At 50.2% G+C, this 128,594-nt stretch overlaps 3 protein-coding genes and 1 pseudogene across 3 annotated transcripts; 1 reads left to right on the top strand and 3 right to left on the bottom strand.

Moving 5' to 3' along the window:
- Positions 1-15,315: 15,315 nt before the first annotated feature.
- On the bottom strand, positions 15,316-57,475 carry LOC149345138 (neural cell adhesion molecule 2-like). Its single transcript, XM_089547375.1, has 8 exons — positions 57,200-57,475; positions 53,197-53,221; positions 43,977-44,173; positions 41,768-42,064; positions 32,051-32,340; positions 25,821-26,028; positions 19,677-19,987; positions 15,316-15,748 (listed from the first exon to the last, which is right to left on the bottom strand). The coding sequence occupies exons 1-8, from the start codon at positions 57,473-57,475 to the stop codon at positions 15,580-15,582; spliced, it is 1,773 nt and encodes a 590-aa protein (XP_089403501.1). The 3' UTR covers positions 15,316-15,579.
- Positions 57,476-74,792: 17,317 nt separating this feature from the next.
- LOC149345137 (uncharacterized) lies at positions 74,793-76,625 on the bottom strand. Its single transcript, XM_089547374.1, has 2 exons — positions 76,569-76,625; positions 74,793-76,004 (listed from the first exon to the last, which is right to left on the bottom strand). Exons 1-2 carry the CDS (start codon positions 76,623-76,625, stop codon positions 74,793-74,795), a joined length of 1,269 nt encoding a protein of 422 aa, XP_089403500.1.
- Positions 76,626-76,822: 197 nt separating this feature from the next.
- On the bottom strand, positions 76,823-78,022 carry LOC149345136 (THAP domain-containing protein 11-like; annotated as a pseudogene).
- Positions 78,023-79,945: 1,923 nt separating this feature from the next.
- On the top strand, positions 79,946-125,032 carry LOC149345135 (glycogenin-1-like). The gene is made up of 8 exons (XM_089546460.1): positions 79,946-80,312; positions 83,263-83,512; positions 85,236-85,355; positions 111,081-111,262; positions 112,656-112,782; positions 115,398-115,442; positions 115,515-115,631; positions 124,692-125,032. Exons 1-8 carry the CDS (start codon positions 80,080-80,082, stop codon positions 124,905-124,907), a joined length of 1,290 nt encoding a protein of 429 aa, XP_089402586.1. The 5' UTR covers positions 79,946-80,079; the 3' UTR covers positions 124,908-125,032.
- Positions 125,033-128,594: the final 3,562 nt, after the last annotated feature.

Genomic DNA, 128,594 nt, shown 5'->3' with positions numbered 1-128,594 from the left:
ACGCTTCTTCGTATACTGTGTGTTAATTTAGCGCCGCTGGTGACGTGTAGTATTGACTATCGTTTTCTTTTGCAACTACTGTATTTGTTAACGCAACTCCTCGAAGTTAGTTAATCAAATTTAATTAACTCTCCAATGCCTCCAAAACTGCCAATTGTTAGGCTGCCATTGTCAACCCATCCGCATCGCTCCCGGGTCTCGCACGGCAGTGTACCGACGGACAAACTCATAAAGCTCATGCGGGTCTCCAGTTTGCGGCGGTAAGCAGGCTCCGCCATATAGCCGAGATGTATCGCCATGAGAAAAACCGTTTGGCTGATCGGAAGTTTTAACGCTCTGCTTGCCGCGCGTTCTTACTATGCGCTTTTTCATTTGAATCATCTGGCTCGCGATGTGCCGCGCATAAACTTCATTTTTTTTAACTGAAAATATAATAATCGGAAGAATGTGGTTAACAACTGTAGCATGCGCTACACCCCCACGAAGTCACTCATCATTCGTGCAGATTATACAGAAAAAAAACTTCACAAATATACACTCGGGAGACCAGCTGCATGCTTAAACGCGATGCATGGAACTGTAAACACGTCCACTAGAAGAATCAGAGTGTACTCACAGGGGCTACACTGCCAGCTATTTTTTTCTTTTTACGTATTCAGCTTTCATTCTAGTACAGAGGAGACTGAAGGCCATTGGTGACGTTAAATTTCTTTTCTTCCTTAGAGCGGCCTGTGATCGTTTGGAAAAGGTCTTCATCTGTCCAATAAGAAAAACCTTCATAAGTTGATTTTGAACCGCTTTGATTCATGTATGGAATGATCCTTAAGGGTAACGGAATGGATTCCACGAGAAGGCAAGCTAGCAGGGGGCGAGAGAAAGTTAGGTGGGCGGAGAAGATTAAGAAGCTTGCGGGGCTAGAACGGCTGCAGCTGCCACAGGACAGGGTTAATTTTAGAGAAATGGGCGAGGCCTTTGCCCTGCAGTGGGCGCAGTCAGGCTGCCGATGATGATGGTGGACGAACCATGTTAGAACAATGCAGTTATTCATGATCACTGCCTATATTCTGTCAGCTATGAGCAATACCCAGGTAGGTGCTGTCTTGCACGAGCCCGCCCCAGAGGCCCAGTGATTGTGAAATGGGGTTGCTGGGCACAAAATCATCGTTTGAGACGGCAGCGCTGCAGCTCTATTGGGGTGGACGCGCAATGCGAACACGCCGCGCGGCGTTTTAACATTACAGAACAAGCTGAAAAAACTAAAGTGGTTACACTTCTCTGTCAATCTCTGCGCATCTTCTGGTAATTGTTTTAGTTTCTCCCTCGAAAACAGTACCGACGCCAAAGACTATGCAAAGCAAAGAAAAGGACGCTGGCAAAGGGGTTGTTCTCCCAATTTAATAAATTTTGTGCTTCAGTATAGGCCTCTTATTATGAATGAAGTACCACAACCTGCTGCCGTAGCTCTGTTGGCTAAATAATTTTATTTATTTGTACTGTTAGCCCTTTTTTGGACCGATACAGGGTAGGAGTGAAATGATATTTTGGTTTCAGAACAAGCCCAATGCGAAAAAAAAATGTGCAGAATGCAAGCAGACTTGACGTACTGTACTAACACAATTTCTCTCAAGCAATAATAGTTGTTTCTAGCACGCATTTTTGAAAAGACCTAAATAAAGAAGGGCCGCAATGTAGTCAGAGGTTAAGACGCCTTAGATTACCACGCACTTCAGAAAGAAAGGAAATAAATGTCTAATTATTGTATCCAATGGCTCAGTGGTTGAGGATGGCTTGTTCGAATTGTTCAAGAGAAGTAATTAGCAGCGGTCCTATAGAGTTGCAAAAGGATCTGTGCTAGGCCTGTCACTTTTCGTTATTTCTCTCAACGAACTCTCAGATAAATCCGCTGACCGCTGCCACTTTTTTTGTAGATGATTGTGTTGTACTGAAGTATAAGAACCGTCGACGATGAACAGATTTGGCTGAGGTTTGGTTTATGGCCATTTAACGTCCCAAAGCTCCTCAGGCTAGGCTGGACGCCGAAGTGAAGGACCCCAGAAATTTCCAACATCTGGGGTTCCTTAACGTGCACTAACACCGCTCAGTATGAGCCGCTAGAACTTCGCCTCCACCAAAATTTGACCGGCGCGGCCGGCATCCAAACAGCGACGGTGATCAATAGGTGAACGGTTACGGCAGTCGCTGACTGTTGTCAAGTGTAGGACATGAGCCTAAATACGTCCAAATGCGCCCACATGACTGTAACAAGCAAGAAAATTCCACTAGTATTCAGGTACAAGACTAGCAATAACGAACTTACCTCTGTCAGTCAATACAGATAGGGCTGAGGCTGGAATCAAACCTAAGTTGGAGCGTCCACATTAAGAGCATAGTTCGTGGGTGCCACTCAGAGACGCTGGACACCGAGGCATAGATTAAATCACTGCATCTCCAAGACGAAACTAATGTCCTAAACATCCATCATGCGTTTTCTACTCGAGTATGCTGATCTCCTCTGGGACCCGCTTTTTAAAACGAAAAGCTCTCCAATTAATCTGCAGTGTCTACGGAAGGCACGTCTCCATGAGCAGTCTTACGCTACCGGGCCTTCCCCAGTTTGATCAGCGTCGCAGGAGACAACGATTTAAAATGGTGTTTAATATTCAAAAATGTTTAATATTCAGTATTGTTCAAGATGTCAACTTCACAGTGTCTCAAAAGTGGCCGCCAACACGCCGACGCAGACTGCCTCATGCGGCTGCCGCTCGCGGCTACTGTTTCCGATGATGAAAACTTTGACGACTATCTCGCCGCCATTTCCGAAGAGCTTCCGGATCTTGGCACTTTCAAGACCGAACAACGCAAGGATGAGTACTTGGAGCCGCTTTTTGCAGAAGTCAGTGACCCGACACCTGCAAGCCCTTTCCGCATGCGCGACGATTTGCTCTACAGAACCTCGAGGTGCGCGCTTCCTCCTCCCTCGTCGTTCCGGCTGCTCTCTATTCCTCTGTCCTGCGTGCAATGCACGATGGCGTCATGGCTAGGCACTTGGGATTTGCCAGGGTCCTTAAAAAAGCGTCGCACGGTTCAGCGTTACGTGGCCACCTGCGTGCAGTGTGAGTGGTTAAAGCTTTCCACAACTTCTTCGCCGGGGCGCTCTGCATCCTGCGACACCTCTAAGCAGGTCCGTTTCCCTGCTTGTCCAACGGTAAGCGATAGGTGATTGTGTGAATTGATCACCTCACCCGTTACTGCGAGACCGCTACTGAAGTCTCGTGTCTTTATTCTTCATGCTCTCATCCTCCGGCATGGACCTCCTCCCGTAGATATCATTTTATGGCAGACTCGTGGAAGAGCTTCTGCGCCTTTGCTCTTGCCATTTCCGCCACTCGGCAGCGTACCACCCCCGGACGAATGGACTCGTTGAACTTACCAATCGGACACTCACGAACATGCTTGCCATGTATGTCGATTCCCGTCATAGGAACTGGGACGATGTGCTTCCTTTCATTACACACGCCTTTAACACGTCGAAGCATGAAACAACTACTCATAGCCCGTTCTTGCTTCTCTATTCCCGTCAGCCTCGAAGCTCCCGCGTCAGCATCTTGCCTTTCTCGATAGCGAGTCTTCCATTGCAAACGCCCTATGTCGCGCTGAAGAAGCCCGTAGCCCGGACACGCACCTTGGCCTCGCAGGACCGCTCTAAGCAGCGTTACGACCGCCGGAGCAAGGATGTCTGCTACGTGCCCGGTGACATTGTATGGTTGTGGACGCCTCAGCGCAATCGTCGTCTATCCCTAACGCTGCTGTCCCAATACACAGGCCCGTTCATCGTGGTAGCTGGCCTTAGTGACCTGAACAATGTGGTCTCCACCCAATCTACGCAAGGGCACCGTTGTTGGAAAACTTAAGTCGTGAATGTCGCACGGCTAAAGCCCTTCCACTCTCGGGACCCAGATTGATTGACTGGCCCAGAAGGCTTCATCTGCGAACGGGGAAGTCTCGCGCGCCACCTAGGGACCCTGAAGGAACAACGAAGAAGTGCGCACGCAAAGAGAAGTTCGGCATTTTCCCGCTGACGCACCGGCCTCTGGTCGACCTGCTTATGTGAATAGCGTTTGTAAATAGAACCTGTAACAATATCGTTACCAACATCACCAGACTACATTTCGACTACATGCAGATCAATACCACATGTCCCACTCGAGGAAAACACAGCAGGACACTTTTATAATGCTCAGTTGCAGAACAAACGCCTATCGACATTCTTTTTACCATGAAAGGTTTTCGACTTCAACGGGCTGCTTTCCGAGGTGGCGAGATCAACATGTGTTGAAAGATTTTTGTCTACTTTACCTCTTTGTTTGTAAAGGCAGTGTTGCGTACACGATCTTAGTTTTTGTCGTGTGCATCACGATGGTAATCCTTTATCTTCCTCGGCAAACGCGCAAGAATTGATACACCTTACCTCTTGCATTGCTGCTGATGTTATGTATGGTATTCGTTTATTTTTCAACACAGCTCGATGTATACCAGGCATGCACCTACTTGAATGTGCACTCTGTACCCTGTCCACTACTGCTTTGGCTGCTAACTGGCGCCTGGCAGTCTTGTAAAATAAATAAAAAAAAATCTTATCTCACACCGTAAGGAGTTCCAGTGTTGAATATATCGCGTATAAAAAAGAATACTTAAACATGTCTGTTACTACCTGTAAAGCAAGAACCTGTCCAGGTCGACTACCTCGTAAACGACGCAATGATCGTTTTGGAAGGTACTTTTCTTTGGACATTAAATAAATTTTAACCTTGCTATTTGCCTTCGCTGCGAAGGCTGGGGCAAGTATTGAGTAGCAAGAAGTTCTGCATTGTGTGTTTTGATAATATAAACTTTCTTGCACGTCTATGGGCCATCTATATTGTGTATACTTTATTTTTTTCCGACTGATCCCACGCAACACTTCCGTACTTTAGCTTGGGAGCGCACTAAAGACATGTAAGTAGGAAGTCTCACACTCACGAGTGCAGATCTTTTGTTACGTACAGCAACTGCGTGTTGCTGTTCAAGCATTAGAGAACATTTAACTTGTACTAAAATCTTATCAGTGCTTTCTCATACGGTTCTTTGCCAAATGTTTTGTTCTTTGTATTTACGTCTTTTAATTTCTTTTGCCTCTGATGGAGCTCTGATGTAGCGCCAAGCTCTGATGTGCCGCGGCTGCCGGTTGTCGCCGCACAAGGCCACTTGTGGCTTCAGCGCTTCCGTTTTATGTATGTTTGGATCATACTGAATAAAGATTATTATTATTATTATTATTATTATTATTATTATTATTATTATTATTATTATTATTATTATTATTATTATTATTAAATACTAAAGTTCTATCTCAGCTGATGCGAAAATACTATTTACATGCAGTTTCCAATTCAATTCCTCGCATTCTGGAGTAGCTTACTAGGCTCATACCCAGGCAGACCTCTCTTTTATTCATTAAAGTCTCTCTCTCGCATATGACCACAACTAAATATTTGAAATAACTGACGTGCGTTACAGGCTTGCCGTCTTACTTGTAGTCAAAAGGTAAAATATTTTTAGCTGGCCTAATAATCTTTGCAATTAATGTTTATTATGGGCTTCTTTTTTATTTTTCCATCTCGAACACCTACGATGGATAATGTGTGAACCCGTATTAAGAAAACCTGATGTCCACGACTGAACCTAATGAACAAAGGAGACCGTGACATTCAAACAGAGGAAACGTAATTTTGGTGTCGAGTCCTTCAGCAGTGTCATCACTATAACTTTAAAATAAGGCTGTACCCAGTTCTAATCCCGAAGGAACTCCTGAAGTTACTGCTGAAATTCCAGATTTTGCGCCGCGTACATCAACGAACTGCATTCTGTATGCCATGCAAGACTGAATCCACATAAGAATGGACTTTCGCAGCCCAACGACAGCGTTAACACAAGCTGCGTGACAGGCCTGGTGAATTAAAGGCTCGTTGAAAATGGCAGCAGATCGCACCTCCCTTTACGTCGCAAAAGACAAGGTGAAATACGTTTCAGGCCCTGGTTACATGACAGTATAGGAGAACAGTAAACATGCGGTCGCATGGGAACCAATAGAGGCGTATTGCATCCAGAAAACTGATGCTGATAACATAAGCACTGTTTAGTTGAAGCTGCTCGAAAACGAACGAGCCTTCATCGAAAGGGGTGCTGTGCTGTCCTGTGCTCTGAAGGGTAGCGGATCGGGCTAGTTGGTGCAGTTTTTACATTTTTCGAAGCGCTAAAACAACAAGGACGCAGAGGGAACAGACAGGGACGAGCGCTACTTCCAAATGTTTATTTCGTAAAACCGCAAGTGCTTTAAACAGTTCTCGAACGCTTTTATGACACGGCAGTAAACCGCACGTGCGAGATTACACAGTATAGCTGCCGAGACTAACAGAACCAAGAAGATAAGAGCACGATTACGTTGATACCCTGAGGAAGCAAAGTTCTTTTTTTGACAAAGAAATAGACGGTGAGCTTACACAAGTGCTACCCAGTGATGCTATGTTCTGTGCTTCTATAATCTCTCGGGTTAGTTGACCACGACTACGTCGATGATGTGGCACTGATTTAACAATGGAGCACAATTACGGCACTTACTGCAGTGAATGGCTAGGATGCTTCCGCAGGAATTTTTAACATTGTTGTTGTGCTGGCGTAGCCGGTCATTGAGACAACAGCCCGTTTGCCCAACATACTTTTTGCCACAAGATAGAGGGATGCAGTACACAACGCAGTCTACACAGTCCACGTACGCTGTTTGGTGTTTGATACCACATAATTGTTTTACAGAAGAGTAGGGTTTCGTCAGCTTGCAAAGCTTTTTTAGCTTGTGAATACAACTCTCGCATCTGCTTTCTGCGCTACCTTTTTCAAGCTGTGGGAAACAGTGTGCACGTAAGCGAGCACAGCAACCTTTTTTCTTTCACTAGACTTATTTGCGATTTCGTAACGACCGTTCAGGTCCCTAATTACGCGTTCTGCTACCGAGACCTCAAGTGGAACCGGTTAGCCAGCGGCGGAGAACCGGTTTACTTGTTTGTGGAAACTACGGGGCATGCAGTGGCGGAAATATTTCGTCAATGCGTTTCTGAAACAAAGTGCAATCACTCCTCGCTTTACCAGCTTAGAGCGGAAAGCTAAGAGGGGTTTATTGCCGCGAGGTTCGTTGCTATAGCAAACGTGGTTGTCGGTGAGTGAAAAGTTAATATCGAGGAAGCGGATTTCCTCGTCAGATGGTAGTTCATGGGTTAGTTTTAGTGGGCTGTGATTATTCTGGAAGGCTACTAAAATCTGGCTAGGTTCGTGTTGAAGGGAGTTCTGGTCACATTCAATAAAAACTAAAAAGTCGTCCACAAATCTAGACACCTTAAAAACCTTTGAACCCTCCAAGTACCGCTCGAGGGCTCGTTTATGGTAGCTTCAAAACAGATCGCTGAGCACCGGTGCTATACAGTAGCCAATACATACACCTTCCTTTTGTAAGAAGGGTTCGTTGTTCCAGGAAATAAAGGTATTTTTCAGATAAAACTGCAAAACTTCAAGAGCCGCTACACGAAACCCCGGCATCATTTTGGAAGGGGTCAACATCGAAGTGGCCGATGCTGTCTCAAACATATTCTAGTAAAGAAGCATGCGGCAGTGAGTAGTACAAGTCTTTAACATCGATTGAAAAGGCCTGAAGGCTCTTGTCGGGATGGGATGAAACAAAGTCTAATACTTCTTGTGACTTCTTAACCACAAAGGGTCGTCAGTGCTTAGCAGTAACACTTCTTCTTGGGCGAGTTGGTGCATACTTGAATTAAAGAAAATAGCGCCAGAGCATGCAGACCACGAAAAGACGAGACACAAAGGACGAGAAAATAGCGCTTTGTGCCTCGTCCTTTGTGTCTCGTCTTTTCGTGGTCTGCATGCTCTGGCGCTATTTTCTTTAATTCAAGTGCTTAGCAGATTTAGCTTTTCTTGAAGAAACAAGGCCCCGCACTTCTGCCAGGCCCCATTCTCTGAAGTAATCGCCCGTAAGGGCACCTCAATCTTGTGCGTTTTCGCACTGAAAAAACATCCAGGTGGTTTCGCGGACAATCCTGAATGCCCCTGTTTAGTTTGTCTAGGCTGAGCCTGGTGCACACTTTTTTCGCTCCGGTTTTCCGCCTAGAGAGCGAGATCTCACCGTGCACCATGGGAATTGAAGGTGGCGGAGTTAGCCTCCAGCGCTTTCGCGTTGAAACTGTCGTGGGAGAAGACAGCTAAGCCGCCTTCCTTATCTGCCGGTATAACACACACGGACTGTTCCAACAAAAAATCTGCAACGCGTTTCAGGGGAAGTTTGGGTGGATTCGGTCTGCTGCGGTTGAGGACGTCAATGCCGTCCAAGGTGCAATGGCTGGTCTCGTCGGAGTCTGGAGCTAACTTGGATACACGACGTACCATGGACAGAAGCTGATGACCTGACTTTTTCGTTTCGTAGGCGAACTTGGGGCCAAAGGCCAGGACGTTCTTGATGTATTCTGGCAAAGGCAATCCCTCGGGGCTATGCAGGGTGCCCTTCGCTTGTGCTCGGGCGGCGACCTGCGACCGTAGAATCTTCAGTTGCTTCTGCCAGATGGCCTTGGTAGCTCGAGAAGCCAGGCGCTGGAATTCCCGTAGAAGGCATGCAGATTTTGACGAATCCGCTGGTTCATGCAGCTGCATGGCCAGGTGGCTTCTTTAAAGCCGAGCTTGTGGATGACATTCTGCCCGAAGGATCTTGCATATCCTTCCGGAGTGCCCAACAGAAGGAAGAAAGCCTCCGAACGCGGTGATGACGTCTTGGGGAAGGATTTTTTCTCGGATGCAGAAGGCAAGCGAGCGTGCTCTGCATGTCACTGCAGCGATGAGGGACACTGTCGCACTTGGGGTACACAAAACATTGAAGAAAGGGCCCGTTGAACTAGAAATGAAGTTTTAGGAGGGTAGCGGATCGGGTTAGTTGGTGCACTTTTGACATTTTTCGAAGCGCTAAAACAAGAAGGACGCAGAGGGAACAGGTAGGGACGAGCGCAACTTCCAAATGTTTATTTCGTAAACCCGCAGGTGCTTTAAACAGTTCTCGAACGCTTTTATGACACGGCAGTAAATTGCACGTTCCAAATTACACAGTATAGCAGCCGAGACTAACAGAACCAAAAAGATAAGTGCACGATTACGTTAATACCCTGAGGAAGGCAAGTTCTTTTTTTTTGACAATGAAACAGACGGTGAGCTTACACAAGTACTAACCAGTGGTGCTATGTTCTGTGCTTCTGTGCTATGTTCTGTGCTTCTGTGCTATGTTCTGCGCTTCTGTGTCCCTGTCTGTTCCCTCTGCGTCCTTGTTGTTTTAGCACTTCGAAAAATGTCAAAACTGCACCAACTAGGCCGATCCGCTACCATTCTGAACTTCATTTCCAGTTCAACCGGCCCTTTCTTCAATGTTTTGTGTTCTCCAAGTGCGACAGTGTCCCTCATCGCTGCAGTGATATCCAGAGCACGCTCGCTTGCCTTCTGCATCCGAGAAAAAATCCTTCCCCACGACGTCATCACCGGGCTCGGAGGCTTTGTTCCTTCTGTTGGGCACTCCGGAAGGATATGCAAGATCCTGCGGGCAGAATGTCATCCACAAGCTCGGCTTTATAGAAGCCACCTGGCCATGCAGCTGCATGACCCAGCGGATTCGTCAAAATCTGCATGCCTTCTACGGGAATACCAGCGCCTGGCTTCTCGAGCTACCGAGGCCATCTGGCAGCAGCAACTGAAGATTCTACGGTCGCAGGTCGCCGCCCGAGCACAAGCGAAGGGCACCCTGCATAACCCCGAGGGATTGCCTTTGCCAGAAGACATCAAGAACGTCCCGGCCCTTGGCCCCAAGTTCGCCTACGAAACGAAGAAGTCAGATCATGAGCTTCTGTCCATGGCACGTCGTGTATCCAAGTTCGCTCCAGACTCCGACGAGGCCAGCCATTGCACCTTGGACGGCATTCACGTCCTCAACCGCAGCAGACCGAATCCATCCAAAATTCCCCTGAAACGCGTTGCAGATTTTTTGTTGGAACAGTCCGTGTGTGTTATACCGGCAGATAAGGAAGGCGGCTTAGCTGTCTTCTCCCACGACAGTTTCAACGCGAAAGCGCTGGAGGCTAACTCCGCCACCTTCAATTCCCATGGTGCACGGTGAGATCTCGCTCTCTAGGCGGAAAACCGAAGCGAAAAAATTGTGCACCAGGCTCAGCCTAGACAAACTAACCAGGGGCATTCAGAATTGTCCGCGGAACCACCTGGATGTTTTTTTCAGTGCAAAAACGCACAATATTGAGGTGCCCTTAAGGGTGATTATTTCAGAGAATGGGGCGTGGCAAAAGTGTGTGGCCTTGTTTCTTCAAGAAAAGCTAAATCTGCTAAGCATTGACGACCTCTTTGTGGTTAAGAACTCAGAAGAAGTATAAGACTTTGTTTCATCCCATCCCGACAAGAGCCTTCAGGCCTTTTCAATCGATGTTAAAGACTTGAACTACTCACTGCCGCATGCTTCTTTACTAGAATATGTTTGAGACAGCATCGACCACTTCGGTGTTGACCCCTTCCAAAATGATGCCGGGGTTTCGTGTAGCGGCTTTCTTGAACTTTTGCAGTTTTATCTGAAAAATACCTTTATTTCCTGGAACAACGAACCCTTCCTACAAAAGGAAGGTGTATGTATTGGCTACTGTATAGCACCGGTGCTCAGCGATCTATTTTTAAGCTACCATGACAGAGCCCTCCAGCGGTACTTGGAGGGTTCAAAGGTTTTTAAGGTTTTTACATTTGTGGATGACTTTTTAGTTTTTATTTACTCTGACCAGAACTCCCTTCAACACGAAGCTAGCCAGATTTAAGTGGCCTTCCAGAATAATCTCAGCCTACTAAAACTGACCCATGAACTGCCATCTGACGGGGAAATCCGCTTCCTCGATATTAAAGGGACACTGAGGAGAAATTGATGTTGGCTTGTATCGACGGAATACCAGCTCCTGATAACAAAAACGCCACTCATACTGACAACAGGGCTCTTGTAACGTAGAAAAGAGCGATAACCAAAATACAGGTATCGCCGCCACAGGCCAAACTCGCAAGTACAAGCTTGACGACGTCATAGGACAAAACAGTGTTGCTAGAACCAACGGTTGTAACAACACTAAGACACGAGACGGCACAAATCAGTGAGGCGCAGCCAATGCATGCGCAAATCTCCTTGACGTCGCCAGATGGCGCCACGTACCCGACAGCTACGCGCGGCTGCAGCACCGGGACCAATCAGCGCCTGCTGGCCGGCGGTAGGCGGGCTCCCTGTATTAAGCTAACGGTAACAAGATACACGGTATGCTAAAGGTGTCTATTTGCGAGAACTTCGTTGACGACTTCGAGAACGGGGTCCATCGTAACGCTGGCAAAACGCCGGTGCAAACGTAAGCGAAGCGACGGTAGCGACGGCCGCAATAGCCGATAGGTGCCTTCAACGTGCGGCCGGCGGTAGCTTTCATTTCGGCTGCTGCTCGGCCGCTCTGCTGGCCGTCAGAAATCACGGAGTCTGCGTAACGTCATGTGCACGTCATGTTTTGCGTCACTTAGTCCTGTGTCGTCATAAGAGAATTCCAAGTTTGAATCTGAGCGGCGGGAAAAACTTTTTCAGCATCGAATCCAAATTTCTTAGAAATAAATGCATCTTTCGCTGCCGGCCAAGTGGCAACAAAGCAATGAAATGCCGAACTATCGGATTTAGCTATAAAAAAAATATTAATAGACCTCTCCTCACTGTCCCTTTAACTTTTCACTCACCGACAACCACGTTCGCTGGAGCTACGAACCTCACGGCAATAAATGCTCTTAGCTTTCCGCTCCGCCCACTCTAAGCTAGTAAAGCGAGGAGTGATTGCAGTTTGTTTCAGAAACGCATTGACGAAATCTTGCCCCCACGGCATGCCCCGTAGTTTCCACAAACAAGTGAACCGGTTATCCGCCGCTGGCTACCCGGTTCCACTTCAGGTCTCGGCAGCAGAACGCGCCCTTAGGAACCAGAACGGTCATGACGAAATCGCAAATAAGTCTAGTGAAAGAAAAAAAGTTGCTGTGCTCCCTTACGTGCACACTGTTTCCCACAACTTGAAAAAGGTAGCGCAGAAAGCAGATGTGAGAGTTGTATTCACGGCCCCTAACAAGCTAAACAAGCTTTGCAAGCTGACGAAACCCTACTCTTCTGTCCGACAATTACGTGGTATCAAACACCAAACAGCGTACGTGGACTGTGTAGACTGTGTTGTGTACTGCACCCCTCTATCCTGTGGCAAAAAGTATGTTGGGCAAACTGGCTGTTGTCTCAATGACCGGCTACGCCAACACAACAATAATGTTAAAAATTCCTGCTGAAGCAACCTAGCCATTCACTGCAGTAAGTGCCGTAATTGTGCTCCATTGTTAAACCAGTGCCACATCATCGACGTAGTCGTGGTCAACTAACCCGAGAGATTATAGAAGCACAGAACATAGCATCACTGGGTAGCACTTGTGTAAGCTCACCGTCTATTTCATTGTCAAAAAAAGAACTTTCCTTCCTCAGGGTATCAACGCAATCGTGCACTTATCTTCTTGTTTCTGTTAGTCTCGGCAGCTATACTGTGTAATCTCGCACGTGCAGTTTACTGCCTTGTCATAAAAGCGTTCGAGAACTGTTTAAAGCACTTTCGGTTTTACGAAATAAACAGTTGGAAGTAGCGCTCGCCCGTGTCCCCTCTACGTGCTTGTTTTTTTTTTCGAAAAATGTCAAAGCATGTGCTCTGTATCGTCCAGTTGATTGAAGGACCCTTCTGGGCACGTAATTGTACTGAAGGGGGCACTGTGAGGCGGGGGTAGTGAAGAAATTGAATTGACTGTTTGGGAGGGGACTTCATTCGCTGTCGTTGCTACCCGTACTCTCTCGAGGACTCTCTCCTGGATCGCGAGGGTTGAGCTGGAGAGGTCCTCCTCCCGCACTTTTATCGTTGATTGAGCTTTCAGTTCGATATCGGGATTTTTTTGGCTGGGCCGTAGCATATTGCCACATTCCTGGGCGCTCTCGTGGCGCCGTCTCCCGGCCGAACTAACTTAACCGCTACTCTGGCTAGCCTTAGCCATGGTGTCGGGTAGTGTTTCTTCTTCGTCGTCTCTTCTGGGTGTTCCCCTGAGGAGTTCGCTGCTGCCTGGCGCTTCATAGCAAAACGTGTCCTGACTGTCCCGACTGTCTAGCCGTGACAATATGATATATGCTCGCCTTCTCCGCGCAGAACTGGCATTCTTTACCGAAAGATGCTTCCTCCGTGGCGTGTGATCTAGATGCGTGATTAAAGGTCTGTGCTTTCAATTGCCTCTATTGGCGCCTGTCTTTTACAGAATCCCTTAGCTAGAGGAGGACATCTACGTTCGAGCTTGTAATATTGCAGTACGTTTGCATATGCTGTGAGCATGTTTGAGTATATATACTGGTTCATTGGAAGCAAAATAAGGAAACCGGGGAGGAGGAATGCTCGGGTGATAGTGTGCACACTCTTTCCTCCTCTTTCTTTCTTACTTTGTTCCTTTCTTTCCTTCTTTCTTTCGTTCTTACTTTCTGCCTTTCTTTCTTTCCTTCCGTTCTTTATTTCTTCCCTCTTTTCTTTCTCCCTTTCCTTCCTTCTTTCTTTCTTTTTTCCTTCCTTCCTTCCTTCCTTCCTTCCTTCCTTCCTTTCTTTCTTTCTTTATCTCTTTCGTTCCTTCTTTCTTCCTTCGTTTCTTCCTCTCTTTCTTTCTTTCTTTCTTTCTTCGTCTCTCTCATTATTTCTTTTATCTCTCGACAGAGAAATGGAGCAGAAGCTGAAGACACACGGCCTGACAAAGGCTCCCGCTCCAGGTGAGAATGTTCAGTACACAACACAGTTACAATACTCAAATTTAAAGGGAGTTTCACCTAAGACTTTACACAATTTTTGAAAATAGGCTTTCTGAACGAGAAGAGCGCTTTTTCCGGCAAAGCATTGCCAGCGGTGTAGCTGAGATGTGTCAACTAGCAGACTGGTTAACTAATACTGAATAGCTAACTGTAACTATTAGTGTTAGTCTCCCTAATTATTCAAAGGTGTGTAGCCATCCACAAGTAGTAGTAGTAGTAGTATGTAGTAGTATGTTTATTTGGTCATATTACATACAATATGCCCTCGAGGTGTAATAAGGTGTAATAAAGTAATATCCATATTAGTTTTTGGAATTTTGGAAAAGCGGTCACCCTCGGTGCTGTGCCTCAACAAATTTCGGCTATTTTGACGAGTTACATCCACTCGAGAGGCTGCTTTTCCTGCAAAATTCTTAAACGCACATATATTTTTGCGCGATGTAGCCATAATTTGTTGGGCCACAGAGCCGAGGGTAATCGTGTTTTCGAAGTTCTAAAAACTGATATGGCTATTACTAACGACCGGCTGCTAATCTGTAATTGCAGTTGGACGCATAACTCTATTAGTTCAAAAGTTATTTATTAAAAATTAGGGAACCAGTTTAATTATTAAGACTACTCCCCGGTTTTCTGGTGTCTGCCAACAGTGATAATACTATGCCGTAAAAGCCATATTTTTGCCCCAAAAAGCCTATTTTAACGCGAGAGCGTTATGGGCCCCGTGTCACAGAAAAGCCGCTGCCGTCGTCGCCGTCGGCGGCGTTGGCCGTGAGCGAAAAATCCCAGCAGCATTAATAAATAAAACCGAGCACGAAATTGGTCGTCTTCGGGAATCAAACCACGGCCTCCAGAGTGCGAGACGAGCACGCTAACCACTCCGCCACGCCAGCTCGATGGTTTGGAATGAACAAGGCGCGTCTAGTGAATGTGGTGTTGTCTTAGAAGCATGCTTTAGTGATATGTACTGGGGTATATATTAGTAATTATGTGCATAGAAATTATATAATTCGCTGTGAAGCGAGTAGCACAGCACGTTTCCGCTACTTTTCCTCACAAAAAAAGAACGCTTTGTGGCAAATGTTCAGCAGTCGGCATTCTCCAAGGTGCGTCCAACTAAAACAAACTTTGATATGTTTCTACAGTTAGGGTGACGGAGTAACGGGATAATGCTGCTATTCTCAGTCCAAGCCGCATTTTCGCACCTACCTAATATACAAAGACTGCTGACTCAGGCCAAGCGGGACTACCATCCCGAAGATCTTCGGGTGGTCGTGATAATAACGAGACAACTTGAAAGGAGGCGGAAAATGCCCCGCTTTAAAACAACACTTCCTCAAGTAAACACAGATGCCGGCTTGATGCGCCGAAGATAGGTGGAGTTCTTCTGTCAACGTACTTTCGGCATTTTTTAATGCTGGTGCAGTCTCAGGAGCAAGAGCTTCATTATTGTCCAAATTGTCAAATATTGAGCGCAGATGTGGCGCTGAATGGGAGAGTTAGTTTCTTAGTGAAAGGTTTCCTACTTCTACACTCGGCACATGTCCTCGGTAGTATAAGCGAATGATGCAGCGCTAATCGCGCCTGTCTCCAGCTGCGGAGGCTGAAGGAGCTGCTCCGCGTGTCCTCTGGTGGTCGGTGCGGACTTTGGCCCGCCGTCTGCGCAGCTCCGACACCGCGATGATGGCGAGCAAGACCACGATCTCGACGGTGATTCCGGACAGCGGAATCAGGAACGAATACCTGCGGGAACAGAACAGGAGGAAGCTACCACGACAGACATTCGTCGTGGCCCCCGTATTAGGTACCCATTCTTACAGAGTACGTCCTTCAGGTTCCGATTTTAGGCGGAAAATCGGAATGTGAACGATAAATTGCCTAGCCTGTGCAGACCGACCATCTACAGTGTGTGCTTCAGGCGAGTATTATGCTTCATAATTTACTCAGTTATATTACTCTCAGTCATGATTTCAGAAAAAAATCTCGTGATGTGATTCAACTCATGAATAGCAGTTTCCCAATATCCCTCAAGAGAAATGTATACAACAGCTCTATCTTACCGATACTCAGGGGCAGAAACGTGGAGGCTAACGAAGAGGGTTCAGCTTAAGTTCAGGACAACGCAGCGAGCTATGGGAAGAAAAATGATAGGTGTAACGTAAAGAGATCGGAAGCGGGCGGAGTGGGTGAGGGAACAAACGCGAGTTAATGACATCCTAGTCGAAATCAAGAGAAAAAAAGGGGATTGGGCAGGGCATCTAATGCGAAGGCAAGATAACCGGTGGTCTTTAAGGGTAACGGAGTGGATACCAAGAGAAGGCAAACGTAGCAGGGGGCAGCAGAAACTTAGGTGGGTGGGTGAGATTAAGAAGGTTGCGGGAATACGGTGACCGCAACTGGCGATGGACAGGGTTAATTGGAGAGACATGGGAGAGGCCTTTGCCGTGCAGTGATAATCAGGCTGATGATGATGATAATTACCCTCAGTCACGTCGGCATTGCAGAGGGACCAGCAGTTAGAGAAACGTAACTACAAGCAGAACACGAAAAGAATACGCGACTAGGAATGTAGATTCTAAATATATCGCCAATTAATAATTTGTGTGTTTGTTCTTAATAGGGCAGGCACGACAATTAAAAGCACAATACAAATTCTGAAATCAAGGAACTAAATACTGAGGTGATTGGGAAGGAGCGCAGCGACGAGAGAAAAAAAAAGAAACTAAGCGCTTAGTGTGGGTCTTCTTTCCTCGTCTTGTTCCTGAGCTAGTGTTTACCACTCACCTGGGTCCCATCGCCAACGGACGTAATTTTTCACATTACCGAAAATTCAGATGGGGTAATAAAGCAGATCACAGACAGAGAGAAATACAAATACAACGGTGCTAGAAAAAGGCGCCTCAATTCAGTTACATAACACACACGCGGCACAGCATATCGCGTGGTCAGTAAACTGTGAAACGTATGCTGGGAATAGTTGCATCCAAAAGAGAGAGAGAGAAATAAAGGGAAAGAAATATACGAGGTTAAACTTGACGCGAGCGTCAGGTGAAATGTATTCCGGCGAAGATTAAACGGTTGGTGCCTTCACAGCAAGGCTTACGCATGAGCGCTGTATGCGCACGATCAGCACTGCCAGCGAGACGAAATGGGGACTGCTGGTGCTTTGCGCCCTTCCATGAAAATCGCGGTATACTGCGTCAGATGGTGAACGGCTACAAAGACCGAGCAGTGAACAGAAATTTCAGATAACATTCGGTCGTTCAGGTTGATACTCGAGTAATAAAAAAGACGAGCGGAGGAAAGGTGTTCTCCGCGCCTCAAAGGCGCTAGGGCGGTGTCCTCCGACATAGGCATGCAACGCGCAAGCTAATTTGTTTGCGCCAGTTTGCTGCCGTTACCAATCATGTGGTCACAGCGAAAAAAATGCAAAGGTTTCAGGGCGTATAGGGGTAGGCACTGCCATCAGGCACGTAATGAAGTTCCAGTAGCTCTAAAATTTTTACATCTTTGCTTTAGAATGTCGGTTAAATAGCCAGCAAAAAACGGATGTTATAAATGTTTTAGTCGATTTCCGCTTTAGCTTAATGGCTTCAGCAGTCATTAGCATTTCCCGCATTTCCGGTACGTTCGAGGTCCAGCGGCAACCGTATCAATGGTGGTAAGTTTTTGAATACAGTGCGTTGTTCCAAAGGTGTAGAAAACCTGTTTTCCCCTCCGTCTCTACGCGGCCAACCATCACCAAGTGAGCCATCGCCTATGGGTAGGAAGTGAGCTCCTTCGTGGTGGGGGAAGCGGAAGGAGGGACGGGAGTGCCACCTAGACGGCTACTTGGATCTGCACAGAGCCCGTGAGAGCCTCTTCTAACCGTGCCGAGTAGCGAGCAATACGGACTTCCCGCTTTCGCCGCCACCCCTGGTAGGTATCCGGGGAAGCTCTTCGCTCGTTGTCACCGGCCACCTAGCTTTGGCTAGCGAAGCAAGCGGACCTAACGCACGCTCTCGCCGCCTCCCCCTGCAAATAGCCCGGGATGGCTTTGCGCCAAGAATGCGGCACAAGACTAGTCGCGTTACGCAGCAATTCTCGGCAGTTGCAAGCGCTCCCCGCCGACACCGCCAAAGTCGCGTCCCTGCCCCAGCCGTTAAAGGTGCACTGAAGAGGATTCTGAACTTGTCTTTTTGCCGCGGGAACTCGATCTACACGTTCCTAGCATTCTTAGAAACTGCGACTTATTGCCCTGTGTGGCCGATTTCCCTAATTAAATCGAATTAACGTTCGGCTCCCGCCTTTATTTTTTTAATTCTGCCTCGTACGGTGGGTGGAGTCGACCAACGCGTGAAGTGCCTTTCAGCCAGCTCGTGGAGGCTTTGCTTGCGCTTTATTTTGTTTTTTAGGTTTCCATGAACAAATAGCTTCATTCGTAGATAATACCGCCGCAAAATAAACCCGCAGAAATAAAAATCGGCGCGGACTATTTCCTACTACGGACTACTACGTATTACTCCTCCGATGGCAGAGCGGCAAGCCGCCACGGGACTGGGTGAAAGGCACTCCACGCGTTGGTCGACTCCGCCCATCGTACGAGGCAGAATTTAAAAAAAAAGGCGGGAGCCGGACGTCAATTCGATTTAATTAGGAAAATCGGCCACACAGGGCAATAAATCGCGGTTTTTAAGAAAGCTCGGAACGTGTAGATCGAGTTCCCGCGGCAAAAAGACAAGTTCAGATTCCTCTTCAGTGCACCTTTAAGCCGGAAGTCAGACTCTCCCTAGCTGCTTAGCGCAACCAATCATTAATTTAACTGCCACTTGTCAGGATGCATGAGAACGCCATCTTTTATGGATACCATCTAGTATCATCCAACGCACACACACACGCACAGATCGATTTTCGCTGAATGGGGCAAGCAAGGCTTACGTCTTCATAAATAACATCTGAGGGCACACGTCTTGTCCCTCACTTTGATCCCTCGAACCCTTCAGCAAATTAGCAAGCGAAAAAGCTGCATCAGCGGAGGGGGAGCTGAGTGAAATATCACCCCAATATTCTCACGCTGGCAGCCTGACGGGCAGCAATCCCTTAAAACAAGGGACGACAGTCCGTGCAGTGAGTGGAATGCCCGCCCGGACTTGAAGAGCGTTAGGCCTGACAAAAGTTCTAAGTAGCTAGCAAGGCGCTGATATGCTTTACTTAGATCGAGGTGAGCGGAACAGCAGCATCAACGAATGTTAGTGCATGCTAAGGTTTTATTGAGCATTTATTTCTAGGAGAAACACTCTAAAGGCTCAGCCACGAAGTCCGCATATGCAACGTGAGACCCAGTCGTCCACGGAGAACTGCAAGCCGGAAGCGAGTGGGTGCCGAAGCTGGAAGGGTAGCCGGATTTTTCGTGTATACAGCTGCAAATGTTGTTCGTTCTGTCTGTATGGCTCTTGACAATGTTGGTTCTTCTTAACTTACCCGCACGCTGTACAATATAGACCACTGTCTCATTTGAGGCTTATCACTCATCGGCAATGACCCTGTCGGTTTCTTTCTGGGGAGCCTGAGGAAATGGTAAGGGCTGTGTGGTCAGACTCCTGACGTTACTACCTTCTCGTGCTGTCGACCTATGTTGCTCCATTCGTGGCCCTCGCGTGAGGACATGCGACAGGCACGAGTGGGCTCCAACCTGTAGCGTACGCGGACCATGACGTCGAGGCGGTCGGCGTCGAAGCCGTTGCTGGCCAGGCAGCTGTAGTTGCCCCTGTCGGCGTCCGCCGCGGCGCTCACCACCAGCGCCGCCTTGGACACGTTGCGGTGCGCCTCGAGCCGCACGCGCTCCGAAGGGGAGAGCACGAGTCCCTCCCGCAGCCACACGATGCGCGCCGGGGGCCACCCGCTGAGCCGCACGGCGAGCCGCGCACGCTGGCCGCGGATCCAGTACGACGGCTCCGGGTCGCTGCCTTCCCAGTCCATGTAGCAGTGCACCTTGTAGCGAACCTGCGGGCAACGGCGGTTCACACGAGGCTCTGACGGAGCCAGTCCACAACTGCATCTGTCTACCTTTGTGGCTTCGAGCACTTTGGTTGCTCATTAGCTGCTCAGTGAAGACTAGTGCAAAGTTTGTTGTCGTCCGCTAATCATGGTGCTACCGAGACTCCATTTTTATTGGGACGCTCAGCGAACGCGCACCGGTGACGGTTCCGCGGATGTACCACCAGTACCTACTTGTCTCTATTCAACTAGCAGCGGCAGTGCCCATGTTGAAAGTGCAGCTTTACAAGCACCACTTTTAGCTAACCGAAAAACTAATCTTCAACAGTACTCCAACTCAGGACAAGGTGCTACCTACTACCCATGGTGTGCACTGTGGAGCCATAATGCCCCTCAAAAGCCCACCCGCCAGCTTCTGCCATCGTGTGCAAGGACGCGCATCGGCCAAACTGGCAGGTGCTTAAATCGATGCGAGGACATAAACGTTTTGTCCAAAAATTCTATCTGCAGGCCACTTTACAGCACATTGCAAGTGCAATTAAACATGGGTGTTACTGCGATGTCGATAACGCCAAATTCTTCCCAACGGATATAAACAAAACCGAAGGAGAGATAACTCAGCCTTTCAATCAAGTCTTCCAACCATCCATCCTTATCGTCAAGAATGCGGACAAATGTGTGAGTGCGCCGTCCACCGTGCTTGAGATAAACAAATCGCGTGTTTGGAAGACATGTCTTGTGACTTAATTGTAGCTCAGCTCTTGGTTTGAAACTCCCGCCTTTGGATTGGCTGTTATTCGTTGTTTCCATTCCTCTAAAATATTGAACCCTCGCCTCACAATAATTACTTGTGCTCATCCCTCGTACCCTTAATTCTAGATTAGCTTCACCTTCCCCTTTGCACTGTGTTTTTATTTCTTTTGTGAGTTTTAATTCTTGCACTCCTATATTTCTTGCCCCCACAACGCTTTCGCTTTTTGTTCTATACTGACATCCTTTGTATTTTTTCATATTTTTGATAAGTTTGAAAATGCCTTTTCTCTCGCTCGCTGGCTTTCCTTGACAAAAGAGGGCACCCCAGATCATCCACGACGTGGATGTCGGCTCCTGCAGCCTTGTCGCGGTATGAGATACCTCCTTCCCCACGCCCACAATCGCGAACTCTTACCAGTTCGGTCCTCTCAAGGCCCGTTCTGGTTATCGAAGACGAACATGTCTGAAAAGATGCCGGTGCGTACATTCTGGTATAAGAGTGTTCTCTTGTCGGCTGTAAACTTGACTGACCAGCCATGGACATCTACTGTACGTAGCCATCCAACTGCCTCGGCTGTAAGATTAAGTGGCTCCAAGAAATGCATCGGCAGTGGTCACAATCTCGTAGACTGCATTTTGTCCTTTGTATACTCGGGCGTATTCTCCTGTTTTGCGACACTTTCTGCACGTAGCTGTCTCTGCCGGACACCATCCTTTTTGTCTGCTGTGCGGAGCCGCAGAAGCCACAGGCCTTGTCTTGCACAACAAATGCTTTTTTCTTCGCTGAAGGACCAGCTGGCTTACGAGTGTTTGCATCTCTGTCTACCATTTCTTCACCATAGCCCTGTAAAATGATAGTTTGGTCCTTCACAACTTGGGACTGCCGCGCCATGACTGTAGCCTTTTGCATCGTAAGCTCCACGTCCAGCTGCATTCTCTCTGACAGCGTCGCTCGTTCGGAAGCGAAACCAGAGGGCGCCGCTCTCTAACGGCACGTTGCTTTCGACGAGGGCTTGGCGTTGTCTAGGAAGGTCCAGAGGTACGCAGTGCTGGGGCGTAGTTCATCGCTTGGGCATCTTTCGCAACGGCCGTTGCTGTCGGGGTGTCCAATGCTTGATACAATCCCCTACGCACGGTATCGATAAAGTTCGCTGCACGAGGCAGGGATGAAGACGGTAGCAGTCTGAACAGCTATTCCCGCAAAGCCACGCCTGTTATCTCGTAAAGTAAATGTTGCTCTCTGCGGTGGCGTCTGATTGGATCGGGGAAGCCCGTGGCTTTCGGCCGTATTGGTAAGACAGGGCAGCTACAAATTTTCTCGACCGTGGGCACCTCGACGGGGAACGCAGTAACAGTCTTGGACAAGTATGCAATAAGACAGGCAAAATGTTCTGGCTTTATACTTAGCACTAACAACTTGTTGTCCCCCCAAGCCATGTCCAGTGAGCTCGCCGGGAAAGGTCAGTTCAACTTACAACGTGAACGTCTCTTTAAGACAAAATCGAAATGCGGAATACACTGCGCGCTATATTCCCAAGAATCTTTCACATGAACTTCCACAGTCAGCTGGCTATCGAAAAGGAGCAACAAACAAGAGAGAAAATAAGAGAGAACGCAAGATGAGTGGAGACGGTATAGCGCTGGAATAATTAGCGCCACGGGAAGTTTTGAGCTGCTGTTCGGCTATGTCAGACGCGCCTGCTGACTGGGAGGCTCCATCTCTTCGCCAAAAGTCGTCTGCCAGCGCGCTACTGTTTACTGCCATTACCTGCTTAGCCTAGCGACTTAGTTTAGCTGATTCTTACACTGCATGTAAGGACACTCGAAACAATACATCAGTGTCATGAAAAAGTATTACGTTCCGGCTACCTCAACATGATCAGGTTAAACATCAGGTCTAGCGATTTCCTCAGCACGTGGACTGTGTTAGTCCCGCCTTCCTGCTCAACCTAGTGAAACAATGTACCCGCAACATGGCGATCCACCATTTACAAAACTTCCACTTCACTTTTTGCTTAACGGTTCCAATATTTAACTTCAGTTAGTTTCATTTTGGTGATAACAATTCTTTACGAAAGGATAGTTTTAAGGGTTTTACCTGTAATTAACGACAGTCTCTGGGCTCATTAGTCGCAAATCGAATGTGCAGGCAGGCTGACGAAAAAACCAAGATAAACTCTGACTTTTGAAGGGACAGCGTTAAAGGCCCCATTCACCAGATGGTCCAGTGTCGGCGCTGTCGACGTTGGCGTTGTAAGCGAAAAATCATGGGCATGGCTCTGACAGGTGGTCGCCAGAGAGCAATCTAGGAGGCAGGTGGGCCGTCTAGGTCACGTGACCATGCGGCGTCATCACAGCCTGCCCACCGTGGCAGGTGGCAGTGAAATTAATGATTGGTCGCCCGGGAAGAGCAACCTAGGCTATACAAGGCCATCACAGGGGCAGTGGCACATCACTTATCGCTGCACCACTGCGCCAGGAGTATGAAGACACGCAGGGATTTATGAATGTAGAGTAGAGAATGACCTCCTGCATATCTGGGAATTAAGCCCTTACGCTATCGCGTCGTACGCTTGAGGCGGAGCTCAAGTGTTCCCTCCAATGTTTACCTGCACAGTAATGCCATATTATCATCATACCAGCCAATACTGGTAATTCAACCTTAGGAAATATATTGAGTGAAAGAAAAACTTTGTACGGAAATGGATATCAAAAAGACAGCCGAATTTTAAAAAAAAGTAAAAACCCATAACTCTAACCCCTAGCCATAGTCTATACAACACGCCAATCGCATTCGAGTGTGGTCTAGTATGCACCAGTGCTGAGGAGGCAGCCCGTAGAAGCACCGGCTGTTTCAACGTTCCTCTTTGGTCCGGGCGACTGCCATGGATTTTCCTGGAGTGGTCTTTGGCATAGCCAGCACCTCTGCAGTATGTCATGCAGTAGTTAAGGCACTGAGACAGGGATTAGTGCATGCGCACTGAAAAGTACAGTAAGTTTCAAAGCAAAAGTATGCTCGTCGAAGGCGGCAGCAAAAAACACAGTCTGCGGTCGTCGCGATCACAATATCCATCGCGCTCTACCACAGTCAATTGAAGGTTACAACGAACTTTCGAGATAAATAGCCTAAAGCACCGACAAGCGTCTCAAATATAGCACTAACACTGCAGAGCGCTATAACCACATCCCGCGCATTAAACGGATGGTTGGCCTACTACGCCCTCCGGTAGTGGTAAACATGGAGCTGAACAAAAAATGAAAATGCTTAGCTCGAGAAAACCTCCATAATATACAATTGTATATCTGTAGTTCCGTGGTATTCAATATCTACAAAATGTGTAGGAATCTCAAGGGATAAATTCGTACTCGAAAGCCTCGAAATGTATCGAACTTCGAAAAGTAAGTCTCTCTTGGCTGCGTACAGTCTATAGTTGTTCAAGAGTTTACAGTATCGAAAGCACGCAGCAAGGCTTCATTAATGGTTTCCGAGGATATGAGTAGTCGCGATGCGATTACCACTTACTTTTGACACACCTTCTACGTCGAAAAACACGTATGTGGTGCGTCATTTTGTACCGTGAGTTACACTGGCCGTGGATGAGCAGTTTCGCGTGAGCGTGTTTGAGCCAAGCTGCGTATGCGTGAGGAGCGAGTGACGTCAAAGTTGCGCAGCTGGTGCGCCGGCAACGATTTGTCGTGCGCCGAGCCACGATGACAGCAGTCAAGTGCGGCATACTGGACCAAGGATCGACCACGGCGCCCAGTGACCCGTAAGGGTCAAGAACACTTGAAATTTATGAGCAATAAAGTTTTTTCCATCCATCCATCCATCCTGGTGCGTCGGCGCCGACAAGAAGAAAGATAGCATGATGAGGAACCACAGCCAGGTTACAGCCATGGAGAAGGAAAGCAAGCCGCTGTTGAGCGGCGCAGAAGAGAGGAAAAGTTGAATTCGCCGGATCCCGAAGTGGTTTTGTGGCAGTTAGAGGTTAACCACAGGTAGAACGAAAAGGCTAAGGCCTAGCGCGCAGCGGAGACGCCAGAGCAACGAGAGGAACGCCTAGCAAAGCGGCGTCGCTAGGAGGCTAAGAGGCGTGCCGAGGCCTCTCAGAAGTAGCCTCAAGACGAGGTTAAGACAGGCCGATCGACGGACTATACGGTAGAACTCAGTGAAAGTGCCAGTGCGACTCGGGCCTTTTAGGCCGACTTTTTGAACAATCCGTTTGGGTATTTGTGCGACGTGTGTGAAAGACAATGGCACTTAAAAGACTTGACGCGGCTAAGTAGCGACATGCCTGAAACGTTGAGTTTGGCGGCGTCTGAGTGGGGCGAAGACGGTGGAGCCGTGACGAGGGTGTGTACGGCGTGCAAGAACTGTCTCTTTATGCAACGAACCTGTCTCTACCGCCACTTAGCTTAAAGCGCGGTTGAGGTATCCACTGTTCCAAGAAGGCAGTTATGAGCCTTCCCTCTGGTTCAGGTGTCCACCGAGATGTGGACACCTCGCCCTCACCTCACGCTACGTATATCCTGGCACAGCAGAGCTAACCCACTGCCAATTTTTTTTATTTGCGCCTACGCTGCACTTTATCACCCATTAGACAGGTGTTACCCTGCTGGCTATGTGGGGATTTTCAGGACTGAAGTCAGCCGTCCTTCGATCGTACCCCTTCCTCTCAAGAGTTCGTCTTCACTCCTCTTCGCTCCGCAGAGTTCGGTTTTAAGCCGTGGCGCGTGGGCGCTCACTACACAACGGCAATTCCGCACCCCTGAAAGCACTCGCATCCTTTGCGCGCTTCCTGCATACGCAGCACTTCTGCCTTGGTGCACTGTGTGCCCTATCGCACTCTACAACAGTTTTATTTTTATTTTTAGGTACTTTTTTGAACCTGGAGGGTCTTCAGGCGGAACATTACATGAAGGGTGGATACATGAATGGCAGTAAACAATGAGTGCGGCGTGGAAATCTTGAAGATGGCATGGCTTCCTCGATGGCAGTCTTGAAACGAGTAGGACGCGGGATTAGCGCTACGCCACTGAGCCGTACTCTGAGTTAGCCCTAACAGTGATGAACACTGAGGCCCACCTGTATGGAAGCAGTGAGGTTGGAGCCGCGCAGCCTGCACTCGTAGTGGCCGGCGTCCTCCTCCTGCGGCCGCTGCACAGTCAGGGTGGCCCCGGTGACGGACACGCGGTCCCCCGCTGTCAGAGGGACGCCGTCCTTGCTCCAGTCGAAGGCGCTCTCAGAGTCGTCGGGCTGAGAGCACGACAGCGTCAGCTCCGGGTCGTACGGCCTGCGTGGTACCGACCCGCTGTGAGCGGTGTGCGCAGAGAGAAACAGGGGACGGCCCTGAAGATGGGAGCAAAAACAAGCCCCCAACCACGGGGACATTCACCCTCAGCCAAGCGGCGCGGTCGTATTAACTCAGCTAGCTGCCCCTGCCGAAAACTGCGGTCTGCACGACCTCGACCATCAGGCAAGCGGGAAAAGTACTCCCCAAAAGTAGGGGACGAAGGATTGGCCGGCCGCTCTAGAGGCCAGTCGCTGGCAAGACGCCCAAGCGAATAGGATGGATGGATGGAAACAACTTTATTACACACAAAAAAAAAATCTTCCAGGGTGGTCCCCTACTGGTCCAGGAGTCCACGGGCTAGTGCTTCACGTAAAGCCCGATCCACTAGCCATTTCTGGCCGGTGGGCTCAGCGGTCCGTAAAGCAGCCTCCCAGGAAGAATGAGTGGGATTGGGGATGGGGGATACTGCCTTTGGGGAAGGACATTCCCAAAGGTAATGGAAAAGTGTGGATTTGGGCACGCCACAGGTGTTACAATCAATGGGCTCAATATTTATGTGCACAGTTTTCTTGTTTCTGCAATAGACCTCTCCCTCGAGTAAACAACGTGACGTCACGGAACGCACGTGCAGCGACTGCAGCGCTCTCCTTCCTAGCGGCGATGGGCAAAACGCTCCCTCTTCGGCTGGCATCCAACGCTCTCGTACGTGCCTCGGAAGCGATGGAGCTGTCAGAGTACGCGAAATCACTGCCTAAAATCGCCCGGCAGCGATATGTTGAAAAGTTGAAAGTCGACGGGAAACAGTACCCGGACCCCTTCGTTTTGAAGGACTGGAGAAACGACCCGAAATTGTGGCCAAACGTGGGTCTTGGCGACATATACGTTTATCTCGTTCAGACGCCCGGCCCTTACACTACTGAGAGCATGAAGTGCTACCGTTCGCTGAAGGCGTACGTTCTTGCAGCGGAAAGGCACGTGCGCCAAGTTTTGGCAGCCGACTTTATAGGGAAATTTATAGGGAAAATCATACGGGCCCTTAATTTTTTGGAAGAAAGCTTATTGCATCCGTGGTGCGAGCATGACCGCGAGCCACACCACAACGCATCCTCCGTGAGTGACAAAAAAATCCACGTCTGTTATTAAGGACGCAGCGCATACTGGTACATCAAATGGCATTTGCTTACTTTATGTGGACAAAATTACCATAAATACAACACGGCGCTCTGCACGGGCCACAAGCGCACGCGTAAACGCATCCAACTAGCGCCTGTATTATAAACAAGCGTGCACAAGCAACGACGGAGAGCCTTCGTAATAAAGGACTTTTGTACTTGAACGGCGTTTTCGCTTCATTGTCCGCTCAAAACGACCCCACTTCTTCATATCTGCTCTGGGATTTCTCTTCTTGAATGAGAAAACACTGGGCACCCGGTCCGGTAACGAGGACGGAGCGCCTGCGCTGGCGGATAAGACGAGAATAAAGTTCACAGTGCCATTCACCTCGCTAGCTCTTCAAAATCAGCAAGTGAAAGAAAGGAATGCTTCTCGCCGGAGATGAAGTGCGCTGCGCATATCCTATCTGCAGGTCTTGGCTTCCATTTATCTCGACGCATTGCGTGCACCCACACCTTCAAGAGATTCTCGTCCCGCGAAAAACGAAAAAAGCGGATGCCGGTGCCTTTCTTGGCACGGTCAGTGCATCCCACGGCACAGCAGCTCGCAGGCATCACGAGACAGGGTCGAGGCACGGGTTCCGGCGCCCGCACTGCGATAGCTTCCTTGCTCGCCCAGCAAAACTATACGGGATCGCACGCAAACGGAGGACTGTTTTGCCCATCGGGTTCCCGGCGTGAGCCGGAAACGTCATCGCCGTGACGTCACTCGCCTCGCGTGACGTACCCGAGGAGAGGTCTATTAGTTAAAAAAAATCACTTGTTGAAATTTTATCCAGATATTTCAATGACGCAAAACGATCCACATTCTAATCTTCTACAACTAATGAACGAACATGCCTGCCAACGCACTGGGTGCCGCGCTGTTGACAATTTTTCCCATGGTCACCGCCATCGTTATCGCTATGGCAACTGTTAAGCTAGACGCCTATGGCGCCAGTAGCTAATTTCCCCCTACCGTGTCCGTCTGAAGTCGGGAGGGGTCGACAATGGTGACAGCGCGTCGCGTGCTTCGGACGCTGTCCAAAGCCGCGGGAAACGGGGACCAAGGGGCCGACGACCGTTTCCCATTGAAAAGAGATGAGCTGTCAAGTGGGGGTGGGGGAGAGTGAGGTCGGCGACTTCTTAAACCACCGACTGTCTACCTAAGCAGTGGACTTACTGACGCCTCTAGATTCGGGCTCTGGCGAGCACTGGGCTCCGCCCACCTGTATGTACAGTGTCATTGCAGCGGTATTGGTCGAAATTGGGCGAGAGCAGGTTCGATAAAGCTCCGCCCAATTATCGAAGGTATTAAAACCCGCTGCACACAAAGAACAAGGAGCGCGCCGAGTGTAAGTCTCGGCCGCTTTTAAGTAGCCTTTTTTTAAACAGCATTTCTTTAAACCGCCTTTTTCTCCTCTTGCTTTTATTTTTGGTCTCGTCTTCAATAAATAAGTTTTGCCTACCAAGAAGTTTGGAGTGGCTGCCCCAACCGGCAACGTGTCGCCGGACGAGCGTACGAAGACGTGAAGTGCTGTACGATCATCGGCCAACGGAAGAAAGTTAACTGGTGAAGTTGACCAGTATTTGATCAGACCAACCGTCCATTCAGACGACGAGAAGGAGAAACTTAACTGCAACTGTCACATTGTGCCTGTAACGCCTGTAGCTGTAGTTAACGCCTTTACCTGTGACCAAGGCGTAGGAAAAAATTCGATTCACTGTCACGTGTCGCACTGGCGAACCATACTGCAGGATGTGTTATGATGTTTCTACATAAATTGAAATTGGTTCTGAGTAGTCGAGGCTAAACTGAAGCCTCATCCGGGTTTATCTGTATGCCATGTTTACCAGCGTCGTCGCTGGGCTAACCAGGCCCCTTTAACGCTCCTGCATTCGCATCTGCTCTTTTTTTCTTTCGATGCGATCGCCTCTAGCGCATGCCTTCAAGACTGCTACAGGGCAGGCGCCGATACGAATGTACTTTTTGTAACGGAAGATAAAGAAATAGGCCACTAACACACAATCAAGCGTCGCGCTGGGCAATATTATTGAAAATTTTTTACGTGGATATACAAGAAGAGTGTGTTTCAGTCTTTGATAATCGCGATTTTTACTGTCGACTGTATTCCTGACAATCTAATCCTTTCTTACTATTGTTCAAGATTTCTGTTACCTTTAATAATGTTCACTTATTGTTTTGTTTTACTTTGATGTTAACTTCGCTTAATGTTCTTGTTGCTTTTTGTGTGAAAATGAATGCGTTGTTTTGAAACTGTCTCCCCTGCGGTAATGCCTTCGAGGCGACGCAGGTATTCTGTAAATAAATCAATAAATCTCCAAACCATTCGATGGGATCTTTCGAAAGGTACACGTCATTTCAGGTAACATGATGGACGCGGGCTGTATTATGCCTGCTGCCTTTTGCCGACACGAATGCGGAGGCTTCGATCTGTAGAATTCATCGTTCTTTGAAGACAACGCGTAGCTACCGAGTAAAGATGCAGTTCTGTAATCCCAAGGCGGACGCAAAAAGGAGACGCCGAAGATGCCTGCTCACAGCCGTTTAGTGTCGTACTCGTAGTCCAGGATGTGATCACTGCTACTACCGGTTCCTAAAAAGTTAGTGCAGTATGATGCGCATTTGATACCGATTTTTTTCTGCCTATGCCTTGGACTACCAGAGAAAGAGAAATTTTCGGAGCCCTTCACTACGGCGACCCTCACAGCCTGAGTCGCTTTGAGAGGTTCAACCCCCATAAATCGAAACCTATTAAACTCTTTAACCACTGGCAGCTGAAGGGAGCACCGTGTCGGCTGCCGAGGTGTGCGAGCAGATTGTGTATCCACCCACGACGAGAAGCAGCTGATAACGACGCATGGGCGGGAGAGCACAAGCCCCTAGACTGCGCTGACTGCAAGGAGCGGCACGCCAGTCTGTGTTCCCTTCGATAAACTTTTCACTCTGCAGTTTAGAAAATGGTTAGTCGTTTATTGGCTGAAGCAGTATGACGGCGACAATTCAAAGAGCCAATGACTGACTCAATTCTTCGTATTGGTTTATGGGGTTTAACGTCCCAAAGCAACTCAGGCTGCGAGAGACTCGTATTGGTGAGAAAAAAAAACGTGTGCAAACGACGAAGACAGACTGTCCTGTAAACGTCATACTGCCGAGTAAAATGGAGAAAACAATGCACTTTATGTACGATGCGGAGAGAGACAATTCCTTTCTTAAAATGCGATTTTTACTTGTGCTAAGCTAGGCACAACCTTTGTACGACAATCGCAGAAAGTACTGGCCTTGGACTTGGTCTCCTTCTTATCAGCTAGAACTAAGTCCGCAAAACTATTATGTTTTATCGGTGGTATTTAATGATAAAGTAAAATTGGAATGAAAAGATATTGTAAGCCGCGGAATCTGTCATCGAAACCTGAAGCGCCTGAACCACGGCTCTGGCGTGAGTGAAAGGAGCAGGAGAAGACAGGAAGAAAAACGAAAGAGGGACCACGTCACGAATTCGCGACACAGCGACTTCTGAATAGATTCCATCTGCACTAAAAAAAAAAATTGTTTTCCTTTGTCCGTGCATTAGCTCGCATATTGCAGCAATTATGATCGTTTTATTCAGTCTTTTACAGTTTTCGTTGTTAGAGGGTGAATGTAATTGGGTCGGAAAGTAGTATTCAGGAAAAAAAGAAAACAACCGGAGGGGACACTTAAGCCCCACCGGAAAGGTATAACGCGATAGAGTTAATGGGCTTGGGCAGGGCATGTAATGCGAAGGCAAGATAACCGCTGGTCCTTAGGGGCAACGGAGTGGATTCCAAGAGAAGGCAAGCGTAGCAGGGGGCGGCAGAAAGTTAGGTGGGCGGATGAGGTTAAGAAATTTCCGGGGATACGGTGGCCGCAACTGGCGAAGGACAGGGTTAATTGGGGTGACAAGGGAGAGGCGTTTGCCCTGCAGCGGGCATAGTCAGGCTGATGATGAGGAATTGGTAATTCTCTACTTTACATTCATAGATCACCGGGAGTCCTGCTCTTGGCTCACTGGCACAGCGGTTTAGGGATGCGCCACTGCCCTGGCAGGCGCTGCCCCCATTGGGGCGTGCGTGACCCAGGTTCCTCTTCCCGAGTAACCTCTGCAGGCCAGTCATTGATTTCGCTGTCATTTGTGACAGCAGTCAGTTTTCACACTACCCGGCGGACACGTTGTGATGACGCCATAATGGCACGAGACCTAGGTGCAGCGCCGGGCCGCAGTGCCAGATCTTTCGCCGTCTGCGCTGCGGCGTTCCACTCCCTGAGGAGCCGCACCTGCTGCTTCCTTTCCAATGCGTTGCCTTTCTCCTTGCTGTGCGCTCCCCTACTATCCTTATCCCCTTACTTCACTCCACACCTTAATCGGCGGGGAAGGAGGGGGGACAGAGTAGGAAAGTACTTGCCCTCCTCCTTCCCATTCGCCCCTTCCTTCGCCCTACGACTGCTACGCCAACGTCGCGAATCCAGGGGCACACTTTTAACAGCTCTCGACGTGAACACAAATCAATATTGTCCTCCTCTCTCAAAGAAGCACCGTGACATCTAGCAGAAAGGGAACCGCTAAGTGGTGTTCAATCAACAATTGCTCTTGAAGGAGAAGTTGGAAACCTGGCTTGTCGAGCCCTGCAGAGTAGGCTTGCTGAAGAAGAATAAGCAATGCATCCACTGTCATTCCTGTAAAAGGCCTACATTACGGGTGATTCGTACTCTTGAGGTGCAAAACAGCACAAATTGTGCGGCTGTACCAGCCGGGACCCAGAGACCCGGATAGCGGCGCAGCGTGCTGGTGTACACTCGGTACCAACAGCCAAGCCTAGCTTCTCCTCACCTGATGAGCAGTCCCGCGCCGGGCAGCGGCTCGTTGGTGCGCAGCCCGTGCGGCCACACGTGCACGCTGGTGGAGGCGGCGGGGGCCGGCCGATAGCAGCGCTCGTCCAGCCGGCACGTGTAGAGGGCGCTGTCCGCGGGCGCCGCGTCGGCTAGCGTAAGCAGTGAGTCCGCCACGCCATCCAGGCTCGATAGCCGCGCCCGAGAGCCCCAGGAGGAGGATGCGAGCGGCTCGCCACCCACAAGCCAGCTGACGCGCCGGGGACGGCTGCCGGTCGCGGCGCCCAACACCTGGGTGGGCGGTGGGGGTGAACAATTATTATTTGAAGCCCTAAAAAAAAACAAAATTATGCAGCAGCACTGTGGGCGGCCTTGGGTGGGCGGGGCCGCCGGTGATTGGTGAATCCGCGGACGTCAGTTTGCGGTGTCCGCCCGGGCAGGGGAGTGGGCGCTACTTATATAGCTTAGTGGTGTCCTTCCTCGAAGGCGGTTCTCTCACGTACTAGCCTTTAAGGCCTAACTGTTGCGGCAAGTAAGAGCATTTCCTTTTTATTTGTGTGTTTCAAGGGGGGGAGGGGTGAATATACGTTTAATAACAACTTAGCATGAACAAGGGATACGATGTTTGTGTAGCCTGAGATAGGTGTGTACAGAACACTAACCGTGTTCTGATAGACTGTAGAATTATCTAATCTGACATCAGGAAGGCATGGTCAACCTGCCTGAGGCTTTGAGTTTGAGAGATAACGAAAGGAAAATTACCACATCAACGGAATAGGGAAGAGTAGGCAACTGGAGTGCAAACTGCCTTAACTGCATGACCCACCACAGCATGTAAAGAAAGTATAGCCACCGCCGCTCAATGGAGGCGCACTTGGTGCGGCCCGCCGCGTCGCGCCTCAATGCCTGGGGAAGCGCGTATTAGGAGAAGTTCAAGTCTACGCCGTTATTCTCCGCGGGGGCGCCACCACTCCGTGACAGGCCGCCGCCAGCACGCACGGCCGGACGACGCGGATGGAGTGCGGTGGCTGTGTTGGCACGTGCTTTCGCTGTAACTGTTCTGCATGACCGCGTGGTTCTGCTAGTTATGCGTGCTTGTCATCGGTGCCTGTGTCGACAGCATCCTAAGCGCATGCGATACCATGCCACGCAACTGCTGCGTGCCGCTGTGCGCCACAAACGCAAATCCGAAGATTGGTTACCAAGAGTTCCCGCAGAAGCAGCAAGCTATGCAACATGGTGGTTTCAGCCCTTCTTCGCTATTTTGAGCAATGTCCGGAGTTGATTTGCGAGAGAGAAGACCGCAGTCACACCGAGGACCTCTGCAAAGCCTTTCTAGCCAAACTAATGCGACCACTGCTGACCAATTGGGCAGGAAACATCAATCTTACGGTGGAAGAAATCATACTTGCTCATACACCTCTTACGAGGAAAGTTTTTCGCTTGTAAAATAGGCTTGAATTCCTTCGGTGCATCACGTGGTTTCAAAATAAAACGCAAAACATTGGCTAAGCCTACTGGCGTCTGGTTGAGCTGGTTGTCTTGTGTTGTTCCTTTCGCAACGGTTAGTGTCAGGAGTATATTTACGAGGGCAATCCCAAAAGTGAGGTCTCCAAAGGGCTGCGGCCGCAGGGAAACTATATGCGTGGCTGCTCGCCATACTGCTGTGTTCATTGTTCCCCGTCTTCCAAACAAGCCATGACTCAGCGCGAAAGGGACTGTCAGTCTTAGAACGGCAGCTATTTTAAATGGAGCTGCCGCTTGTCGCTACCGCCAGGAGCGAAGTTCATGCAAATAGCGTTCAACCAATCGAAAATTATTGCCAGTTGACGGAAGTGTACGGAAAGTCTTGCATGGATGTTTAAAACTTCCGCAAGTGGTGTAGGGAGTTCGCAGCTGGTCGCACGGAAATTCACGACGAAGAAAGAAGCGGGAGACCGTCAATTTCTGATGACAGTCGCGAAGGCCGAAGAAATGATGCGGCAATATCGGAGGATCACACTCAACGAGCTCTGCACTTTGGTTCCTGGCGTTTCTAGAGGCACTATTCATAGGAGCTTGACAGCAAGGTTGAAATATCGGAAGGTGTGCGCAAGACGAGTTGCGCGAATGCTCACAGACGACCATCAACAACAATGCGTTGACTCCTCCCGCGAATTTCTTCCGCGTTCTGGAGATGAAACGGAGACATTTTTGTGTTCTATTGTTATAGGTGACGAAACCTAGACATTCCACTTAACGCCTGAGACCAAACAAGAGTGACGTGAGTGGCGACAGTCATCTTCGCCCAAGCCGCGAAAATTCAAGCGAACACAGTCTGCCGGCAAAGTCATGGCAACTGTGTTTTAGGATCGAAAATGGGTATTGTTGGTAGACTTCTTGGCTCCTGGCACCACAGTAAACGCGGACAGATATTGTGAGAGCCTTAAGAAACTCAGACCGGCGATTCAAAATCACAGAAGAGGAACAACGCTCGCACCCACGTTGCCTGCCAAACCATCGCTCTCCTAGAACAGTTTGTATAGGACGTCATCAGCCACTCACCCTACAGTCCGGACTTGGCACCAATTGACTACCACTTGTTTCCAAAGCTAAAATAACACCGCGCTGGAAGGCGCTTCACTGATGATGACGAAGTGAAAGATGCGGTCAAACGCTTCCTCAACGGCATAGCGTCGAGATGGTATGACATGGCATACAAAAACTGCCCTAGCGTCTGTAAAAATGAAAAGACCGCAACGGCGACTATGTGGAAAAGTAGAAGAATGGTCTCCCTTTAAAGTGATCTGTAATTTGCTTAAAATAAACATACCTTTCGATTTATAAAGGAACTGCAGACCTTAATTTTGGGATGGCCCTCGTACGGGGTGGTGCCCACTTGAAACTATTTCCTGCGAAAAGGGAGCAATAGGCTTAACTATAATGCTGAATGTTGCGACCACGAACGTAAGTTTACAAAACGTGCACCTTGAATAAGTGGCCCGAAACCTTGTCCCGAGTTCAAGGCTGTAATATATAATAAGTTATTACAGTGGTTGAAACGCCCGTAACTGAATGGGTGACGGCTCGGCGAAGCGCACTTCTGCCTCGATTCTCAGTGTAAACGCACGTGCGATTTGGAAAAGCGCAGTGATGGTGACATGACGCTATCAATAGCAAACTTGCAAGTGGCATCACCATAATGTGTGAAACGCAGCTCGTAAATGCTACAATTATAAAGCGCCTACCGCGCGGCGGCCTAAACGAAAGCACCGCCTCGGCCGCTGCGCACAACAGCACAACTCTCCGCCCGGACTCGTCCCGGAGCGGTGGCGCCGCAGCGGTGGCGATGAGAACTAGGCGCAATACGGCTCTTTCGGGCGACGCGACTGGCCGCACCCAGTGCGCTCTCCATTGAGCGGCCGTGGTATAGCTTAGCACATACGAATAAAGTACACTTAGAATGTGAAAGAACAAGGACACAGCAGAAATTGTAAAATACTGGCACAGGAATAAGATCAGCGTTATAATTAACTGGACAATGTGGCTGCACACCACCCAGTTTCAAATGAGATGCCAAGAAAATTAACCTTTACATTCATCGTGGCCAGCACAGTCGCACTGGCTTTTCTGAAGGCGAAAAGTCTCATAACTTGTGAATAAAAATGCGCTTTGATTGTCACAGCCGCTGCTCATGTCTGATTTTCCTGTAAATATATTGTGACGAAGACGAAGCTGGCAGTGGCGCGGGACGGAGCGCCCGCGCTAGGCCAGCGGCCATTAAATCATCTCATAGCCATCGTTCATCACGCCTCATTCTTCGGCTGGCCGCCACGTTACATTTGGTGGAGGTGCTGGGGTCCCTTCATCGCCATCCTGGTCACGGAGCTTCGGCGTCCTGGGCCTGCCGTGGACGTCGGCCGTGAGTACTTGGTCAGCGCCGCACGGCCGTGCCCCAGCCCGCCCGACCTGAACCGACCTCGCTGCTCACCCCAGCCCCGTCCCCCGCCCGGACCACAAGACACGACGACACAAGACCCCACCGACCCGAGACCCGACTGACCCGAGACCCGACCGACCCGAGACCCGACCGACCCGAAACCCGACCGACCCGAGACCCGACCGACCCGAAACCCGACCGACCCAAGACCCAAGACCCACACATGAAGACACCGCCCCCCTGCCCCTGCCGTCCGGTGCGTCCACGGACCTCGGCCGTCAGCTCCTGGCACCCTCCGGCCCGGATGCTTCGTGGACCGGGACTCATTCTCTCATCGTTCTCATCGTGGCGGCCAGCACTGCACCATCTTCTACATCCTGTTCAACCCCCCACTCAAGACCATCGCCATTTCGCCGTCTGTTCGTCACCGATCGGGACGATCGCTCGGAGGCCCCGGGTAGTGTGACGAAGACGAAGCTGGCAGTGGCGCGGGACGGAGCACCCGCGCTAGGCCAGCGGCCATTAAATCATCTCATAGCCATCGTTCATCACGCCTCATTCTTCGGCTGGCCGCCACGTTACAATATGTTCCCCGCTACAGCCATCAGGCAGCGCCATCACGGCACTAGAACGAGGCGCGTCTTCAGATTAAATTTCAAAACAAGATTCGCGACTCACCTTTGAATGTAACGAAAGTTTAACAGCTCAGGGAAGCGAAAAATATGCAGTGTTAAGCATTTGTTGCGGACACGGCTGATGTTCTGAATCTAGCGCTCGCTCTCCGAAAAGGAAAAAAAAAGACCGCCCTAGTACGTCAGCATTCACGTTCGGTCTCTCTTTCTTTCTTCCTTGGAGCTGTCTATGAATTCCCTCTCGCAATTCCAAATTCGAGAAGGAAAAGTAGGCCTAGTGGCTCGGGCGTTGGCCTCAGCTGCGAGAAGTGGTTGATTCAAACACCACCCCCGGTTGAGGATGAATACAAGCTTCCCCCAGCACGGCGCCTGGCTTCTTTTATCGCGAAGCAATACTACTTCCGCTACCACCTCAGCCCGTGCCGTGCCGCGGCCGCATAGCCACGCTTGACCTTTCGCGTGACCTCGCTGCGTGGCGTCATACCATCTGTGTAAAAACGAGGCCCCATCCCACGCCGTCGCCTTGCGCGGCGCATAGCCACGGCCTGACTCCCGCTCCTCTCACCAGAGGCGCTGCGCGCTATGTGACGTCATACCATCTGCTTAAAAACGGGGTCCCATCTCACACCGTCGCCTTGCGCGGCGCATAGCCACGGCCGTGGCCTGACTCCCGCACCTCTCACCAGGGGCGCTGCGCGCAATGTGACGTCATACCATCTGCTTAAAAACGGGGCCCCATCTCACGCCGTTGCCTTGCGCGGCGCATAGCCACGGCCGCGACCTGACTGCGCTCTTCTCGTCAAGCCCATGATCTGCCGCCTCCAGCCTATACGCTTCGGCAGGTTGCAAAGAGAAAGCATCAGCGAGCTACGGAGACAGAAGAACGAGAAGAACGGCAGCAGAACCACGTATTGCTTCGCAATTACCAGGCTTAACCAAGCTAAGCAACAGCCATTTTTTTTCGCTTTGACATGCGATGCTAACACTCAAGCATCCGTGTTAGACACCCGTAACGGTCGTGCGATCTGTTTTTTACTATAGCCATAACTAACTTCTAGGCGTCCGCTCATGCCCGATACCTTTGATATTCGCTTTTTTTTAGAACTACAGAAAAGGTTTGAACAAAAGTCAAAGAGAAACTGGTAGTTTTCAAATATTACGGGATTAGAGTGGTTGATTTACCACTGGCTCTCTCTGCTGGAGATTTTACTCATTCGCCTTCATATCTTTTGCCGTAATTCACGTGTGCCTACTTTGCTTTCCTTTCCTCGTGCCCCCTACCCATTTTTCCTCCTCTTTCATTTCCGGCTACTAGTCCGAGGGACACATAAGTTAGTCATGCAGCCCGTGCAGCGAGATTAGCTTGAGCACCCTACAGCACAAGAGCGGAATGCACAATAGTCTCGCCAGGTGGTTTGGGCAGGTAACGGTGCGCGGCTGGAAGCATGACTGTCATGTGCGCCGGAAAGAAATCATTTCAAGCTGTACGCTTGAAACAAACGGACGTCCTGTCGTGAGAAACATGAGAGAGAGCAAGGGAGCCCGCGAAAAATAACTTCGAACCACACTTGCGGAGGTGCGCTCCTGTATAATCTTCACAAGCATTGAAGAAGGCATGATTTTTCCGGCAACCGCTCCTGTTGCAGAGCACGGGTCATTATCCGGTAGCACCATATATCGCCGGTATATATCGTCTCGGGAAGCACTAGCGTGCAAGGCGACTTCGGCAGCAGCGATGACTGCGGCCGTATTTTCAGCTCCCGTGCATTGAACGCCCTTGGTGCATCGCATCTTTCTTCATCGGCTGCTTCTCCTACTCTTGGTGAGCTGCGGGATATTCTCCATCAGCTCGTTCCGAAAGGCTGCATCCCTGTGTGGCCGTGTTTTCCTCGCCGATAAGGCTGAGAGGTTGGTACTTTATGTCCAGGAACAGACGGTAACGAGCCATGGGTAAACCCAGAGGCAAAATGTCAGAGAAAGGGACAAACTCTTTCTTGTCATCGTGTTGAACTTTCCATCTGTTTTCACGTCTTGTTTTGTGTATGTATCTGCATAGTAAACAACAGGAGGCTGTTTTTTATGCGACACAGTTATGTCCTAATTGCATCAACCCAAAGGTGTAGTCCTCTATGGGATGTCATTCTTTTGTACACCTTAATGAAAACGGAGTGTCTAGCGTTCCGTCCAGACGGTACATTTGCTGCTGCTGCAGTTCCGTCCAGACGGAATATTTACTACAGCTAGAGTTCCGTACATACAACAGGCAGTTTTAGTTTCACGTACGTAGAAGCTTCATGTAAGTAGAGCGCTTACGGCACCAGAGCGCATGCGCAGAACGTGAAGTGTCTGCGTGGGTCGCACGGGCGTACGGGAGGTTCGGGTCTTTGCGTTGTGGCATGGTTTCCTCCATGCGTTGCGGCCTTCACGTTGCTTGCGTACATGGCGTTGGCAAGATGGCGGCGCCCTGCCCGCCCGCTTCTCAACTATAACAGCTTCGTCGCTAATCCCTCGACGTGGTATCGTGCTGTAAACGGCTGTATTTGCCTTCAGTTGGTCTATTCTTGCCCTCGCATGAAGTTCTAGGTGAGAACTAGCTTTTGTTTTCCAGATAGAAATCCGTTTCAGCAGCTGCTAAGCCTGACGGAGAAGCGTTTGTGGTCGTCATAGCAACGAGTGTGCCGACGGTCTCGCGAGACCACGCGAAGCTCAAAACCTCGCGGGATATCGCGAGACCCTCGCCACAGTCAGCGGGAAAAGCAAAACGGTGCATGTTTTGGCTCCATACGTACACGTCGTCAACATGAGTGGGACACCAGCGCGCCTTCGCTTCTCGAAAAGCGATGATTTAAATATGCTGCGGGACGTGAAGGAATGCAATCCCTTTGAAGATAACATGCAACATACAATTCGGTGGAATGAAATTGCTCAACGTTTGTCAGAAGAAAAGGGGAAAGTATTTACCGCCCGCACTGTGGCTTGGCCTGGCTCCGCTCCAAGCAGCTCAACTAAACCACGGCCGCCTCGATCACGCGCGCGCGGCGATCCAGGTGGACCCCGCCGCGCGCTCGATCCATGTGGCCGTGGCTAAACAAAATTAGTTTTCTTTATCTGTACTAGATGTCGCGGCATATGCTAGCGCATTTTTTAGGTTCTATGGCAGATATACATAGTTTGCGTCCCGTTCGTGTAGCTAAAACTGTACGAAGCGACACGAGCGTACGCTACGTAGACTGCTCACGTTTACGTGCGTGAAGGTTCTACGTACGTAAAACTAAAATTGTCTAATGTCCGTACTTTCCATACTATACAAAATGGGTGATTTCTACCCATATAAAGCATTTCTTTGCCTCTAGAATAACCAGTTGACAAAGCTGCATCCAGATGTTCTCTCTATGCATTTATACGGCACCAAAATATCTGCCCGCGTATTGCGTTTAGTTACATCCTCGAAGGTATAACTTCCGTGCATGCATGCAGGATCAGGAAAATGACACTGTTAGAAGCAGAGTGCAGAAACTCTTCGCGAAGTGATGTGAAACCCTGTCGCTATTTGCGCGGCACGATGACGTGGCGCGAAAAAGACTAAGACGTACACAAACGGTCAACAAGCATTATGCAAACGCACCAAAAAACCCAAGCCAAAGCTCGTTCTATTGCTATTCCTCACTGACTGCTTGGAAAATAAAATGATGCAGCTGAATATCCTGTCACACATTAGGCGGAATACGATTGCCACTTTTTTAAATAGAGATGCAAAAGTCTGCAAGCAAACTGGTTTCCCAACCCCTAACGCCAGCTTTAATTCCGTCTTGACATAACTCTTGTGGCAGATAATGCTGGACGGAACTGTATGGTGTCAGATACAGTTCTGTCTGGACGGAACCCCATCGCTACATTCAGTTCCGTGTGGACGGAACTTTAGCGCAAATTGTAGTTCCGTCTTGACGGAACTCTAGCGCAAATTGTAGTTCCGTCCGGACGGAACTCTAGCGCAAATTGTAGTTCCGTCTGGACGGAACTCTAGCCACAGCCTAATGAAAAAGGTTATTGTGATATTGTAACATAGCCGCGGCCGATAGGCCACGGCAGGAACAGAACGAGCGTACACGCCTGGGAACCAGACAAGCGAAAACCAACGTTTATTGCAACAGAGGGTGATTATATAGTGTTCCAGGGGAAAGGGGAAATGGAAAGGGGGGACATGGCGAGGTACAAAGAAAACTTCACGCTTGCGCAGTGTGTAGCCCGCACAATGACACAGCGGCCGATACAACAGATATTCATAGTTATTTCTATTATCCATTTTGAAATATCCTTTCTTATATAACTTGCTAGGTGGCAAAACATGCTAATATTTCATCGCAAGATTGTGACCAAGGGAACCTTAGCGCTCCCGAAGCATCAAACTTTTCTTTCTTTTGTCCATGGTCAGTCACCTGTGAACTTCCAAGTTCAACTATGCTTCCTGATCATATGGTATGCCATCAAACCAACAACTACGAATCTAAAATTGCTTATATATTTGACATAGTCATAATAGGCTAAATTCTTCAAACTTTCAAATTTTAATCTCATAATTCTTCCACTGAATGTACAACATGAGAAAGGCTGCTTTTAGAGAAGCGCACACTAACCATGTTGTCTCAGTTTCCCACACTATTTCCTAGCAGGCAAGTTGGTGCTTGTTGTTCATTTTAAAAATGCGCGAAAAGACGAAGACGGGTAAACGAAAAAATCTTTTACGAAATATTTGAAGCATTTTTGCGCTATGTATTTGTCTTTTTTTCTATCCTTCCTTGTCTTTGCGGCGGTTAATCAAATGCCCCCCATCTAAAACCTGATTGATTTCTTGGCCGACTCAGTGCCGAAGACACGTGAAGTGTCCGTGCTTTCTAAACAAGTGTTTGCTGGAGATATCTGCCATTGGACAGCAGACGGTGCGTCACGCAACACCATCAAAAGTTTGGGTAGAAAAAACCGTTGAGAGCATATCACGACACGGCAACAAGAACTGCTGCAGCCGGGAAATGCCTCCGGGGAAGCGTTGGCAGCTCTACTCTCACTAAAGACCTTGAGGGATTCGCCGAGTTGTAGAGGCGGCGGACGCATCGTAGCGCGATGCCGAACCGCGTGGCAATCAACTAACCGGTCGCCGAAGTTACTGTACCTTGCAGGCAATGTTGACGGCGGCGCCGGCGTCTACGGTGAGAGACGCGGGCACGACCTGGAGCCGGACGGGCGTCGCGACGATGACTGCAGGCGATTCGTCGGCGTCCGACCGGCAGCGGTACTCTCCGGCATCGGCTGGGCTCGCCGCGGCGACGACCAGGGCGCCGTCGCGGCGCACGTGCAGCCGGCGGTCGGCGGCCGTGCGCACAGCGTGGCCGTCCCGGAACCAGCGCACTGCCGCCACGTCCCGGCCCGCTGGCAGGGCGCACGGAATCTCCAGCGTCTCGTTGTCCCTCTGCACGGGTAGCGAGCCGAAACGGCGGGATCGTGCGGCATCCCGGACTAGGGACGCGGATCAAGAAGACGCCGGCGCTCACTACCTGCGCCGGCTCACCCTCTATATTTTTTTATTAAAGATGTGCTCTCTCTCCCTATCTCCCTCTTGTGTTGCACCTTGTTGGGTAGACGGGTGGCCCTTTTGGAGTGTGGGGTGGGAGATGGCTGATTGGTTGCGCTTCAGGAAGGGCAGCTGGTTTTCTCACTATGTTTTTTGAATTAGATTTTGTTCGTTCCGCTGCACGGGTGTGTAGTAGTAGAGGGAGGCCTCTTGTATGGTGTACGTAGGTGAGCTGGTGGCGGGGGCGCACCTGGAGGGAAGCGTTTGGTGGGTGGGTGATCGAATGTGCTTCTGGAGGGTGAGGGGGGGGGGGGGGGGGTAGGGTGGCAGTGGGTGGGCATACAGGCCCCTAGCTTGGAGAGTGTCGTGAGGAGGCAGCTGATGGGTGGTGCTTCTGCAGTGCAGAGGCTTCGCACACTAAAGCAACACACAGACTCTGCCATTTCAGAATTTCCACACTAAGCCTAACATGACAGTTTGGGCTTGTTGGTCTCCCCACGTAGTAAAATATTCCCTTCCAGCCTGCGCCGCTTACGCGCAGTAAGCTTAAATCAAATAGTGTTTAACTTACACCCAAGAAAGGGCAAATGATCTTGAGTACATCCTCAGGGAAAACAAAAAGGAGGAGCGATGAAACCAAGAGCAACGCCTTCGCATAGCGTTAGCACTCGCTCTTTGCCAAATGTGCTGTTCACGGCCTCCGATCACACTCCCATCACCACTAAACCTCTGCCGGAGTCTCCGACCCATTGAGGGAGGGAACCCCATACTTCAAACGCGATTTCGCTTGTATAGGAGCATAAATGAAGTAAGCTGTACTCTAGCGCACTCTTTCTTAATGGCCAGGCTATGCTGTCCAAGTACCGGGTAAATTTCTATCACTAAATAGGCGGAAAGTTAACTCAACGAGACATATTCCCACCGCAAACAGAACTTCACGTAGTTAGCGATAGGAGGAGAGCTTGACACGCGACATGGGAGGTCTTGAGGTTCGCAGATAGAGGAGATTGAAACGTCCATTTAAATCTTCCTAACAGCTAAAGCTGCTGATATGTTGAGGATGGAATTTATTTCCGTTAGCAACCGTTCGTACTACTTGTTTTTATTTATTAAAATCTGCCCCTGGCTTGAGATGAATACCCATCCCGTAAAAGAGGTCGCGCTATAGGAGACCTTAGTATCTTTTTTATTCCAATATACGATAATTTGTGTTTAGAATGTAACAGTGGCCACTATAGAGGTCCCTCCCCAAGCCATGTACAGTCGCGAGCAAAAATTATTAGTACAGATCACTGGCGATCAGAATTGGGATATCTCACCACGCGGCGCTGCGGTTCGCAGACCTGCCTATCGGGCCGTTTCCATGCTTGCAGCCTAGCGGGGGGGGGGGGGGGGGGGACGGCCGGAAGTAAGCTTTATCAAGCGTGCACCCCCCGAGCGTTGAAGTGCCGATCCTACGTGACTGTGCATGCGGCATTTATTTTGGCTCGGTTATCATGAGCAAAGCTGGCTTCTTTTTATTACTGTTTTTTTTTATGTCCGCGATGGTTTGTAGGGTACAATAGATGATAGCGCTGCTTTTCGCCAGTAATTTTGCTGGTACGTGGCAGTCCGCTGAACCCCCTTAATACTGTAGAACGGGAACGGCCCGGCACTCTCGTTATCAGCCTCTTCGCCACCCGCAGCGCCACGCGTTGTCATTCCTGCGCTGCGGTGTTCAGTCATGTGTGCTAATCCTTTTTACTCGCGACTGTACGCCAAGTCATGTACGATCCCTGTCGCTGCGGCAGTGATCCGGACGGCCACGCACCAGGGTGAGGCAGTAGGCGGCGGCCTGCGGCAGAGCTCTCCTCTCCGTGGGCACGACGAGCACTTGGTGGTAGCGAGGAGGCGTGCTGTTCGCGCAGCTGTACTCCCCCGAGTGGTGCAGCTGGGCGCGGGGCACGCTCAGGGTCAGCACCTGCGACGCGGCCCGGTTGTCCTGCTCAGCGGTGATGCTACCCATCTCTAGTGCGCACAGTTTCACGCAGCATGAGGGGGAACATCAACAACGTTCCCCTCGGAGAGGGAAACGTCAGGGACGCAACGAGATCACTGCCAAGCAAAGCGCGAGACATGCCTCGTACGCGATGAACCAGTCCGGATGTTATAGCACTCTTGGCAAAACAGGTAGCAATGGTGGTAGGAGACGCAGCAAGCCCCGTAGACCACATGTTCCAGTAAGATGAACACCAGGGTTAAACGCTAGCAAATGAAGCATCAAAAGTTCACCTGGTGCACATTCCGCGAAGCAGCGCTGCTACTCCAAGACCACAGATAAGGCGACGGTGAAAAGTATAGCGCTGGTCAGCCGGACGTTCAGCCTACCTGAAAGCCCAATCGTCGGGAGAGTGCTCCGTGATGCGCTATGCCCACCGGCGCACTTCTCCGCCAAACTTCTGGGGCTCCTACACTTCGCCTCTTCCGCTGTAATGCGCGTGGTTGCGAGTCTCACACTGCCACATTTGAGAAATCCAGGGCACAGAAGCCGCATATTTAGACGTTTGATTAGCGAAGTTTGCGGAACCACAAGGGAGAAATTCTTATGCCTAGAGTGGAACCAACTACGAGGCCTGTCATGTTCTTCTAGACGAATTAAAGAAACTCTGGAACGATTTTTATGGCCATATTCTGACGCACCCCTCTGCAGATGATGTCTCTGTGAGTATTCGGGTCAAATTTAAAAGGCCTGCGTAGGCCCTATAATTCACAATTTCTAAAAATTGTTGCTCGCCTGTCGACACTGATTCGGCGACCCCTCATCGCGCAATCTTATCCGCCCCTACCGGGCTAGCGTAAAGTGGGCAATCTACGTAAGCCTTCTCATTGGACTTGACCGAGTGACGGGACCACACTCGGCACGATGGGGCGCAGTACCGGCCTCTTTTGTTTTTTTTTTCTTTCTGGCGCGTCAGCATGTATTGGTTGAGAGAGGAGAGAGGAAGCTGAACTTTTAATCGCACATTTCTTAAGCATTATTGAATTTAGCTTAAATATTTTGTGGTGCTGGAACGAGTGATGAAATATTTACTTACTCTTTTGTGTCCCGTCACGAGTCCTATCGGTTAGGGCAAGCATCAGGTAAACAATTGATCAATGCTGAATGGCGTGGCCCAGATAGATTTCATTCGCCGAAGTATTGGGCTCAGCTGAGAGGAATTTAAAAGTTTAGAAGCAAGTAAAGCTTAGTCAAGGCCACCTACATTTATAATACAGGCGTAACGCTTGTCTGAGACACCGAAGTAATTTTCAGTTACGGGAACCTAATGCCAAACTATAAGCTCCTTACGTGCTTTGAAAACTTCTAATACTGTTATACTGATAACAAGTGTAAAGACGAATTTTTGGCGTTACTTTTACTGTCTTTACAGCGTCTTGTTCAAGTTCGTTAGTTTTGCACTGCCTGTTCAAGCAGACCGCATGCGACAAGACATACTTGGAGTTGCTGGTATACAGCTAGAAAGTCCAAGGGCGTCCGCAGAATTTTTTGCAGGGGGGGGCCCCATTGGTTGTTGGCGCCGGAGGGGGGGGGGGGGGGCATGTTCGTAGCAAAAAGGCACTATTTGCGGTATGAATTTATTTATTTATATATAAATAAAAAATAAGTGAAATACACACATGAAATAAAAATTACAAACAGCAAATTAAAGTGTGGCTAGGAGAGATACATTGCAGTTTATCAACGAAGAAACAATTAAAATTAATAAAAATCCAAAAATATACTGTCACTTCGTGGAGAAGAGTGCTCAGTATTGCTGCATACGGGTTCTCGACTCACCCGGATTGATGACCAGCACACAGCACAATATGGTCACAAACACGCAACTACAGTCACTCAGTCAGTCTTCCTTGAACAGCAACTGTAGACTCCACGGATTTTTCTGGGCGAATTGCGTGATTACACGGGTGATAAATTCATTTCTGTGCTTCATTACACGCTCTCGGTGCACACTCGTCACACACATTGATTGGAAAAACGGTTGAACGCGCACGTTGAAAACAAAAGATGTCTATACATACAACGAAAACTTATTTACAAGATAAATGCACGCTCGCAGCTTCATACACCTCGCTCCATCTTGCTCGCGCATCCGCACAGTCGAGCAACCGCACTCACACTGCTCGCCGCTCGTAGTTTTCTCGTCCACTGTCTTGGTTGTTCTCAGCTTCGTTGACAAACGGCCACTAAAAACACCGAAGCACAAATACAGAGGCGCGCACACGTGCAAGGGCTTACTTCCGTGCGACTTCCAAGGGGAAGGGACACTCGCCACTCCGGTAGGAAAATTTGTTTTGTGTGTTTTTATGGGGTTCAGAGCCCCAAAACGACTCAGGTTATGAGGAACGGAGTAGTACAGAGCTCCGGATAATGTCGACCACCTGGGTCTTTTTACCGGGCACTGACCTCGCACAGTACACGGGCGCTGTTGTCATTTGAGGCCCAGCCAGAGGTGACAGGCGAGCCAGGCAGGCGCCATCGGGCTGCGTTGACCAAAGGCGCTGGTTTTCGGAGAAGACGCAAGGGACGCTGGTGTGGGGGCGCCTCTGGAGACTGCGTCGCCGTGAACAAAAGATGCTAATCTCCTTTGCCGAAGATTCTGATAGCGGCGCTTCTACCGCACTGCGCTCTCCCGTGGATCGGAGGCACAGCGAGCGGCGGCGGCGCCAACTGATCGCCCGCTTGCCCATGAGCAGCCCGACAAAGCGGGGGTGGACACGGCTGATTTGTCTTTCCCTCCTGAAGAATTCATCGGTGGCCGGCATAACGAAGGCGAAAACAAGATGCACTGTGCACTGTCTGCCTCCGTGTCGCTATCTGTCTAGAGATCAAAGAAACAGGCACCCATTTCAAGACGGCTTGAAACACATGCTCGCCGGTGCCGCTGTATGTCTGCAACAGGTCGGCCTTCAACAGAGCTAACGATGGCGTGGTTTGAAAACGGCATAAAGACGCGTGCCCGGACGCGGCATTTCGCAGATGTGACCCAAAGCGTGGAAGCGGAGCTGCTTTTACCCTTTTGGCTGAGCCCACCACGGCCCCTGGCGTGCGGCCATCACTCACGGTTCGAGGGAGTGATTTTCCAGGGGGGTGCAGCCGCCCCCCCTTGCCCCCCCCCCTCCGGACGCCCATGCAGAAACCATTGAAGACGTTACTGTGGCATGCAGTCGTCGTGATATTTCTTCAGGAGTTGTCACAAATGCCACAGAGTCCTAGTGCTTGTACTGCTTACTGGGTTATTTCAGAAGTTTTCCTGTAGAACTTTACCGCCTGGTTGTTGGAAAATAGCTCGAGTATTTTAAGTACGTCTCACTAGACTGTGAAACTCCGGTCAGAATTACAAATATTTTACTCTGTCTACCCTGGTCTGCAAAACTATAGATTATGAAATTTTAGTCGTGCTGTGACTAATCAGCCGAAGTACAATCTGGGAAGCTCTAAGAAACATGATATCCGACGCTATATTTCTTGCAATGCATGGACGATACATCTCAATTAACGAGTAATTTATTTATTTATTTATTTTCACAATACGGCAGACCCTCGTTTGGATCCAGGCAGGAAGGGCAGAAAAACACATTCACACAACAGTGTAGCACATATACAATCTAAAATAGCTCAAAAAATTCGTTGTCAAAATCAACAGCCGATAGCACTTGTAGAGGCACGGCGTTCCATTCGTCAATAGTTCTCGCGAAAAAAGAAAATTTAAAAGCGTCAGTATGCGCGAACTATGGTGCTAAAGTGTGATTATGATGACGACGAGTTCTCCGCGTTTCAGAAAACTGCACATAGGGGGTTGGAGACACGCGTAGTTTTCCATGGATTAGTTGGTGAAGGAAGGATAGGCGGCTTATCTTGCGTCTGACGTGGAGAGGTTTAATATCACTTGCTGCCATTAACGAAGATGGGAAATAAGTTGTGTTGTACTTATTAAATATAAAACGTACTGCGCGCCTCTGTATTTTTTCTAATTCTCTTATGTCTTTTTTTTGCATGTGGGTCCCAAATGATTGCGTCATATTCGAGTTTTGGTCTTATAAGAGTATTGTAGGCTAATAGTTTGCAGTTGCTACGTGCGTCCTTAAGTTTAGGGCGAAGGAAACGAAGTTTACGTAAAGCTGACGATTTAATGTGGTCTATATGGTCATTCAATTTTAGTTGCGAGTTTACAACAATACCAAGATACTTATACCTTGGCACTTCTTTAACTGAAACGCTATTAATGTGATAGTTGGAGGAAAACGGATTTTTCTTCTTTGTTATCCGCAAGAGCACAGCCTTTTGAGTATTCTGTTGAGTAATTTTTGAGTCTTTTGAGTAATTTCATATTCAAATATACTCAATCATGGCACAGTTTCCCCTAAAAACGTTTGGCTAACGGATGGCAGAATTTACTCGTGATTTAGCCTTAGCAGTTGAAAAGCAGCAAGTGGTTGTTCTTGACTTGGTTTCCCGCAGCCATTAGATGGATGGGCTTGTTGGTAATACCTCGTGACAAAACAGCGCCGACAACACCAAGACGAGGAAGGAACACGACGGCACGCGCGCTGCCGTCGTGTTCCTTCCTCGTCCTGGTGTTGTCTGCGCTGTTTTATCACGAGGTATTTCATGTTCTCGCGCACAGCCTCTTCGCGTCCACATTGAAATCCTAAAGCCTAGAAGACAAAATAACTAAGGAAATTGATTTTCACCTGGATATGTTTCATATTTCTGTGCTTTCCGTCACATATTTTACAATAGAAGATTGTTTTCTTTCATCAGAAACATATGTTGTTCAAACGAGAAAGCATTACTAGTCCCATTAGAAGAAAAGCACCGAAAGCGCGCTGGTGCGTGTGTCTGTGCGCGTGTGTTGTGTCTGTGTATGTGCGCGCGCGTGCGTGCGTGTGTGTTTGTGTTTGTGTGTGTGTGTGTGTGTGTGTGTGTGTGTGTGTGTGTGTGTGTGTGTGTGTGTGTGTGTGTGTGTGTGTGTGTGTGTGTGTGTGTGTGTGTGTGTGTGTGCGCGCGTGCGCTCGCAGATGGTGGAGAAACTACCATCGATGGCAACAAAATTAGCATGACGTCATCAAACGGCCATATGACAAACACACCAACCCAGCACCGCCGCTTCAGACAATCCTATACATGCGAGGTCTACAACCGGAATTCGGCCAACTGACAACACCAGTCAGGACCATGACGTCCACAACGGCTAGCCAGACAACTCAGGCTTCCGGGAATGCTTCGCCCTTCGTCCTTAACGCACATCGGTCGCCGCCATCATTCTACGGTGACAGGCTCGAGGACGTTGATGACTGGGTGGCCAGTTTTGACCATGTGGCTGGCTTCAACGGGTGAGACGATGTGCGTAAATTGCGGAATTCTTAGTTCACACTGCAGTACTCTTCCAAGTTGTGGCTTGAGAATCACAAGGATTCAACCCCTGCGAGATTTTTCTTCGAGAATTGTCAGCGACGTGAGATAAAGAAGGCCAAGATCGCCCTGCACTCGAGGTCGCAGTAGCCGAAGAAGAGCGTCGCCATGTTTATCGAGGACACAACATGACTCTTCAATTAGGCCAACCCTGCTATTCCCGAGGTCAGGTAGCTACGGCACTTAATGCGTAGCGCAAAGGAGCTCTTGTTTCCCGTACTGGTCCGTGACCCGTCAGGAACTGTGGCTGACTTTACTAAGGAGGAAACTAGTATGGAGCGCTCTCTGCAGGAACGGGGCTCACACTACGGTCGTCAGGCTAGTGTAGCAGCCGCTCACCTCTTCACGACAAAGTCGGTGCCCGCCGAGGCGCTGCGGGAGCTTGAGAAGAAACTTGTGCGTGAAGAACTAGTGAAACCTCGCTTCGAATATCCACAGGCAAGTGTCGTTACCGTAACAAAAGTGGTCCGAGATAACTCCGCCGTGTGGTGCACCCACCACCAGGTCCACAGCCGGCGCCCTACGTGATGTCCAACAGCAATGGACTTAAGAAGTTCTAGACCAGTGACGCCACTATTTTGCCCATCGCTCCTGTGCCTATTGTGCGGTACCAAATCGCAGCTGTAACCACCGCGCCGCAGGAGTACAGGATCACCATGAGTAAAGCCCACGTGTGGCGCACGCCAAACAATCGGCCGCTCTGCTACCACTGCAGGGAGCCTGGTCACATCCTACGCCACTGCCGTCACCACGGAATGGGATTAAGGGGGTTTTCACCCGACGCACCTCAACCGCGCTACAGTGAACGGCCGCGGGATATTGAGCACAACCTGGATGCTGAGCTGCAGCCACCGACCTCGCAGCGACGCCAGTCCCTATCCTTATCCCTAAGGTCGCAAGCCACCCATTGTCCTCTGGCAGTTCCGACCCGACCGACCGACCGACCGACCAATGTTTAAGGGTTAAGGAATCGCCAGGGTTAAGGAATCGCTCAAAAGCATGCCAATCAGTATTGCCAGGGATAGAATCCCTCTCCTAGGAAAAAAACTGCTCTTGTACGCGCTAGCCACGGTAAGTATTTGGAGTTAACGAACTAGGCTCTATATATCGCATTTTTCTGATACTAGTTCGCATAAAAAATTCTGGAATAGTGGCATAGAAAGTTTATCGGGGCATCACATTCAAAAGTAACTCAGGCTGTCAGGGAGGCCATTGTGGAGGGCTCCGCATAGTTTCGTCCCCCTGGGTTCTTTAACGTGCACTTACATCGAACAGCACATGGGCCTCCAGCATTTTAAGGCGGAAGCCTTTAATGCCTCATCATTGTAAGCACGTGTTGTCGACAGAAATGTCAAGCTTTTCAATTGGTCGAAGTGGTCGTGACGTCAGAGTGCGCGAATTTCAAACGGGCCAATTTTACTTTGGCTAGTAACCACGCAACCAACTAAAGGGATGGTATAGTGATGCTCCAAGTAAGTGAGACTGAGGTTATAGTTAATTACTTGATTGACCAATTAGCCTAATTATCCTTTCTAGACACACCAGAGAAATAAATAAAACCGAGTAGCAAATTGGTCGAGTTGGGGAATCGAACCAGCGCGAGACGAGCGCGCTACCATCCCGCCATGTCAGCTCGATGGTTTCGAATGAACAAAGGCGCGTCTAGTAAATACAGTGTCTTCGTACACTCCCATCTTCCGCCCTTCCCGTTACGGCGAGGTTCTGGTGTCCACCGAGATATGCGAGACAGGTACATTTCCTTTCCTCAAAAACCAATTTACGGACGAGCAAGGCGTAGAGCCGAATGGGCGATGGCGTTCTGTGGACTCCCTGGCAGCTTTGCAAGACGCTGTCGCGTTCCACTCTTGGAGGCGAAGCTTAACATCTTAACAACGCATCAGTGACACCGCGGCAGGGGATACGCCTCTGTAGCAGACGTCCCGCACGCAAGTCAAGCGTTGGAAGCCTCCTCCGCAGCCGCGTCTGGACAAGCAAGATGCAGTGATCATAATCAAGCCTAAAGGAACGCTGGATCTCAGCAAATTCAGGGGAAGCAACGCGGTCGGAAACGCCTTGCACATGGCAGCTGGCGTGGACAAGGGCTCAGCCGAGCTCAGCGTTTGGCCCATATGGGATCAGAACATCACCGTCGTCGGGGTGCGAGACGCCCAAATAATCAGAAATATCCTGGCAATTCACGAAATTCAGCTTGGGGACAAGGCGCAGCCAGTGTACTCCTACCTCCGCCCTCCGACGACACTTGCAAAGGAGTAATACAAGTGGACTCGAGGGTTTCCAACGAAGACATCACGAACGCGCTTCACTCCCCGGACGCACCAGTGGTGAGCGTGAGAAAATTAGGTTCCTCCAACGTGGCGGCCATCACGTTTGAAGGAAGAAAGGTCCCGTTTGATGCCTTCTACTGCGATGAAGCGGTTCCCGTACGCCTATACAAGAAAACAACGCCAGCCTGCACACTGTGCGGGAAACTTGGACACCGGGCAGATGTTTGCCCTTGCCCTTCCAAGTCAATATGTTCGCAGTGCGGTCAGCAAGAAGTTCCAGAATCCCACGACTGCCAACCCAAGTGCACAGTCTGCGAAGGTGCACATCCCATGGGGTCGAATCAGTGCAAGTACAAGTACCAAACATCACAAACAACCAAGCCCAAGACAGGACAAGTCAACCACCGGTCAAGATCCAGGCTTCGCAACCGCTCCGGCAGCAGAGGCCCATCGAGCAGCGGGGACCGACAGACCCACCAGGCCCAGTCCTCCAGCAACTCAGCACCACCCGGCTCACGCCCTTCAAGCAATGGACCTGGGACTACCGATAAGGTGTCGCGCAACCACGGCAGCCGTCCAGCCGAGAAGACAACAGGACCCCATAACAAGGAGCACCGCCACGGCAGCAAGGTGGGCTGGGCAGATGTAGCTGCCTCCTTCCCCGAAGCGTTGGCTTACAAACGACTTAAAACAGAGATTGAACAACTTAAATCAGAAAATAGCACATTGAAACAGCAGTTAGGCATCGCAGTGAATCCAAACAACACATTACCTCCATCGACGCAACAGGCGTGTCCGATGGAAGAAGATAAGGCAGAGCTAACCCCTCCGTCTCCACACCAGTTAGATAATAGCACCCCCGAGAGGCAAGCAACTACACCAGACGCACCACACCAGGCACCTACTCCACAGGCACTAAAGCGGCAATATACAGAGCACCCCCAAACCCAGGAACGCATCACTCGCTTCGAAAAAAACCATTGAAGACCTCATTGAAAATAAATTACAAATTATTATCAAGACGACTATCAAAAGCATGTTCGAATCAGTTATTAAACCCATGATGGAAAACCTCGAACCAGCTCTAATAACGATGCAAGCGCAGGAGATTAGAATTGACCGCAAACTTCAGGAATTATCAGATGTTTATTACAAGGGCACATAGCTACAGGGTGAAATGGGAACTCGTCGCCTACTAAGCACTAAGATAGATCTGCAACCTGAGGGCGCACCATGATGAGACCCACGTTTCAAGTGTACAGCATGGCTCCAGAACCCAGACATAAACTTACCATCCCACAGTGGAACTGCAGGGGACTAAAACGGAAGAGGGAAAGATTACAACAATACTTAGACTCTCATTCCCATGCGCCGCAAATAATACCCCTGCAAGAAGTGAATATGGAGGCTAAGATCAGAGGATACTCAACACATCAAACAGATCCCTCAACATGCATCTTGGTCCATAAATCATGCACGGCAACCACTGTCGACCTTAATCTAAACAGCAACATTGAATATACCTTCATAAAGCTACTGCCACAGCACAGAAACAGCAAGGCCATCTATATACTCAATATATATAGTCGCCCCCAACAGCACCGCGTAGTCTTCGACATGATCTTTCTTAAAGCCCTAAGAGAAGCCCAAAAAGCCCCCCTAGCAGTAGTTGGTGACTTTAATGCTTCTAGCCCCCTGTGGGGATACCCCAGGGAAGACGCGAAAGGCAGAAAACTAGCATCCGCCATCGCTGACATGGCCCTGACCCTGCTCACGGACCCGCAGCACCCGACGCGAGTCGGCACCAGCATAACGCGAGATACTTCCCACGACATCACGCTCATCCGCAATGCCCGCAACTATGAGTGGCTCTATACGGGAGAGACCCTAGGCAGCGATCACTACGTGCTGCAGAGAACCTTCGAAAGCAACAAGCACATCAAACCACGAGGGCAAGCCAGAATTAGACTGGGAGACATTCAGGAAGGACACCAAACTAGCTTCATCGGAACAAATAACCAGCTACGAAGATTCGGCGGCTTCCATTCTCTACCTTAAAGAAAAGCTCACAAAGCCCCTCGCCACCACGGAGGACCACCCAGCTGTTGACAACCACCTCCTACACCTTTGGGAAGCAAGGCGTACACTTATAAAACGGTGGAAAAAACAAAGACACAATCGGAATCTAAGACTTCGAATAGCGAAGCTTACTATTCAAGCAGACCAATACGCATGGGACCTCGCTCGCACCAATTGACTAACGAAGTGCGAATCCCTCAAAGGCCGCCTAGATACCAAGGCTACATGGAACCTTCTGCGATGCCTAATTGACCCTCCAAAAGCGAAGAGTGAACAACACAGAAATTTGCATCGAGCCCTACACAGCTTTCAAGGCACGGATCACGAACTCGTGGATGAACTCACGCGTCGCTATATCTGCCCCGCGAGAGGCCCACAACCCTACAATAAGGAGTACCGTGGAGAACCGAACGAAGACCTAGATAGAGACTTCACTTTAGAGGAAATCATTGCAGCACTAGCAGATATGCGCCGAGCCACAGCCCCGGGACAAGACAAAATTACGGTCGGACTTCAGGCCAAAGTCGGCACGGAGGCTCTGCAGCAACTCACAGACTACATAAACGAATGTTGGCGTACTGGCACCGTCCCAAAAACATGGAAGACAGCCAATATACACTTTATCCCCAAACCCGGCAAGAAAATCAGCATCGAAAACCTGCGCCCCATATCCCTCACGTCGTGCGCAGGCAAACGCATGGAAAAGGCAGTCCACGCGCGTCTCTCCAATTATCTTGGGGACAATGAGGTACTGCCACACACGATGTTTGGATTCAGGGCACACTTGTCCACCCATTATGTGCTTCTGCAACTCAAACGCGAAGTCATTGATCCCGCACGCAAAAACAGTGACCGAGCGCTTCTAACTCTCGACCTCAAAGGAGGGTTTGACAACGTCAAGCACTCCACCAGCCTAAACAACCTCCACAGCATGAACTGTGGCCAGCGAGTTTACTCATACATCTGCGATTTCCTTACGGACAGAACCATAAACATCAGCACCGGCACAAAACAAACAACGCAAGTGAAGATGGGCACGAGAGGAACTCCGCAAGGGGCAGTACTATTCCCACTTCTCTTCAACATTGCACTCCTAAATCTCCCACCCGTTCTCAATCAGGTACAGGGCATACGCCACGCCCTGTAGGCTGATGATATAACCATCTGGACAACCACGGGAAGTATGGGAATGATTGAAGAACAACTATAAAGAGCGGCAACAGTAGTTAAAAATTATGCACGGGCGTGTGGACTAACCTGCTCTCCAGAAAAATCTGAACTCATAGTCTTCCGTCAGCGCAGTAATCAGGACACCATCAACATCCGCATTGACACCTCATCCATCAAGGATGTTCAGACCCTCAAGATACTAGGTCTGTACATAAATAACAACGGCAACAACCTCCTCACCCTCCAGAAACTACGGCTCGTGAGCGAGCAAGTCGCCAGGATGATCGCCAGGATAGCAACGCGGAAATCAGGCATGCGAGAAGAAGATACCCTGCGACTGGTGCAGGCTTTCGTCGTAAGCCGCGTCGACTACGCAGCACCCTACCTCCGCCTCAAGAAGCGTGACACCAGGAACCTAGACGTCGTAATCAGAATAGCCTATAAGGAGGCACTGGGCCTCCCTCTTGCGACATCGACAGACCGGCTCTTATAACTGGGAGGGCACAACATGATAGATGAGCTGATAGAGGCACACCTTACGGCGCAGGTAGTACGGCTCTCCACTAATCGGACTGGCCGAGAAGTCCTCGATGATTTAAACATCAATTGTCCCCGACAGCTAGACTCTAAAAACGACATTCCAGCCTCATGGAGAGCACAATTCAAGGCAGCTCCACTACCCAGGAATATGCACCCCGATTTTCACCAGTCAAGACGACAAGCACGAGCCGAAGCTATGAAGAGGCACTACAGCGGGCGCGAGGGCGTGTTCTATGTTGATGCTGCGGGTCCCGAGCAGGGAATGACGGCCGTCGCGGTAGTGCACCAAAACAAAACAATGGGAGGACTAGTACTGGCTAGCCAGGACATACTGGCTGCGGAAGAGGTGGCGATTGCTTTAGCTGCAACACACACTAGCTCGGAATATATTCTTACAGATTCACAAACAGCGTATCGCAATTACCTCAGGGGCAGGATCGCACCTCTAGCAGCTAAAATCCTGCAAGACAGCTGCACCCGTGGCTACCAACCCACACACAAACACTTAATATGGGTACCAGGTAACCAGGGCATCCCAGGGAACGAGAGCGCACATGCCTCAGCCCGAGCATTTCTCCTCCGGGAACCCATTGCGGGTGCCGTGGAACCTCCTACCCGACTACTAACTTACAACGACATACTTCAGCACTTAAGATTATCCCGTCGGGTATACCCTCCGCCGGCTAAGACACTGGAAAAAGGGGAGGAACTACACCTCCGAAAGCTACAGACCAAGCAAAACGTTCAGTTGAGCGAGTTGGTAGATATTCTTGATGTAAACAGCGCGAACTACAAGGGACAAGACCAACACTTACAACAACCCACGGAGACTACACGTAATAGACCCGGAGTAATTTGACTCACACTGCTAATTCTGCAGCGAGAAGGCGGATCTGTACCATATGGTACGGGCCTGCCAACGAAATCAGGCGGTCACTGTCAATAACCAGCCAGCCCAGGAGGGGTGGGAGGCAGCTCTGACCGTCTCGGACGGAACGAGTCAAAAAAAAATCGAAAGAGCGCGGACAGCAGCCTACGCCAATGCGGTTCCGGACTGAGAGCTCCACCCGCCGCTACAACCTCCTAAACAATTTCATTAAAATATTTTCACCACCAATGACACAAGCAGCAACACCGCGCTTAAGGCTTTCGCCTCACTGCACTTTAGCTCAACAAAGTGCCGTCCTGAATTTTTGCTTCCATCCAATTGCGACCACCACGGCCGTGATTGAAATCGACTCTTTCGGACCAGCAGCCGAGCACAATGGCAGTGCGGCGGCTTGTAGCTACGTTGAGTTCCCTAAACAAGAATTTGAGAAAGAATGTTACGTGGCTGATGTTTCTGCGCGTTCCGGTGTTTAATATTGTTCTGTAGCTTTAAGGTAGTCCGATAGTCTTCTAATCTACATTTCTCGCAAATAGACAGCACAGCTTTTTTTGTGTGCTTGCCTTGCCTTCACACTTCCCGATCTCGGGCAGGAATAATGGGCCACAGCGAAGGCTCACCCTGGTCCCGGCTTCCGTGTCGTTGTCGTCGTACACCACGTGCAGCTCGTAGCCCGCGCCCGAGGCTAGCTGGCGGCCGTCCTTGAGCCACGTCACGGCGCGGGCCCCCGGTGGCAGCCGGCAGCTGAGCGAGAAGGCCGCGCCCTCAGCCACGCGTCGCTCGCTGTAGTGGGGCGCGTCGTATGAGCCGAGCTGATCATCGGCCGCTGCCAGGAGCAGCAGGGGCACGACGGCGGCGGCAGAACTGGCAATCCACGTGGACACCTTGCGAAGCATGGGTCTTCTTACTGCTCCTCTCAATCGAGCTTCCCACGTCATCGTCTTCTTTTGCTCTGTCTTCGGCAGCACTGCGTTTGCCCAGTTTGCAGGAGCTGAGGACGCATCTCTGTTGCATGCGCTGTCACCAGACGACTCTTGCTGCCGCAACGGCAAAGTGCACAACCGGGAAAGCTGAGGATCCATAGAACCGTCAGCTCGAAACGTAGCCATTGCCCTCGTGCGCGTTGAACTGAGGGCTTGCAATCATTGTCGAAATCATCATCAGGATGGTCACAGCCATCGCAGAACACAGGCAATAGATTTCCATCAGCACTGACGATCGCGTGCCATTATAGCAGCCCCGTGATTTAAGCAAACCTCCTAATCATTGCTTGCGTGCCGCCGCGGTTTAGTTCGTGCTTTACCGAGCATCACTGTGAGTTTTAATGTTTCTGATCGTCCGTGTTTGTTGGTATTCATGCATGAGGTGTATTTGTCTGTTCGTTTCTTGCTTGTTCGCGTTTCCCCTGAGTTTCTTTTTTTTTCGGTGTCGAGTAAACGGTTGCACAAGGACTTGATCTGTATGCTCTTTACTCCCCGAGTGCATCTCTCTGTATTTTTTGGTTTAGCGGGACATGCTGTACTAAAGAGAGTACATAAAATGTCTCTCTCGCAGTGTACAAAGACATATTTCTTTAAGCTACACATTGAGTCATTACCAGTTAAAAACACGGTCAGTGAAAAAAAGGTATTTTCGTGTCTACTGTTACGACCCATCTTGAGACCTGAGATGAAACGGAGGGAGATTCAACGTAGCGGCAATTTTGACGGGTCGTTTGACTTCAACTTGACCCCACGATGACCTCACGAAAAAGGGTGGCTTTCTGGGAAGTGGCCGACGAGGCTCTTCCACCACTCGGCTCGGCGAAAACGACCTCCCTTCGAGAAGCAACCGACGACAGGAGAAGAAAGGGTGTCCCTCGTCTTGAAAAAAAAACCCGGAACGAATCAGAGGAAGCCTGCGCAGCTGCGGCTGTGACGTCAACACGACACAATGCTATAGGAATGCGGAATGCGGACTGCGGACTTAGGAATGCGGACTCGCCAGTTCCCACGTGCGGGCTCTAAGCAGGTGTCTTAGTTGGCAGTGGCGGTGCTGGTGCCGATCTTTTGTGTCGCGATGGAATGTCGCCTGGTGCAGGGGCGGAGTCTTGGGCTATATAACCTGCGACCAAAGTGGGCACGAACGCTCTGGACCTTCGGTAATAGGTTCATCCAGTGGCTCTGAGCCTTGAGTATCAGGCTCATCCAGACGCTCGACGCTTTGAACTCTTAAATTTTGATTCCTTGTTCTTCCTTTGTAAATTTTTGTAAATAAGTGTCACAGTTTCTTGCCATTAAATCTGCTTGTTTTTGTAATCTCCAACTGCGAAGATTCAGACGTTCCTCATCCCAGCCACGCTACCTCGAGACACAACAACTGGTGGCAGCGGTGGGATCTGCTACCTTGCGGCGCAACAACTGGTGAACAGCGGTGGGATCCGAAGCCGTGGGATCCGAAGCCGTGGGATCCGAAGCCGTGGGATCCGAAGCCTTGGGATTCGAGGCCTGGAAGTCCCGACATCTGTGGAACAAAGACTGGTGAGATACGAAGACCCAACAACTGTGGATCAGCGATGAGAATCTGAAGCCACAAGCGACAACAACGGTCGGCCAGCGAGAGTGCAGCTATCTCGGGTCATGATCACGTGTGTGGGTGAGTGCTTGGCTTTTCCTCTGATGTGGACCAGCTTCTAAAAAGAGGGTTAAATTTTAGAACTGGTAGAGACCTGTGCTTAAATCCTAGAGGTTTGGTATTTTTGGCATAGTGGTTTTGGAAATAGCCCAGACTCCGAGCTATCATGGACCTGCAGAAGCTGCAGAAGCCGGACCTGTTGCAGTTGTGTGAGGAATTGGGGATTGAGACAAGGGGTTTGGCACGAAAACCTTTGATAATTCAGGCCATTACTGATTTGGGGGCAGATGATGAGGAGCTCATTGAAGCATGGAACCTCATCGAGCAAAAAAGGGAAGAGCAGCTCAGACAGCAGAAGGAAGAAAATAAGAGGCGTGAGCGCGAAAGTGAGATTGAGGCAAAAAGAATGGACCGGCAGATTGAGCTCCATAAGTTAGAAATGGAGTTGAGTAAGAGGTCGGGCAATTGTCCCCAGCAGGCGATACCTCTTCACAGCAAGGAGACAGGGTTCAAGATGTCTAAGCACATGCAGCCATATGTGGTATCAAGGGATATCGGTCTGTATCTTGCAAATTTTGAACGAACCTGCGAGAACCTCGCCTACAGTCAAGAAACTTGGTCTCAAAGGTTACTGACGGTTCTGCCCTGCGAAGCAGCGGAGGTTGTCGCGCGGCTCAGTAGGGAGGACGCGGACAACTACGAGAAGGTCAAGGCTTGCCTTCTACGAAAGTATAGACTTAGCGCCGAGGCGTTCAGGCAAAGATTTCGGGGAGCTAAGAAGTCGAGGGACGAGAGCTATCCCGATTTCTTATACAATTTGAAAGTGAACTTGGTTGAGTGGCTAAAGAGTACGGAGTCATATAGTGACCGGGACGCTGTAGTTGAGAGAATTTTGTTGGAGCAGTTTTACAACTGCCTCCCTGAAGAGGAGAGAAATTGGCTAAGGGATCGGGACAACGTAGCGACGGCGACGAAAGCTGCCGAACTTGTTGAGGAGTACGCTTCGCGCCGGCAGTTTAGCAACACCACTAGAGTTGATAGGCCCCGTAATTTCGGAAGGAGTGCGAATTATCGTCCCGAGAGGCACTTTCCGAGCTCTACAGTCGAGAAGGAAGAAAGGAAGGTTCCTTCCGACAAACCTCAAAAACAGGACGACAGTGAGAAGGGTGCAAAAGTGGCCAAAGCACAGAAAGAAAAAGCCGCGTTTGAGGCTAGGAGGCCACTCACTTGTTACAGATGCAGTGAGCCGGGTCACATAGCAATGAACTGCCGAAAAGAAAAGGTGGCGTTCTCGTATGTCAGTGACTGCAATGAAAACATGAAGCTGCTGGAACCTTACATGCATGACCTGGTAGTGAACGGGAAGCCATGCAAGGTGCTGCGCGACTCAGCCGCAACGATGGATGTTGTCCATCCGTCGTATGTGTCACCATCCGATTACACAGGCCAATGTTCATGGATCCGCCAGGTAGTGGACGAACAAAGCGTGTGCTTGCCTATAGCGACAGTGGTAATTGAGGGCCCTTTCGGTACGCTTACAACCGAAGCTGCAGTTTCAGGAAAGCTACCTAAATGCTATCCGTATTTGTTTTCCAACAAATCTGATATGTTGCTAAGGGAGAAGGGGATCCTTTTTGGAGACCGAGTTGTGCAGGCATTAACACGTTCGAAGGCGCGAGAACTTACAACACAGCTTACTCAGGAGAATTCTCCTACGAAGGAAACAGCAGTGAAACTGGTGGAGGAAACGGATGAACAGGGTTCAGGAAATCGCGCTAGTGAGGCCCCCGAGACCGGTCAACCTGGTGGTGAGCTTAACGAACCGCAGAACGAGGAAATCATCGATGGTGCCCTTTTGCCGCCAGTGTCAAGTAGTTTCACGACGCTCCTGAGCGGGAACCGAGAGGAGCTGGCTACGGAGCAAGCCAATGACCAGACAATACAGGAGATCAGAGAGCTCCACAGAACAACCAAGAGAGCAAAGGGGAATATTGCTTTCCGAATGAGAGGCGGTGTGCTTTACCGTTTATACACGGATAAGCGGGGAGAGGAGCGAGACCAATTAGTCGTTCCGCAAAAGTACCGACAAGACTTACTTCGAATTTCTCACGGCAATTCGTGGTCATGCCACCTGGGAATCAAGAAGACAAAGCAGAGGCTTTTGCAAGAGTACTACTGGCCTGGATGTTTTAAGGATATGGAGCGTTTTGTGAAATCGTGCGACACGTGCCAGCGGGTCGGAAAGGCGCAAGATAAATGGAAAGCACCGATGGTGTTAGTCCCTATCATTACTGAGCCGTTTCACCGGTTGGTGATAGACGTAGTTGGGCCACTTCCCGTGACAGAGACAGGGTGTCGTTATATCCTCACCATGTTATGCCCTGCCACGAAGTTTCCAGAGGCTGTCGCGCTGCGCGAGGTGACGTCAGAGAGCGTCGTGGATTCACTGTTATCAGTCTTTGCTCGAGTCGGATTTCCTTCCGAGATCCAAAGTGATCTGGGTAGTGTATTCACAAGTGCCCTTACTACCTCATTTCTAGAGCGGTGCGGCATTAAGATAGTGCATAGCTCAATCCATCATCCGCAGAGCAACAGCGTAGAAAGGTGGCATTCTGTTCTGAAGCGTGTGCTTAGGGGACTATGCTACGAAAACAAACGCGATTGGGACGCCTGCCTACCTGCAGCGCTTTTCGCTTTGCGGTCAGTGCCGCATGAATCCACAGGATTTAGCCCCGCCGAGTTGGTGTACGGAAGGTCACTGCGCTCACCTTTGCGAATGGTACGCGAAGCCTGGGAAGGGCGCGGGGAAGACCCGACAGTAGTAGAGTTCGTCTTGACTCTGCTGGATCGTCTACATAACTCTAAAGAACTCGTGGAGGCCAGCATGAAGTCAGCCCAGGCTCGTTCGAAGGTCTATTATGATCGGACAGCTCGTCAACGGATGTTTTGCATCGGTGACAAAGTAATGCTGCTGAGAGCTTCAAGGCAAAATAGACTCGAAGTGCAGTGGGAAGGGCCTGCAGAAGTAGTTGCCAAGCTCTCTAACACCAATTACGTGGTGAAAACCCCAGGAAAGCGCAAAGAAGTGCGCATTTACCATTGCAACCTAATGAAGCCTTACGTACAGAGAGAAGCAGCGGTAAATCTAACGCTTAACCTTCCTGAGGAGATGGAAGACAACCTTATCTGTCTAAGCGGGGAGGAAAGCAGCGCGCAGGGACTTCTCAAGAGGACTAAGCAGAGAGGAGAACTAAAAGAAAATCAGTTGTCTGATCTCGGCGAATTGATAGCAGAGTTTGATGACTGCTTCGTAGACAGGCCAGGAAGGACTGATTTGATTAAGCACGATATCGAGTTAACCTCCGAGAGGCCAGTGCGGTCAAGGTGCTATCGACTCTCTCCTAGGCAGAGAGATATCCTTGATAGGGAGGTAAAGCGCATGCTGGAGTTAGGAGTAATCAAGCCCTCCGAAAGCGAATACGCTTCGCCTATGATCTTGGTGGAAGCTCCGGGTAAAGACCCAAGGCCGGTAGTAGACTATCGGAAGTTAAATACTCTCACCAAGGATCAAGTGTATCCTATTCCCAATATCGAGGAGAGAGTGGAACAGGTCAGCCGAGCAGCCTATGTAACCACGCTAGACCTTACTCGAGGGTACTGGCAAGTGCCGCTCACTGAGCGCGCCAGCAGATGCGCAGCTTTCGTCACTCCAACGGGAAGCTATCAACCAACAATGATGAGCTTTGGGCTCAAAAATGCTCCCTTTTGTTTTTCCCGCCTCATGGATAGGGTTCTGAAGGGCTGTGAAGCATTTGCGGTGCCCTACTTGGATGACATTGCGGTCTTCTCAGATTCATGGGCGGACCATGTATCGCATCTCAGAGCAGTGCTAAGCCGTTTGCGTCAAGCTGGGCTCACTGTAAAGGCCGAGAAGTGTTACCTTGCGAGAGCAACAGTGGACTATTTGGGTCACAACGTAGGCCAAGGTTTCAGGAAACCCAGTGAGGTTAAGATCTCGGCGGTGGCAGACTACCCGCGGCCTAGAACAAAGACGGACATTCGGGCATTCTTAGGGCTCACGGGGTATTACAATCACTACATCCGTGATTATTCAGCTTTGGCAAGCCCCCTGACCGATGCTCTCCGCAGGACAGAGCCGACAAATGTAGTCTGGGACGAAAAAAAGGAAGCGTCGTTCTTAAACTTGAAGGCAGCACTGATTAGCCGCCCGATATTGCGAGCTCCTGATTACGACCGAGAATTCACGGTCCAGTGTGATGCCAGTGATCGAGGGCTAGGTGCAGTTCTCTGCCAGAGGGATGACAACGGCAACGAACATCCCGTGCTCTACCTAAGCCGAAAACTCAGCTCTCGAGAGATGGCGTACTGCGCGTCGGAAAAAGAGTGCGCTTGCATTGTTTGGGCTATCCAGAAATTACAATGCTACCTCGGAGGCTCCAAATTCGTCGTAGAGACAGACCATTGTCCCCTTTCGTGGCTGCAAACTTCGACATCAAAGAACAGTCGCCTTCTGAGGTGGAGCCTGATTCTGCAGCAGTATCATTTTGAGATAAGGTACAAGAAGGGCAAATTAAATGGAAACGCGGACGCACTTAGCCGTTCTTTATAAGCGGTCCGGGGTGCTCTTCACGTAACCAAAATTGCTACTCAGTTTTTTTTTGTTTTTTTTTTCGTGCGTTTTTGAAAGTGAGGGTGTACAGTAGCAGGTTCGGTTTTTCTCAGCTTGCGTGGGTCCTGGGAGTTTTCAGTGTGGGCTATTCACAACGGCTATACTAACCGGATTATAGCACCCTCTTTTGGAACTGGTTTGCTCGGAGGGAAGTTGAGTGCTTGCTTGCGCATGTGGTTGAAGTTTCAGAGACGCCTCAAAGAATTTGGCCGGCGTTATAGAAGACCACGTTGCGAGCGGCAGAGGGCTTCTGGCATACTTCTGGCACGCTTCTGCAAGTCGTCTCTTCGTGCAGCAGCGATGACTGCTACTCGCCGAGACTCGTCTGGCGGGGGAGGTAGCTGTTACGACCCATCTTGAGACCTGAGATGAAACGGAGGGAGATTCAACGTAGCGGCAATTTTGACGGGTCGTTTGACTTCAACTTGACCCCACGATGACCTCACGAAAAAGGGTGGCTTTCTGGGAAGTGGCCGACGAGGCTCTTCCACCACTCGGCTCGGCGAAAACGACCTCCCTTCGAGAAGCAACCGACGACAGGAGAAGAAAGGGTGTCCCTCGTCTTGAAAAAAAACCCGGAACGAATCAGAGGAAGCCTGCGCAGCTGCGGCTGTGACGTCAACACGACACAATGCTATAGGAATGCGGAATGCGGACTGCGGACTTAGGAATGCGGACTCGCCAGTTCCCACGTGCGGGCTCTAAGCAGGTGTCTTAGTTGGCAGTGGCGGTGCTGGTGCCGATCTTTTGTGTCGCGATGGAATGTCGCCTGGTGCAGGGGCGGAGTCTTGGGCTATATAACCTGCGACCAAAGTGGGCACGAACGCTCTGGACCTTCGGTAATAGGTTCATCCAGTGGCTCTGAGCCTTGAGTATCAGGCTCATCCAGACGCTCGACGCTTTGAACTCTTAAATTTTGATTCCTTGTTCTTCCTTTGTAAATTTTTGTAAATAAGTGTCACAGTTTCTTGCCATTAAATCTGCTTGTTTTTGTAATCTCCAACTGCGAAGATTCAGACGTTCCTCATCCCAGCCACGCTACCTCGAGACACAACACTACGTTGAACTGTAGCCTTTATGATGCTCCTGAAACGATTGAGCATTGTTTCATCAATATTAAAGATGCAATACTCTTCTGGGACATTAAGCAACAGGGATTGAATAAAAAGAATATTTGACGCCGCATTCTGTACGATTTCTCACTGCACTACCATTTGTTGATGAACCCTTAGATATGTTATTTTTAATTGGATTACATAGCCTGTAAAAAACACGCATGGTGGACCGACATTGTGAATCTGTTGTTTCTGCTACAGACTATTTCTTCTGATTGATTGTACACCTAAAATAACTGTATGCCCTGACCGAGTATGAACCGGAGTGGTACTGACTACTAGCGCTGTGTTGTTCATTGTCTTTTTTCTAGTTCTTTGCTGCTTAGATGTGTCGTGCTATGATGTATTAGAAATGTGCTCGGAATTAACTTTTTTCTTGTGCTTCGTTGCTTATGTGTGTCGATGTGCCGCTGTCTTCTTAATGTTTGTAGATAGCCCATGTACATAAAACATCGAATTATTACAATAAACGCCATATTGAAAAAAAAACGCTCTGGCTCATTGCTTATGGCGCTTAGCTGCCGACCTGAAAGACGCGGGTTTAACGCCGGCCGCGGTGGTTGAATTTCGATCGAGGCGGGATTATAGAGGCCTGATTTAGGGCGGTCTGATTTCGGTCACCAGAACTTACAAGGCATTCCGTCACCAGAGTAGGATTTGGCCACCCTGGTGTAGTGCTTGGTCACTACCTCCTATGAAGAAATCAATCAACCCTCTGCCCTCAGTCCATTTCGGCTGCGGAGCCCCTGACCAAGGCGGTGGTCAGACCTGTGACGCCGTGGAGGGTGCTAAGAATATCTGCCTCCGGAGAGGCCGCCATTGGATACTGAACCTGACAGCGTTTCGCGCTATAACCTTATCCTGTGAAGCTAGACGGCAGTTCTTTTCGAGTAACCAGCGGGTATTACATGGAATGCCATAGGACTTAGTGAGGTTAGAAGGACATATAAGGCATACACAGTACTAAAAGGCGAGCACGTACTGTGCTATCATGGATTAGCGGACAGACGAGAACCAGGTGTGGGACTACTCATCAATCGCGATATAGCTAGAACTATAGTCCAGGAGTTCTATAGCTTTAACCTGGAGCAAGTGCTTGGATCCTGGACTGATGCGACTTCTACTAAGACAAAAGCATTCTTAGTTTTTCTGAGGGACACGGTTTTAGTGGACATATTTTGACAATCATGTGTATTTGTGAGTGCGTGCGTGTTGAGTATGTATGATGTCACCTTTCTCTCTCTCTCTCTCTCTCTCTGTTTCACCCTCTTCTTTCACCCTCATCTAGAGTAGCATGCCAGGCCTACAACCAGACACTCCTCTCCATTATTCATTAAAGTCTCTCTTTCTCTCTCTTTTCGGCATTAACGAGAGGGTGGCAGCCAAAGGGATTAAGCTTAACAAGAAGTACAAGCTGAAGCTAGTGCAGGCCAAAGCGCTTAAATCTAGCCGATGGCCACATCGTTGAAAGCTTCTATGAAGTGGAATCGGCAATGACCAAAGTAAAATCACAGCACACTATACTATTAGACGATCCATTGCGAAGGTAGGCAAGAAACAGGCCGGCGACTAAGCGATAGACGACTATGCCATAGGCTTTAGGAATGGCACCGGGGAGTTATTAGTAGAGTTCGCAGTAAGAAATAAATTACGGATCATGAATACCTTCCTCCGGAAACGACAGAACAGGAACTGCACGTAGAAGAGCCCCAATGGTGAGGCTAACAATGAAATAGACTTCATACTGTGTGCTCAACTTGGGTCGTGCAGGACATGGAGGTACTCGGAAAGGTGCGTTGTAGTCACCACAGAATTGTAAGGTCTTGAATTAGCTTAGACCTGAAAAGGGAACGGAAAAAAATTAGTGAAGGGGAAGCCCAGTAGCGACTTAGCGGTAAGAGGGAAAATAGTGGAGTTCAGGACATCGTTGAGAAAAAATATTCGGCTCTAACTGAGGTAGACCATCCTAATGTCCAAAAAATGAACAATAATCTGACAGCTATTGTTGCGGAATGTACAGTAAAAGTAGGCGGTAGGATTGTTCGACAGGATACCGGCAAGCTATCTCAGGAGACGAGAAATCTGATTAGGAAACGCCAAAGCATGAAAGTGTCTAACCCTATGGACAGAATAGAACTGGCGCAGCTATCAAAGTTAATAAATAAGCGCAAGTAGTCGACATACGGAAGTTTAACGCGGAAAAAATCGAGCATGCTCTAAAGAACGGAGGTAGCCTCAAAGCAGTGAAGAGAAAGCAGCAAGACACGATTACGCCAATGCCATTCACCGCCTGCTGACAGGAGGTATTCCATGGTCTAGATTGAGATCAGTTGGGGATGGGGGTTAATTGAGAATATCTAAGTAGTTTGCGATTCGCCGATGACATTACCTTGCTAAGTCACTCAGGGGATGAGCTGCAAGGCATGACTGCCAGACAGGCAGAGCAGAACAATAGGTTTTAAAACTGACATGCAGAAAACCAAACTAATCTTTAAAGGTCTCGCAAGGGAACAGCAGTTCGCAGTTGGTACCGAGGTGTTGGAGGTAGTAAGAGAACACGTCTACTTAGGGCAGGTAGTGGCCGCTGATCCGGTTCATGAGAGGGAAATAACTAGAATAATAAGAATCAGGTGGAGCGCATATGCAGGCTCGTTCAGATCATGAATGACAGTTTGACAGTTTGGCTAAGGAATAAAGTACACAACTACTGTATCTTACCTATGAAGAAGGATAGATAGGTGGGTGAGTTTGTAATAATACATCGTGGGAGGGAACAGCGCGAACAAGACGACAGACGAAGCAAGAGAACACAAAGACGAGCGCTGACTCGAAACTGAATTTTTTATTGAAAAAAGAAAACATATATACATCATAATCACGTTAACAAACAGAGCAACGAGCATTGGTCTAGCGGAATCAAGATCACCAATCGCACAATATGCCACGTGGTGAACTCTGAACAAAGGCACCCGCGAGAACCTAAATGAAACAAGTCACGAATTATCTAAAAACGATACTTCTTTGTCAACTAATGCCAAAGAAGGCTGGCTGATACACTGTGATTCCTTCTTCCTTATGAAATAACCTTCCATAATCTCCCTGGTCAAATTATCCCGGTGTCTAAACAAAATTTTAGTTTTTGTGACCAAAGGGCGGCACTTTTTTGTTTCTTTTTATCATTTTCCTTCCCACAATCGCGGCAGTGATCTTTAAGATGAGAGTATCTGGTGTCTGATAGTGAATTAAGATGTTCCCTCAGGCGAACGTTAATACAGCGGCCTGTCTGACCAATGTAGACTTTTTTGCACGAGAGTGGAAGTTCATAGACTACAGAGCATGCGCATTCCACCAACGGTGACCTGTGAGTAAACACGGCATTTGAACGGACTAACTATTAATGCATTTTCACTAAGGTTCCTAACGGCCCGGCAAAGCCCGCTCAACTTACAAGGTGCCGAAAAAACAACTTCGACTTCAAACTTACCAGCTACATTTTTCAGATTATGGGCTACTTTGTGAATGTAGGGGATGACCGCCCTTGTCTTATATGCCTTGTCCCTCTTTGACTTGACGAAATCCGTCCTCACCAGCCGCACCAGCTTTTCGCACGTTGCCGAAATAACCGAATCAGGGTACCCTGCGGTTTTCAGCCTGCTGACCTGTAACAATACACTCTCAGGGCTCGTGCTTGCGTTCTGCTCATGCGCACTAAGGTCCCCGCAAGCGCCTTGCGTACGCTAAGCCCTTGCGGACGCACACCTAAAACTGTCTACTATCGCTTACTGGATAGTAAGCGCTCGTCCCTGTCTACTTCTATGTCCGTGTCTTTTATTGCGCCCCTGTGTCCTCCTGAAAAAGTTATGAACCAACACGCCCAAATACAAGTACTTTTGGGATCTGTATTTCCTTACTAAGATCCACAAGAAGTTACAATTGACCGCATACTAAGCCCCTGTAGAGTCAAGAAAATTTCAGTAAAAACACAAACTTGATTCAATATATACATACAAAAACGCGCACACGTGCGCACAGTCAATACAGTCAAAAAGTCTTGTATGCATCAAATGTCTGCTAGTCTTGCAGTCCAAGCCCAGAGATGTAGGGAGGCTGGGTACCCTGATTCCGTACTAGTGGCTGGTGCAGATAAGGTTCTTAGAACACTGAAATGTTCGGGTCAGCCTAAAGAAAATGCTGAGGGGAAGAAAACAGTTGTCATGCCTTATGTGCACGCGTTGTCACATCGTTTTAAAAGGGTAGGGGCCAAGTATGGCGTGAGGGTGGTTTTTTCTGCTCCTAATAAACTGGGTAGGTTAGGAGCAGCAGTTCAGAGAAAGCCGGAAGGTGCCAAACGTAAGTCTGTCTGCGAAGTGAACCATGTGAACAAGTTCGTTAATTGCAAGATGGGGGTAGTTTACCAGATTCCATTATCATGTGGTCGCACTTACATAGGCCAGACGGGCCGATGCATTAATGTTAGGCTTATGGAGCATGCTAATTCGTTGCAAAAAAAAAGATACTAACTTGTCAAGTCATTGCAGTGTATGCAAATGCGTGTCGTTCTTTGACGATACAGAATTGTTATTTTTTCATACTGACAAGATTACAAGAGAAGTCGCCGAAGCATTTCATATCACTAGAAAATCAAAAGGTTGCGTTAGCAATACTTCTTTAGCTTTGTCAAAGAAAGAAATGACATTGCTGCACAAAGGGTAGCTTGTAGGCAGGTACAACACGTGTGACCAACGTGGCTTGTTGATTGTATCTCCACTTTGATGTATTGACTGTGCGCACGTGTGCGCGTTTTTGTATGTATATATTGAACAAATTTTTTCCTTCCAATAAACAAACTTGATTCAGTTCGGGCGTTAAGATATCAAAGCGTTCTGTACAGTTACATGGTCTGTTCTGAAAGTAGTAGGACTCATTTTTTAAAAAACATTTATTCATGTTAATAGTACAAATGATTAGTATTTTTCAGAGTAACACCCTTCCGCATCTACACACTGCTGCCAGTGAGTTTTACAGTTTTCGTAGGCCTCCAGGAACGCCTGGACCGGAATGCTGTTTAGCTCCCTCGTCACGGCCTGTTGAACCCCCTCTACCGATCTGTGATGCTTCCCCTTGAGCGTCGATTTTATTCTTGGGAATAGAAAAAAGTCTGACAGGGCCAAGTCAGGGCTGTAGGTGAGCTGATGCAGCATTGCCACCTTGTGCTGGGCAAGATACTCAACTACGCGGAACGGTGTGTGGCTCGGCGCGTTGTCATGGTGCAGCCGCCAATTGTTTGCGATGGCTGGGCGGACACAAACAATGAGTTTTGCAGTCTTTTGAGGACTTTCACGTAAAAAATTGCATTAATTATTTGTCCGAGTGGTACGAACTCTTTGTAGATGACTCCATGTCGATCAAAAAAGAAAATGAGCATGGACTTTTGCCTGGATTTGCCCATTCGCACTTTCTTGGGGCATGGGAAAGAAGCGGTGTGCCATTCTGAGCTCTGCCACTTGCTTTGAGGGTCGTGTTCAGACACCCACGTCTCTTCACAAGTCACTACATTGTCCAAAAAATTGCGGTCCTCATTCACATGATGAAGAAGATCCTGGCAGATCGCTTTTTGGTTGGCCTTCTGCTCCTGTGACAACACTCGCGGCACCAACTTCGCGCACACTTTCCTCATGGCTACGTTTTCTGTCACAATCTCAAAAACTTGGGTTTGTGGAATGCTCAAGTCATCCGAAATCATTCTGATACTCATCATACGATCACTGTTTAATAAAATTTTCACTCGCGACACATTTTTGTTGGTATTGCTGGTCGAAGGGCGTCCGAAGAGGTCGTCATCTTCCACTCTTTCTCTACCTTCTCGGAACAACTTGCGCCACTCAAAAGCATCTGATCTATCCATGGCAGCATCACCTTAGGCCTGCTTAATCATGTCGTGAGTCTCTCTGCCCGTTTTACTAAGTTTTACACAAAATTTTATCGCGTATCGCTGATCTAGTAAACGCTCCATGATTCTGCGTGACGAGGCGCTTCGACAGGGGTCCACACTACAAGCGACCACCTATCCACACTACAAGCGACGGCCGAGAGCCGACTGGCGATTTTCCCCAGCATTCCCAATATCCCCCTTCAGCGATCCTGCACGCGCAGACCGCCTTTCGTCCGCCCATTCGCCCAGGAAAAAAACAGTCCTACTACTTTCAGAACAGACCCTGTATAAGTCAATAGGAAGTCAATTTCTTACAAGACAATTGAGTCTCATTTGATTGTGAGCCAACAAAAGCCAGTTGCCTGAAGGTCGATTGAATCTCAGTTGATTTCGACCCCCATATATCAACCTACAGCTTATCTTTTTCATCGAACGCTCAATAAAAAACTTATCAGTAGAGTTAAAAGTTGAACGTTTCAGCAATATTTACGAAGCGTTCATTAGAAGCATTAAAACATTATGCAGTAGTAGTAGTATAAAACTTTCTTCAACAAATTGTGCAGGGGTTTAAGGGTTGGCGTCTTGAGCTGCAGGCGGTGTTCCTAGGTACAGGATCCCTTTCGTTCTTGCTGCATCCTCGGCCCGCTCAACCAGCGCAAGCTGATCTTGCGGGCCGGAGCTGGAAAGAAGCTCCTCCCACTGCAAACATTGGTGCAAAAGGGAAAAAAAAGTTCCGGACAAATCTGTCTACGCCACGTGCCGATATCCGCATCGGCACCCGCAGCCGGGGAATGTAGGAGGACGACCTCTGTCGGCTCACGCAAGCTTTCCTCATTAGCAGGATAGTGTACTCCTATCCCTACTATCATATTCGCCGGAAGGACGAGGAAGCTGTGAACAGCATTATACATTCAGCGTAAAAAGCGGCACTGGGGCTACCCCAGTACGCCAGCACACAGCATCTCCTCCAACTCGGCATCTACAACAGGCTCACAGAACTCATACAGGCGCACACGACCGCCCAAATTTACCGCCTCTCCCGCATCAAACACGGCCGGCTCATATCTGGCAGTCTCAACATCAAGCCCATAGGCGGCGTCCTCCCCACGGCCTCCATCCGATAGGAGTCTATAGCCACCTTGTCATCAAACCAATCCCCTAAAACATGCTAACTGGCTGCCATCATACGGACTCCAAAGCAACGCTATAAAAACTGTCCAACCTGTTGAAGGAAACCAATTACCGGCCACTTTAATTCGAACCTGGATACCTACACCACTGGACTGCTGCTGCAGGCCACTGAATAACATCGCAGTGGATACCAGCTCACTGTGGCATTCTGGCCAACGAAAAAGCAGATAAAGCGGCCCACAAAAGTCTGCAGCATAAGAACCACAAGAGGTTTTTCTTCGCGACACCAGATAAGTCCCAACTCGCTAATAGATATGCTTATGAAGAAAATAATCCGCTCTGGATCTCGTCGTCACATGGCTAATCATTTCGTCAGACAATCGACCCACACATACCCATATAGTCTGCTCAGAAGAATTTGAGGGCGGGAAACCGTTTATGAACGCACTGATCGGAGTGTAAAGCGTTGTGAACGCCAACGCCAATGAACAGATGAACGCCGACGGCCTATGGCTTGAGCGCCGAGTTTCTTGCACAACGTTGTCAATGCCGGCGCACGCAGCGACCATCTCTCACTACCGCCACGTAGCTTAAAACACGATTGAGGTGTCCACTGTTCCAAGAGGGCAGTTATGTGCCTTCCTTCTGCTTTCCAAGCTCCCGCTCCATTTGTTTCGCAGCGTAAAGCGCGACTAAGGTGTCCACTGCTGGTTAAAACAAACAACGGCGACGGCGGCGCCGCGAAACGCAGAAAGGGGCGCCAAAAAGCTGCGCTCTAAAAACATAAGAGGGCAGCTAAGACTGCTTACGGGCTGTGAAGGCATACGCTTTCGTCTGTCATCGTGAGCGTCCAGCCTCGACGCAGGTTACGCACTGAGAAATGAAACGAAGAGGCAACTCCGAACGCTGATTCCACAAACGCTGAATTCACGAAGGTCCGAGTCAAACACTCCGACACTCGGTTCGAACGCCTGTCGCGTGCTAGACTCCAGCTTATGTAGATCATATAAGCTATACATGCAACAAGAAATTCTGACACCAGCCGGAACGCTGTACGACAAACGGTCCTGTCACAATTTTGATACAAAAATTTCCTTTATGAGAACAGGAAAAGGTGCAGTAACTCTCACATCTCGGTAGACGCCTCAAATACGAAGAGCTAAAGTATCTGGGAAGGCATGGAATTGAAGGTGCATGTATGGTCGGTTCAAATCCCTGTCGTAAGCCAGCCTCCAACTTGACTAGCCGATGTAGGCTATATATGCAAGGAGAAAACGTATGACACCACCAGGAACACCGTACGACAAACGGATGGTCACAATGAAAACTAGGGCCACATTGATGTCAACCAGAAAAAGGGGGAGGGGGTATATACAGACGAACTATGTAGGTATATGGCGGTGCTCGGCTTATGCAAAGCCACCTAGACTAACTCAAGGCCTCCGCACGGCAGGGTGACGTCACGCGAGTGCGATGGGCCTGGAAGTCAGCTTCGCCACGCCTAGGTTTGTTTCACGAGCGCAGGGACGTGCGTAGACATTTTTTTTTTAAACCTGTGCCCGTGCGCGTGGTAACGATTAGTTTTAAAAAATTACTGCTTTCCGTGAAGCAATAGCCACTAAACCAAATTAAGATTTCACTTTTACTGCAGAGCACTTAGAACTGGCACAGAAATTCTTGCGTTTGGCAATTCTTCACACTCAAAACTATCATAAAAAGTAATATTCTGCTATGCTTTGCTGGGACTATGTGACTACTTACATGAATTTTGCATAAGTCCTCAAAAGGACGCAGCCAGTGCTCTTATTGTCAGGGGTGCTATTAGATCAGTTTTTTTTTTCAAGGCGCAAGTTAGTTCTCTATAACTGATTCATAGTATTCATTTTCACAGTCCCTTTTCAGGAAAGTTCAATAGCAAAACAACGTCTTGAAGGCCCAGAAGAAATTTATTTCAAAAATACAAACAAATGTTTTGAAGAAGAAAAGATTTATTTAAAATTCATTTCAAAGCTCACTTACTGAAAACAATTTATCGACATGACAGTTGCATGCACAGACCATCGTCACAGAACAATCTTTTACAATAATTTTCTTCTTCTCCTTTCTCATTTCTATCAGCCTTGATTGCAAGTATTCAGAGATTGCATAAAATGTTGAGAAATTGAAGATCCATCCACAAACAAAATTCTTGACACATGAATGTTAAAAGACGGTGAACTAATAAAGTATAACAGTTTGGAGTGCCCCAAGGAGAAATAGGTATTCGTATACGCTCAAAAGCAAACAGCATAAACAAAAACAAGTTCCTCAGCATGTGCTGAAATAAAATAATCATACTGTCGGATACAACTAAAGTCTGCAGTAAAGGTCCGCCCAAAATCAGGCTAGTCACAGAAATTCCGCCATGACAAAAAAAGTTCCATTCTGAAAGCGTCCGTTGCGGTCAAAACAGATACCTAATTATACGAAGAAATTATTAGTTGAAGCCTTTTAACGCTTCTGAATTTTTTGGATAGTCAAGCAATAAAATTCTGATTTCAATTCTTGTTGCTTGTTCATCACTGAGGTACCGGATGCTTCAGGCTGTGGCCAAATGCTAGCAACTGCAGGTTTTTTAGTTGTAACCAGGTATAAACACCATATACACTTTTTGCACAGTCCACAAACACGAGCATGCACATAACTGAACAAGACAACTACATAAACACTAGACAACAAAAGGGCAGCATTTTTCAGGCCTTCACGGTTTTTAGTTTCCGCTCATTCTTAGCATGGGACAATTTATCATTTTCTCGGCGGCACAAATTGTTCAATAGTGTGTTCGCCGCAGCACTTATGACAAGCTTCATTACCTCATCTGTTGTGTGGCCTAAATCACACACATCTAGGTCATCAATTTCTACAAGGACTGAAAATACAAGGGCAACAAGAGCATCCTTCTGCTTAGGAAGGCTGAAAAATTGTGTGCAATATTTTGGGGCCCTGAGTTTGTCCAGTACAATTTCTGTGCAAAGCACAGCGTTTACAACAACGGCTCGCGGGAACTTGAGTCCTCCTCTAGACATATTTGCGATTAATGCATTCTCTGCATTATCTAGATCTACATCTTGCAGGACAAGGTTTTCCCTGCAGGATGTGCATGCTAGTTTTTTTAAAGCTGCATGGGCACAGTAGCCAGCGACATATGTTACCGCTGGCAGCCTCGAAACTTTTGCCTCAATGTCAGAGTCAGTCACGGCAACACGAAATTGATGCTGCAGTAAGTGTACATCTACCTTTGACACACTTGACACTGGCATCATGTCCAACTCAGGCAAATCTGGAACTTTTTGCAAACGCAACTTGTTCTCCGACTCATATATTTGCCTGATGGACACGTGATAGTTGGCCCCTGACAGTTGCCGGTACTTGCCAAAACGATCCTCAAGGCTGTCAGTTTGAAACTTTCCCAAGAGAACGTAACTAAAATGAAGCTCTTCCAGACAATACATGGCGAGTTCGTGCAAGGCATGAGTAGTGTGGCTCAAAGCAGAGTGCGTTTCACGAGTCAGGCGGCCATTGTCGTGTTTCAGACTTGCCCAGTGGTCAAGCCAGTGAACTATTCTGCTCAAAAATTCAAGCTGAGGACACGACGAAGATGATATTGGGCTTTGCAACTCATCTCGAAGCCGTTGTCCTTTTTTCGGCGTTTTTACATTGACCACATTCCACCAAGTCAAAATGGTGTCAATGTATTCAGATGTTTCCTGAGCATGCTGCAATGAAGCTGTGTTAAGAGCAGCAACAGTAGATGAGCTAAAAATCTTCAGGGCTAACTTAACATTTTGGCGTTCCATATTTGAAGGGTTCAGAGCTTTTAAGGTAAGCGTTGGCGCTACCTGTAAGAGCTCATTTTTCTCGGCTTCGTGAAGCTGACACAATACTTTAAAGGATGCTGTCAGTATCTTTGGTTAGGCATCAGTACTTTTCGGATCAGGAAAGTACATGCACTTCCCAATGTTGCGCTGATTGAGCCAGTTGTTCCTAATGCATTTAAGCAAGTGGACCGGGTCTACCACAAAAAACAGGGGGCGTGATGGGTCGGCAGGATGCTGATACACAATGCTGAGTTTTGCAGGCGTAGCAAAGAATGACATAGCTTTCCTGTTTATGGAGTTATTGTCTGATATCAGTGCTAAGATCCTAAAACCAGATGCCTCCAGAATAATAAGCTTCTGAAGGAAGTCATGCAGTGCCCTGGCATCAATTTGTGCAACAGGTAGAATGTGTACAACATCTTTGTTTGAAGAAAGCAGGCTCTGGATCATGAATACCTGGGCTGTTTTTGCAGGGCTTGATGAGTTAACAGCTGCACCTGCTACGAAGCCAGCCTTGTAATCAAAATATGCTTGAAGGTGCACTTCGTCTATCATTAAAGTCACTGTCCGTTCATGCTCTTTGTATGTGTTCACAACCCGCTTCGCATAAGAAAGGAAGTTGGATTCCTGTTGCTCTGCAGCAGGACTTACATCATATGATGAACAGAGCCGTCTGACTGTGTCTGGGTGCGGCAATTTAACTTTCATCGAGCTTCTTAAAAACTTGTAAGCGTGAGGTGAAATCGTGAACAAAAGGCTTGCAAAAACCAAGAAATCTGAAGGATATCGGTTAGCATTATTTAAAACAAGATCTACATGGGTTTTGCAGAATTTCAGCACTTCCAAATGCCATGCTTGCAACTTGCATGCAAAATGTTCATCACTCACTTCATTCAGTAAAGTAGCTACCAATTGCAGAAGACGACGAATCTTCTCAGAAGGCTCAATGGAGATATTCCTTTGCATCTCTTCAATCATCTGTAGCGCTGTTTTCAAATCCCTTAGGTCACAAAGCTTTTCATGCAGGAGCACCTCACCACACTTGCTCAGGCGAGTTTCACCAAAAAACACTTCTACGCGAAGGTCTGATGACACAACCACGGACGAACGGACTGCAGGAGTGGACTGAAGTGTCAAATCCAAGAAGAAAACCTTCCCATCCTTGTTGACAATAGTCCAGAAGCCGGAATTTTGAAGGCTTGGCAAGGCATCGAGGAAATCGGAGAAACCGGTTGTCCTATTTTTGGCCTCCTCTTCAGCTTGAGTCTGCTTTGAAAGCAGTATTGCCTCTTGTAAAGAAGCAGCTTCCAAGCGCATCCTTTTCTCATCTGGTGCTTCTCGAGTCGGCGCTTGTGGTCGCGATAAATATGCGGGGCACTTCGGAAACAAACTTGGGACTGCACTTCGTTTCAGACGAATGGTTTTCAAGGAAATTTCGACAACTTTTCCAGTTTTGATATCTGTGTAAGCAGTTGTTTTCACGTAATCCGTGGGCAGGAAATGCTTTTCACATACCTGAAATAAAATTAAAAAAATCAAATGAGCATATAAGTGGAAAAAAGATGGCATTAGCAAACGTGCCGAAAAATTCAAAGACCCTGTTGACGCTGTGTCTGAGAGTCAAAAATAAAGGTCGTCAGCACGAGCGTTACGATGGTACCGTGCGTAACCGAAATCATGCATTAGCGACCATCAGCAAATAAACCGCACGACGAAAGCTTTTCGTCCGAGAGCACCATATAACAATACAAAAAAGAATGCTTACCACTGTGTACTTCGTTGGCAAGAAGCCTTTCCGGGGAACTGCTCTGACCCATGCTGCCCGCATCGTCGGGTCAGTAGGAAACCTGTGCACTCGGACACTTGGGCCGCCGTCATAATTTGACTTGCAGTTGGGTGCACAGCAACAGCCAGGCATTGTTGCATTCCAATGGATGAATAATAGCACAGAAACGACCAGCAGCAATTTCGTAAGCTCCACTTACGATCACTCAAGATGCGCCATGCTTCACGATGCTGTCAAAAACGTGGTTCTTGCTGCTTTCCCGTCCCTGAAAGTGTTGCCAGCAACTGACACAAATTCGTCCAAACCAGCGGGCGAACAATATAGTGGGAATATATATATCTATATGCTTTGTTCTACACTGTAGTTATACTCACTGTTCAAGGTTTATGTGTTTTTTTTGTATATATAATTAAAAAGTACTGTAAAACATAACCTCAACAAACAAACGGCGTTCCCATGCACGACCCTTCAATATTTTTTGCGGGCCGAAGAGCCACGCTCAGCCAAGCCAAGCCAAGACTGACCAGCAGGTTTGTGGATGCGCGTGCGGGTTATGGGCGCGCCGCCGGTGCCGCCGGCTGGGCTTCTCCCCCATCCGACACAACCATCCTCCTAGCGTGACGTAGTTGCCAAAGAGAGGAGGTCGTGCGGGGGCCTTCTCTCTCTAGGTGGCTTTGGCTTATGTGCGTCCTATGGCCGTTTGTGACGTCGCATTATTAAGGCGGAAGCCTTTAATGCTTCATCTTTGTAAGCAGTTGTTGTCGACAGAAATCTCACGGTTTTCAATTGGTCGAAACGGTCGTGACGTCACAGTGCGCGAATTTCAAACGGGGCCAATTGTACTTCGGTTAGTAACCACGCAACTAATTAAAGGTATCGTATAGTGATGCTCCAAGTAAGTGGCACTAGGTTTAGTTAATTGCTTAATTACCCAATTAGCCTAATTAACCTTTCTATTCAGGCCAGATATATAAATATAACCGAGTAGGAAATTGGTCTAGTTCGGGAATCGAACCCCGGTCTCTGGAGGGCGAGATGAGCATGCTAATCACTCCGCCATGCCAGCTCGATGGTTTGGAATGAACAAAGGTATATCTAGTCAATACGGTGTCTTCTTTCACTCCAACCTTCCTCCCTTCCCGTTACAGCGAGGTTTAGGTGTCCACCCAGATATGCGAGACAGATACACACATTTCCTTTCTTCAAAACCAACCGACAAAATATACCGACAAGCAAGGCGTAGAACCGAATGGGCGATGGCGTTCTATGGACTCTCTGGCAGCATTGAGAGACGCTGTCGCCTTTCACTCTTAGAGGCGAAGCCTAACATCTTAACGCATCAGCGAGACAAGCAGCAACACCGCGCTTAAGGCTTCCGCCTCAACGCACTTTAGGTCCACAAAGTGCCCCCTTGAATTTTTCATGTCATCGTTGAGATTTTCTGTACCATCTGCGACTACACACACTAAGATACGCCACCGGCTTTTCTCCCAAGGGGATTAGTAATATTTTTCGCATTAAAATAGATTACAATGCAAAAAAACGGCACAGCATTAAAAATACAAAAAGTGTGAAAAGAGAACTAACGTGAGAGTAATGCGAAAGCATTACAATAATCTTCCAATTCCACTCTAATTAGCCTCTAATTTTATCATAATTCTATTATATTCCTTTGCAGTTGGTGCAGTGTAACTACCTATTACTGCTTAAAAATTTGTAAATTGGTTTTTGAGGAAAGGAAATAGCGCAGTATCTGTTTCACATATATCGGCGGAAACCAGAACCGCGCCGTAAGGGAAGGGAGGAATATAGGAGTGGAAGAAGAAAGAGGTGCCGTAGTGGAGGTCTCCGGCATAATTTCGACCACCTGGGGATCTTTAACGTACACTGACATCGCACAGCACACGGGCGCCTCTGCGTTTCGCCTCCACCGAAATGCGGCCGCCGCGGTCGGGTTCGAACCCGGGTACTCCGGCTCGGTAGACGAGCGCCTTACCACTGAGCCACCGCGGCGGGTATTATTACTGTTAACATTTCGTATTTCCGCGCCTTTGATGACGTCACACTGTTGTGACCAATCGCGAGTTATATAACGCCACTTTTTGGGTCCACATTTTGTGACGCTGAATTTCCGCTCATTCGGTACATGTATTCCCTTTCCAATAAAAATAAAACAGCGGCTTCAATTTACTCTGCAAGATCCCATTCGCAATTGCCCCATTTTCTGCGATTTTCTGCGGGACTGCACCTTTGAGAGATCGGGCCGGTGCCTTAGAGCGACTCGCCGTCTCGCTGTCCACGCCTCGCGGTGTCGCTCTCGGGCGCGCGGCGCAGAGAAGAAGAAGCGGCGGCGGCACCCAGGACTCGGCGGCCGCGATGGAGATGTGCTACCCGCGCACGCCCGAGGCGACGCCCGAGCAGCAGCGGTCGTGGGTGACGTTGGCCACGGGCGACACGTACGCGTTCGGTGCCCTGGTGCTGGGCTACTCCCTGCGGGACGCGCGCACCCGCCACCAGCTCACGGTGCTGGTGACGCGAGACGTGGGCCCCGTGATGCGGCACCTGCTCTCGCAGGTCTTCGACGACATCCAGCAGGTCACGCTGCTCAGGTAGGTGCTTCGTATGTCCAGGAGGTCAGGACGACAGAGCTAGGTGCGTTCCGCTCTGGACACGGCAGACCCAGCTACAGTCGGATACAACGCAAGAACACAGCGACTTTTCCTCGTCAAAAAACCCACTTCCAGCCAATGGCGCCGGCCGATTCTCGTGATCCTCCTAAGGTAACAGTGAAGGGAGCGGCGCCTCAATGTAGAGAGCGGTCTATTCCCTATCACAGAGGGAAGCGATTATCCCCATTTATCTACCACTTCCTGCTTTGTCACACTACCAGGGTTGTGAGAGACAGCCCCGCCATTGGGTGGAAGTGGTCCCTTGACGGGAAAAAGACGCTGCGTTCTTAAGTTGCATCCGACTGTAGATCGCGCAGCATAGGTCGCAATGAAGAGAGAGCTTCTGAGTAATGCTCCACCGGACGTGACTATAGACTTTTTTCGAGAGTCCAATATGTATTTATATCTGTAGGCAATACTTTATGCCAGCTGACACACTGTCGCAACAAAAAAATAAGTCCAAGTTCACGCAAGCTTTACGGAGGAAAAGCTCACATACCGGCTACCACCTTTACCGCAGCTTCCTTCATCAGCTTCACTCGCGGTGGAGGCTCCATGGTTAGCGCACTAGTCTGCTGAGCCACAGTAGCCGTGTTCGAACCCGGCCGCATTTCGGTGGGGGCGAAACGGAAGAGGCGCTCGTGGGCTATGCGATGTTAGCAGACGTTAAGTGCACGGAGGCCGACTAAATTGTGCCGGTGCCCCCCCCCCTCCCTCCTCCCCCCATCGCGTCATCTCTGCCTGCTCTCACTACCACCCACACTTCTTCGCTCATGGCGCGGTTGAGGTGTCCACCGGCAAGTGAGATTACAGCCTTTCATTTCCTCAAAACCCTTTCCTTTTATTGCGAAAGCAATACTACTAAAACTTTCAAGCCTTCGCATGACCCGGCCGCAGTTACGTTTGACCTTTAGCGCTCGACGGAAGGTTCCGACTAGGTCAAGAGGGCACCTATCTGCGATTCACATTCCTAACAGGCCGCGGACCAGCAGCCCGAGGACGGCTCGTGTCGCGATCGATAGCCCGGTGCACGAAGTTTGCGGTAACTGCACTCTCGGGTAGGTATGGCGTCAGCCAAGCCCGGCGCCACGGCCGATGGTGTTGTCGGTCCATATTCACCTAACTGAGCAAGCATCGAGGGTGTTGTGGCGGGGATTAAAAAAAAATGGCCGAGGCTTAGCTTAGGTTAAGCCTAGTCAGATGCGAAGCATACTGTCGCCGAGTTGCATATCGAGCACGCCGCTTGGCTAGACGTTCTTCACGCTCTTCATCAGTCTCTGTAGCACGCCGCAACTTTTCCTTCTCATTCCAACGAGCAGCCCTGTCTCCAGGAGGCTCGCGCGACGGCGCGAGCTGGGCCCCCGTTTTTCATCTCTGTGACGTCACGCATCACGTGGTATGACATGGAGGTCACGAAAGGTCAATGGTAACGACACCGCCGCGCTCGAGGAGCTGGGTTGGGTTATTTTAGTATGCTTCGCATAAAAAATCTCTGCCTCTCCCGTAACCGAGAGTAGAGTAAGCATGAAATGTTTACGGGCATAACACATTGGTTGTAAATGGCACTAATGAAAATCTTGAAATGGGCTAGTGTTCAACACACCGCACCACACCACACTACACATACTGTGCACTGGTCCATGTGGACGCAATCGTTTCCTGTGTTTGTCTGGGGAATCTCTTCTGCTCTGCCTCGTCAGCTGTATCCGGTTTCTGTTTGCCTTTCATCTTTGTAATCGTTGTTTTCATTCCTCGGTTATTTGTACCACTTTGCCTATGTGGCACTGGTGACGTCACCACTGGATTACGTCACACATAATTAATGACGAAGTAATGACAAATTAGTAATTAGTGACTAATTACTGATTGACTAAATATTAATTACCTGCTAATTAATGACGCTTAAGCTTCGCGTTTAGGAGATGAACGCGTCTGCGTGTTGTAGCGCTACCAGGCAGTCCACGGAACGCCACCACCCGTTCGGCGCGATGCCTTGCGCTTTGAACGCGACGCTTTTTGAGGAAAGGAAATTATGCAGTAATTCTCTTTCATCTCGGTGGACACCCGAACAGCACCGTACAGGAAGGGAGGAACGCCACCACCCGTTCGGCGCGATGCCTTGCCCTTTGAACGCAAGGCTTTTTGGGGAAAGCAAATGGCGCAGTAATTATCTGCCATCTCGGTGGACACCCGAACCGTACTGTAAAGGAAGGGAGGAACGCCACCACCCGTTCGGCGTGATGTCTTGCCCTTTGAACGCAACGCTTTTTGAGGAAAGGAAATGGAGGAGTAATTCCGTCATCTCGGTGGACACCCGAGCCGCACCGTACAGGAAGCGAGGAACGCCACCACCCGTTCGGCGCGATGCCTTGCGCTTTGAACGCAAGGCTTTTTGGGGAAAGCAAATGGCGCAGTAATTATCTGCCATCTCGGTGGACACCCGAACCGTACTGTAAAGGAAGGGAGGAACGCCACCACCCGTTCGGCGTGATGTCTTGCCCTTTGAACGCAACGCTTTTTGAGGAAAGGAAATGGAGGAGTAATTCCGTCATCTCGGTGGACACCCGAGCCGCACCGTACAGGAAGCGAGGAACGCCACCACCCGTTCGGCGCGAAGCTACCGGCGCTTGTATGCCGGTCCTGTATGAGGGCTTAGAGAGTCTCATTAAATCTCGTTAAATCTCGTACGGTGACCGGATGCTCTCGTTTCAGCTCCCGGATGTGTGGAATTCAGTGCCCGGATGAGTGGAATTCAGTGCCCGGATGTTGGCTCTCGGTCTCGGCGTGACGTCACCACACTGCCGACAACGGGAGCTAAAAGCATTTCATGCTTAAAACCCCCACTGGACGCGGGCGAAGCAAAAGCATACTTTCATTTGGCTCCGTGCAGAGGCCGCGACCCGCTGGGCTGCCCCGAGCGCGAGGTGGACGACGTGTCGGGCTCCTACACCAAGCTGCACGTGTGGCGACTGCTGCACATGAGCAAGGGCGTTTTCCTGGACGCCGACACGCTGGTGATGGCAAACTGCGACGAGCTGTTCGAGCGCCGTGAGCTGTCCGCGGTGCCTCTGCGCGGATGGCCGGATCTCTTCGACAGCGGCGTGTTCGTCTTCGAGCCCTCCGAGAAGACCCACGGATTGGTGAGGAGGCTCCTCTCACAGCGTGCTTATGCTTGAGCGGGTGCCCACCGTAGGCTGACGGAGACGCGGCGCTGTGGCCAGCCTGACACAGGCGCGCTGTATGTGGCGTTCACTTCTAAAACATTCATTCACTGCGACGGCACTGCGAAAATGGCAACAGAGACTATACCACGGGCAAGCGCTGTACTTATAATATTCCGTTCGCAGTGGAGATGGGTAGGTCTGTGGAGGCGAAAATTGCGACTGCGGTCACGCATGACGTCTGACGCGTGGCGCGTGACGCGTGCGAATCTTGTGACGTCATCGCAACCCGCCCACCGCGACAGGTGACAGCCTGCCCACAGGATACTGACAAAATACACCACCCTGGTAGGTGGCCGTTAAACTAATGATAGCTGCTGCTTTGGATGTGCTTGAAACAGCCACCACCGGGGCTGTGGTGCATTGCTTAACAGCCGCGTCACAGCGCCGAGAGTGGTATGAGGACTCCCAGGGATCTATGAACGTGAAGAGATTGACCAATTCCGCATATATCGGAATCGTTCAGTGCTGTCAACAAAAACAGCAGCAAAAGAAGTAGTCGAGGGTTTGACGGCATACCGTCTGGTCAGGAATCATGGTGATGAGGATTGCTGGTCACTGGCCAAAGTCAATAAAGTGAACAAGGGAGCCGTAGCGCTCCCGAAACGTCTTTCTATCTTTATTGACTTTGGCCAGTGACCAGCAATCCTCATCAGCAGCAAAAGAAAATGCGAACTCATTCAAGCGATCAACAGGAGATCGCCTGAGAGTTAACTTCTTTGTAGTCACAGTGGAGTGAAGGAAATGGAAATGGAATAGTGAAGGAAATAACAAACTACATTTAGTAAAACCCATTTTAGGAGAACTGAGATCATGCAGGCTGATGGAACGTTTTATAGAGGTAATTTTATGCCTCATGCGCATCGGACACACACCTAACAAAACTTTCTGCTGACACTGACAAAACAAGACAAACCTCTATGTGAGAAATGTGGAGGTGAGCTCACAGTAAAACACATCTTATTTTCGTGCACAGAACTGGAATGGCCAAGGAAAGGAACATTTCATTGTATTTTACAACGCACGAATTCCCTTCCACCGCAATTAACTTTTAGGAGATAATCTATTTGTAGATATTTCATCTGCGTTTAGTTTCCTTAAAGAAGCGGCCATCTCAAACAAATTATAATCTCAAACAAACTATCACAAAGACTATTAACTCTAAGGTTCCTACCCTGTACTTTGACGCATTTCGTGATCCACTTCATCCGTTTTCTGAGGCCTGAGAATAAGGCTGAGGCCTTTATTTGATTAGTTAGTCTCCTTGTCCTTCTCCGGACAAGGAGTGTCACCGAGGACCGCCAGTTTTTGAAAGAAATCAGAGCATGTGTTTGGCGCATGATGGTCTGAATCGCTTATGCGCCTTAAAACCGAATATAGTACAACAGAAGAGTATAAAGTGTCTATAGACTGTCTACAGGATTCGCATTGCCTAAAAACCATTCGGTACAATTTCTCTGCAGAAAGTCGATAGGCTTTAGAGGCAAAAGTGTATGGACAGTCTATGGACTGTTGAGAAATATTTTGTGAGGTAGGTGCACAAGAGTGCACAGACTTGGCAACACTGATATGCGCGTGTCGCAGCTACAGGAGTTCTGGCGAGATGAGAGCTTGCTTCCCCTCTCTCCCTGTGTGGCGCCAGGTGATGAAGGCTGCGCGAGAGACGGCCAGCATGGACGGCGTCGACCGGGGCGTCCTCAACGCGGTGTTCGGCGAGCGCTGGAGGGCGGACCTGTCGCTGCGGCTGCCCTTCATCTACAACCTGCAGGCGAGACCTCCTCTCCTGGGGTCTTCGAGGGATCCCCCTATACGCGCCGCGTTGCAGTTTTCATTTATTTGTTTATTTTTGTACCGTCAGGAGCCGGAGGCGTTACTTAGAGCAGTGGGGATACCTTAGAAAACGCACTATAAACAGGAACAGCATAAAGAGAAACAAAGGAAAGTTCAAGTACATAGAAATAGGCGTAAAATACACAGGAAAAAAGTCACCTTATGAAATGCAGCGGCGATAAATAAAAGCAATGAGCAGGCAGTAAAGGGAAAAATTTAGCCAGTAAGAAGCATATGCGCATTTAGAGAAAAGCAATGGCTTCACGAAATGCGTTATCTATTAAAAAAGCGATGTCACGGGGAAGGCGAATCCAATTGACACAAGTTCTAGGTACAAATTAGGCATGAAACGGTTTCTGCAACAAGATGCAATCGAAACCTTTGGAGATCATTAATGCGCGCTGATATATAAGACGGTCTTGTTAGTGATTTTTCTTTCAGGTAGCTGCTCTAGCAAATTTTATGAAGAATGCATAATGTAACTACTGACCTACGATGAGATAGAAGTGGAAGGGACAAACTTGATTTAGGTGCAGTTACGGTAGTTTGGCGATAATTTGGAAGCCTAAAACTACAGGCGCGGTTCTGCACAGCTTACAAATCGGAAACGAAGGAATCAGTACCAGGGCTCCAGACAGACGCAGCATTCTCTAATTTCGAACCTACCAGTGTTTTGTAAACAAATCATTTTAATGAACTGGATGGATAGAAATTTCTACGCACATACCAAGTTGGCGCTATTTATGATACTTTCAACGTGAGTTCTCTAAGACAGGTTAGAGGAAACGTAAACACCACGTTACTTATAAGATAACACAATTTTAATGTACACATGCTTACACTTAATAATGTTTAGTTTTATATTCCATATGTTACACCAATCCAGAACGTAGTTAATCTCGGGCTGAAGACAAGATATCATCATCAGCCTGACTGCACCCACTGCAGGGCAAACGCCTCTCCCATGTCACTCCAATTAACCCTGTCCTTTGTCAGTTGCCGCCACCGTATCCCCGCAAACTTCTTAATCTCATCCGCCCACATAACTTTCTGCCGTCCGCTGCTACGTTTGCCTTCTCTTGGAATCCATTCCGTTACACTTAAGGACCAGTGGTTATCTTGCCTTCGCATTACATGCCCTGCCCAAACCCATTTCTTCCTCTTCATTTCAATTAGGATATCATTAACCCGCGTTTGTAACCTCACCCACTCCACCCTCTTCCGATCTCTGAACATTACACCTATCAATATTCTTTCCATAGCTCGCTACGTTGTCCTTAACTTAAGCTGAACTCTTTGTTAGCCTCCATGTTTCTGCCCCTTAGGTGAGTACCAGTAAGATACAGCGGTTGTATACTTTTCTCTTCTGGGATATTGGCAAACTGCCATTCATGATCTGAGAGAACCTGCCATATGCGCTCCACCCCATTCTTATTATTCTAGTTATTTCCCTCTCATGATCCGGATCTGCGGTCACTACCTGCCCTAAGTAGACATATTCTCTTACTACTTCCAGCACCTCACTACCAACTGCGAACTGCTGTTCCCTTGCTAGGTTGTTGAACATTACTTTGGTTTTCTGCATGTTAATTTTTAGCCCCACCGTTCTGCTCTGCCTGTCCAATTCATTGATCATGCTTTGCAGTTCATGTCCTGAGTGACTTAGCAAGGCAATGTCATCAGCGAATCGCAAATTACTTAGGTATTCTCCATTAACTCTGTGGGAATCCTGGCTTTCCGCCGTCGCCTTTGCGCGGCTTTGCCGGCCGCCCGCGTTGTTTCTCCTCTTTCCCTTGATCCCGCCTCAGGCGGTGGAGAGGCGGCTGGGTGACTAATCACAGTCATTTAGCCACAGCTCCGCCCCGTCTCCCCAAGGGCCTTTGCCATTGGCGCCTTTTGGCGGGAATTCGGGACCCCGCTTTGGGCGGCCGCGCGCCGCGCGACCGTCCGAGCGGGGCCCAGAGAGGGATCCCTCCGAGACAGCGTAAGGTGCGTACGTTACTGTTTGTCCGTGCCGGCTTTGCCGCTCGGACCAGTGCTTACTCGAGCTCGCCCGCACGTGTCCTCTGACCTGCAGCGGCTCGAGCCTGTCCAGCGGGATCCAGCGACCTCTGACAGGCGTACCTTGCGTTGAATGCCCACTCTCTCTCGCAACCGGCCCAAAGGTCGACACGAGAGAGAGATCACAGCTCTGCCGCGGGGACATTCTCCTGCAGCGGCGTGCTAGCGGCGCACATTGCTCGAGTCGCTTCGTGCGCGCAGCGGAGCCTTGCTCCTCGCGCGCCCCCGGGACGGGGTGACTATTGAGTGCGTGTGTACCTGCTGAAGGACGACGTGAATAAACGTCTCCTTTGTGAACTTGGAGGCTTATTTCTTTGCGGCGAATCGCTCTCCTCCCAGCGGAGGTTGAGTGCGCTGCAGCGGTGTCCCAGTGTGTGTGGTGACGGCTGATCGGGGCCCTTGGCTCGCGCGAAGCTCGAACCCGCGGTCGGTGGTGGCCTGTGTCCACTTAGAAACCCACAACTGGCGCCCAGCGTGCTAAGTCATTGGCCTCTTACGCCTTTGATGACATATTAGCCGAGCAGGTCGCCTTGCCGATCACGCTTGCGCACCATGTCTACCCCCAGCGGGGCACTCGGCAGCTACATGTCGGCTCCCTACGGAGTTGTAGCGTCGTTTGATCCGCTGGCTGCTGTTCCTTCGAATAGCCAGACACCGTGGTTGGCCGCGGCCCCCATTGGGGTTTACGGCAACACAACCCAAAATGTCGACCACGCGGCTCCCATTGGAGCTGTATCGGAAGCACCCTGCGGTGCATCCGCTGGTCACATGCCTCAGCTGTGCACGCTTTCCGCCCAGTGCGAAAGCAGTTCGTGTCACGCTGCCGCAACCGGCAGTTTCGAACAGCAGCAGCCGTGCCCCGCGAGCAGTCAATTCTGCTCTGGGAACGGCGAGGCGCTGGCCCGGTTCCCTGCGGAAACCGCGCCGCTCATCGAACTAGGAGCCTTGCCTCCCTCGTTCGTGCAGCCCGCCCAAGCCTCCACTGAGGCCGGAGCGCAGGCGCTGCTAGCCAGTGCTGCCCAGATGATCCAGTCGCTGTCAGGGGCTGTTGGGACGCTTTTGGCCACGCCGAAGTTGTCTCACCCAGCGGTCAAGTTGCCCATGCCAACATACCGCGGGTATGATGACCTACTCAGTGGCCGGGATTTCCTTGAGTCCCTCACCCATTATCAAAGAACTATGGGTCTTACTGAGCAGGTGGTGCTTGCACATATCATCCCCGCAGCGCTGACTGACACGGCAGCTCGGTGGCATCGGCTTTCCGGCCACCGGGCAGCGACTCTCGAGGAGTTCCGTGCAGCATTCCTGCGCGAATTCCTGCCCGCTGACTACGAGCGTAGGATGCGGCGAGAGCTGGAGCTCCGTACTCAGGCTCCGGACGAGTCGCTGCAAGAGTATGTTCGTGCGATGGAAGACCTTTTCTCAATCGCCGAGCCCAGAGCCTCGAACGAGGAGCGTGTCGAAAGGACGATCAGGCAGGCACATCCCACCTTTTCGGCTTACCTGCGCGGCGGCCGATTCCGAGATTTGGAGGAGCTGGCCGCCGAGGCAAAGCGCATTCAAGGCGACATTCTCGCCGCGCGCGCCTATCGTCCGCCACCGCCGGCAAGCGACGCCCTTGAGCCACGCTGTGCATGGAGAGGGGCCTTGCCCTTACCCAACCGGCGACCACCCGCACAACCTGCCTTTGCAGCTGTTAGCGGGCAAAACGAGTCATGGGAGTTGAGCGACAGAGCTCTCGATTCCTACTCGTACGGGAGACGGGCAGCCTGCGCTCCACCGTTTTCTGAAGCGCGTGCTGAGGGGCGCCAAGCGCTCCAACGCACAGCGGAGGGGGAAACCCGACTCGGCCGACCCTTTGGTCGTGCAGCGGGCGGACCCAAGCAGGGAGAGGCGCAATTGTCCCGCGACCAAGCTCGCGGCGGTGTGCGCTGTTTCCGCTGCCAAGAGAGGGGCCACTTAGCAAGAGAATGCACCGTAGCCAGGCCTCCTGCGAGGCAGGGAAACGGCGGCGGGGGTCGGTCGTAAAGGGACCACCGGCCCAATCTCTGCTAATTCCCTCTGCGTACAGAGCAAGCTGCCTTGCTAATGCGCACGCGCCGTTTATTCCGGTCACCATTGCTGGCCGCGAATTTTCAGCGTTACTGGATACGGGAGCCAGCGCTTCCTTGTTCGGTGAAGAGGTGTTGTCCCACTTGCAAAAGCACTCTGTGCGCTTGCGGGACTGCCGTACGGCATACAACCTTGCGAAAGGCGTAGCCCATTCGGCTGGCGCCGCGAGGCTGACTGTCAGGTGGGGAGAGCGGACAAGACGCACGCGTTTCATCCATCTCCCAGGGCTCAGTGTGCCCATGATTCTCGGACGGGACTTTCTCCTGAAAACCGGGATCGTGGTGACATTGCGAATGGCGGCTATCGCGACGGACCATTTTCCCAGCTTAAGCCGTTCATTAGCCCACCGGCGTCAGTATCTGCCTGCGCAGTGAAGGCGTTCGGAGAGTGCCACGCTCAGCGGACAGGGCCACGCCCTTGTGTCGAGCGTTCCGTCGTTCAGCCTCCCCTTGGGACCGAGCGGCGCGGCACGACCAGGCACCACATCCGCTGGCCGCCTGTGCAGTAACATTGGATGACACACAGAAGGCTCGTTTGACAGCGCTATTGCGTCAGTACGATGAGTTCATCACGGATCAACCTGGCTGTACCACTTTAGTGAGCCACAAGATCCACACTGGAGACGCGCTTCCTTTGAAGTGCAACCCCAGACCCGTCAGCCTTGCGAAAAGGCAGGTGATTGATGGGTTGCTGGATGAGATGCTGTCGGCGGACATTATCCGCCGCTCGTCCAGCGCCTGGGCGTCTCCGGTGGTGTTGGTGCCTAAGAAAGATGGCAGCCACCGTTTGTGTGTGGATTATCGCCGTCTGAATGCGCTGACTCGCAAGGATGCCTATCCGCTCCCGACGATCAGCTCAGTCGTAGGAAACCTGGGCAGCGCGCGGTACTTTTCCACGCTAGATGCCTCCAAAGGTTACCTACAGGTCCAGATGGCTGACACTGACCGGTCCAAGACCGCGTTCACGTGCCACAGAGGGCTGTTTGAGTTCACTCGTATGCCCTTTGGTCTCTGCAATGGTCCTGCGACTTTTCAGAGGCTCATGGACCGCGTCCTGGGGGAAGCGAAATGGTCCCACGCCATGTGCTACCTGGACGATATCGTGATTTATTCACGAACCTTCGATGAGCACTTAGGCCACATTGCCGACGTGCCCGAGAGGGTACGGGCTGCTGGGATGACTTTGAATCCTGCGAAAGCCCAAATAGCGCGGACCCGGGTTCAGTTACTAGGGTTCACGCTGGGCGAGGGCTCCATTGAGCCTGATGCGGAGAAACTTCGAGCCATACTCGAATTTCCCGCGCCCAAGGACGTACGCGGCCTGCGCCGTTTTCTGGGAATGGCCAATTTTTATCGGTCGTTCATCCCGTCCTGTGCCCGCGTGCAGGCACCCTTGACCAAGCTCTTGGGAAAGACTGCAGCGTGGCGATGGGGGCCCGAGCAAGAGCGATCCTTTCGCCTCCTGTCTAGTGCCATTGCCGAGACAGCGCAGCTCAGGCTACCGGACCTGACCAGACAGTTCGTAGTCCAGACTGACGCGAGCGATCTGGGTTTAGGAGCAGTTCTCCTACAGGAATTCGATGGCGTGTTGCAACCGCTGGCCTTTGCCAGCCGCTCCTTGCTGCCCTCGGAGAGGAATTATTCCGTGACCGAGAAGGAGTGCCTCGCCATCGTGTTTGCACTGCGCAAATTTGACGTCTACCTTATGGAACGCAATTCGTGGTGCAGACAGACCACAGTGCGCTCAGTTGGCTGATGCGGCTCCGCGAGCCTGCGGGTCGGCTGGCGCGCTGGGCTCTCCTGATACAGCATTACGACTTTTCGGTGCAGTATCGAAAGGGGAGCACAAACGTGGTAGCTGACGCGCTATCCCGTGCCCCACTCCCCAGCGGCGCTTTGACGCCTGTAGGCGGAGGGGGCGAAACAGCGGACGAGCCGCCGGGCGGCAAGGAGGGGGAGCCCGGAAACGGGTTAACCCATTCCGCTAACCAGGCAAGCAGCGCTTCGCAAAGCGGACGAGAGGCAAAGCTCTTCGTGAGCGCCTCGGAAGTGCCGACGCGAACGGAAATTTTGGCTGCAAACCTGAGTGGGGACGAGACCATGCTCCCCTCTGGGATGACTGGAATCGTTTTCAGCCGTAAAGAGCTACTGAAAGCCCAGCAAAATGACCCCTTTTGTCGCGAGGTGAGCGACGGTCTCAGGGAGACGGAGCGCCGTGACGCTAATTGTATTGTAGCGGGCGCAGGGGGGCAGAAGCCAGCGTGTGTCGCGGCGAACGCCGGGGATTCATATTTGCTGGACAATGACGGGCTCGTGCTGAAATACATAGCCACCGATGACGAGTCCATCGACCCGTTCAAGGTGGTTATCCCCAAAAGTCTGAGGGGTGCACTGTTGAGATTCTCTCATGACGAACCACTGGCCGGTCATCTGAGTGGCTCCAAAGTTTTTGCAAAACTGAGTCAATCGGTGACGTGGCCCGGCATGAAGCGTGACATTTTCCGCTATTGCCGTTCCTGCCATGTCTGTCAAGCGGTGAAGTCACGGGGCGGCAAGCCGCCTGGAATGATGAAACCGATTGACAGTGTGCGTCCGTGGCAGATGGCCACCTGCGATTTGATGGGGCCTTTCCCCAGGAGCAAGCAGGGGTTCGTTGACCTGAAGGCCTACGCGTCACGGTCTGATGAGCTTGCGCCGGTACCCATTGGTATCAAAGGCAAGTGTAAAGGCACAACTGGTGCTGCGGAACGCAAGCGTACGGAGCACCGGTACAATCTGAGGCGACAGTCACCTGTGTGATTGATGCCGGACGGCGGACTTTTCCGCAACCGAAGGCACGCAGCCTCAGCTAGCTGGCGAGCTTTCTCGTCAGGCCCTACCCAGGCGAAGCACGGTGTGTTATTTTTATTTTTGTTTTTGCAGCATGCTCAGTTCCAGTCTTGTGTGTTTATCAGTTTATTTATTTGTTTTGCTTGAGTCAGTTTCTAGCCACTTTCGCTTCCCGCTTGCTCGTCTGTTTTTGTCTAACGTACCGAGATGTACATAGGCAAACTTCAGCCCGCTCGCGCTTGCTCTTATCTTCTAGAAGCAAAAGATGGGTGTCGTTTGTACGGCGCGCCTCTTCTCATTTCCGGCCGACTGTCGGTGGTTGGCTCGTTAAGGAGCCGTGTGTCGCGGTGCGAGTTTTGTGCGGCCCGTATGGAGGGGAAGTTGGCGGGGCGTTTGGGGCGATGGGGGGGGGGGGGGGGGGGCGGAAAGTGCACCCTTTGACCCTCGCCGCGGCGCCTCTGGACGCTTCTGATGGGGGGGTCGTTGTCGGCGACCAGCGTCCGCGCACGTGCCGGTGTATGCGTGTTTGTGGCTGCGGCTGTGTGCGCGCGTAACCATGAGCCAAGGCGACGCCTGTGAGTTGTGCCGTTGTGTGCTTCTGCGTGAGCGCGAGGATGAGAAGGACCCCTCGCTGTGGCCAAGGTTACACATCAGGACGCCGCCGAACGTCCTCGCCCGTTTCAGCCGGCGTGAAGGGGGTGCACTAACTGTCTTGTGCCCGAACGTGATGTCGTGTCCAAGGGCGCGATGTCAGTGCTCTGCCGCGGCCCCGTCGTCATCAACGCACCCTACATCAACGGAAAGAAGACCGCCATCAGTCGTCGGCCCTCCCAACCCGTTCAACTTGAAGTCTGCGAGCGGTGAGTCGCCGACCGGCCTACTGGGCCGCGCCATCGAACTTTGAGGCTTGAAGTCTGCGAGCGGTGAGTCGCCGACCGGCCTACTGGGCCGCGCCATCGAACTTTGAGGCTGACATCCACCTGTCGCATAGTTGTACAGTGGAATTCACATCTTGTGTACCGTGTATATAATCTGCAAGCTGTTTAGTGTTCCTGAAGCGTATGGCAGTGTTTGTTTGTTTGCCTTGTTTTTCCTTTGTTTTCTTACGTTGTTCTGGCTGGAACTGAAGGGTAGCTAGTTTTGTTTTGTGTATTCATTTCTTTATTTTGGAACTGAAGTGTAGCTTATTTTTTTGTGTATTGATTTCTTTATTTTTGGCCGCGTGCTTTGCCGATGGGTAGGAGGGCATTTAAGGAGAGGGGGATGTGGGAATCCTGGCTTTCCGCCGTCGCCTTTGCGCGGCTGTGCCGGCCGCCCGCGTTGTTTCTCCTCTTTCCCTTGCTCCCGCCTCAGGCGGTGGAGAGGCGGCTGGGTGACTAATCACTGTCATTTAGCCACAGCTCCGCCCCGGCTCCCCAAGGGCCTTTGCCATTGGCGCCTTTTGGCGGGAATTCGGGACCCCGCTTTGGGCGGCCGCGCGCCGCGCGACCGTCCGAGCGGGGCCCAGAGAGGGATCCCTCCGAGACAGCGTAAGGTGCGTACGTTACTGTTTGTCCGTGCCGGCTTTGCCGCTCGGACCAGTGCTTACTCGAGCTCGCCCGCACGTGTCCTCTGACCTGCAGCGGCTCGAGCCTGTCCAGCGGGGTCCAGCGACCTCTGACAGGCGTACCTTGCGTTGAATGCCCACTCTCTCTCGCAACCGGCCCAACGGTCAACACGAGAGAGAGATCACAGCACTGCCGCGGGGACATTCTCCTGCAGCGGCGTGCAAGCGGCGCACATTGCTCGAGTCGCTTCGTGCGCGCAGCGGAGCCTTGCTCCTCGCGCGCCCCCGGGACGGGGTGACTATTGAGTGCGTGTGTACCTGCTGAAGGACGACGTGAATAAACGTCTCCTTTGTGAACTTGGAGGCTTATTTCTTTGCGGCGAATCGCTCTCCTCCCAGCGGAGGTTGAGTGCGCTGCAGCGGTGTCCCAGTGTGTGTGGTGACGGCTGATCGGGGCCCTTGGCTCGCGCGAAGCTCGAACCCGCGGTGGGTGGTATCCTGTGTCCACTTAGAAACCCACAACTCTTATCCCCAACTGTTCCCATTTCAGTCCCCGGAATACCTCCTGTAAGCAGGCGGTGAGATCGTGTCTCCCTGCCTGACACCTTTCCGTATTCGAATTTTATTCCTGAGTTTATGGAGAACTATAGTAGCTGTGCAATCGTTATAACAATCTTCCAATATTTTCACATAAAACTCTTCCACCCCGTGATTCCGCAATGCCTGCATGGCAGCTGAGGTTCCCACTGAGTCAAATGCTTTCTCGTAATCAATGAAGGCTATATATAGGGGTTGGTTATATTCTGCGCATTCCTCTATCACCTGATTGATCGTGTGAATGTGGTCTATTGTCGAGTATCCTTTACAAAAGCCTGCCTGATCATTTGGTTGACTGAAGTCTAAGGTTGTCCTGGCTCTATTAGCGATTATCTTAGTAAATACCTTGTAGGCAACGGACAGTAAGCTGATCGGTCTGTAATTTTTCAAGTCCTTGACGTCTCCTTTCTTATGAATTAAGATAATGTTAGCGTTCTTCCAAGCTTCTGGTACTCTCGAGGTCACAAAGCATTGCATATACAGGGTGGCTAGTTTTTCTAGCACAATCTCTCCTCAGTCCTTCAACAAATCTGCTGTTACTTGATCCTCACCAGCTGCTTTCCCCCTTTGCATTGTTCCTAAGCTTTTTTTTACTTTATCCTTCGTTACTGGCGGGATGTCCCATTGCTGTGCTCAACTGCCTCTCTCAGTAACTTGATGATTACATTCGCTACTGTATAGATTTGTGTAGAACTCTTCGGCTACTTTAACTATCTTATCCATATTGTGTGCCCTCTTTGTCTTTTAGCGCATGCATCTGATTTTTACCTATGCCCAGATTTCTCTTCACTGATTATAGGCTACCTCCGTTCCTTAGACCATGCTCGATTTTCTCCATGTTAAACTTTCTTATGTCGGCTAACTTGCGCTTGTTTATTAACTTCGTTAGCTCCGCTAGTTCTATCCTGTCTGTGGAGTTAGACGTCCTCATGCTTTGGCGTTTCTTGATCAGATCTTGAGTCTCCTGAGATAGCTTGCGGGTATCCTGTCGAACCATCCTACCACCTACTTCTGCGGCACACTCAGTAACGATAGCTGTGAGATTATCATTCATTTTTTTAACACTACGGTCGTCTTCTTCAGTTAAAGCGGAAAATCTGTTCTGCAGCGATATTCTGAATTCCTCTACCTTCCCTCTTAATGGGAACTCGTTAATAGCCTTTGGCTTCACTAGTTTCTTCCGTTCACTCTTCAAATATAAGCTAATACGAGACCTTACAATTCTGTGGTCGCTACAACGGACCTTACCGAGGACCTCCACATCCTCTACAATGCCAGGGTGAGCGCACAGTATGAAGTTTATTTCATTTTTAGTGTCCGCATTGGGGCCCTTCCATGTCCACTTCCTGTTTTCTGGTTTGCGGAAGAAGGTATTCATAATCCGTAAATTATTTCTATCTGCGAACTCTACTCATAACTCTCCCCTACTATTCCTAGAACTTATGCGATAGTCACCTACCGCCTGGTCTCCAGCCTGCTTTTTACCTACCTTGGCATTAAAGTCGCCCATGAGGAATCCCACACCTAGTTCTCGCCTATCTGCTAATCCACGATAGCACAGTACGCGCCCGCCCTTTAGTACTGTATACGCCTCATCTGTCCTCCTAACCTCACTAAGCCCCATGACATCCCATTTAATGCCGGCTAATTCCTACAACAGCACTGCTAAGCTAGCCTCACTTGATAAGGTTCTCGCGCTAAACGTTGCCAGGTTCAGTTTCCAATGGCGGCCTGTCCGGAGCCAGAGATTCTTAGCACCCTCCGCTGCGTCACAGGTCTGACCGCCGCCGTGGTCAGTTGCTCCGCAGCCGCTCCGGACTGGGGGCCGAGGGTTAATTGGGTTGTTGATAGAAGGTTGCGGCCAAGTACTACACCAGGGTGGCCAAATCCTGCTCTGGTGAGGAAGTGCGTTGTCGGTTCTGTTCACCGAAATCAGGCCGCACTCCAGGCCTGGTTATGCAATTACATCGACACGCGGATTTTTTTTTATCCGATGGAGAATTGCGTGGCACCGGGATACGAACCCCGGTCTTCTTGCACGCGAGACGGATGTTCTACCTTTACGCCATCGCTGCTTATCTTTAATTCTGCGGTAAATAACAGCCATCAGCAAAAGAGACAAATTGAACAAGATATGTTAGCCGGTAAGTCATTTACACAGGTGTGAGAGAAGAGGGGCCTAAAAACCCACCCCTGAGGCACGTTGAAACGGACAGGACGGGTACAAAACGTGAATCAAAGCTGTTTGCTGTTACGAATTGTGAATTATTTGAAATAAAGAAGTTCAGTGATGCAGGTACAGTCTCCGTCACATTTGAGTAGAGCGCTCGAGCAGTGAGTACCTGGTTACAAAAAGTGAAATTAAACAGCAGCCCCTGATTCCTGAGCAAAGTGTTCGTTTCTACCTTGTTTGCGGCTCTATCTGGCTCTACCTCTGCTCAAGTGCTGCGTGTGGACCCTAGAGGCTGCGACAAGGTCTGGATTTGTTTGAACGGAAGTGCAGCGCCCTCTACACAAGCATGGCGCAGACAGTGCATTAAGGTCTGTGTTAAGATCAGTTAATTTAAGAAAGAGAAGCTGCTGAAAGACCTGCAGTTGCAGAAAGACCAATCCTACAAGAAAGTGCGGTAGGGTATTGCAAACCCGCTGTCCTGCAATGTGCAAATATTGATCTCAACGAGGATACGCAGTCTGTTAGTGTTGAAGCACTGGTTACTTTTAAAAGATTGAAGCTTGCCGTGCAACTTTGGCAGCTTAAAGGGGATGTGACCGAACTCCAGCAGTTAACTGAAGTGCAGCTGCCGCGGTGGCTCACTGGTTATGGTGCCAGCCATGGGCGCGCACGACCATGTGCTGGCCAAAGCCGCATCATCGCCGTCTTCTGTCCCAGTCTTCGTCCCGAGAAATAGCACGTCATCGCTTTCTAGAGACCTGCGATCCTGTCATGTGGCGCCGTAACTTACCTGCCTCTACCTGCTCCTACACCTAACTCGGCGGCTTCCACATATTGTGAGGGCGTTGCTGGGGCTTGACGATCACGATGCCAGGCTTGCGTACTACAGAAGTCAGCCTTTATTGCGGCCAATTCTTATTTACAATAATTACACGGGGCATGTGGCTTGAGAGGGGCTAGGAGAGCGCACCGCTTGGCGGGCGGGCGACTACACAACAACACACTCGTCGTCTCCCCAGCTCCGAGCGGCAGCGGGGAAGGCGTCGTCGCTGGGAAGGTGGCGCCATCTGTGAGGTAGTGGCGAACTGTGTGTTTCAGAGGAGCTACTACCTCACATCCGGCCCCACTTTTTCATCAAAGTCCCTTTTGATGAGCGCAAAAAGGAAAGTAACCCTGGGCAATGTGGGAAATGGCAATGTGGCAAATGGCAACTAACAATAGGCCTGGCAGGTTCACAAAAGCACTACAAATTAAAGGCAAAGTCAAAGACGGGCATGAATAACACAAAAGAAAGCCAAAAAGTACAAGCACAGCACTTTCAAAGGTCCACTTCATAGTCCTGGAGATAGGTGGGCCTGTGAAGGACGATGCGAACACGAGGATGTGGTCCAAATACACTCTGACACCCGACCTTGCCGGAGGTGGAAGGTCTTGAAAGATGAGTTGCATGGCACGTTGAAACGTTGAAGGGGCGTTCTTTAGTCCAAAGGGCATGCGTGTCCACATGTATGTCCCACTATGTGTGATAAACGCTGTCTTGGAGTAGTCTGCCGGTCGTAGGCTGACTTGCCAGTAGGCAGATTTCAGATCCAAACATGCAAAATAAGATGCTCCAGCGGCGTCTTGCATGATATCATCAGCATGGGGCAACGGGTGTGCAACACTTATGGTGAGTTTGTTCAGTGGAACATAATTGACGCAGAGGCGCTTCTTCGCTCCTCTTGACACAACGATGACAGGAAAGGCCCACGGCCCAGTGGCAGGCAGGATGATGCCTTTACGCAAGAGCTTGGTTGTTTGTTCATCTAAGAACTTGCGGTCCTCTGCACAGTATCGGTATGGGCTTCTGCTGTAAGGCACAGCATTGGGCACTAGGTCGATGCATTGTTCCACACCTTGGAAATGGCCAATGTCATCCTCATCACGAGCAAATGTGAGATGATGATCAGAAAGAGCAGTAGCCAGAGTTATTTTCTGTGTCTCTGAGAGATCCTTTGCAACTAAGGCAGGAGGCAGGTCAGGATGAACTGTTACAGCTACTGTACCATCCGGTGCAGTAGTACCTTGTTCTGGCAGGTTCTTGCACAAGGGTTTCCAAACTGGCTCCATTCCTGGGAGGGGCACGTCCTGGAGAGCCAGTGAAGATGGCACTTCAGTGCATTGAGCCAGGAAGGACTGACGAAGGATCACTGCACATGAGGCACGTGGATAGAGCTTCAGCTGCGCCTTTATGACAGTACCCGAGGCAGGATGGTGAAGTTCGGCTGGATTTGGAGGCTCGAACACGAGTCGTGTGTTGCTGGCACGAAACCAATCTTCACCCAGTATCACAGGCAAGACATTGTTGCTGATGACGGCGGCTTCCACTAGAGCTGTGATGGGGCCCACTGTAATCTTCAGGCAGACTGTACCTTCAGGATACACACTTGATCCACCAACGACTGCTAAGGGCTTGTGTGTCCAAGGCATCAGAGGAAGATCTTTGACTGCTGACTTGGTAATTATAGTTACCTTGGACCCTGTATCCGGAAATGCATCGTAGGATCCCAAGCGTCCGATGCTAGCTGTGAAGAATGAGCATTCCAGCTGAGAGCCATAGATGTCTTCGGACGGGCTAGCGTGCAATGCAGGGGCTGCTGCTTGAAGTAATGTGGCGGCTGTGGCCGGCTGTTGTGTGACAGTCTTTTGTTTTGTGGGGCACTTTGATGCTAGGTGGCCTTTTTCATGACACTTGAAGCAAACAGCTTCACTCAATGACTGTCCTGGACGAAAGGCTGGAACACCATAACGTTCTGACAGGGCTGAGTACCGAGCTTCCTTTTCAGAAGGCGACAGATCCGCTATACGAGGACGATTTGGAGGGCTGGCAGCACGGGATGTAGGCGCACGGCTGGGCTTGGGATTGGAGACAGCTGGAGGTGTCACTTCAGATATAAATGGCATCGAAGAGACTTGTCTGGAAGGCGGGCTGCCGTTATTGTGACTGTGAACGGTCTGCCCGGGACGATGAGCAGGGCTCCTTGCGATCTCCATATGTTGTATTGCCCGGTCAAGCTGTGTGCATATGTCAATGAAGTTCGCCACTGACGACGGACGTTGCGCTGCTATGCTTGTCGCTGTGCCTGGGCTCAAAATACCTTGCAAGAGATATTCAATTTTTTGAGGCTCGGTCAGCGGCGCTGGACATTTTTCGATGACGCGAAGTTTTGCGTAGGCATAGTCGCGGAGAGACTGAGGGCTGGTCTGCACCAGGGACATAACTTGCTGCTGCCATTGCAGTAGCGTCAGTTCGTCGGCAAATGCGTCGAGAAAAGCTTTACGCCACGCATCCCAAGTCGGGAAATGCGCGCCAAGAGTCAGGTGCCAATTTTTTGCTGTCCCTCTCAACTTACTTGCGGCGATGAGGCGGGTTGTTTCTGGCGTCCATGAAGCAAGCTGCTGCGTTCGTTGAATTTCTTCGATCCACATACGCGCACTTTGCTTGTGGCAGTTCTCGAACAATGGCAAGGTAGACGATACGTCAGGCATGGTTGTCACGTGTATCTGCGGCATGTAAGGAACTTGGTATTGCGGTGACGACGTTGGAGAAAATGGCATTCCAAATGGCGCTTGGGAGTACTGTGGCTCCATTGCAAGTCCAGGTGTTGTTACGAAAGGCTGCGGTTGCCGCGGCGGCGAGAAAAGTTCTTGCGCTGGCATGGCTGCGGCATTGTCAACGAGCGGCTGCGCGGGAAGATACAATGGCGGGGGCATGACGCACGAGGCTGCATTTGGGGCTGCTTGAACCTTCGTAGTAGGAGGAGAGGCACTGAACTGCACTCCAGGCGAAGCGCACATATACTGTTCATAAGACAAACTGTTCGAAGTAACTGGCGCAGAGGCAGGTCTGGGCGCTTGCATGGGCAAGGCTGCACGGGCGTCTTCCAGGCACGCTGTGAAGCGCTGAACTAATTCTTCTCTTGACCCAGTAGCGTCGATTCCGCGGCGCATGAGCTCTCTCTGAATAAAGTCAGAGCTGAAGCACGCGACTGTAGCGGCGTCGACTTCGGCCCAATTGATGCCCGGCATGGCGCTTACTTCGTACGAGTAGACAAAGGCGTCGTCTAGACCAGCATGGCGAACATGGCGGGGGCCGAGAAACAAAGGCTGCGTCTAGTCAGGCATGGCAGGAGCGGCGTGCTCGAATGGTGAGGCTGCAGGTTCTGTCGTCGACTGCGCCAAATGTGAGGGCGTTGCTGGGGCTTGACGATCACGATGCCAGGCTTGCGTACTACAGAAGTCAGCCTTTATTGCGGCCAATTCTTATTTACAATAATTACACGGGGCATGTGGCTTGAGAGGGGCTAGGAGAGCGCACCGCTTGGCGGGCGGGCGACTACACAACAACACACTCGTCGTCTCCCCAGCTCCGAGCGGCAGCGGTGAAGGCGTCGTCGCTGGGAAGGTGGCGCCATCTGTGAGGTAGTGGCGAACTGTGTGTTTCAGAGGAGCTACTACCTCACAATATATCACGGAGGCGGGGATATAGCTCAAGAAGGCGCGCAAAGCAAGGACTGTGTTCAGACGAACAGTACTGCTAGAGTATTCTGTATTGTCAGAGAGAGTACTATCCGTACCATGAGGGCTTTTATCGTGGAAAAAAATAACAGCGTAGCGGAGAGACACAGGCACCACGCTGTGTGTGCCTTTTCGTACTTGCAGACAAGGCAGTGGAAAGAGGTTCTCGGTGTGACATAAATGACGGAACGCGGATAGGCTTAAGACCTTTTTCCAAGGATTGCCCCCAAAGCAAGCGAGCACCACGCCAGGGAAACCTTGTACCCATTCAAAACCGGCGGGTACCCGGTGGCACTGGCGATCGAGCCGCGGTCCGCGCCTGCGGCTCGCCAGCGCCCCGCGCATTACGTGTGCATGCGTCAGCACATTGAGAGGCGCGCCGACCAGGCCGCGAGCCGACAGCGCGCCTATCAATGTGGTGACGGATGAACACGTAGTGCGTGGGCCGCGGGCGAACGGACCGTCGTGTGAATCGGCCTTAATTATCCGGCGCTGGTCAGCAGCAGCGGAGCTGGCCAGTATAGTCTCCTAGTATTACTCCACCGTGGTTGGGGATGGAGGGTGTGGGAAGGTAGGGCATGTGAGTGGGATATGGATAAAGTCTCCCGGTTTCCCGCAGAGCTTGCAGGAGGAAAGGAACTGATCGTGGTAGCCGGCATGAACAAGAACAGAGTAGGTAGCAGTATGAATCTGGAGTCGGCGCCAGTGGGAGGCCTGGGTTAAGGTTAGAGAGGGAGCCGGCGGTGTGTAAACTCGCCGGGTATCTCGGTAGTGGGTAAGGGCTCCTGGGATGGCGGATGGGGTCCAACTCCTGCCAGGAAAGTGAAACCTCGGACGAGGGTGTGGACCTCTCGTTACCTGGGAGACCTGCGAGTGCGGGGGCCCACATAAGGGTCACAGGGCGCGTGGGGTGCCAGGGCACGACAGTCACAGGAAACTCGCGAAACAACTTCCCGTTCCTGTACCGGCGTTCGGCTTGTTGAGCGGAAGTCAGCAGCAAAAGATGGTGTTTCGTGCGGCTATTTTAAGAACATTGCAAGCTCTTTTACAAGTTCGGAGCGCGTTAGCCCCAGCCCGCAAGATTAAATACCGTGAAGCACGCGCCCACAACCTACGACAATTAACCAAGCTCAGGTAAACACAGGCGCGAAGTGTTGTGCCATAGAGGTGGTCCCGTTGCACTCGCCACCCGTTTCGTGACTGAGCGTTGCCAGCTCTCTTAGCGGTAGCGAAGACTCCCAGTCAGGCGTCGGTGAGACTAAGAAAACTCTTTATACATTATGTACAGGGCATAATATAGTTCAACATCGGCACGGTGGCCGAGAGCTACACAACGCGACTGTTCTCGCACAGCGACGATCAGCGAGACACCAGCACGTCACACCATACGACTCCACTCGTGAGCAGCACTCGACTCACGGTGGGTCGGTCACTCGGTCACTCAGTCACACCGTCACTCTGTCACTCTGTCACTCACTTCCAAGCTGCAGCGTTGGGGCTTATATAGCCTGAGGAACGGTGGCCCCTCAGAACTGGCCAATCCAAAGGCAGCACTCGACGGCAGTCCGAAAGGACCAATCAGCGATCGCGCGGGCCAACCGCTTCAAATTTTGCCGCGCGTGGTGGCGTCCGGGGAGAAGGAAAACTGGCGCCTCGCTGTCTGGCCTCTTGCGACAGGTCCAGGCGTGTTGCTTGCAGATGCTTCTCCTTAGGACTCCGCTGCCGTACGGCGCAGCCTCGTGGCTTGTCAAGGGAGCGTTAGGGCGCGTGCCTTGCGGCGCAGCACCAGGGCTTGTCAAACGGGACGCTCGTAGGAGAAAGTTAGCGGCCGGCAGAATTGGAATCCGGGTGGGTTTCCCGGCATGACAGCATCTCCGCCATCAGATAAGGCGCCGGGAAGACGAGCTGCTTCCACGTGGCTCGGATGCCAGGCGCTCATCTTCGTCAGGCTCTTCCTCCAAGTTCACGCCCTGGTAACTTCACGAGCACCAGGTCCCACTCGGAGGCCAGGAGCTCTGTTGACCTCGTTGTCGCCAAGGCACCTCGACCAGCTTCGCTGAGGTCGTTCTGATCCCCTTGCTACTGCAGATTACAAAACCGACCGGCAACACCCAACACAAGGAAGTGCCCTCTGTCTCCCATCAAACACCAGACGAAGCCATAATCCAAATGAACCTAACTAAATTGCTGTCCCCATTTATTCCCGTTGCAACAAGAGGCATGTGTACGATCTGGTACACAAGGTTCAAACAACCATTTTGCAAAGTATCAACACATCAAAATAGCAGGAGCACTTAATATTCAACAATAATAATGAAAATCAGATTGGTCCCCTTGAAATCATTTGGACCGAAAACACACTACTGAGGAAGCAAATGAGGTCATTCATTTTTGCCCCTTTCTTCCTTCGAACATGATAGTTTGTTGCAAAGCGAGAGAAGGTAAGTAACGAGGAGGTCACTGAAAGAAGCGAGGCCTAGAATGCACGACTTAGAGCATCGGCGTTCGCGTTCAACCTTCCCTTCTTATAGCGGACAACCAGATTGTGCTGCTGGAGGGTCATGCTCCACCTCAGCAAACGGCCGCTTTTAGACGACATGTTACTTAACCAGGTTAGAGGGCAATGGTCCGTTTCCACAACAAACTTAGAACCGGAGACATAACAAGCCAGCTTCTGAACTGCCCACACAAGGCAGGCGCACTCTTTTTCAGAGGTGCTGTATGCCTCTTCCCTACAGCTTAGTTTGCGACTCAAATACAAAATTGGTCGTTCATGGCCACTAGCATCTTCTTGGCATAGCACCGCTCCCATTCCGCGATCACTCGCGTCACATTGAATGATGAAACCTTTCGAAAAGTCTGGCGCCGTTAGAACCGGCTTATGGGTCCAGGCTTGTTTCAACATTTGGAACGCATTTTCTTTCTTCGAGTCCCACGTCACCTTAACGGGCTCTGATTTTCGAAGCGCGTCTGTTAGCGGGCTGGCAAGGTCAGAGTAGTCTCTCACATAGTGTTGGTAATATCCAGCTAAACCTAAAAAAGCCCTTATATCCGTCTTAGTGGTTGGCCGGGGATAGTTTACAATAGCGGCTACCTTGATGTCGGAAGGTCTACGCCGGCCGCGCCCCCCCACATGGCCCAAATAAGTCACTTCACCGCAACCTAGATGGCATTTAGATGGTTTCACAGTAAGGCCTGCCTCTTTCAACCTGCAAAATACGACTCGCAAGTGCTCGAGATGTTCTTCCCAAGTGTCCGAAAAGATGGCAACATCGTCGAGGTATGGCAATGCAAACTCGCCCAAACCATGAAGCACTCTGTCCATCAGGCTAAACAAACAATACGGCGCGTTTTTAAGTCCGAAGCTGAGCATGAGTGGGCGGAAGGTTTCGAACGGGGAAACGAACGCGGCGCAACGGCTAGCCCGTTCCGTAAGGGGTACTTGCCAATAGCCTCGCACGAGGTCTAGCGTAGATATATAATTTGACTTCGACACCGTCTCCACCCTTTCTTCTAGGTTCGGTATCGGATATGTCTGATCTCGGGTGATCGCGTTCAGACGCCGATAATCGACGCATGGCCTCGGATCCTTTCCCGGAACCTGGACAAGTATCATGGGCGATGTGTAGTCGCTCTCACTTGGCACTATAACCCCCAAGTCACGCATGCGCTGAATCTCCTCAGCCATGATTTTTTTTCTGCACGGGTGAACAACGATACGGTTTACTGCGGATCGGTTGCTCAGATGTTAGCTCGATGTCGTGCTCTAAGACCGTGGTCTTTCCGGGACGGTTCGAAAAAACCTCCTTAAACTCGGAAACTATTCCCTTTAAATCCTCCTTTTGGGTGGTACTTAGACGCGCGTTCAAAGTCAGCTGTTCTAACATTAGCTCTAAACCACAATCTTTCATGTCAGCTGTCGTCAGGATTTCCGCCCCTTCCTCATCGGCAGCATTTATCGTCATGCTTACAATCGCGTGACGCTGAATGTAGGGCTTCATCAAGTTGCTGTGATAAATTTTGTTGGGCCGTCTCCCTAATTTCACTTCGTAGTTGGTATCGGAAAGCTTCGATACAACCTTCGCGGGTCCTTCCCAGTGAACTTCGAGCTTGTTTTTCTTCGACGGACGCAGCAACATAACTTGACTACCTACTTCGAAAGTGCGTGTTTTTGCTGACTTGTCGTAATATCCCTTTGACAAGATTTGAGCCGCCTTCATGTGCCTCTCTACAATATCTTTTGTTTTCCCGAGCCTCTGAAGAAGGTTGAGGACGTAGGAGACTACATTTGGGTCGTCATCACTGCCTTCCCAAGACTCTCGCAACATGCGCAGCGGAGTTCTATGGCTTCGGCCATACACGAGCTCCGCGGGGCTAAAGCCTGTGCTCTCATGGGGAGCAGACCTCAAGGCGAACATAGCGGCGGGAATGCAGGCCTCCCAGTCACAGTGACGCTCAAAGTACAGGGCTCTCAATATGCGCTTCAGCACCGAATGCATTCGCTCTACTGGATTAGATTGCGGGTCATGGATAGAACTGTGCACCACTTTAATGCCGCATCTTTCCAAAAAGGTAGAAGTTACGCAGCTGGTGAAGACGCTGCCATTGTCGCACTCGATCTCAGAAGGGAACCCGACGCGTGCGAACATTGAGAGCAGAGCGTCCACGACCTGGGAAGAATTTAGCTCCTTAAGTGGTACCGCCTCTGGGAACTTGGTCGCGACACACAGGGCGGTCAGAACATACCTACACCCGTTCATTGATTCTGGCAGAGGACCTACAATATCAATTACCAGTCGCCGAAAAGGTTCTGTTGTGACTGGCACTAACTTCATCGGCGCCTTCCACTTGTCAGTGGATTTGCCCACTCTCTGGCAGGTTTCGCAAGATCGCACGAATTGTTCGACATCCTTCCAACAATACGGCCAATAAAACTCCTGAGCCAATCTAGCCTTGGTCTTTTTTAAGCCAAGATGCCCTGCCCACGCATTTTCGTGCGCGAGTTCCATTAACTGACAGCGATATTTTCGAGGGATCAAAATCTGCTCATATTTGCGACCCTGCTTATCGGTGTAGCAGCGATACAATAAGCCAGATCTCTCGTAAAATGAAACCCTCTTTTTCTCCACTCCCAGTTTGACGCTCTTCATCAGATCGGCTATTGAGTAATCTTGCTGCTGCTCGCGAATGAGCGTTTCCTTTTCAACTGCGGCCAGCTCCTGCCAGCTGGCAGAAACCGGAGCGAGTATGGAGCCCGCGTCGCCTAACTGCGGCGTCGTGTCTAGAACGCGGCTAGCAGTGCACGTATCACTCTCAGTCTCGTCCAAACCACGCTCTCCCAAGCCAGTCTCCGAGCTCTGCATCTCCCGTGTCTGCCCGCCACTCAAGTTACCTTGATCGCTCCGCGTGCCGCACGGCTGTTCGTTCACCGACTCAAAGTCCAGTTCCCTCGACAGTTGCCGCGCTTTGGATCGCGTGAGGGCCATGTACGCCACGTCGGCAAAGAATGATTTGCCCTGATCCTTCAGCATCTGCTCCGAGCTATTTGAGAACAGGTAGGGAAAGTGCTCCGGAAGGGCGGCAGACACAGCGACTTCTGTGTTAAGTTTTCCAAACTCTCCTTCAATGATGACCGCTGCGATCGGTAAGCAGACACTCTCATCCTCGGCCACTTGCCATATCCAAGCGCATTCTCCTGTAAAGTCACTAGAGGAGACGAAAGACGGGTGGACGACGTCCATAGTTGCTGCCGAGTCCCGAAGTGCTCTGCACTTCTTGCCGTTTACTTTAATTTCCTGCATGTATGGCTCCAACAGTGGCATGTTTTTGTTTGTTTCCCGTATCGTTGCAAAGGCAACTTTCTCTTGGCAGTTCGCCGCGATGTGCCCTTGCTTTTTGCAGTTGTAACAGATTAACGGCTTCCGTTTTTCAAAAGAGCGCGTCACATCGTTTCGCTGCTTGGGACCATCGTTAGCATTCTGAGATGCATTCTGTCCTTCCTTTACATTTTCTTTGGTAAGGGACTCGTCTTTCCGAAACTCGCGACGCGTGATTTGCTTCCGTTCGTCGGGCTTCCTTGAAAACCCGTCTCTCTTATCTGCTTTTTCTACACGCACTGCCCTGCTGTGCAAGCTGCGGCGGAGGTAATACTCTCCAGCTAATTCTGCTGCCTTGTCTAGCTTAACCTTCTTTAGCCTATCTTGCAGCCAGAGCTTGACATCCTCATCAATGCAACGGTAGAACTGTTCTAACGCGATGCATTCGACGACTTTATCGCGGTCGTCGTAAACCTCTTCGCCTTTCAGCCATTCAACCAGGTCGGCTTTTAGACGAAACACGAAGTCAACATGTGACTCCCTGCCCTTTTGTGCATACCGGAACCTCTGCCGGAAAGCTTCGGGCGACAGTTTGTACTTTCGCAATAGCGCTTCCTTCACATCACTGTAGCTCTCAAACGCCTCTTTCGATAAGCAAGTTATCACGTCTGATGCCTCCCGGGAAGCAAGGCTAACAGATTCTGTGCCCAGAGGGATCGCTCAATACCATTCCGTTCGCACACGTGCTCAAATTTAACGAGGTATTTAGCCATATCCTCGCCGACTACAAAGGGCGGCAGTTGGTCGCGTATTTTTGGAGCGTTAGAGGGAACCGTCGTAGAAGCAAGACTAGGCGCTGGCGAGGTTTTTCGGAGCTCCAGGTCTTTCATTTTAACCTCGTGCTTTCTAAGCGCCTGGCGCTCCCGCATCTCCTCCTCGCGACGTTCCTTCTATCTCTTTTCCTCCCGTTCACGCCTTTCATTGATATCAGCCCAGGCCTCTTCGGCTTCCTCAGCCGTCACGTCCGCACCTCGTGACCTCAAGGATCGCTTCCTTTCTTTTTGTTGAGCCCAAATCAATGCCCAACTCCTCACAAATTTGGAGTTCTTTAACCTTGTATCTCTCCATCGTTCACACTGGCTCTTGCTGTTTGCCCTTTTAGAAACTACTTGCCGTACACTACTATATCGCTTAGACACGCGCAAGCATTTCTCACACTGCCTTGTTTACCCCTTCAGCATCCCTTGGTTTTCAAAACACTCTTCCTAGGCTTGAAACACACAAGGTTAACACAATGCTACACCAATTCTTTCTCTAAGCTACTATAACCTGTGTTAGAGAAAGTCTGGCGTTTGAGGAAAACTTCAGGCACTCACCGCGCCGAGGTAGCTGATGTCGGTCGATCTCATAGCTGCCATCCAATGTTGTGCCATAGAGGTGGTCCCGTTGCGCTCGCCACCCGTTTCGTGACTGAGCGTTGCCAGCTCTCTTAGCGGTAGCGAAGACTCCGAGTCAGGCGTCGGTGAGACTAAGAAAACTCTTTATACATTATGTACAGGGCATAATATAGTTCAACATCGGCACGGGGGCCGAGAGCTACACAACGCGACTGTTCTCGCACAGCGATGATCAGCGAGACACCAGCACGTCACACCATCCGACTCCACTCGTAGGGTTGCCAGGTCCTAATCTCAAAAAATAGCCACGAAAATGATAAAAGTAGCCAGAAAAGTAGCCAATCTACGGCCACGGTCTCAAAAGTAGCCAGAATTGGCGCCAAGACACCACAAAAACGTCACCAGAGGCAGGAAATTTACAGTTTAAAGACAGAGAGAATTTTCTTTCCTCCAAGACAGAGGGCAACCTATGGGGCAACAGTGCTTGTAAATAACTTGGAAGCATAAGAGGTATTTATGACATGACTTGCAAAGTGATCAGAACAAATCATTTTCTCTTCGGCAGAGCAAATACTTTCTGTTCTTTTGACGCAGTCATAGTTATTAATGCGTGAGCATTAGAGGGGACATGCCGCGATTTCGTGATGGGTAAACAAAATGAAGCCCTACGTGAAGCCCTTGTGAGTCCTACTTGAAGGCGTGAAGACGTACGTGGAACTCTAGGAGTGAAGCCCTGTCTACTAGATTATGAGTACTCTCCCCACCGTGGCTTGAGGAAGTTAAATTACTGGTTAGTTGAAACTGGTTGCTTGGGAAGAGTAACCTGGGCACAAGCCCCACCAATGGCAGCACCTGCCATCGCAGGGCTGTAGCGTATTGCTTAACCACTGCGCCATGGCACCAGGAGTGGTAGGACTCTCAGCGATCAGTAAATGTAGAGAATGACCAATTCCACATATCTGGGCATTAACCGATTAATGCTATCTCGTCATGCCCTTAAGACGGAGCTCAAGTCTGATCAAGTCGCCGATCTTTGTCTGAAACCTGCTTGACGTGTAAAATCGAGCCTTGAATCGAAACCGAAGTGAAAACCGAAGTACCTGCACAACTAATTCGCATTTGGCCTAACCCCGCTAAATTGTTCCCCGTTTATCGACAACAAAGCAGGTACAGCAGGATAATGGCGTTCATAAATAGCACTTCGAAAGTAGCCAAAAAGTAGCCAAGTAGCCAAGCTCAAATTTTTGTCGCCAAGAGCTCTCAAAAGTATCCAATTTGGCGCAAAGTAGCCAAACCTGGCAACCCTGCGTCGTGAGCAGCACTCGACTCACGGTGGGTCGGTCACTCGGTCACTCAGTCACACCGTCACTCCGTCACTCTGTCACTCACTTCCAAGCTGCAGCGTTGGGGCTTGCCTGAGGAACGGTGGCCCCTCAGAACTGGCCAATCCAAGGGCAGCACTCGACGGCAGTCCGAAAGGACCAATCAGCGATCGCGCGGGCCAACCGCTTCAAATTTTGCCGTGCGCGGTGGCGTCCGGGGAGAAGGAAAACTGGCGCCTCGCTGTCTGGCCTCTTGCGACAGGTCCAGGCGTGTTGCTTGCAGATGCTTCTCCTTAGGACTCCGCTGCCGTACGGCGCAGCCTCGTGGCTTGTCAAGGGAGCGTTAGGGCGCGTGCCTTGCAGCGCAGCACCAGGGCTTGTCAAACGGGACGCTCGTAGGAGAAAGTTAGCGGCCGGCAGAATTGGAATCCGGGTGGGTTTCTCGGCATTACAGAAGGGAGTTAGCAGGCAGCATCACGGCGACAGGTTTCCCAGCAACGTCAGTGGCGCGGCGGCAGTTAAGCGAACTGAAAACAAGAAAATCATGCCGGCACCGCAGCTCCTCATGAGCAGGTCACACACTGTTGTGGTACAAACCTATCGGGCACGGAAGCCCCAGCGGTCGGCGTGTGTGCCAAACTACGATCTGATGAGCAAAATGTTCGTACGCCGTAACACCTCCATTCTGTCCAGCGCATACACTGAGAAAGTGTATCTCCTCGCAAGGAAACGTACGAAAATTAACGAAAACTTCGCAAACAGCTTTTGTTGAAAATTAACAAAATATAAATTAAGCCGCAGTGGTTCATTGTAGTTGGTGTTATGGCAATAAAATCTGGAAGGCAAATAATACATCAGTAACTGATAACTATTCAGCAATTGTTAAGTTGCTTTTTTTGGGCTGTATACTTGTCTCCGGTATTCAGTTACATTGCAGATGGAGTTGTAATTATAATCAGTTACGCATTGTTTTTCTACAAAGTGAACAAGAGTTTTACGCACGTAAGACAACGCCGGACACTTTTTCCACGAATAGGGGTGTTAATGCTCATGCATCAAAAATTCTCCCTCATGTGTGTTATGGGCAGTGAGCGATGAACGTAAATCTGCGCAAAAGCTGTGCGATAAAAAGGCCCCGTTATTTTTCCTCCTTAATCGTGGGTAGTATGCGAATACAGGGGCGTCGCTTCTACCGCTGTATGAACAAACTGGTGTCGAGGCAAAGATGGCGGCTGATCTTTCGGGTACGCGCAGGGCTCGGCGGGCCGGCCGTTCTTCGACCGGGCGTACGCCAAGTTCGGCGCGGCGGGTGCCAAGATCGTGCACTTCTGGGGGACAGACAAGCCGTGGACGCTGGTGTACGACTGGACCACGGGCCAGGTGCATCCGCCGCCCGACTGCCAGCACCACCCGGAGCACCTGCAGAAGTGGTGCGCCCATCATCCTTCCCCCTCTCTCTGCTCACCTGATCGCAATTACCCGTCCTCCTTTGTCGGCGCTTTAGCACGTGCGAGGGTCAGACTGACATCGGGTAGGAACTTCGTCCGACAATCGCCTAAATCCTGCACGGAGTCTTAACAGCAGGCGCCAGTTGCCGTGTGGCGAGTTGAGTACGGTTTGGAGTAGCAGTACTGTCGCGATCAAAAGTTTACGGGACATGAGCATGTGAAAAAAACGGTTATTTCAGTGCAGTCATGTATTTTACTAACACCCAGCATTCAGGCCTATTTTTACAGCGGTAACGTATCCGCGATGACATGTAAAACAAATTATCCAAACTAATTGACATTCTTGCAAGCGGAACAATTGCCAGCAGTACTCGCTCATATGCAACAATGGTTTGGCTCTCGATGACAAAAAAAAATCCTGGCCGTGCTACAACAGAAGGATCTTTTGTATCATAAATGGAAAAAGTATAACGATAACAGCTATTAATTGCGTCAGTGCAAAAAAAATATGCGTAATAAATCGGTGGCAGCTATGCGTACATGACGAAGAAAATATTATGCCCGCCTAGTGTAAAGTTATGATGGTTCTTTTCCATGCACCAGGGGAGCGCCCTCATGGACGTTTCGTTGCTTCAATGCTTCATGCACCCGAGGTGCCCCGTCGGTGACGGTGTAATGACGACTTGCAACGGCGGAAAGTGACGAGAGAATGAGCTGAAGTTTATATGCTGGAGACTTACAAAATATTAAACAGAGTGGCAAATAAGATGAAACTGGCTGAAAGGGAGATTTTCACTCGGCATGGCCAAAGACGCAGAGCATCTTCCGGGCTCAGTTTTAAACCCTCGGGAGTCCATCTAACATTTAGAGAGCATCCAATAGCAGCAAGCCTCAACACGATTTGTTCCTTGCTGTGTGCTATATCCATCGGCTTTAACGGTATTAATAACTCCTAAACCAAATTGGTAACTCAAAATCCAAAAAAGAAAGTAATCAACGCCACCGCTCCTCGCGCATGCGCAGTATGGCCTTTGATCAGCTCCGCAAAATGTCTCGGCGACTCGCGTAGTGCTGCTTTCGTAACAAAACGTGGAAACTGCGTACTCGGCCTAGAATCCGGAGCAGGCGGTTGCGGGAGCCGTGTCATCTGCTATCATTATGCTTGTTTTGCTCATGCAGTCACGCTCCGTGTATTCACTTTAAAAGCCTTCCTTGCCTTTAATCGCCTGCGTTGCTACTCCGACCGTTTTGTGCGAAGTCATTGCACTCCTGGACTAAGCAGAGACGCAGGCTTTGTTATTGCGCTGCTTCGTTGAATTGCGAGCAATGAAAAGCTGTCTTTGTGAGCATTTCGGTCGCTCCTTCTGTGGCCCAGGTGGGAGGTGTTCTCGCGTCACGTTCAACCCAAGCTGGCTCGGCACCCGTGCGGTGACGGAGGCCGCAAGCCCGGCCTGGTCTGCCGCGAGGAGATCTGCTCGCCCCTCTTCAGCGGATCCGCCACGGTAACGTCACGAAGCGAAGTGCTGCACGGCAGTACGCAGCAGCATCGGAAGCTGCTTGTGTTGAGAGCAGCATCGGCGACGAAGGCCCTCAGTTGATCTATTTTTCCTCCCGCTTGACATACGACACGGATACGTATTTAAATCTCACGCGAAAGACGGTCCGCCTACCTGAACCTGTTTTATTGTAAGTTTTAACCTGGCATGAGTTAAACAACTTTGTGGCATTTAATGTCCTGAACAGACGCATGGCCTGTGTTGGACATCGCAGTAGAGGGCTCCGGATTAACTTTGGCCATCTAAGAAAAATGCTCCATAAAGCCCCCAATCACGACATCAGCAAAGAAAAATCTGCCGAAAGCTGGAGGATTTAACCGAGGAGTATAAATTGAAAAATAACTGTTTTCGCCTTGATCCTGTACTGCCACTGTATATAAACGTTGGCATAATTGGACGGTCGCATTTTCACCTTCCTCTGTCCGTAGATCTTTGTTCGCCTGTCTCTCCGCTCACACCAAGAGAAGGCTCGAGCAAATAAAACACAAGCAGAAAGGTATCAATTTGAGTGGGACTCGAACCCATGCCTTTAGGTGCCAGTACGGAAGCGCGACGTTTGCGCCAACGCCAGCTGACGGTGCTGCTCCTATTGATAGAAGATAGAGGGATATGCACTGGCATTATGCGGCTGGCTCAGACTGGCCGCTACCACTGTCACGTGCAGACAAAGAAGTTGATAGGTGTCAAAAAAAATTACCGACGATTACGTTACTTCCTAATGCGAAATTTGAGCGCAGCAAATAAGCTGTTTCACCTTTTCGATAGATTGAGGCAAAGAAATGGAGCAACACATGTATGCGCTATCACAGAATTTTTTTTTTATTTTTGACACGTATTCCTTTAACAAAGACTCCACTAATAGTTCTTGACAGTCATGAAGGAAGCCTTGTGGTCGGAGAAATAGACTGATATATGTTCGACTTGGTACACAAATGCTTGATTCTCAAAGACGAGATCTATACAAGTGCCTCGCGAGGTTGTCACAGCCGTGGGACGCGTTACGAGCGAGAGGAACGGGATGTTCTCCCGCATAAGTGTTAAGAAATTGCTGTTTGTCTTTATGTCAACATTAAAGTCCCCCACTACTAACATCGGTGTGGATCGATGGACGGTTAATGCGAGTTGCAGGAAGTGCACGACGTCTTTCGTGAGTGCGGTAGGGGCGAAGTAGGCAGCTACTACCAGCAAGCCGTTGGGCAACTTTGCGGCGCACAGTTCGCCAACTTCATGTGACGTGCCAAACATTTCGACTGGTATTGCAGAGAGACCTGTGCGCAAGTAGATAGCGACTCACGCCGCTCTGTTGTGGTCTCTGCGAGCACCACAGCAGTATAGGAAATCTATGATTTCGAGAGGCTCTTCGGGATTCATCCAGGTTTCAGCAAAGCAAAGTACAGAGGAATGGCGCAGAATGTGATCGTGGTGTACGTCCTTGGCATGTGCGGCAAGGGAGCGTACGTTAAGAATGTGGTTGTGAATGATGAATCAAGTGCTGCCAGCGAATGACGCGTCCATTGGCTGTCTGCGTGTGTTACTGATGTGTGGTTAACATGTTAAGCTTCGCCTGTAAGAGTGGAACGCGACAGCGTCTTGCAACGCTGCCAGGGAGTCCACAGAACGCCATCGCCAATTCGGCTGTACGCCTTGCTGGACGGTAAATTTATTTTTTGAGGAAAGGAAATGTATCTCTCTCGCATATCTGGGTGGACACCTGCACCTCGCCGTAAGGGAAAGGGGGAAGATGGGAGTGAACGAAGACGCCGTATTAGCTAGACGCGCCTTTGTTCATTCCAAACCATTCAGCTGGCATTACGGAGTGGCTAGCGTGCTCGTATCGCACTCCGGAGACCCTGGTTCGATTCCCCAACTGGACCAATTTCGTTCTCGGTTTTATTGATTTATGCGGTCTAACTAGAAAGGTTAATTAGGCTATTTCATATTTATATTCTTTTATTTCTATCCATCGTGTTCTGTCATTAACCTGTCAAGTGTTGGAACTGTCTAGGATGTTCGACACAACGTATATGAAACGAGCAACGTCTTACTGAGTGGGGAATTGCGTGGTGGTGGAGGGAACGCGGCTTCGTACTTATGTTTTTTTTCAGCAGCGTCTCCTTCCGCGGACGCTGTTGTTGCTGCGGCGCGCGTCTTTCTTTTATTTTCTTCTGACCTCTTCATTCTCCTATATATCAATTAGGCTAATTGATTAATTAAGCAATTAACTAAACTCAGTCCAACTTAGTTGCAGCATCACTCTACGATCCCTTTGATTGGTTGCATGGTTACTAGCCAAAGTACAATTGGCCCCATTTGAAATTCGCGCACTGTGACGTCACGAGCATTTCGACCAATTGAAAAGCGTGACATTGGGGGCGGAGCTGGTTACGAGGCCGACGCCGACGCCGACGACGACGCGAAACCCAGGAACGGACGCCAAAGAGCTGCGCTCTAAAAAGGATTTGAAGAACATTCCTTTCCCAGCAACAACCTCCGCCCAAGCGCGTTTGTTGCTCGTGTCGTTAGAAATAATAGTATAATTGTTTCGTTTTCCTCATCTCCAGACAGGAACGAGCCCAGTGACCTCCGGATCGCGCTCCTCGAGGACTGTAAGTTCTGCTCGCAAGGACGAGACGGCTACAGCAGCACTTGTCTCACGGTTGCTCGTCTGCCTCGTGCAGGACCCGTCCACCGACGAGACGGCTGCGAGTTCCAAGGCGTCGGTGCGCACTCGAAACCAGAGCGTCGGCTGTCTGCTGAACATCCTCAGCGACACCTCCATCGCCAACATCTTCCAGGTGATGAGCGCTTATCGGTGGTAGTGGCGATGGGACTCGGCCATTGCTAACCTTGGAACAATTCTGTCGGCAACTGCTTTATCTGCGTCTCGCAGTGTAAGCAGGAGCTGCTATTTCTACCACAGTAGGCTGGTCTCCTGCAGCTACTTTACAAGTTACTGAGCTGTCACGCGTCTCTTGAGTGATCACGAAGACAGAGCTGTACAGCTCTCCAGCGCCATAGCCGCAACCTCAGGCTGTCCAGCAAGGTTTGAAGCTCATGAAAGCATGGGCTCACGAAAGGAAATGCTGCAGATCTTGCGCATGGATGCAAAGGCGCGTTGAAACTTTGTATAGCGTTTGGCAACAGTCGGGCGCAGGTCGGGCGCAGCCTAGCTATGCAGGGGACAAAAGAGCACGGCGACTTTTTGTATTGGTGGGGGAGAGAGCGCTCTTACGGGCTGGCAGCACCGCAGTTTGAGGTGGGACAGCGTGGCATGAAGCAAACCGTGTAGAAATGCGCTGTCCGGGTGGTTTCTTTTACCCCGAATAACAGTCAGTGCTGCCGTTTGTATCCCTCCGCCTCCTGTTCCCGCAGTTATTCTTCCATCTGTGACACGGCAGTGATCCTCGGCGCTCGTCATGCTATTCTTAAATATCAGCAAGTGGCCCGGCTACTCAGTGATAAGGGAAGGAAAAAAATTGACGGGGGCTTAGCTTTCGTTAAGCCTGGTAGGTTGCGAAAGCGCGCAGCGCCTCCAACTGAAGGAACGCAGTGCGCCGCGTCTACAGGTGACGCGTGGCTACCGGCTTTTTGAGGAAAGAAAATGGCGCAATAATTCTCTGTCATCTCGGTGGACACCCTAAACGCGCCGTAAAGGAAGGGAGGAACGCCACCTCCCGTTCGGCGCGATGCCTTGTTGTTCCGACTGAAAGGAAGAGAACTGTAGAACGCCGCCGGGCTCGCCAAGACGTGATATCCTTACTGGGTTACTGCCCATGTATGCAGAAACACAAAACAGACGCTAGACTTCAACTCAAGGTTGAAGTCTAGCGAAAGTACATATAAACAGCGCTAAACGACAGGACTAGAAGAGGAGTAGACAAATACGGCGCTGAACTTACAACTGAATTTATTGGAAGGAAAAAATTTTTTCAATTTTTTCAGTTGTAAGTTCAGCGCCGTGTTTGTCTACTCCTCTTCTAGTCCTGTCGTTTAGCGCTGTTTATATGTACTTTCGCCATGGAACACCAACTCGCCCAATCTTCCGTTCTTCTGAAGTCTAGCGTCTGTCCTGTGTGGTTCTGCTCGCGGTCCTTTGTATGTTTTTCAGCGCTGGTAATATGTCGCAGTCAGTGCATCAAAAGCATTAACTAGCCCGAATTTATACTTCAATGCACTGGCAGGTGGCTGTTTCTATCACAGCTACCGGTGTGGATTGTGCGACGCATGTTGCTCTTCCCGAGAAACCTCTCGCGCAGCTGGCGCGACGCTCCTCATCTGATTCCAATTCAAAAACAATTATTTCCGACTCGCGAGGGGCATGTCGGAACGTCGAGCAGGGCTGGGTACCGTATCTAGCCTACCGCATTCTTCAAAACAGCGTCTACACCGGTGACCCCGCGCACCGGCGTATCGTTTGGGCTCCCGCTCACATGGGCCTTGAGGGAAATGAGGCAGCTGACGCCGCCGCCCGCGCGCTCTCTCACCGGACATTCCCCTCCGACCCTGACGATCAGGTACTCGAATTTATTCCAGCTTACACCTTCAAAGACATCGTTTTACTCTATCAATCTGGCCATGGTCTTTATCCCCGCCCGTGTAAAGGTCTGTCAAAGGCGGAGGAGCGGCTTCTGCTCCGCCTGCATACTAATACTTTGCTTTGCCCGGCAGCTCTGAAACACTTCGACCCTTCTTTCTCGGGCAGCTGTCCGCACTGTGCGGAGAAGTCTTCGGACATCTACCACATGGTGTGGGCCTGCCCCTCCAACCCTGCTATCCCCCCTAACCCCAACCCAACCCGGGAGGACTGGGAGGCGACCCTGCTCGGCTGCTCTGACCAGCAGGCCCAACGGGCCTTGGTCGCGCGAGCCTGGGCGGCGGCCGATGCCACTGGTGTCCCGAACTAGGGACCTCCACCTAGTATTTGTAAGGGCTGGCCCCCTCTGGGTCAGCTCATGCATAACCTCCTGTATTATACCTGTACATAAATGTTTTCCACCACCACCACCTCCGAACTTACTCCAGCTTACTCGAAGCTCCGGTAGTAATTCGAGTTGCTAGGCAACGGCGCAAGATTGTACGTACATACGGTGAACGTATCTGCAGTGGTTGGAGTCTTAGTCGGTGTTGGTGAGCGTATGAGTGCTTTCTCAGTACAGTTCACGGGAAACACTGAGTGCAAATGCTACAGACATCCGCTTTCGCCGATTGCGCGCAGAAGCTCCTGTAAGCGGTAGAGGTCATCCTCCTCGTCTTCTCAGCTATCCTTCTGATGTGTCAATGTTCCACAGAGTAACATGGCTAACCTATCCTAACAGGATAGCGTTGAAACTCCCGTTCCGCACAAAATCCGGTATTGTCGTCAGCGGTGTGAGCGAAAAATGGGCCGGACTAGGGTGACCACCAGGGCCACATTAGTAGCCGCCCAGGTGGCAGATAGTTGCCGCGGGAGGTTGCTCGGGAAGAAAATCCTGGATTGCATAGCCTCCATCTGTGACCGCACCTACCATCTCAGGGCAGTGGAAAATTGCTTAACCGCTGTTGCTGCGCCAGGACTGATATGAGGACGACCAGGTATTTATGAATATAAAGCTGAGTAAATTGCGGAGGAAAAAGTGCACGAAACTCTGCAGCAGAAGCCCCAGAATGTATTTGGCCTTAAGAAGTACCCGCCCTGGTGGCTCAGTGGTTAAGGCGCTCGGCTGCTAAGCTGTAGTACCTGAATTCGAACCCGACCGCGGCTGCCGCGTTTCGATGGAGACGAAACGCAAGAGGCGCCCGTGTGCTGTGCGATGTCAGTGCACGTTAAAGATCCCCAGGTGGTCGAAATTAACTCTCTCTCTCTTTCTTCTTTCACTCTTACCTTCCGCTCTTCCCTTACGGCATGGTTCAGGTGTCCGCCGATATAAGCAAGACAGATACTGCGCCATTTCCTTTCCTCAAAAACCAATTTACCACTTTGAGGAGAGGAAATTACGCAGTAACTGTCTCACATATCTCGATGGAGACCCGTCATTCGTTTGTAGAGGAAGGGAGGAAGTAGGAGTGAAAGAAGAAAGAGAAAGGAAGATCGTAATGAAGAAAATGAAAGGAAGTGCTTACATGTCGACATTTGAGTCATGTTGTGATCTTGTAATCATCATTTTTCTGTTTCTAATATGTGACGTAGCCAAGTTTTCGACCAATCTGTATTTTTCGCTCACAACAACTTTCCCAACACTATCAGGGGGCGGGAGGCTTAGGCTGACGCGTAAGCAAAAACAGGTTTCCGAAGCCGTACAGGATTTTCCTTCCCAGTAAGCAGAATAGGAGCGCAAGCGATCTTATATGCGAAGAATATGAAGTAATTATCAGTCGTATACATGCTTGGTATGGGGCCTTTATTGTTTAAAGTTTCTTACGTGGTCTGGATGATTAAGAATTCCAGCAGAAGGCACGTTTTCGGGTTCCTTTCTTTGGTGCGTTGCCCGGTTAATCCGGTGGCCAATGTCGTGCGCATCGCCCACGAGCTGTTGGGACTTTGGGGCATCCCACCGCTCCCACCACTGTTGGGTCTGGGTGTCCGAGCCAGGAAACGGTCGAGGCGACGGTGAGTCAAATGACTTTTATGTACAGTATGTACAAGGGCTATGATACAAGGGTCAAGAGCACCACGGGCTAGCACAATGGGCGGCCCCGGGGTGGTATTCTCCCGGTGTCGCCTTTTGCGACATGTCGCATTCGCTCTTCGCTGATTGGCTCGAGCCGCGGTGACGGCGGCGTGACGGCACGGACCCGCCTTCCTGCTACGTCATAGTGATGTCGCCCCAATTTACTACGTTTAGTCGAACAACGGAATGCGCTGAAGCGATTCGGGCGGGCGACGGGCTACCGTTAGCGTACGAACGCAATCGGCAGTTGCGGCTTTTGCGCCCTTAGCGTGAAAACATGGCGACGTCCTTTCAAGCGAGAGCCGCCCGCTTCAGCCATTTCAGCAGTTCTTGCGATTCCGGTCGGCATGTTTACCGGCAACTACTGGTATTGTTACTTTTCGCTATGACTTACCTTGCTTCGACGATAAAGTTTAAGCTGCAATTCAGCCTAGTTTTTTAGATACGCTCTCGATTCTGGAGCGCGCAAGCCTAATGGGACCTCCAGCTACACTGCTACCGTCGGCAACTGCCCGAAACGCAGCCGAAACCTAGCACAACCGTCCGGAACGAAAGAAAAATAGATTTGGAACTTTTTCGCGGTGTTTTATAGACTTAACTGAAGTAAAGCGAGTTTATATTAAATTTGCAAATATTTTTTTTTGAACATTAGACGTCATGTGATGGCAAATATTGTTGCTATAAAAGATACGAAACTACTGCTGCTAGTGGATCAGCAGTGGTAAATTGTCGCTTCTCGGAGTGAATGAATGCACCGCAGACGAAAGTTCCGGCGGCTTTTTCCGTTTCTTCGAGCATCTGTAAGCACTTTTTTAGGCCCCGCCCATATGCGACATGTCGCAAAAGGCGACACCGGCAGAATACCACCCCCGGCGTCGAACGTAGCTCCGGCGTGATGGCTCTTCTGCTGCCCGTCTGCTGCTCGGGCTCAGCGCGGCTCCGTTTTTAAAGCCGCCGCTGTCGGTTGCGGCAGCCAGCAGTTCAAATCCTACAATCAGGTCACGGCACTGGCCACCGTTCAAATTAGACCAATGGTCGAGAGGCGACGGCCGGCGAGCGTCGGAGGAGTTCGCGCCGACGGAGAGGAGGGGAGGAGGAAGGGTCCGTGTCGGCGCCGGCGGGGCGGTATGATTCACGCTGCACGCCGCGACATGTCCGAGAGAGTCTGGGCCTGCTTTGAGCGTCGGCGAGGGCGCAGCGCTGGTTTCCAGAGGCCAGCCAGCGAAATGTGGGCGCCGGCACTACAGAGTTCATTATTGGCATGCATGTGGCTTCCGCATCTCACTGACGATCCTTTATGCAAGTAGAGAATTTTCCCGTCGCACCGACGTATGATTACTGTTCAGGCAAGGTATCTTGTCGATAAATCCTCGAAAGTGTTCATTTGGCAATCGGCATTTCAGGTTCATTACATGGTTCCTCAGCTTGTTAGACGGCACGTGTGCCGCGCGCCAGACCTCGAAAAGACACGATAAAGTGTTTCACTGGTGCTGCGCGATAAGGGCAAAGTATCTTTCAGCGTCTATAGGAAATCTACATACACCGGGCGTCACCTCAACTCTAAATAAGTCCACCCCGCCACACTGAAGAGTTCGGTTGCTACAACCTTATTCAAATGGTTGTCCCGACGACCGGGGAAATGACTAACGTGACTAACGTGGTGTGGCAGGAACTTCCACGCAACGGCTACCCGACACATTTCGTGGCATCAGTCGAAGCTCAGCTGTGTCTACCAGCACGTGTAACTCCCGTGTCTTCCCCCCCCCCCCCCCCCCCCCGAAACGTGCCGCTGTTACCTACGCCCGCGGAATCAGCGAGGCGTTGCACGCATTCTGCGTTTCGACCACGAAATTTCGACATGCTTTGGTGAACGTGTGGAACCCTCTAGCGAAAGAAAGATACCCCGGTGTGTTTTACCGCATTCTCTGCAGCGACTTCACCTACATTGGCGGAACTGGTAGTTTTGTCAGGAGCCTAAAAAAAAACGTCAGAAACAAAAAAGTGGACGTCCGAGCAGTGGAAGGATCGCCGAGCACTCCTTATCAAATCAGCATTATATCGACTGGGGCAAAGCACGCGTTCTTGCAACTTAAAAGAAGAAATTCTCTCGCCTTCACATGGACTCTTTGACGATACTAACAACCAGTATTTATTTATTTATTTATTTATTTCAGGTTCCTTCATGGCCCTTTTAGGGCATTAGAGAAGGCAGTGAGCAGTTTACAAATACGTACAGAATATATACACAACGGGTTATTTAAAACAATAGCTAACAATAGTAACACCTTCAACTGGAATTGTGGAAATCTGACAGCGGCTTACGCACACTCACTGCGCCCCCTTTTCAACTATGCATAAGCTCGCGCCAACGCTTCTATTTTCATTGTGAACAAGGCTCCCGCACAGTAGCCAAAACGTCTCGTTCGTGATGCACGCGGTTGTAGCCATCATGCACCCCTCCCTCCAACCGATTGCCACCCATAACCACTACTGCCACTTCGGAGGAGGCCGAAGAGGCCCCCATTGCCTTGGCCATCACACGCACGGAGGCCCGATATATTCTATCCGACTCTAAATCTGCCATACTAAATTTTTCTCGCGGGAGAGCTCACGTCCCTGCATTTCGCATACTGAACTGCCTCACCCACGTGGAGTTGATATGGGTGCCTGCCCACTCCGGGGATCCTGGAAACGAGGCTGCCAGCGCTTTAGCCCGAGGTTCTCTCAACCGGGCACCGGCGGCCTCCGATCTGGGGTTCTCGCGAGAGTGCGCGTTGACTCATTCAGTGAAATGACGCAGGCCTGCAAAGCCGAGCGTAGGCTCTACCTTCCACCTCATCCCTCTCTCGACAATTATCATCAGGCGCTTTGGAGGCGGCTCCAAACACGCACTTTACCCTCCCCTTATATGCGCTCGCGCTAACACCAAGTCCACTGTAACCCCTCCTGTACCCTCTCCCACCACCCCAAAGCCACTCTCGACCATATCCTTTTCCTGGAGCGTGGAGAACTTTACCACTTGGGAGGCTTGGGAGATCCTACTGCGCTCCGAGGACCCGGCCAAGCAAGCCATCACCGCAGGCCGGGCTGCCAGCGTCATGAGCCTCCGGGACATGAACGTTCGAGTGCAGTGGGGCCGTGCGGGGGCAAAAGGACCTATGTGTCCCAAACTCCCCTCTTGCATATAAAGTTTTCACCACCACCTCTTTTTTGTTTTAAGCATGAAAGGCTTTTAGCTCCCGTTGTCGGCAGTGTGGTGACGTCACGCCGAGACCGAGAGCCAACATCCGGGCACTGAATTCCACTCATCCGGGCACTGAAACGAGAGCATGCGGGCACCGTACGAAATTTAACGAGACTCTCTGAGAGAGCCGCGGTCCCACACTCACGCATGTAAAAGACTGGCCTCTGGGCCTTCAGCTCATGAAGTTTCCCCCTTTGGCAGGCAGATGTATACACGCTCGCGGAGTATTCGAACGCGCTGCAGATACATTCTTTTCAGGCCTGCGTCTCATCGTGTCCGCATACGCTTCTGCATCGTCCTGCATTTCAATGCCGCCACCGTCACAGCTGCTTAAGCCGAGCAATGGAGCCTGATGAAAGGAGAGATAGGAAGCGTCTTGCGGAAAGCGATCGCTTTGCGAGTGATACGCCACAGCAGAAGACTGCTCGCCCCTGCCGACAATGCCATGATTATGCGGCCGCTGCCAAAACCTACAAGGCCGCCACGGTTCGCGGCTGCCTACCTAAGGCCGCACTATTGCAAGCGATCGCTTCGACGCAACAAGAAGAGTGCGGTGTGTGTTGAACACTCGACCCATTTCTAGATTTTGGCTAGTACCATCAACAACCAATGTGTTATGCCCATAAACATTTCATGCTTGCTCTACTCTCGGTTACGGGAGAGGGAGAGATTTTTTTAGTCGGCGTCTAGTATTTCACGTGATTATGATTTACCCCAACCAGACGACTTTTCGTCCAACTCTCGACTTTATGCTACGCACGCATGGGATGAGTACTAGAGCGCGAAAATCCTACGATCAGTGGTCGTCTGATGCACAGCTTGTACCTGAATATTCGTTATGAAGTAGCTCGGGTAACCATCGGCTGAGAGTTGGCACACTCTTAACTCATTTTCCAGATCTTCGTGTTCTTTACAGAAGAATGTCGCACATTTAGTCAATGAGGCGACGACGGAGGCATTGCGCGAAAGGACGGTTTGAATAACCTGCACGCATACCTTATAAAGTCACGCGCCTTTTTTCTGCTATGTGACTTTTTTCGATATCGGCAGTCCCGAAGTGGCACGTGATATTCTTTGAATGGAGGTAGTTGCTATAAGGGTTGTATCTCGCGCAGAATCTGTAAACAGCGCGATAGTAACACAATCAGCTAAAGGGTTTCTTCGCTCACGAGGAAATTCCCCAAGACGCGTGTGCGGCCGTCATTATCTGTGACCGGCCCCAGATTACGGCGCACCTTTCCTGCAGTGCATTTAGTGCTTACACCTTCCGACGGCGAGACAGGCTTAGTTTTTTTGTTTTTTTTCCTCGTGGAGTGATCAATGGAAATGGGTTCGAAAGAACATTACAACAACCCATCGGCATTTATAGGCTGGACGAGAAAAGCAATTTCTTCCTTCTTTAAGCTCAATACTATGCACAACAAACGTTTATTACTGATCAAAGGCAATCAGTATGAGTCTTACCAGAGCTTACATAACGGAAGCCAACAATCACCAAAACCAAGGAGCATAGGGGATCTCTTCTGTCTCTTTTTTTAAATTTGAATTTTTTCATCAATGGCGGATTAACAAAAGCAGTAGAAAAAAGAACCACATGGTGCGGTGGGATCCGCACCCACTATCTCCGAATTTCGGGTCCTGTGCTCCACCAGCTGAGCTACGGCGCCAGCTGTCCAATCTTCTGCTTTCGGGGGTTTTTATGTGTCGTGTAAGCGAACCTTGACAGTGTTCACCAGCGCCACTCTCTTCCATAGCGGCGGGCATAGTACGTACTGCATAATCGCAGGTGCCACGGAGGAACGTGGTGGAGCGGTGAGAGTGGAAGCTGTGCTACAGCCTTCTTAGAGCAGACGTATTAGTAGCTATATATACAGCGCTGTTTCGAGAAGTTATGTAGTTTTTGGCTTCTTTCTCCATGCTTATCCTTCCTGGTCCGCACCTTCTCTGTGGCGTTGTGCACGCAGGGCTCGGCAAGGCCCCCCGAAGAAGACCGCTACGAGGCTTGGGAGCGGGGCGAAGTGGACTACCAGGGCGCGGATGCCTTCGTCAACATCCAACGGATGCTGGACGCCGCCATAAAAGGCTCGCCTCCGCGCAAGAGCAGCAAGGCCGACGCACGCACCGAGAGGCACGGCTCGCTTTCCGAGTCCGCCTACTACGACGTCATCACCGACCTCTGAGGGGTGGAGCAGCTTCCATCCCGAGCAAGCCGACAACCGCGCTTCTCTAGCCCATTGGTGTGACAAGGGGCGCTGTGCCGGGAAGCCAGTCTGCTGTGCGCAATAAACCGGCTCATCGTCCATCGTGTCTGGGCTTTGTCAACTTTGTCCTCTTAATGTCGTGCATTTAGGCTGTCGTCTCGGGACGAGTTTCCGGCTTCTCCGTCCCGAAATTCCCGATTGGTCGGAAGCGTCATGACGTCATCAGCGGCATCACGTTTGGAAACCTGAGGTATAGGTGTTTTCGAGTACCTTCCATAGGATTATACTAAGGCGACTCACTCTTCCACCTTAATCCCCCAACTATTCTGCAGTAATCCACTGCAATTTATCCACTAATCACCCCCAATCCACCCACTAATCTGCGCTATTCCATCCTACTTCATTTCTGTGGTGGGCCTACTCCCAAAATCTTGGGCGCCCTTCGCAGTTTTGGAGGCTGGGCAAACTTCGAAATGGTATCGCATATTAAGACGACAGCTTTACTAGCCCTCTTCCAGTCTTCCAAACTACATTCGTACTAAAATTGTGACGCAACCGTTTGTAGTACAGCGCTACGGGTAGTGTCATATGTTGTCTCGTTGTCTCTAGCTTACAAGCGCTAGACAAGTTGGAGACTGGCTTGCGACAGGGATTCGAACCAACGACATATACGCCTCCAATTGTATGCCTTCCTAGAGTACCTATTCCTCTAAAGCGCGGTTGAGGTGTCCCACCAGATGTGCGAAACAGTTACTGTGGCATTTAATTTCCTCAAAAACTGCTACGCTTCAGTTCGGCTGAGCCAGGTTATACAGAGCGAAAGGCAACGGAACCACGAGTGGCCGATGTTGACGCAGAGACGTTGGCAGCATCCGCTGTCCTTTCCCGCTTCAGATACTGTTGTTGCCTGTGCCGCTGCTTTTCCAGACGTACCTCCCGTTCTTCATCGGCTTCATCAACTACACGAGCAGCTTCCGCGACTTATCTCTAGCCAACGCGGCTTCGTGACGCTCTTAGTCGTAGGTAGCGCTAGTAGCAGCCCGCCTCCAATGCTCAAAATCTCGTCCCGGTGACCACACGCTACATGTCTCTGCGGTGTGCTCGTTGTTTTAAGGTGGAAGCCTTTAATGCCTCATCGTTGTAAGCAGGAGTTGTCGACAGAAATGTCACGCTTTTCAATTGGTCGAAACGGTCGTGACGTCACAGTGCGCGAATTTCAAACGAGGCCAATTGTACTTTGGCTAGTAACCATGCAACCAATTCAAGGGATTCTATAGTAATGCTCCAAGTTGGGCTAAGTTTAGTTAATTGCTTACTTAACTAATGAGCCTAATTAACCAGATAAATAAATAAAACCGGGTAGGAAATTGGCTGAGCTCGGGAATCGAACACCGGTCTCCGGAATGCGAGACGAGCACGCTACCACTCCGCCATGCCAGCTCGATGGTTTGAAACAAGACCTACTGAACTACAGACCTGCACATTTGGCGGGGTCCTATGGAGCAGCGTGCGCCAACTTTCGTTAGCTTATTGGCCGTTGAGGGCGCTCGATTGACCTGTTCGTCTGCTGTCATCATCATCATCGTTTGCCAATTTGAGCAAGTTATTTAATACATTTGTTTCGTCTTCTTCTGCTATCTTACCATAAACAATAAAAATATCCGCAATAACGACTTTTTTCGCTCTGGATGAGTATAAAAGACGTCTTTCTTTTTATTCGCTTTCTTTTCGTCAGCACCACCGTGCCTAGCATAGATAAATGGATGTTAATGATTACGTGGACAAACGACGAAACTGCCTTGTTTGAAATAAAATAATGGAGGAGGCCATCTTGTTCAACAGGTATAATGTAGCGCCACGCTTCCCGTAGGTGCCTTTTCCTAGCGGCAAAAGGCATGAACTACAACATGCGCGCTGGAGCAGTGCCATATGTGCAGGTCTGTAGTTCAGTAGGTCTTGGTTTGAAATGAACAAAGGCGTGTGTAGTGAATACGATGTCTTCGTTCACTTCCATCTTCCTCCCTTCCCGTTGCGACGAGGCTTGTCCACCAAGATATGAGAGACAGACACATTTCCTTTCCTCAAAAACCAATTTACTGACGAGCAAGGCGTACAACCGAACGGGCGATGGCGTTTTGTGGACTCCCTGGCAGCGTTGCAAGACGCTGTCGCGTTTCACTCTTAGAGGCGAAGCCTAACATCTTAACAACGCGTCAGTGACATAAGCAGCAACACCGCGCTTAAGGCTTTCGCCTCACCGCACTTTGGGTCAACAAAGTGCCCCTTCAATTTTGTTCGAAGGATGAAAGGGAAAGCGCACAGCCTTCCCGCTGGCTCGGGCTGAGCAACAATCACTGCCACGTGCAGGCAGGGGAGAGTTGAAAGTGGTTAGAGTAAAGATTGAAAGAACAGACGCGCGTCGCAACAACCGCGTCCGCCGAAGCGGTAACGCGGCTGTAACAGATACCCTGTTGTTGTTGTTGCGACTGAGAGAAGGATGAATAGGAAAGTGCACGGGCCTGCTGACTGGCTCAAGCCCAGCCACCACCGCTGCCACGTGCAGATAGGAGGGAGTTGAAAGATAAGAGGAAAGAGAAAAGAGGGGAAAGACGCACGTCGCAACAACCGCGTCCGTCGAAGCGGACGCTGGCTGAAAAAAATAGATAAGCGGTTATTCAGCAAGAGAGAATCACAAGGTGCGTGACCCAACCGGCGAGAGCGAGCGGTCGGAGCGGCGGTCGACGCAGCGGCGGAACGAGCGCAATGGCAACCTCCTCTGCTGCGGTGACTGTTTCTGCATTGCGAATGCTGCAGGCTGTGTACCAGCTGCGGTGAGGGGCGAGAGCTACCGCCACCGTCGCTGGCTTCGAGGGATGGTAAGAGGCGTCCGTATACGTGACGTCCGGACGTCCGCTGAAGCGTTTCTCGAATTGACGTGCACGGTCGGCCCGTCTCTCGGCATGGTGTTCCGGGTGCATCCGTTTGGGAATGGGAGAGATGCGGAGATTTTGGCGATATTCCGGGGTAAGTTCAGCATAACTTGGAGCCGCTCTCGCGGAGAGATCCCAACTTGCTGGAGTACCGCTCGGCCAGCGTGTGTGAGTGAGAGCCGCTCTGACCCTAATACCAAAGTCGTCATCAGTGATTCTCAACAGGCTATCCGCAACTACAATGCTGGCCGTATCTCTTGTCAGGCGTTACACATTCTCCTTTCTACTGCACCCTCTTCCAACTCTCGCTTACTTCTTTGGGCCCCAGCCCACGAGTCGCTCAGCGGAAACGCACAGGCGCACACTCTCGTCCGAGATCTCAGCTGCCGAGAAGAGTGTACGATCGGCCTCCCTGCTTCCTCTGACACTAATATCTCACGCGCTTCTCTACTCACCACTTACACGGACATACTACAGCACTACCGGCTCGAAAATTGTCTCTATCCTTCCGCACACCGTGATCTAACAAGACGCGAGGCCGTCCAATGACGCAAACTACAAACTGGCAGTTTTCCATACCTCTTATACAGCAAGATCTTTCCGCAACAGATAGACCCCATGTGCAAACACTGCTCAACTCCAGCCACTCTCATACACATGGTGTGGACTTGTACACATTACAACACAAATAACCCAAACACCCTAGAGACGTGGGAGTCTCTCCTGCGTACTTCCG

The sequence above is a fragment of the Amblyomma mixtum genome, chromosome 5 (assembly GCF_055824585.1).
Source record: "Amblyomma mixtum isolate Tamu chromosome 5, ASM5582458v1, whole genome shotgun sequence".
Classification (NCBI taxonomy): Eukaryota; Metazoa; Arthropoda; class Arachnida; order Ixodida; family Ixodidae; genus Amblyomma; species Amblyomma mixtum.
The sequence above is the reverse complement of the archived record's forward strand: the minus strand, read 5'-3'. Positions and strand labels throughout refer to the sequence as shown.

Bases quoted from the DNA above. Each gene is read 5' to 3' on its own strand.
- LOC149345137 (XM_089547374.1), bottom strand. From the start codon at position 76,625: ATGAAAGTTAAATTGCCGCACCCAGACACAGTCAGACGGCTCTGTTCA. The intron at 76,005-76,568 runs GTAAGTCCTGCT...GCCTAACCAAAG, and splicing joins GGCTCTGTTCATCATATGAT to ATACTGACAGCATCCTTTAA.
- LOC149345135 (XM_089546460.1), top strand. From the start codon at position 80,080: ATGGAGATGTGCTACCCGCGCACGCCCGAGGCGACGCCCGAGCAGCAG. The intron at 112,783-115,397 runs GTAACGTCACGA...CCTCATCTCCAG, and splicing joins TCTTCAGCGGATCCGCCACG to ACAGGAACGAGCCCAGTGAC. The intron at 115,443-115,514 runs GTAAGTTCTGCT...TGCCTCGTGCAG, and splicing joins GATCGCGCTCCTCGAGGACT to GACCCGTCCACCGACGAGAC.
- LOC149345138 (XM_089547375.1), bottom strand. From the start codon at position 57,475: ATGCTTCGCAAGGTGTCCACGTGGATTGCCAGTTCTGCCGCCGCCGTC. The intron at 32,341-41,767 runs GTACAGTAACTT...CCGCCCACCCAG, and splicing joins CCGTCAACATTGCCTGCAAG to GTGTTGGGCGCCGCGACCGG. The intron at 19,988-25,820 runs GTGGGCCTCAGT...CGTTGCCCGCAG, and splicing joins ACCTCACTGCTTCCATACAG to GTTCGCTACAAGGTGCACTG.